Raw genomic sequence first — 109,721 nt, 5'->3', positions numbered from 1 at the left:
AGCGCTGAGACGATCCGGGCTCGGGTCTCGGTCCCTGCTTCTCACCCGTCCTACTGGGGAGGTTAAGGTTGGAAACTATTTTCCCAAGAAGATCACTCAACCGTAGACACCGAGTCCAGATCCGCCCAGTCGTGCGATCCCACTTCTGACACCAAATTGTGATGGAAATCTGGAAATAAGAGGCTGGAAACACCAAAGTTATCCACGTGTATTTTAATAGGGGATTTCTGCAGAAAGGATCAACACAGAGAGTCACAAGGATCTCAGAGTGAAGATGGAGAACAGCCAAATACAAGGATCTTATACAGGAGAACTGAGGGCTGTCTCTCTGAACCAATCCAGACTGGTTCTGTAGGCGCAGCTAGAGAGAGGAATCTAAACACAAACAACTGATTTACATGTGTTTCCTAAGGAGATAAGCAGACATACATTCCATTCTTTGGAGGGTAAATAAGTGGCTAAAGGGTCTGGCAGTTTTCAGGTCAACACAGTTCAGACCATAAAACAGCTCAGGTCATAAAGCATTTGGACAGCTTGTATATATGTAGATACAGGTCATAAAAGTCTTTAGACAAGGCTGCAAAAACTTACTTTCCAAATACAAATAGTTTGTCAACCATACTTAGTTCATTTTTCTACTACACTCCACACAGAAAGACCCCAGCCGAACCAGGTTTCAAACCAGAAACCTTCTTGCTATGAGGCAACAGTGCTACCACGCCTCTGTGCTGCCCCACAAATATATATAAAAGAAAAGTCTTCTCTCCAAGGCTTCTTTAAATACAGCGTCATGCATGAAGAAGAGTCTTTATCTAGTGTGACCACGGGCCGCAAGGATGAGCTGCACAAAACAGTCCAAAAATCTTTTTGACGGTAATTCACAGTGATGCAACACCATCATGAGCGCACGAAATAGCCCTGTTCTCCGCCATCAGCGCTGATTGGTGTGAGTGTTTTGTGAAAGGGTTCAACACGAGCAGCAAACTGAAGCCTCCCAGCTACAGAGTGTGGGGGGAGAGTAAAAACTGTCCTGAATGTCCAGGGTGGACAGAGAGAGTCGGGAATAGCACTGGGACAGAAGGACGGTGCAAACTGGTGACATCCAACCTCTGTGTGGATCAACAGTTTTTTGTCATGCATGTTCTCTTATTTAATCAAATGGGTTAGTTAGGGATATGTTTGGATTTTGAAAAGAAAAAGCTCTCCTCAGTGTCTTTCATATGTTGAAACCCTGTCTTCTAAAAGTGATGTGTCTTTCTTGATTATTAACAGATACATTTTACTGACAAACATAATCACTCAAGAGTTAACTAATGAACTTGTCAGCTATTTTTAGATTTACTCCATGTTAGATCAAGTCAACGTCACCCTTTTTATTTTCAGTCGACTAATCTGTCGACATTTTAGCTTCATCCCGGTCAAAGACAAATATTTCAGTCTCGTTTTAATTGTGGCCATGAGCTTAGAGACACATCAACATTTATCATAAAGCGCAACAAACTTATATAGGTCAGTCAGACAACTCAAGTTCAAACATTTATTGCAGCAGTAGAACAGGTTTAGTGTTTAGCGTTTAGGCTCCAACTTAGTCACTCCCCCATATGATTACACAGGAATGATGGGAGTGATGAGCAAATACTTGTGACCCCCCCGGCGGAGCCTACAGGTGGATGCTGGGGTGGTGGAGGGGCTGAAGCAACTGGTAGCTATACTGCAGCAGCAGTGCGAGCAAAGGGGATGATGGGAAATGTCTCTCTGCTTAAATAGACCACCTGATGAGGTGGGTGTGTATTATAGATGGTCGTGGAGAGTGAGGTATGTCACATGATGTATGTCACATGATCGGAGCAGCGCAGCTCAGGTTGGCTGCCTGAACTAGCTCGCCGGCGTCGCTCCATTTCTGTGAACAATTCAACTGAATAGTAATATATGATTCAAGTAACAGTGTTTTCCTGCTGAGACATAGCACAGAGACACATTTTGGATTTTTAAATATTTTTCTAAAATCAAAACACAAGGTTCAATCTCCCATTATATCACTTTTATTGAGTCCCTACATAACCCATTTCAATATGCAAGTCAGTACTGCCTCCCCACATTTGATTCATGATGTTTATATCACTATAATCTTAATGTGTAACCCATTCACATCAGATTCAACTTAGCTTTTTCATTGTTTCTCTAACCTGAAGTGCCCTGTGCACTTCAGGTTAGGGCACAGGGCACTAACCTTTCCCGTTCCACTTGGTTAATGCTCAGTTCACACAGTGGCCAATTTACTCTGACGTCAACTCAGGGTGCGATGCTCAGATACTGTTGTTAACGGATGATGTTGTGCCACTGTGGTCCAGGTGCTTCCCAACTGATCAGCAAATAAAGACACAATGGATAGTTAAACTCTGGAGGCTCCTGTCAACGTGTGACATCACTAAATAGCCTGGATGTAATGGGTTTTAGTCAGAAACTGTACAAAGCAACAGTCACATCACAGCATGTGCAGTTTAACATGAATGTGGCATTAGAGTAAGGGGTTGGGATCTCAACATCTGCTCAACCACAAAAATTCAGAGTAAGCATCACACATGGCAAGTTTGAAAATGATGAGTTGAACGTGTCAACAGTCGAAGGACGGACAGAATATTTTTAGTACAAAGAGAAATGAAACTTGTTTTCAGACACGAACTACGGAAAATGTATGCGTCAGACGTGTTCACAAAAACAGAAGATGTCCTGACAATTCAGATGAGAGGTGGCCTCTGTGTGTGGGCGGCAGGACATGACAAATACGTTTCACAATGGAGGTCATGCGTGTTTCGATTATAGCACATCGACATCATTACACAACCCTTTACATAAATGGAGCAACGCCTGCTCCGATCATGTGACATACATCATGTGACATACCTCACTCTCCACGACCATCTATAATACACACCCACCTCATCAGGTGGTCTATTTAAGCAGAGAGACATTTCCCATCATCCCCTTTGCTCGCACTGCTGCTGCAGTATTGCTACCAGTTGCTTCAGCCCCTCCACCACCCCAGCATCCACCACAAGTATTTGCTCATCACTCCCATCATTCCTGTGTAATCATATGGGGGAGTGACTAAGTTGGAGCCTAAACGCCAAACACTAAACCTGTTCTACTGCTGCAATAAATGTTTGAACTTGAGTTGTCTGACTGACCTATATAAGTTTGTTGCGCTTTATGATAAATGTTGATGTGTCTCTAAGCTCATGGCCACAATAAAAACGAGACTGATATATTTTTCTATTCTACTGCTGCAATAAATGTTTGAATGTGAGTTGTCTGACTGAACTGAATTGTCCTGCTGTATCTCACACGAGCTCAGTCGGAATTTTTGATGTACGTTTCACAGGGGGGAAACTTCCCGGAAAATACCCACAGCAAGTTCCAGACATTTGCGTCACAGCTTCAACTGTTTCTCCACTTTCTCCGTCTCACTCCTCTGTATCTCTCCCTTTGTTTTCTCTACCTGTATCTCTATCTGTCTTTTTCTTTCTACCGTCTTCTCACGTGTAACTTGCCTCTAACTCTCTCATCTGTCTGCACTGTAGAGTCGCAATGTTTACCGCCTGGAATGCACAGACTTGATTGGCTGAGTAGTATCACGTGGGATGGCTTAACTCGCATGCAATTGGTCTGTGCGTTTCTCATCCGCTAAACCACTACCGTAAAGACTACAAAAGCTGCGCCGGTTACAAATAGAAGCGCCCCGTCAGGTTTTAAATCCTAACCTTCTGTTTTGGCTGTAGGTCCGGGTCCGTACGGGACGGCTTCTGGGTCCGGACCCGGACCGCGGTCCGCCTGTTAGTGACCTCTGTTATAAAAGATTTCATACTGTTGATTATTTCCACAGTGGAATAATTATATTCACTGAAGGAAGGAATTAGCATCTCACGACCGGCCTGTCAAACATAGACCGAGGGCCCTGAGTAATGAACCGTACTGCAAATAACTCAACTGTTCCATGAACACTCACGTCACATCACACACTCACATACACCCTCCCACACACTGTCGCATTTCTTTCCCGCAACAGGAATTATGTTCAAGACGTTTTTCTGTCCTCATTTTGTCAAACTGTTTCCTCCCTTAATGAGTCAATCTTTGTTGTGATTATCTATTAATCGCTGTATTTTCATCACTTTGCTCCTCTATTTTTTACCTCATGCTGAAACTAATTCTGTTCAGGCTGAACCTTATTTAATATTCTACTTTCAGAGGCTTTCAGGTGTCAAGGCTCAAGCACTTGCTAAATGTATCTTCTGCTCTTGCTGATGAAATTCAGAGATTTGTATCTAAATTACTTTTGTGTTTTCTGCCCAAAGTGCAAAGAAGATCATTCACCTCGACTGATGGACAACAGAGATTTGATCTTCACCACAAACATTGTAAGTTCATAACAGATTAAGATCAAGTCACTTCCTGTGCAGCTTTGCATTAAAATCATGGATTCTGCTTGTGGGCTGCAGAAGCTCCTCATTCCAGCCCATAGAGGGCAGTCTTATCAGTGCTGATGTTTACGCTGATATTAAAATTGGCATTATAATTATTGCGAAGCCAACAATTAAGAATATGACCAAGTCTCAGAATCCAATAACTGAAGCAGTAGGAATAATTCTAAACATTTCATATGATGTTATTCCACAGCTTTTTTCTTTTTATTGGCATTTATCAGGTTGTAAACCAAAACCAGTATAAATCTGACAGATTTTATTTGCAACCACTAAGCATCTTTATTGTCTGCACCTCGTGTACTAACGCGAGATCGTCATTACGAGGAAGTGTCGTGATGATTGACATACTGTTCACACTTCAGCTGACACTTAGGAGCATTCTTTGAGACATTGGAAAGGAGATGAAAATCAAATGCTAAGTGAAACTTTTATGGTTCACCAACGTTTTATCTTTGCTATTTTTTATTCAAGTCTTCATATGAATTCATGTGAAGGTATGATTTCTATATGCGCTGCCTCGTCAGGGTTGTAATCTCATGTGGAAGAATAGAACTGACGAAGTGTTTCTCAATCTTTTATTTAATAAAGTCCACCGTCATTTATCCAAAGTGACATAAGTTGTAAACATCAAAGCAGCAAATAAATATATATATAAATATATATATAAATATATATATATAACGTACAAACAAATTCCAGATACAGCGCAAAACATCAGACCTTTAGAAACTCCTGTCAGTCTGCATAAGAGCTACCATTAAGTCTTTACAGGCAAATAAAAGTTCTGTTTGGTGACATTCAGATTCTGCTTCTTCTCCATTTAATGCAATGAATCCATTCTGCAGCCTCAGCCCTCTCTCTGGACAAGTCAGACATGAGACTAGTCAGACATGAGACTAGACTCCGGACTAGTCAGATTCTGGACTTGACTCTGAACTGGTCAGACATAATCCGTACTAGCCAGACTCTGAACTAGTCAGACTCTGCCCCGGAGATCTCAGGTGGGATCCTCTCTATAGACTCTGTGGAGGAGCTTCGGGAGCCTCTGGGCTGAGGGGACGGATGATGAGAGCCTTGAGGTTGGTCCATCCCAGAATGCATCAGGGGTAAGTAGATGTCGTCCATGTTTGGCAGCACAAACACTTTCTGGAGAGGAAGAAAAAAACAACACAACTGTGATACTTGCGTATCTGAACAGAAGACGGAAACACTGTAGGCACAGGGTTTTCTTTAACCTGGAACTCATCCTGCAGTTTCCTCTCAATCCACTCTGTGACGTGGCAGAAAGTCACCTCCCTCTCCCCCAGTTTCGGACGGACATGCAGCTCCAGCTTGGGTGGCACACAGAAGCTGTACCTGCAGATGAAATCATAATATTTGTTTCTCATAATCAGATGTGGTGATAAATAAATGTTGCTTTGAGATTAGATGGGTGCAACCATGTGACAAACACAGCAAGTGTAGCTGATAAACAACAGGAGTGTGTTTGAATGACCTTTGATAACATGCAGTGTTATCACCGCATGTTATCAAAGGGGTGTTAAATTCTTGTTCATTTGTATCCGGCAACCTGCTTCTAATGGGGAAGTGCCCTACTTACACACACACACACACACACACACACACACACACACACACACACACACACACACACACACACACACACACACACACACACACACACACACACACACACACACACACACAGGTATCTTTTACAAATAATTCACCTCACATTTCCTTGTGGTTTTCTGTAAAAACAAACCCTCTCTTTAAGATGATGACCATCCCTTCGAAAGTAAATAGAGGAATTACTGTTATTTCAATAGCTAACTAGATTTTGTTTTGCCTTTGATGCAATAAGGAATTTAAACAGGTAGATCAAAATGAATTATTCTAAAGCTCATTACCACTTATGTCAAATTGTAATGAATGATTTGACTCATTGGAGAGGATGCAGCTCAGTAGGGGACACTGCTCATTTATTTTTGGTCTGACCTCCTTTATTATTGGAAAAAAACAGAAAAATAGCTCTAAATTTGGCAGTTTTATTTTTGGAAAAAACTACCAAACAACAATTTGAAAAAAGCCAAATTTTTTTTCTTGAAAGAGCATAATAATAATATTGTTCAATGCCATTTTTGTCACAGATAGTATAAGCACTGTGCTGTCAGTCTTCTTTATCTTATTTTATAACATACTTTCTACATGTTTGTAGAAGTGTTCTCTTCTGTGTTTGAGTTTAAATTAAAAAATGTATACTGTATAACCCGGCTTGTATTAACAAGTGACTGTAAATGCTGAATCTCTTTATAGTCTTTAATCCGGCCTTTGGATCAGTTACAAAGCAGTTGACATTTTCTATTGTGCTCCAGCATTTAGTTTGTACCATATCCTGTCAGTAGGGGGCGGAGGGATGTTGACGACCAGAGTCCCAGACAGCTCCTGAACCTCCACGGTGAGCAGCAGGGGCGTGTTGGACATCTCCTCAAACTTCTTCTTAATGAACTCGTTCTCCGTGGCCCTCTGGAAGTACTTAGATTTAGCGATTTTGTCCATAAATCTTAAAATCTTCCTTCCGGTCTTGCCTCCCGCTGTCCTGTAAGAGAAGAGTAGAGGAGACGAAGAGGAAGAGGAGAGAAGAGGAGGGGAGACTTAGTATGATCTTGCGTTTGTGAGTAGATTCAGTATTTAGATGAGAAGTTAAAATCTGAGCAGGGATGAGAGGCTGAAATGTAAATGAAGCGGCAGCCATCTGGAGTGTGATGTCAGCCCAGTTTATTTTCTGCTGTAAAATGTGAGGATTCACAACACAGTAGGGGTAGACATGCTGCAGATTAATGGTGATGAAAGTGGAAACATTTCCTTTTACATGAAACTGTTTATGTTTATGTGATTTGACTTATTTATCGATCAAACGTTGTAAATAAAGGTTCATTCGTAATTCTCTTCACAAGCAAATAAAATCTCCTTTTAATGTTACATGAAAAAAGTAATTTAATACATTTAAGCTGTTATATATAGCACAGTTTTTTTTGGTTTGATATGACTGGTACGTTTTTTTTTACCCTTCAGTTACTGGCGTGCATCCCTTATCCCCGACCAGCCCCTGAGGCTCGGAGAGAAGCAGCTCTTCCTCATCAGAAGAACCAGCGCTGGAGGACTCTTCATCACTGTCCGCCAACACACTGGGGATTGGCCGGCAGCTGGGAGGAAGAGATTTTAGTCTTTTTATTTTTTTTTTTAAAGGAACATAGATGCATATATAGATGGATGATGATAATCCACTTCCTCCCATTGTACAAATATGAGGTCGACACGTGCTCTCGACCAACCATGAGTGAGTCTCAGCTGTCGATCACGACACTTCACCCTGTTTTTATAGCATCAAATAACCAATTCAAACTAAACTCGCCGAAAAACTTAGCACTTGAACAAATATCAGTGTGATAAGAACTACCTAAAACAAAACAATCCATCTTTGAGAAAAATTAATATGACATATATTTGGCCTGTGTCCCATCCACTAACATAGAGGAGGCGAGGTATAGGACCTACATTGCATTATTTGTATGCATAAAAGGAGATCTGTGAAGTGATTTAAATGTTTCTTTCCAGTTAATCTCATACGTGTGTGGTACAAACCGTGGGCTGCCAGTTTCAGTGGCACAGTCCGCGTCCTGGCCGCCCTCTTTGCCCAGCTTGGACAAATTGAATTTAGTCTGCAGGGTCATCTGCAGGGCACCAGTGTAGACCAGCTGCAGCTCCACCCATAGGCCTGTAGGGGGCAGCACACAGAGGTCAACTCCACACGGCCAAACCTAAATCAAAGCTCATGCAAACCGCCTAATCTGGGCACACACCGTTTTAGAGGGCAGATTAAAAAAAAAGATTATCGGGCCAGAAAATGAAATTAATAATAAATTATGCCAGATTACGAACCCTGATCAGATGCTGACACATGTGGACTAAGCAGCAAAAAACTGGGAAAATCCAGAGAACAAGGTGATTTGCTGACAGGCTGTTGTGTATCAGCAGAGTGAGAGGGAGAAAGCGAGTGACACAGTTTCTACTCCTCCGTCATTGGGAGTGTTGACTGCCAGAGGGCCAGATTTTAAAAACACACCCACACATACGAGCCAATATGCTCTAAATGTTGAAGGCCACGGCGTAATGACTGCTCTGCTCCGTGAGATTACAACAGGATAACAACGTCTGATCTGATGCTTTGCAGTACTCAGCTGTAATCACATGAACAAGTGTGTGTGTGTTTGTGTGTGTGTGTGTGTGTGTGTGTGTGTGTGTGTGTGTGTGTGTGTGTGTGTGTGTGTGTGTGTGTGTGTGTGTGTGTATTGCACTCACCTCTGTAGTTAACCTCTGGTTTGGAGCAAGCAGTGATATGTGGCATGGAGCAGCCCATATCCAACTCAGTCAGGGTGAGCTCATTCATAAAGTAAGGCAGCTGCAGGGAATAAACAACTTAGTTTAAAACAACATCAAATAAAATGCATAAATTAAAGTCTTTTCTGTGACTTTTAAATTGCCACAGTAACATTTCTATGAAACTGTGCTCACTCTGATTTTGCTGAGCTTCTTCTGGATCTTTTGGGAAACAGCATCGGACCAGTGCTTCTCTCGCAGGAAGTCCCAGAAGATCCGACCAATGAGAGCGTCAGCCCACGCAGTCTGGCTCTTCCCGGGGTTCTCTGCTAGATCACAAGTACACTAGAGGAAAACACACAAAAGCTGAATGTTAAGGATCATTTAGAGAAGAGAATATTTTTCACTGGATGAAGTTTAAGGCTAGCAACAGAAACCTGTTGTCTCTACGGCATGCAATGAACGTTTTCTCTATATACCATGAAAACTGCCTCTGGAATGTTCCTACAGCTTCATTTCATTTGCTTCACTTAATTTCATCTGCAAGCATGACGTACGTTTCCTCTGACGGTGGGGCTTGTGTCTGGGCTGCCGGCTCCAGGAGTGGACAGGGGGGTCATCTCCTCTGTGGCCAGGAGACGAGCCATGTAACTGGGGTAGTCTAACAGTAAATGGCTCCTGGTGGTATTGAAGGTCTGACAGACATTAGCTGCAGGGATGCAGGGGACTGGGGGTGTGCAGGGGGCGTCGTCGTCACTGCTTTCCACTCTGCTGGAGCCTCGGTTGCTCGGATTACCTGAGGCATCACCGCTCGGAACCAGCTCTGGATCACCTGGAGAATCAAGGAAACATTTCCCTGGGTTGGTTTGGATAACGTTCATGCAGGGTAGCTGCTTCCCATTATTTGCAGCCCTAATGCTAAGCTAAGCTAACAGGATTTAGTCTCAAACTATAATTATTGCCCTGCAGTTAAACGCCTCCACGTTTAACTGCAGTCTATATACATTTTTTCCAGACTCATTTGAGGTCGCTATGACTTTGACCTTTGTTCACTGAAATCTAATCAGTTAATATTTGATTCTCGTGACATTGGGTCAAATTTGAAGAATTTACCTCAAGGTAGACTTTAGATATCATGTACAAGAAGCCAAAAACATGTTTTATGAGGCCACCTTGACCTTTGAACACAATATTCAAATCAATTCATCCTTGAGTCCAACTCGAGGTTTGTGCCAAATTTGTCAAAATTACCGCAAGGCGTTCTTGATTTACCGCATTCACAAGAACGAGACACAGACAACCTGAAAACATATTGCCTCCGGCCAATGGCTGTTACCGTCTCATAACAAAAACATGAGTCATCTACGTAACTCAATCTTCTCAACTGTTGACTAGTTAAATCACTAAATTTAAGCCTCTTGTCCTCCATAACTCACCATCCTTCCCCAAGAGTGAAGCAGTTTTGTACTCTTATTATTTAATGCATTTTACATGAGTACAGCAACAGGCTAAAGGAAGTGTGACTGATTAAAATAACTGATTTGATATGAATTCTCTTCTGCGGTGCAAGGTCACAAAACCATGGTGAGATCTGTGCGTTACCACGGGATTGACTTGGAAATGCAAAGAATTGGGGCATGTTATCCATAATCCACACACCATGTACACCATTTGTATAGATGCCTTATCTAGAATCCTTGTTCTCTCTAATGCATTATTAACGTTTGTCATACCCGATCTGGACTCACATCTGTCAGGCCTCTGTATGTCCCTCTCCTTATCCCTCTCTGTATCCGTGGATGCAAAGAGGAAATGACGAAACCACTCTTCTTTCTCTCGCCCTGTGCGGCCGAAGAGGTAAAGAGTGGTGGGGGGGTCATGGACGGGTTTGGGGGAACTCTGTTTCGGACTTGACGGTTCCGCACCGGGCTCCTCTCCCCGACTCTCCTTCAGCCTTCCTCCCACATCCTCCTGTGAGTTTATCGCTCCGGCGAGTTGGATGCAGATGGGATACTTTGGGTTCCACGTCCTCTTGCGTGCCAACACAGATGGCAGCAGGAATACCTTTGGGGAACAGTGGCAGAGCAAAATACAACTGTTGAATTGGCAACGCAGTAAGATGTCTCATTTGTGAACTGCTAATCAATGCGGAAGAGTTTAATCAATATCAGAAGTTGATTTGACAGTTTATTTCCAGTAGACAATTATTTCAAATAAGCTTTTCCCTATTTTTGTAACTGCAGGAATTGTACTTGATCTTGGATTTCACAAAGAGAGCTTTGCACTGATGGCACACATTAAAAGATAAATACCACAATACCAAATATATCTGGTCTTTTATCTGTTCTGTGAATCATACCTTGCTCTTTTCAAGCTGAAAGCAGCGTGACTTGACAAAAGTGGCTTCGTGGACTCTTTCGTTGTATGTGGCCCTGCGGCTGATGTTGGTACGAGGGGAGTCCAGACGGAGACAAGAGCCGTCCAAGGTGGCAAACACGGAGTGAGTCAGAGCTGGGTGGAAGCTCTCTGGGTCGTAATCGTGTATCTCATTCATCCAGCCCTGGAAAGAAGGAGGGTAAATGCTGTTTTAAGTGAACATTACACACAGTTTCAAGTGAGTAATAAACACTTGACCTTAGAAAAATCACATTATGTTTGTAATAAGCCTGGAAGTTAAGAACAGAGAGAAAAGAAATGTGATTGTAAATGTGTGTTAGTCTAAGATGGTGTCAGTGGCAGATCCAGGGTTGATCCAAATTATAAAACATGGTAGATTTAGCTCTGTATACTTTGTTTTTATCAAGCACAATTTAGTTTTGAAAAAAAAAGCCAAAAAAAGGGGAATATGGTTGGACTTTGGCTTTTCAGAAAACCGGTCTTTCCAGACTTTATACTGCTTTCAACAATCTACCAGGCACAAGCCTTGAGTTACAGATGGCAAGGATTCGGCATATGCCACAATTACGTCATATGGGATAATTGATAGATGTGTGAAAGAGTAATCTGACAAATCAAGACCACTGAGTGATTACAGAGGTCGTCCTTGAGAGTCAGTCGCTTTTAAAATACAGTTTTAAGTTTACATTGCAATGTTGGCTGCGGTTGTGGCTAAGGGGTAGAGTGGACATCGTCCTCCAACCAGAAGGTCGGCAGTTCGATCCCAGTCTTCCCCATCTGCATGCCGAAGTGTCCTTGGGCAAGATGCTAAACCCCGAATGGCCCCTCATAGATGTTGAGTGCACTAATTGGAAAACGCTTTGGATAAAAGCATCAGCTAAATGACACGTAATGTAATGTGTATTATTCAACTATTCAAAATGGATACTGTAAAAAAAGGGTCAATTAGCGAGGTATCAATCCTCTCGGCTAAATTTCAAGAAGGAAAGGACATTTAACTAAATTCTTCAATATTTGGATGACTATCAGCTTTACACAATTTCTTAACAAAACTCCATAATATTGCTATAGTCACAAATGTGTAATTAGTGTGTTGGCTATGAAATCCTGTGAGGATGCTTTAGAATAACGATGAAATGTTCATTAGGATGCTTGCATATGAGCTGAATACAGTCAGACCATCCCCATTGTTTTATATATACACTTACAACCAAACGGGGGGTCTAGCTCAACACTGAGTGAGTAAACTGCCCCGTTTCCAACTATCACCATCACTCCACACCCCCACGGCCGACTCACGCCCCGACAAATTACAGCTTCTTCCTGCTTGTTTCCTCCACTAATAGCCTCTGGAGCTGACAGTGTCTGGATGGTCACTGTCCTCTCCAGTTGCCCCGTGTCAAGCTCAGCCAGGAGGAGAACAGTAATTACCTCTGCGGCTCCAGCAGTTTTTTTATTATTAATGGTTTTAATTGCATTCTGGGCACCTCATGCAGTTACATGCCACAGAAGCTTTAAGATTTGTGAAGGAACAAACTCAGCAGAGTTTCCTCGAGTGAACTGACTCTGTTCAGTTTTAGAATTAATGAGCATGGATGCAAAATGATTGCAAGATCTCTTGTTACCCTGGTCTGTCTGTTTCATGAAGAAGGTTTTCTGATGGATTTTTCACTTGTAAAAGCTGCAAGTCGGAGTAGCCTGCAGCTAAGATTTATATTTAACTACTTCTGTTTGCAACCTTTTCTCACTTGTCTGAAATCATTTCTTTGTACTGCCTGGTATCACTTTCAAGAGAATCACAGAATTGGAGGAAAACTAGTTGTTCAGGAGTGTGCAGCATATTTAAGTTTTTATGATCAAGATGGTACAGTGGCCATGTGTGTCTATATAAGAGTTAAATAATGCACTGCAGCAGCCTGATATACGTATTCAAAAAACTGTATTGAAAACAATTGAAATATTGCAAAAACAATGTTTATCCCTGGAAGAGGTGGAAAAGTTGGTGTATTGATAAAAGTAAAACATGGCAAAGTGCAGAGGAAAGAGACAGAATAGCCTACACGATGAAGCATTTAACTGATATGTCCACTGAAGCTTTCCAGGCATAAAATAAACAATTAATAAATTAAAACAAAAATAAATACAACATCTCTATCATGTTTTTTTTCTCTTTTGAGGTTTGACAGGTCTGGTTAAATATAGATTTAGTGGCACAAGCTGAAATGAGCATTTACTTGGTTTTCTTGACATTTGTTTAATATTTTCAGTACATTTAACAAATGTCTGTTCAACATCAAGCTAAAGCAAATAGCTAGTTCACATAGTCACCCTTGCCTTGCTCTATCCAAAACTACGCCTGCCAAAATGACTAATTAACACGTTATATCTTTTATGTTCATTTGATGAAAATGCTTAAGTGTTTAAAAGCAATTTCCCATTATAGAGTCGTTGTCCTGGAGTCTCTTGGGTTTGCTTGCCAATTAATTTTCAGATTTATTTCCCAAAATGCCAAACTACTCATTTGAGAGACAACTGTTGGGTGATAAAAAAATAAATTAAACTCAAAGCCTGATTATTCTTTATATGTTTTTTTTGTTATTTTTTATATCGATGCTATTTATGGAAGAAATGTTGAAATACTTGTGAGTATTGGAGTGGGAGTGAGGAGGTTGAAAATGGAGTGTTAACAATGTGACATTTTCCCACTTAACGATTCATCCATTTACCTTGAGGATGTCTGGCTCAGTGTTAACAGCGCCACCTGTCAGAATCACCTCTCCGAGCAGGGTGTGTGCTGACCTGTCGGTGGGACGGGGACATCGAGACCTGGAGGAGCCCATCCTAATGAGCAAGAGTCCTATCAAGAAGCCCAGTGCTAATCCCAGAGCCAAGCCTGAGAGGTATGGGCTAAGAGGTAGGATGAAATAGCCGTAAGACAGAAACGCTACACAGAATAAACTCATGCGAGGCAGAGGATGAGGGGGCTGAGGAAGAGGTGAGGTCTGAACCAAGGGTGCTACAGGAATCTGAGAAGCAGCAGGCGCTCCCCTCGCCTGTCTGTGTGTCTCCGTGGTTAACACTTGCATCATATCTCCATCTGTACATATTTCCAGCTCGCCATCCCTGTTATGTTGTCTGTGGTTATGCACAGGACAGGAGCTGCTGTGAATTCTCCCAGGGTTTTTAACAGAAGGCCAGTCGAACACAGGCAAAAAATCAACATCTGTTTTTCTGGAGTTCCTCCCAGGTGAGTCCGAAAGAACCGTGTCTGTGCTCCCTTCCCGTCCCAACCCTCTGGAGCCGACCTGGTGCGGTCCCTGGGTCTTACTCTGGTGTTTGGGGCTGCCAACGCTCTCTTCTCTCATGATCTTGTTGAACATGCTGCTCAGAGGTTCCTGCACAGCCTCCGAGAGCTTCCTCTTGGTGTCCTCCAGCTCCATTTTGAAGAAGCCCCCTTTGAAAGCCTCTCCACTTGGGGAGAGTGAGCTCGGAGAAGGGGGCGCAGTGCGAGAGTCCCCATTGCTGCGGGCTCTCGGTTGGGTCAGCTGCTTCCACAGGTGGAGGTTAAGGCGGGAGTCGGATTTCGACTGCGACACTTCAGGTTCCGAGCGGGAGAGCTCCGTGGAGATCGACTTTACCAGGCTGAGAAAAGGCTTAGGTCTAAGGGTGGATCCCTCTTTCAGCTCGAGCTCTGTGGAGAGAGATTTGACCAGGCTTGCAAGGGGTCGGCGGGTTGGCGAGGATGAGCCAGGAGAGAGGAAACTGGGGCCAGTGGCAGAGCAGTTCCCTAGAGAGCCAGGCGAAGAAGGAGAAAGAGGGACGTGAAAAGCTTGCGAGTGCAACCTGCTGTCATCCTCCACAGAGAGTTGCCTCTCCTTAGAGAAAGATACGGGCGGATAGTCCACATCGTGATCAAGGGAGAAGATGAGCTCACTGTCATCAAGGCTGTCCCAGTCTCCCTCTGTCCCTGTCAGCTGGATCACAATCCCTCGGGAAAGATGCCTTCTGCTCCCACAAGAGGGGGACCCCACTGGGGAGGGTTTCCGGGGTTGCTTGAGAGGTCTGCCATCTCCTCGTTCTTTATCCCTACTTGTCCTTTCCCCATTATTTCCACTCTCTGCCATTTCCTCGCTTTACATCCCACAGCCAAAGCTCCTACATGTCACTGAAAAAGAATAAATAAAGGTCAGTTAAAACATTAAACCTCATGGGTCAAACAAATAAAGGAATTCAAGGATTGAGCCGTATTCGGAGAGAGGGGGAGGGCATCTTTTCCATGCTTGTGCTTCATTTTCGCAGAAACTGCTTACCGGTGCCAAATACACATTAATGTACCATTGTCAAGTAGTTTAGCTCTGACGAGTTGCGGAATTCAGCATTAATCTGAAGACTAGCGAGCATGAATCAGAGCCAAGTAAGCACCTCTCCCATAGCTGTCGCTCCAAATACTGAACAGGTTTTAGAGGCTTGCGAAAATAGACAAGACCGACTTTTCCTCCCAAATGTTGCACAAACTAGGGCAGCTCAGGCTTGGATCTTATGTCTTTCGGGGTCGGATTGGATGTGTGTATTCATTCAAAATTATATTGTTGGACTCTCTGAGCACATGAACATGAAATGAAAAAGCATAATTTAAAAGATGCGGCCTCTCAGTATCAAAAAATGAGAGTATTTTTGGCTTCATCAAATCTCCAAACAAATATTAAGCAGATCAACTCCCCAGAGAAAGAACCATGGTTTCTGCCAGTCTCACCCCCCAAGGTGCCGACTGTCAGGCGTAAAAAAACCCGGAGTCATAAACCTCCCTCTGATGTCTTCTTGAGCTGCTTAAAGAGTTACTTATGTAACCCTAAGACAAATAGTGGAGGCTGTTCAAAGAGAATCGCCGTCATCCCCCCCATGAGGCATTTGTGTGTCAGCAGCATTATGCAGCCACCACCTACAGACTTGTCAAAAATAATACCAGCAGAACGCAGAACAAAGAGAGAGCATGTGTTATCAGTGGTCATTGTGTGGGAGGAAAGAGCAGTTCTGCATCACTGGACACAAGCTGGGAAACAGCACAAAGGCACAGTGGAGACCCTTTTACTTGCCGTCTCTCTGGGTCAAGTGCCCTGCTCTTTATGCGAGTTAAACCCTACCTCTCACCGGTCAGATTTACATAACTGTATCACAGCGCTGGTTCAACCAATTCCACAGCAGCTGGTGGATTCTAACTAATCGGCTCTCACCCAAAATGGACGGCGGGGAGATAAAGCTCACGGACGCACATGCAGCCTGGCGGCATTAGACTTTCCTCATAGCTTTTTTTTGCAGGGTGAGAAGAGGGACCATAAGTTGCACCCAAACACACACGAGAAAGGTTAAACTGCCATCAGGATAACGTTGTTCTGTGCAAGCTAATTGTGGAATACAACAGTTAGTTTGGAAACAGCTGGACTGGATATTGTCCCTTGTCACTGCAGCTACAAATAGGCTCTATCATAACCTCATTGCAACTGGACAGATTCTCCTGGGAGAAGGATCCCTCACATGCCACTCTCCCTGAGACTTCTGTGATTTCCCCCCTCTTTCTTGTAGTTTTTCCTCACACTAGTTGAGGGTTAGGCACAGAGGATGTTGAATTTTGTACAGTTTGTTCAAGCCGATGAGGCTATTTGTGATGTGTGGGCTAGACAATTTGATTGATAGATTAAAGGATGAAATCAACCAGTTATAGCTTGGGTCGGTAAGCAGAGAGAAGCTAGTAAGAGCAGGCTACACTTAAAAAATATGCAACTGATGACTCCTCCCATCCTCTGAGCTACGCCCCCAAAACACATGAACATCCACTGCCTGACAACTGTTAGAAGCCGACTTTTCCATGACTCGTTCACTAACGTCTGGCTATCGTCTCTGCTCCAGTGATGTTTATCTGAATGGCTGAAGACTTCAATCATCCACAGTGCGAGCAAGTGTAGACAGGCATTGGTCATGTTTATTTAACTCCTCTGAGGGCCACAGAAAGCAGCTTTTATTTTCTTAATTTTTTCAGAAAACTTTATTTATTAGTGGCTATCAGGACAAGAAGAGGATTTCAACAAATTAGTTAAAAAGTGTTGCAGAAACTATTTACCAACCCAACCTTGAAGGTATATCTGTTGGACTTGTGTGTTACCACTATAGAGAAGCCTTGTAACTAGAACATAGGTTTGAGACAAATTTTACGTATCACACCTAGTGCCATGAAAATGAAAATGTGACCGCTGCCGGTAAAATGCGCATAAACGTAAGTATGAAATCTTGCAAAATAACAATAAGAAATGTTTAATAATATTTTAGTTTCATCCAGTAGCACATTGAAAACGTAGTTGAATCACTGTGAAAGGCTATTCACGCTGTGAAAACAAGCATGTGAAGAGTCTGAGTAACAAGTAACGTTTGTTACTCCAGTGTCCCATATGACGTTTTCAGTGCGGGGCAAAAGTTTCTATGGACAGGACTAACGTTACATTGAAACAACCAATGTAAACACGTTGACTGAATGTGTATTGATCAATAGATCAATTTGTCCCGTCTGTCCTGCAGTTGTCAGATGTGTAACTGATAAAATGTTGCTTGATATCGGTTGTTAGTTGATATTGTTTGTCACTGTAATAACGTTGGTTGGCTGCTGATGACGTAGCGAGTGGTGTCCCAATTCTTAGCGGAAGATTTTTTAGCCCTCTCTCGTGTCCCCTCCAAACGGAGCCACAAGGGAGAGTGCTAAAAAAAATTAATCGACATCCATGCTAGCCTTTGAGCTAAATAGATGACATGCTGATGTTTAGTAGATGTGAAGTGTTTACCGTCTTAGCTAACTATGCCAACATTTTCTAATTGGCACTAAACACAGAGTACAGTTGGGGGGGATGAGACCGTCAGCAATTGCTCATAAAGCGTAATAATGGACAAATTGAAAGTTTAAGGGATCACGACAGTTATTATGATTCAACTGTGAGAAAAATGTTTCATGGTCAAGCATCCAATAATTGTTAGGACATTAATGATCATCAGTCATGAGGGTTCATCTTTCCATTTCATGGCAATCCATCAGTCTTGTTGAGATATTGACCTGAAAACTAAATATTTCGGGAAATTAGTGGATTTACTAAAGTTAACAAGATTCACCTGTTTATCTGGGAACCACAAGAAACATAGTCCCATCAGTTTCGAAAGTTATACACGAGTGTAATAATACCTCTTTATTGTTAGCAGTCACTGTGTATGAGCAATGTGAGGATTGCTGCTTTTTCGTACGTTAATGCAGAAATACAATATAGTCTTTGGGAGTTTCCCCGTTAAAATCCTTAAAATGTTGTTGAGAATCTGCGTCTGACTCTCTTGACTCTGTCCTTTGGGTTTTGGGTTTAGCCGTGTTGTTGTTAGAAACATTCAGTTGTGATAACTGCACAGAAAAACTGAAAACTATAAGCCTGGGTTTAAACATGGATAAGCAAATAAAGGCAGAAACGCAAGGAGGAGCAGGATAGATGAAGTGAAAACACTTCATGCAGCTTATCATTATCATTTAAGTGCATATTTTTATGGATGTCAGGTTCCTAAAGCAGCAGCATGTGATGCTCACACATGAGCTCCCGTGAAACAAGTATACGAGAGCTGTTAAGTGTCCCATAAGGCTGCGTGTGAAACACATCATGTGACAACTGTGGCGTGAAGCAGCACACATCTGCTCCGAGCTTGAGTGTTCGATCAGTCCTTCGCATTCTCAATCAGTGACAGTACTGACGTATCTGTGGCTCAGTGTGAGTGTGTGTGAGAGAGATTGTGTGTGTGTGTGTTTGTGTGTGTGTGTGTGTGTGTGTGTTTGTGAGCCACCCTCTGATCAGACACGAACAGTAACAATCTCAGATTAACATTAATGCAGGGTTTTACTGTGAAATCTGACAAATCACACAGCAGGGATTATGGGCTAAACCAACATTTGGTTGGGGTGCGTTTCCAAGCTGGCTCATCTCCGTGACCCAGTGTTGATTGCAGTTATTATAACACCACAATGCTGCCGAGCGACCCTACAATCACTGTTCCTATTCTTATGAATGAGAATATGGAAGACAAATCAAAAAATGACAGTTCTGAAAAGAAAGAGCAGAGAAACAAACGCAGGTCCTTCATGTTTGAATGGTTTTAAAATGGATTTCAACTCTTGGCTGCACCTATGGAAGACCCCCCACAATACTTACAACGTATAGTTAGAGGATACGTGGGCTGTTTAATAGAACAATCCCCATTTACACTTTTGTAAATATAGTTAAAAAGTGAATAGGATATTATTCCAGTATATTAACACTGTATATATACAAAAAGACTATTCAACAGTAGACAGAATATATTATTTCTATATTAAACAGACATCTCTAACAGATATTTTTGTTTTGGGTTTAGGTCACATATATCTACAGATATGTGTAAACAGTCAAATGTGTAAAATGAATTCAGTTTTATTCGTCTATTAGTTTTGTATTATTGAGTGACAATGACAGCATAGAAGCGAATATGGGTGACAAATAAAAAATGAAAGTTCTGAATAAATGAGCAGAGAAACAAACGCTGGTCCTTCATGTGTGAATACTTTGAAAATGGATTCTGTGGGAGATCTTGAAGCAAAACGAAATCTTTTCTTCAGAGTAATAACAAAGTAGTTAGAGGACATGTGGGCTGTAAAATTAAACAATCCTCATTTGCACCTTTTTAAAACTAAGTAAATATTATACATACTAGATATTGGGTATGTGGGCATCAGTTATTCCAGTGTATTTGTACAGTATAATCTAACATAAGACAAAATAGGTCCATCTCAATATTAACAGATGGGATATAAACAATATTTAGAATGTGCAATATTTGAATTAATATATAATACTTGATTAATTGTGTATTATTAAGGGACAACAACAAAATATATAAGAGAACATCCTACACATTACCAATTTGTTGACATAATAATAAATAATAAAACTTTATTTATACAGCACTTTTCAAAAACAAGTTGACAAAGTGCTTAAAAAACATAGAAACAGAAAAATTGCACACATAAATATATGTTACATTATATAACTGATGAAGTGTCATTTTTCAAGTAAAATGTCAAACTTTGCTTGATTGCAAATCCTCAAATGGGAGGATTAAGAACTAAATTATGACACATATGGGTTCTGACATATAACATGAAATTGGCGAATCCAGGTAATCTTTAAAACAACTTGTTTGCCTGAATAAGAAAGCAACAGATCAAAAGATAATGAGACCGTAGCGGAAGCCACAGAATTACATCAACATGATGTGATGTGATCAGACAGGCACTGACAGCCACTTAGTGCTGCACCTCTCAAAAGTATGTGAGCTAATCCCAAAACAATAGGCTCACTATACAGAAGTAATTCACACAGTAAATGCAGCATGCCCATCCGTGTGACTCAAGGATAGTACGTAATACAAGCACCTTCCTCTCTCCGGGAAGAGTCATGTTCACAATACAAATTGAGACGTGCAGATGGGACAGTGGATGAGAGCGGAAGTTCAAGTGCATAGTGATTCCTCTGGATGTCCACAGCCGTGCCAACAACGCTTTGCAAAGAACACAAGGGGAGGTGTGTTTACTTACCCGAAACATGTTCTGTGCGCACGGTCTCCTGCAAGTCTCCTCTCCATCTGTGCGCTCAAGCAGTGGAGTGGTCTCTCTGCTCTCTTTCTCCCTCTCTCCCTCTCTCTCTCTCTCTCTCTCTCACGTCACACACACACAGCCCTCTCCTGAACCGGCTGCCTGCATCCAGATGTGTCATGCGCTGCCGAGAATCACAGCTCACCACAACTGATTATGAAAAGCATGGCCGTGCGCTGCTTGGTAATCCAGATTAAGAGTCCTGCAGCCCCAACAGATACGCACACACACACACACACCCACCCACCCACCCACCCACACAAATATGCGTGGAGTGTGAATGCTGTCTAATTGTACAAAACAGGCTGAGGGAGGCAGTTCAGCCTGATGGTGGAGAACAAGTGCACACTCTCTGTTCTGAGGGGCATCCATGCACAACTGAAGCAGTGGACCAACCCAACTTGTACTGGTAACAGAGGAAAGTTGTGAAAAAAAATAGACTTTTGCATAATAATGAATGTCCTTTTCTTCTCTATATGTCCTTCCCTCCATCTTGGCCTACATACGACACACTGGGAGCCCTAGAAAGGACAATATGAAGAACGGTGGTGTAGGCCCCAGCTGAGGGGAGAGACAGTTACCTCATCCATCACTGACTGGAGGAGGTGTTCCTGAAGAGCCTGAATGCATCACCAACTACTCCAACAGTCCCTCTTAACCTTTTTTAATATCTGTTTGTGTTGTATCATTATAATTATCAGCATTCTTGGAAGATTGCTTAAATTCTAATTTGTGTCTAATTTGTGTCTATCATAGACTCAGGGCCCCAATACTGTTTTTTAAATCAGAAATGTAGCACTGTGACAGACTTTGTTGTTGTCTGATTGCGAATGATTTATTGTGCATTATTAATATGAGGTCGGGGGTGGCTGTCATCTACTAATCACAGGGCCGCTGTCCCACCTGAGCTTCATGGGATTTGTTGCCAAACCCAAACCTGACAACATAAAGGTTATGAGGCAACAGCAGCTGCCACTTAAAGTCAAACGTATCAACCACCTGCTACAGAGCACATGAGGGGGTTCTACGTGTCCCCTTTAATGAGAACATTGATGTGTGGCCCCTGGGCCTGGTAGCTGCGGACCTGGTGATCCTTCTATCCTGGGCAGATGGACTATGATGTGCTGGAAAGTGAACATATTGTTGTATGACTGCGATGTTGGGATTTAAGACACCAGAGGAATTCGAAGGCAACTTTTACACTCAATTGGAGGTGCATCAAAGTGTCCTGACAGAGAGATAGTGTCGAGATAAACTCTAGAGACCAAGAAGACTGGTTCAGACAAATCGTCAGCATCATGTTCACCTTCAACCTTCTGTTCTCGGCTTATCAAACTGTGTATTTGTTGAATGAGTACAGTACATAAGCTTTTATTTTGTGTAACAAAGGCTGAAGTCTCCTACAGTAAATCACAATTCCATTGATAAAGAACAGCCCCACTCTTTGCTTGTCCCATTGCTGCTCTGTGTTTTCCTGTGTGGTGGAACAGAACCTGAAGGCATCGCAGTCAGGACCCAGCTGCGCTCAGACAGAGGAAGCCTCCTCTCCTCACTGCCACGCTGTGGCTTTCATCTTTTCTGTTGCAACCCAACACCCATGGCAGCTCACTCTGTGACATTTTATACATTCATGTCACTGCAGCTGGGGATCATTCACAGGGGGTGTGAACTAATAGGAAGGCAGATAAGTATCATGTGTAAACCTTAATTAACCTTTAAATACTAAGAGAAAGGTAGAGATTTCAGCTTTGTCTCCCAGTGATCTGCAGGTACCCAGTATAGAAAACCTCGGTACTGCGACTCATCCCCTGATCACACAGACTCTGGTTCCAATCGCGCAAGATGTCAGCGTTTGTATCCAGAAAATGTTGGCCTCATTTCTGGATAGTGGGAGGAAGTGGAGACACAGGTAAACGCAGGTGAATCAAATGACCAGGTTAATGCTCAGGACATGTTTTCCCTCTGTACCATGGCAATAATGGTAAAGCACAATGACATTTGCCATTCATCCTTCATGGAAATGGAAAAGCTTGGATGCTCTGCATTATTTCACGTACAAATCAAAAGCACACTGCTTCAGGCTGCTAGCAGTGTTCTGCAGGCAACCCTGCCTGGATGCATTGTTATTAGAGGAGCAGTTAAATTCAGCAACTTCACTGCTACACGCTGGTTAAATCAAGTTCATCGTGTATCTTCAAAGAAGGGGGATGCAACATGAAATTGTGTCAAAATACGGGATTATCATGCAAAACGATGTTACGTTAGTATGCTAGTGTTAGCATGCTAGTGATTTTTTTTTAAGGTTGTTGTGAAAAAAATAACCATAATACATTGAAACGATATAAAACTAAGATATTACAATTATATTGTTTTTAGTCTCGACCCTCCCTCTCTCCACGTCTCCTGGACGATGAGTGGTTATGAACAACAGACTAAGCTACCAGTGCCTCAAGTTGAGGAATGAGCTACGTGCTAATGTAATAAGTTAGGGCATACAGGCTAATGTACTGTACTTAAAGGGAAAGCTCACAGAAAAATGTAAATTCACTCATTACATACTCACCAGTATGCCGAAGGAGGGGTGGGTGAATTATTTAATTAATGAACCTTTGTAGTCAAGGAGACAGAGTCTGCAGCAGCCTTTACAGTTTCTTGTTAATAAATCATTATTTTTCACATTATTATGCTATGATTCCATTATCATAACAAATGGTCATATACATATATCCTGATTACTTTAATTGCTTCTTTGCATAAGAATTCAATCCCTGGCTGTATTTGCAGGGACTATATTTAGAGCAGAGCTATGAAAGGCCTGCCGTTTAACATATCTCCCTAACATATGGTATTATGATAATTACACAGAACACGGATTGGTGAAATGAAAAGAGTGTCGAGGCCCGAGGGGCTTCGCTGCTCCCACTAACCCCAACTCAATCTCTGTGCTTGTCTGGTGTGTGTGTGTGTGTGTGTGTGTGTGTGTGTGTGTGTGTGTGTGTGTGTGAGTCACTGCTGGCGTGTGCATGCATTTAATGACAATTTATTGGGCCATTTAAGCTGTAAGGAATACTTAAATATCAATGTTGTAAATGTATTTTAGCCTTTGAACGATATGTCAGTATTTTTAAAGATATTATTATTCATTATTAATTTTCATAATAACATTCCTCATCTGCCGGGGAAGAAGAATTTGTTTTTGCACCACCTGTGTCTGTTTTCTTTTAAAACGTCTTTTATTCAATTATTCTATTTACTTGTTTATTCCTTTCATGGTGGGATTTGAACCGTTATGGTTTTAATGAGGGACTATTCGAGCTTCCCCCGTTTGCCCGTGCTCCCCATAGCCCTCATTCAGATGGCTGCGTTTGAACTCAAACCAAACTCTAACCAGAACTTTAAAAACAGGTCCTGATCCTCAAACGGCCCTTTAAAGTAGTGAGGACCTCTCAAATGTCCTGTGTAAGGTCTATAACTGAAGCTGGTCCTCACACAGATAGAAGTACAAGTATAAACACAGACGCGCAGTCAGAGATAGTTTGCCATCTGTTGAGATATGCGGCTGTTCAAAAATAGCCCTCTACCAGACGCTTCTGTGAGTGGCTGACAGATAGGCAGAGCAGGGCTCCGGTCATGTCCGTGCAACTTGTTGTGTCTCTACAATGACCACGTGTTGGCCACTAAGTCAGAAACCACTGCAAAACCATTTGATTGGAAGATTTTTGTAAGTCTGACTCTATTTGTTCTGTTCAAAGCTACTCAACTAGAAGTTTGTTGTTTATTTTCTCTACAACAGACCGACTTTTTGAGTTGGTGGAAACTTACCTGAAAATGGAGCCGTTTCCCGACCGGTTCTTGGAATTCCACCCCATCCACGGTGCCAACGTCAGACTGGACCAGTCGGAAACACAGGCCACCCGGGTGGAGAGCTTTGCCAACGGGGTGTGTTTCAGCAAACACCCTCTGAAGCCTGGGGAGATTTTTCTCATAGAGATCGAGGAGAAGGAGCTGGGCTGGTGTGGCCACCTCCGCGTGGGCCTGACAGCCAGGGATCCCATGAGCTTAGAGGTGGTACCTGAATACTCCATCCCGGACCTGATAGACCTGGGAGACAGCTGGGTCTTTGCCATCACCCGCAACCACAACAAGATCGTGGAGGAGGATCCTGCGGTCCAGGAGGCAAACGAGAGAGGACTGGCTGGGGGTCGGAGGCTCGGAAGGGGGGAGGTTGAGGATGCAGCTCAAGTTCAGGGAATTGGAGGCAACAGCATGAATCCGAGTTTCTTTACCGACTCTCACTTGCACATTGAAAATGTTCGGATCCCCAGAGACAAGCTGGTCGGTAGGAGCCGGCCCGGACGCTTCAGCCACATTTTGGATGACTTGTACAAGACCAACGCGCTGCCTCCCACAGCCAGACGCAGCAGAATAGGAGTGATGTATGTGTCTAGAGGGAGGGACCTGGCTGATATGCATATCGTCATCAATGGTGAGGACATGGGAGCGTCTGCAAAGGGGATCTCAACCATCCAGCCCCTCTACGCGGTGGTGGACGTCTTTGCTGCCACTAAGTGTGTCCGGATTGTCCAGGTGGAGTATGGATGTGAGTGGCACCAAGATTCTTTTAATCAGAGACAGAATATGAGTCAATGGCCCCCGGGTAGATACAGAGTGACTACAGGTTGTGTCCCTTCAGGAGCATCTTGCACATGACTCAGATCTCAAGACTCTTAGAAACCCAAACACTCACTAGGATGACATTGTGGTAATCTTTGTTGTTTGTGTAGCATAGTCTGTAGTTGTTCTGTTCCTATTTGTGCTCACTTTGTGTCGCAATGCAGTAGTTTTACATGTCTTTTTAGTTGTTTTGAGTCTCTTTGCAGCCGTTTCACATCTCTTTTGTGGTCACCTTGTCTCTTTTTGTAGTTATTTTGTGTCTCTTTCAGTCATGTGATTGGTTTATTTAACCCTCACTTCATACTACGGCTCTGGCACCTAGGTCTATGGGCGACAACTATGCTGCTCAATAGTCCATCCGTGCTTTGAATCCATTTAAAAATAAATGTCTCTTCATTACCTTTATTTTGTTGATCCACTCTTCCTCTTCTCTCTCCTCTCTGGTGCTCCAGTCTCGTCCCTGCAGACGTTGTGCAGGAAGGCCGTCCAGAAGCACATCGTCCACAGGATGGCCATTGACTGGCTGGAGCTGCCAGAGGCGCTTAAGCACTACTGCAAGTATGAATGAAGGATAAAGGCCTGCGATGGACAGAAATATATTAATATGAAATTTATTTTTCATTTTGAATACAAACCAGTGTGTATTCTGATGGATATACTGCTGTTATTTGCTCGGCACAGATAAAACTGACTTAATTTGATATCATCTGCTTACTAAAATAAAAATTACAGTATTTTTTCATTGTCTGTGTGATTACGCATATACTTTCTCCTCCCAGTGAATGTGTTGGAAATAAAATTGAATCATCATTTTCTCTTTTCCAAGAAACTATACAGGAACCGACAAAATAGATTCGAGTTATATGATGAGACTGAAAAGTTAGAGGGTAGTGATTTTAATGTTATCAATCCCACTGGACAAAAACATGTGCATTGGGTTAGGTTTACCTGCAGATTTTGAACAGGCTGAATAGCAGTAAATAACTACATCCGTGTTTTCACACCTGTCTGCTTGTTTGTGGGTCGGACTGGAAGCAACGTTACACAAAAACTACCAGATATATACTACGATGAAAGTTGGTGGAAGGGTGTGGTATCGGTCAGGGAGGTGTGGATCCAGATCAGTGGGTGGATTTTTCCATTCATTCATAACATTGTGAGAGAAGGCATTTTTCTACATTTTCACCAATTTTCCATGGAATAACTTGGGGATATTGATGAAAGAAATCAGGCATGCTAAGAAGAATGATATCTATGAGCGTGTGTAATTTAGTAAAACTTAAGTACCATTCTGGTGGACATCACATCAGATCAGATCACAACTCAATGGGTGCAACTCAATGTGAGATCTGCATGTGTCACATTATAAAATGTACATCACCTGTCTGCTCAAATAAGGTTTTTACTTAAATAAGGTTTTTCCAAAATAGTGGTACTTTTGTCATTGTCATCAATTGTTGAAATGGATTTTTTGTAGTGCAGCAGCATGTTAAAGAAAGAACAGGCTCTAAAATATAAATGAGATACGTCTTTTATGTTGAGATATTGTTTTTCATTTTAGATTTAAAACTTTAAACCCTCAAATGAAACCGATGTTGGTGACGACAAAGAAATCTTGATGGTGAATAAAATAAGTAACATAATGATAAATACCTGCTGTTGTTAATGGGAAAACTGCTTCACTCCATGTAAACACCGATGCTCTGATTCCCATCACATTCCTGTTACTGGTGTCTTCATCATTGACCTACATGTATTGTCGTTGTCCGATTCTGACATCTAGCGTTAATCTGAGGTAACAGCAGGGGGGCGGAGTTCTCGTTAATTCTCCACCAGGATCAGATCGCACGAGAGGAGGAGAACATCGCTGCTGCTGCTGCAAAGAGAAAGAATCATTTCTACTCCTCTGCTGTGTACAGACACGACAACATGTCGTTCTGTCAGTTCTTTGGTGCTGAGATCTACAAGGATCATTTCAAACCAGGTGAGCAGTGACTGGGATTCAGTCAGCAGTGACGTAACCTCCCTCTAGTCTGGATTACAGAGGGTAAAAATGACATTTCACATTTATTCTGGTAACTACTTGATTTAGTGTAAGGCCTTGTTAGCTATGAAATGTACTACTTTAATTATACACATTTTATTTAGGCCTTGTGTAAGATACTGGGTGTAAAGGAAGGTCATGTGGAGGGACAAGCAGTCGTTTGCATGCGTTTTATTTCATAATTTAATATTTCTCAGATTTAAATGAATCTTCCCATTGAAATGTAACAGTAACGTTACATCCTGCCTTAAGAAACCTGTTATTAATAATTATAAAAAATAAATGATATAAAAATAAAATCTAAAACTTTATTTCTATGGGACCTATCTTACAAAGTGTCTTACAAAATACATGGGTAGAAAAAAGAACAAAACATGGCAACAAAAATAACAGGTAACATAAAAGAAAATGTAAAAAAACAAGCAATACAAAACCAGTTAAAAATCAAGCATTTAAAGGCCAAATTAAAATGTTTTAATAACCAATGCTCTAAAAACTTAAACTTAACAAGCAGAAGGAGGGAAGTTGGTTAAAAAGCAGCGAGGATTGATTGGTACAGAAGAGCAGGCACGAGAAGACGAAGGCGTGAATAAGCTGTTATAGCTCAGGAAAATATATAATTGAAACAAAGTATCTAACAGTAGAAATGTGCCCCTGCAGGAATGTACGTGTGCTCCAAGTGTCACCATCCCCTGTTCTCCAGTCGCTCCAAGTTCCCCCACTCGTCTCCCTGGCCGGCTTTCAACGACACCATCAGGGAGGACAGTGTCACCAAGATGATGGAGACGCTCACAGCCTTCAAGGTCAGAAGCCTGCAGCGACCTTGTTTTAAAAGGACTGTTCCATCTCAGTTTTACGAGCTGCACCATCAATTACAATCAATAATCAATACTTCCATAACTAGAATGGCACTCATGTCTCCGCCAAGGCCCGACTGTCCCCTTGTATCCAATCAAGCTGCGGCAAATTGCACACACTCATAGATATCACTCCCCTAAACGTGCCGGATTCTTTCATCCGTAGATCTATGAATTATTCTCAGTGAAAAAGAAAAATTGCTGGATCTTCTTCAAAATGTAATGCGTTCCGTCGTGGGTCATGTCCCACTCCTCCATACAATTCCATGGAAATCAGTGAGACTAAGTGGGCGAGAACACACAATTCGTTCCCCTTTAAGAAGCCATGATGAAGATACTTTAACCGTGCCTGTTAGATGTTTGTTTCAACCATAGAATCCCCTTTAAGCTGCAGCTGGCAGACACACACTAGCACGTGTTTGTGTTTTGCATTCTGTAAAGTCACAGTTTACATCCCCTCATAATAAAATAAAAATCAGACGAGTATAGTTAGGTTAGTTCAGTTTTACAATAGTTACTCTCTTTTTCGTGTGTATTGTTTTCTAATCAGTTTTAATACATATGAGCCTCTGAGGTGTGTAAGAACTTGTTTGGTCAATAAATGGATCACTGGACTCAAAGATATACATCACATTGGTTTGTCAGAGCACAGAACACGTGTCTGAACAAGTCAAGAAATCTTTATTATCCCAGAGGGGCAATTTGTTGTACAGCCAAGAATCAGTGCATGACAAAAACAAATGAATAAATATAATATGAAAATCATAGACTTGTTTAAACTCGATGGCCGCATGGACAACACAATTTAACCACAGGCCTCCCCCTCCTCCTCCTCCTCACCTGGAGCTCACCTCTATTCACTTCCTTTAATAATGCGCCACCCAGTGTTCAAATAATATATCACTTAATAGAGTCACAATGGTTACGGGTACTGCATCAACATATGGTGGAATAAACAAAATACTATATCATGGCTGCACCATCTTAGGTACTCACCTCTTACCACCATGTGCTGCAGGAGCTAAGGGAGGGTGTGGCCAAACACTTCCTGTATTCATCCCTTTGGTGACATCAGCAGTGATGTCACTAGGAGCAACAATGTGTGAGGGGAGGTGTGTTAGGTTTTGTGATTATTATTTGCTGTATTTTGGTGTGAAGGGTTTCAATGAAGCTGCCAAATCTCAGGTTGGTGGAAAGTGGCTGCACAGACATTTTTAAAGTGGGTTTGCTGTTTCCAAAGGCCTTTTCCCATATGAACCATGCAGCAGGAGATTCGGTGTCGGCCTTTATCACCAAAAGCTCTCCTGACATCATTGTTACCGTCGTCTTCTTTTTCCTTTTTTCAGTGTTGCATCTGTCGCCTGTTAGAAATCATCAGCACACCCACTCGCTTACAACGAATCCTGCAGAGAATCTCCTGCTGTGTTTTCCTAGAGGGCTAGCCAGAGAAAGTCTGGAGCCCCTCACTGGGACAGTTGGCAAAGACCCACCGGAGAATGTCCGGAGTTCACTGTATGTCTGAAAGTAGCTTCTGAGTCTGTCTCATAAGAGTTTTAAAGGCCACTCACATTTGGTTTATCCATGGTGGAAGTAAATATTGTGTTGTGATGTTGTGACCCACACGTGCTACAACAGCAGGTTTAATGTGTAATGTTTTTGTCGTGTACCCAGGTCCTGTGCGGCAAGTGTGGCAACGGGCTGGGCCACGAGTTTGTGAATGACGGTCCAGAGGAGGGAGTGTCGCGCTTTTGAATATTCAGCCACTCGCTCAAGTTTGTCCCCGGCAAAGGTAAATATAAATAAATAAATAACCACAGACGTGGGTGAAACGTTTTAGACTCGAGCTGTTGTTTCATAACAGTTTGATTTTTAAATTGCTGCAGACACCACAGGCTAAATAAAGTCACTTCCATCAGATCATAAAAACGCTGCCTCTCAGTGAAACGTTGTTCCGGGAAACTGGGGACAAACCACACAAACCTCACTGTCAACTATTTTAATTGGGAACTATTTTCAGACAAAAGTAGAAAATAATGAGACGTGTCCACGGCGAGATCTGTGGAAGCTCTCGAGTAAGTTGGGCGACGTTTCTCACGAGAGGCGGTGGTTTGGAGAGGGCGTGTTTCTTTGTGCAGCAAACACAATGAAATTCCATTCACCTCTGTTGTTGAGGTTCACAGCAGTAAAGTGGAAGAGGCCTTGAAACAGGCTAATGTATCGTGTAAAGTTTGTTTATATTAAAATATTTAAAAGAAAATACTCAAATCATTCTGTATATTTATTAGAGGATTATTATCACTGATGCAATAATGTCTGAGTCACAGTTTTGTTGTTGTTCTTCTTCATTTTATTCTTCTTATCAAGCTCCGGTCTTCTTTTCATCCATCTTCTTCTTCTCCTCCTTCTCCATGTTTCTCCGTCTTCTTTTCCTTCATCTTTATCTTCTCCTTCATCTTTTATCCACCTTCATCTTCTTTTCCGTTGTCTCCTTATTCTCTGTCCCCTCCTCCTTCTCCTACTGCTTCTTTTTCTCCATCTTCTTCTCCTTCTCCGTCTCCCTCTTCTCAGTTTCTCCTTCTCCAACTTGTCTTTCTTTTTCTACTTCTTCTCCTCCTCCTTCTTCTTGTCCATCTTCATCTTCATCTCCTCCTCCTCCTCCTTCAGTTAAATGAACTGTTCTGCTACTGCCCTAAAAATAATGTTTTTATTGTTGTATTTACATAATCTGTCTGAAGTGTTTTCTGTGATTATAAATTCAAAACTTTCTGACTTCACACTCCTCATCTAATAATAATAACAATATAATAATGATATGTGTGATAATTCCACTGTTGTCTCGACCTCAGGCAAAGACAAACAGTAAAGCGAGAGGTCCGTTTTAACCACAGCTGCTGAATCTGCTGCTCGGTCCTGGACCACGTGAACGTGTCTGGTCAGCGGGTGACGCAGACGGGAGAAAGGCCCGAGAGGGACGTCCTGTCTGCTGAAGAATCTTTGACCAGACTCTGACACGGGGACCAGGACACACCGCTGCAATAATCCTTCCCTTAAGATTTGTCACACTCTTTGAATACCTCGTGTTTAAATACACATTTAACTCATTGAATATTATGATGATGTCACTGTTGATGACATGTATTATAGGCGAATGTCATTGTAGCAAGAAATTTGGTTTTTCATCAGCTTTTAAGCAGTTTTCCATAAACCAGTCATTGCTGCCATGATTTTCACAGAATTTCACATTGTATCATTTACTCCTCAAAGGTAAATACACACATATTATCTATGCACTGATAACATTTCTAATTAGTCTGTACTTTTGGTTTCTGTTTTCTATGTTTATTTTGAAATCACAGTGGCAAAGAAAATGTTAACCCACTGAATGAATAATGTACTTTAATTACATGTACTTTTATCACATGTACTGTAAACTTCTTTACTTTTAAAGATGCAAAATACTCAGAACGTTTGTGCATTTGCATTTTTCTTTGAAAAACTCTCATCTAAGTCAAAAGTTGAGTAGATGACATTGTTTGATTCAACCTCCATACTGACAGAACAAACTAAATAAATTATAGTTTGATACATTTCAGCTTTGTTTTGTATATTTTTTACTGTAAGTTCATTTAAAATAGAATCGAAATCCACCCCCTTCAATTCAATCACTTACGCCTAGAAGAGCTCTTGAGTAATTTTAAAAATCGAAAATCCCAGCCCTGATCTGGACCAAAAAGAGTTCTCTGCCGAATCTACATTGCATCATAACACCAAGTTTCATAATAATCCAGTAGTTTTTGTGTAATCCTTCAGACTCACAAACAAAAAACTAACCCAGATGAAAACATAACCTCTATAGCAGAGGTATAAGCGATTATTTAGTTCACGGTTTACCTCTCAAAGGATCTTTTTTCTGCCTTTGAAATTTTGACTTCTGATATTCAAAGTGCGTTTCAGCAGTAGTACATATTTATAAGACTAAGTGTGATATAGCCATAATAAATTGTTGAAATTGTCATCGTTTATCTGTAAGAGAATCTTGAGCTTGTAGTTCTTCAGTGGAGAAACCGATGCTTCCTTGATTGACCTCTAGATGGAGCTGTCATTCTTTTACATCACTCCTCTAATGAAGTGGAGGTTCCCCTGGTTAACTGGTTCAGTGAACCGTCAAATGTAGAGAGAATAGTGATAGTGTCTGTTCTGGTGTGTCTGCATGTTTTGACTGCTTGTGTGGGAACATGAATTTAAACTGTGTGTGTTTGTCGTCATGCATCAGTTATGGATGCTGCAGGAGCTGATAGGGGCTCAGGCTCTTCCCTGTAGCCCAGCTGCGTGCCATACTCTGTGGGCTCCAGGGGCTGGCAGAGACCCTGAGGTTTAAAGAAGCAGCCTGGCCGCCTGGTGAGAGACTGAGGGGTATGATTACAAAGGTTTTACACACACACACACAAACAGGGGGGAAAAAAGGGTGCCAGTCCACACGCTGTCGTTAAAAGTTGGACTCCTTCCACCTTATGTTATCACTGTATATGCTGTCTCACTTTCCTCACACGCAAAATTCCAAAACACACAGAAAAACACACTGTCTACCCGATTTTATTGGTCTCGACCACAGGCAAGTTAAGTGCGAAGCATATTTCCTTTCAAAACATCACTTCTACTAGCGTACAATTACCAGAGGTCATCATAACATGGGTAAATGTCGCTGAACTCTCCGCATCGACAATTTGAATATCCTGCAGCACCGATCCACTCGTGCGCGCTGCCAAAAGGTATTGAAACGAAAGTTGAGGCCTCAGTGTGGCAGAGAAAGCCTGACCTTGCATTGAGGTTGTTATGGCTGAGTAAATTTCCTCTCATGTTTTCTTGGCAGGCCAACGCTCCGAGGTTTATTCTTCTAACATAGCGTAGTCAATTTAGTGGTTGTTGTTGCCCCAGCTCCCTCACTGTGCTGTGTGTGCCTGCATTTTTAGCATAGGTGGTCCCTTCGCTCGTAGCCGAACCCGCAGCTTGGCAGCGGTTGTGTTGAGCGCAGCCCGTCCGTACTGTACGGGAGCGGCTCTGGCAGATGAACAGGAAGCAAACACAGGCAGAGGAGGATGTGTTTGCCACATTACATAACAGGGTCTGTTATTAAAGAGAACAACACACCTCCGGATCATCCTGTACTGTAAGTCTGTGACGTCTGATGCATTCATGTGATAATTTACTTTTGATGTTCTGACTGTAGCTCAACCTGTTATTTATATCTACTTCATGTCTACCCTGTGTTTTTCACTGGGTTCTCAGACTTAACCTGCTTCTTTTTCGGTCCTCCATTTTTCCAAAATGCTGCGTAATGAATCTTACGAATCTGAGACTTCAAGACTAATTTCGTAATATTAAGAAGTTGTAATTTTATGAGAATAAAGTTGTAATATTACAAAAAGAGTTTTGCACTGTGAAACGTGAAATCGTAGAAATGGTGCTGGTGGTGACATCACAAATATGCACCTGTAAGTAGTCACAAATATTTGTAAGAACGTGATGTTGATCACATACTGGCTCATGACAGTTAAAGCTCTGTATATAACAATACTTATAGTCTGGTGTGTATAATCTTTAGAAATGTTACCATCTTAGTTTGGTGTGTAGCATTATTTGTAAAAATGGTATTTGGTCATAAACCTAACCTTTACCTTTGTTGTTTGTGCAAAATTGACAAGGTAAATATTTGTGTGTTTGCCCCAAATTCCTAATGTATCAACTGCACAGATCATAGACTCTATATAAAGATGGACGACACCACTGCTCCCCAAAAGTGAAGCCAAAGAGCCTTGATCGCCCCCTGGAGGCTAATAAACCCCACCCCAAGCATGTTAGTGGATGGGACATGGACCAAACTAAAAAGTCAAAGGACACATCAAATAAACCTTCCTTAAAGATTGTTTCTGTCATTTTAGGCAGTTTTCAATCACACTGATTGTTTGTTGGAGTGCTGGTTTATTCTGGTCAATTTGGTTCATCGTCTGTTCATCTCATCTTTACAGTGAATGATATAGATGTTAGCTGTGGTAGCAGCATACACACAGCGAGGTAGTGTTCTTGTGCTGTTTCTCTTTCTTTCAGCCACATTCCACAAGTCTCTTCTTGTTTATCCACACTACTACTCATTTCTACCTATACTTAAGTTTATGATGTCTCCACTTAGAGATTGAAACCATCGTCTTAATGGTATCTTTTGTTTTTTTCCCACATTTTCACTTTTCTCCCTTTTATCACTTCTTTGCCTGACTATATACACAACACTACATTTTTAAAGTTGTCCAAGTAAAAAAGTTGTCCAAGTAAAAAAAAAAAGAAAGTTACGCCAGGAGACATTTTGCTTGAACGTCTCACTGGAATTTTTCCCTCTCGGCGATGGCTGGTGATGAACATGGGCAACTTATAATAATCGTCCTGTCAGCACGTCACAATTCTACCTCCCAGGAAACCCCGAATTGAAAGGAGTGATTTGGCAACAGCAGACGGGCATGTGTCTGGACCGCAAGTATGTGAACTACCAAACTGGTTTGAACACTTAACAGTATTTCCTCTTTGGCATTTCTGGCTCAACTATCAGACGGATACTTCAACAATAATCCATCATCTCGTCACTGATGTTACACGACGCATTCATGAGATATTTGAAGGAGGCCTCTGAAAAAGAAAAGCTTTCTCAATGTGAACTCAGGACACGTTTTTCTTTACTACCGGACTTTAGGTTAATGGTGAATCTCCTCTGAGAGCAGACAGTTCAGTGTTGAGTCGCACAGACGCTGCATTAACCTGCTGACCCAGATGTTTTCAAGACAAGGTTAATGTTTGATTCAGTGGGAGAAGAATCTCTGTACGGGCATGAGAGAGCTCAATTATCTCTTATCTACACAATATTATAAAAGGAAGAGGTATTCAGGAGAAGGGAAAGGTCATGAGTGGGTTTTTATTTTGCCTTGACTCACTGTAGGGACGCTCATCTTTCTTTTTTGGGGGCTGAACAGGTCAATCTTCCATTAAATATGAACAGCTCAGGCAGAAATCCGTTGCCGAGTTAATGCGTTTCATAAAAGAAAATGTTTATGTCTACAAAACAAACGGTATTTTCAGACTCGATAAACATTATTTTAGTTGGGACAAGCCTCCGCTGAACCATTTTTCTCCCAAAATGGATGAATGGGTATTTTCACGTTTTATGGTTTGAAATCGGTTTCAGCTCGTACGCTCCAGATCAGATAAGATGATTATGCAAAATTATCCCATCAGTCATCACTGTGGATGACATCATAGTTATTAGGGCATATTAGAGCCACTTGCCGTGCCAGAACAAACACAAACACTAGAATTTGCACGCACACACACAGATAGTAGTTTGGTTATGGGACAGTGAAGCACCATTCTCTAGCTATCTGCCTGGGAATTGAACATTGTGCAAAACGGTGAAACTTGATAGATGCACCATCGACAGTGTGTTGGTTCTCCTGCTGAGCACAGAAGGAAGCCTTTTTCAAGGGGTCTTTTCATTTGCTTGATCAATTGTTCATTTTATCAGTCCCTATGATGTCAAGTTGGAGAGCTTGAAATGGTTGTTTCCCCAATTGGATACTGCACATTCATGAAGTCTGAGAATTCATTTAGAAAATCTCGTTAAAAAAATCCAGCAAAGTCTAGTCCCTGTATGAGTCATGGGGACAAAAATGACCCTTGCGGCCAAACGGCTAATTAAAGAGGACATCACTGCAGGGTCATGGTTCCATTCAGACCAGAGACCCTTTGCTCCAAGTCCAAAAAGAAAAAGAATTGTATTCTTTATGCTCTGAGGCTATTAAAAATTAACTCTACATAACCCCTGTTACTTTCCCTGACAACTGTTGAGATAAGTTAGTTAACGCAGTACTACTAGAGATGAGAAATGACCCCGTACTTGAAGATCACTCAGCAGTAGGTGTTTACAGTGTTCTGGCAGCGGCGGCCCTGAGTTAAGGAAAGTAAACCTGTTCACACTTAATTTTGTAGGAATATTTCAAACTGTCTGAGTGAGAAAAGACAAAGGGTGTCCTGTGAGTCATCCCGGGTGCGTGACGATCGTGTGGTCAGGAGTTAAATCATAGAGTGGCTGCAAACAGCATCAGCCCGCAGGCCGCTACAACCAGGCAGTCACTGGGACCAGAGTCATTCAGCATCTGGGCTAAATTATGCTCCATCCTCTGGACACTGAGCAAATCTCCGCCATCCATCTTGATGCCCTGACATGCGGTGCCTGCCGACTACAGCTCCCAGCTCACCAGGCCCGCTGTGTCCCCAGTGGCAGCGGCTCCTCTCAGGTCCCCGCGGACACCACGTATGTATCACCATGCATCATACTGGGAGATCCAGAGCATTGAGCTGCTGCTCAATAAGTCAGCGGACAGGCGGCACAGACGGCGACGTATCGACACCTTTCAGCCCCAGACGGGATTTGAGTTAGAAAGCAAAAAGGGACTTGACTGACTTATAGCTTCTCTTCATGTCAAACAATGGCTCAGACTCAGTAACGTGCTGGTCTTATATCAACCTATATAAAAGGTAATGCCATCGCATGCTGCTCATAAAAGTGCTACCACACTATTTCACAACGTCGCCACAGAGGAGTTGAACATCTCGAACATATGTATGGCTCCTCTTTTTTATCCTCAGATATTTGTATTGTTATTGTTTTCTGTCCCGTGTTAGAAACATCATGTACACGCCCACTCGCTCACTGGGAATTTTCGGGACATTTTCCCGCTGTTTTCTCACATGAGCTCACTCGCACAGTCTACAGACATTTTACTGAGGGACTGGCGGGAAAAGTTCTGGAAAATGTCAGATGTGACTGACTGGAATAATTGAGTTCTCACAATCCTCCAGAAAAATTTCAGGAGAATGTGGGGACTTCAGTGCAGGTCTGAAAGTCGACACCTTAACACCTTCAATGTTGATAGAATCACTCTACTGATACTGAAGGTACATTTTGAAAGAATGAAAACAAAGAAATCCTAGATATGCACTTAAAAAAACAACTATAAAACTGCCAGCAGCTTCATATGCAAGAGTCATATTACCTCCAGTTTAAAAGAATAATACAACATTTGCTCACCCTCCTCTGGAGATATGCAGTTATAAAGATAGTTTTGGTTTCATGTAACAAGGTTTTGAGATGCATCTATAAGATTTCTGCCTCTAAACCAAAACACTGCAGCTCAATGGAATTTAGTTTTGTGGTGCTTGTGGTCAGTTACACATGTTTGGAAGGAAGTGGTAAAAAACGTTTTGGAGAGCGTCCAGTGGAGTGACCATGACACAATTTCGAGAAAGATACATCTGCGCAGGAATTTGATTTTCCCATGTGTCGAGCAACATTAAAATCCAATTCACATCCATTGTATCCGTCCCAACATCATTCTGTGTCTTTATCAGGCCAGAGACTGATATCTGAAAACTTCTATGCGCAAATAAATCAAAGCTGCTGTATCAGCACACATTTAGAGCAAATAGTAATTTGGCCAACCTGACCAGTTAACAGATATCCAGCTGAAAACAGAAGTAGATTCGAGTAGACACAAAGTTTACTGGTGCTTTATAGCCTGTCTGACAGCAGCAGGTAGAAATCTCAGTCTTCACCATCTGATTTGCCGCATTTCTGCATCACCACAAATTCCTCCTGACTGTTTGTAAACACACGTCTCGGAGCGGCCGTCTTTAACTGCGTTATCTTCGCTCCCGTGAGCAGATAACGGCTAAAAACTCTGCAACAGGCATCAAAGCTGCTGAGCTCCCCGAGCCGGAGCGACGCACGCTCCCAAACTATTTAATCAGGAGCTTTTCTCTTGGGCTCTTGCTGCAGACCTGGAATGGTGATATGCTCTGAAAGCCGACATCAGTGTGTTTGTGTGTGTGTGTGTGTGTGTGTGTGTGGTAGTGGTGGTTAAGGGGGTCATGTTTGTTTAGGCTGCCTGTCTGTTTCAGTGGGGCAGGCTCAGGCTCATAGGGGTATAATTCTGTGGTGAGACTGCTGAAGATCTTACAAGTTTTCTAAGTTTTAAGTCATGAGGCCCCCTTGGGCTCCGGTCCATTGATTCCTGCAGCATGAACGGTCAAATAATCAAACAGAGGAACGCTCTGCATCTTGATGAAGTCAGGACTCTGAAAAGTTCGTATTTTCCAAACTCGTGCACCCACACGGAGAGCAACGCTGGCATTAGTCATTTTTATTTTGTCCTTGGGTTCTGCAAGTACCATCAGATGGTCCACGCAGCGCGTCTCTCTATTTACAGCCACGTCCAGCTTCTGATATATCGTCCTCCTCGGTGGAATTTCATAGCAGAGAGGAGAAGTGACCAGAATGATTATAGGCCAGTCTTTATTGCATGAATGACATCATGACTGTAGATCATGGACTCGTACGGTTTTGTAAATCCTCTATACATGGCGCAGTAAATCGCACAGCAGCTGTAGCATGCAGGCCGAGGCCATTCGCTAAATGTTTGGATTAGATGCAGAGGACAAATGGTCGGTCATTTAAGGGAGGTCTGCATGCAAAGAAAACCCGCACACAGACACACACATCAAGTATACTCACATACAGTGCGCATCATGACAGGGTGGTCTTATTAGCTTGTGTTACATCTGTCAGATAAGCTATCAGAGGGGCTGATTGCTTACTGCTGCGGAGTGCAGCACAGAGAGGTAGATAGCTCCGCTGTTATTAAAAGAGCCCGACTTCATCTCTACCTTAGAGTAATTCCCGTTTTTGATCCTTAACTATTTTATGACACAACTTGTTTTGTCCAACTTTACATGAGGGGGGTTTCATTTGAATTGTCACACTACAGGGACTCAATCCATGGACATGTACACAAAGATGGATCTACCACAAGTAAAGCCATAGAGTCTTGATCGCCCCACTGTGGCTGAAATAAAAGGCGTAAACCTCATCTTCTCCATGTTATTGCATGGGACATGGACCAAACTCAAAATCTTTGATTGTAAAAATATTAAACTGTCCATTTTGATAATGATTGTCCCTGATTTTCACAACCTTAAACCCTCCCTCTTACCCCCCGTTCCTCCCCCTAATGTTTGAAACCAGGAGTCTAGTTAGCTGTAGTTTGTCCATCATTGGTTTTGTGCTGATGATGACAGAGGTCAGGTGTCTGACATCTTTGAAGATGTGAAAAACAGGAAACATAGAAATGTGTAGCTTGCCAATGACGAAGCTGTGTTCTTGGCCACTGACTCACCCCAAATATGCACATGGCTGGAGACAGCTGGTACCTTTGTGTTCCTGCAAAGACCTTGATAATGCAAAATGTATCGTTTTGTATCAAGAAAAGGACAAGAAACATAACTTTTCAAGCTTCTTTTTTTGTAATAGATATCAGTACTTGATGTTCTACTACAGAACAATATATTAAAAGCTTGTTAAATTGCACGAGAAACTCATTCTCAACATGACCCTTCATCTGCTAAATGTAACATTTGGCTTCGGGCACTTTCTCCTCTAGATCTCATGGCAAAAGAAATGTCCGATGTCGGGAGATAAACTGGTTTCCTTCCGCGTTGTTTTGTCTGGATCTCAACGCTGCGTAACACACCTGAGGCCTTATCTACTCCTGTATTGTTACTCCACAGGGTTATGAATGGGCCCAGATCGCAGGAGGCATGTGATTGGTCGGGATCCTGTCACCGCAGCTTTCCCCCGGTCCTGTTATAATGATCAAATACGAGTCAAAATATTTGTTCTCGTGCAAAAAACTACAATGTTTTCCCAATGCACTAGGTTAATTTGTTCCCAACCTTCTTGTAAACAACCAACGCAGAAGAAATGTGAGATTTTACGAGAGACAAAGGTCACCGTTTGACCACAGTGCACTGCAGTAAAAGTGCAAATATGATAAGACAGGCATGCGTTACGGTTAGTTCTCATGGCAGCAGCACGCACCGTTTCCCTAATGACTCAGCTATAAAGTGATAAACACTTTATATAATCACCCTCACATTTACTGTACCTGTGTCACACAGTGAGGCAGCGCTCCTGTGCAGACTTGCCAGACACATTACGTGCCTTCTTTGCTCCTCAATTGAAAACATTTTTCGTGCAGCGAGCTTGTAGCCACACCCATGTGATAATGCACAGTGCTGCCGTGCCCTATACTTACCCAGCTCACCGCAGAGCTCTGCCCTGCAGTTATGGCTGAGAATACGGCCCTGCCACTGGCTTTCACACAACACAGGGATCCACAGCGCACGGACACTGGGACTGCGAGGACTCTCCCATTGGCCTGTGCTGTGTTTGTGTACAGCATCTTAAAAAGTGGTAAAATGCCAGGGTTTGTTTTTTTCGTGGCATATTTGGTGCCGGGCACAAATTCCTGCAGTGTTTTGTGTGCTGAAAGAAAGGAGCTGTCAATCAAAGAGTTGGTGCGGCTCTCTCTCTGTAGCACTTTTTTCCTCGGATGTTTTTGAGATGGAGTAAGGGGTGTGTCCAGGCTAGCTTATATCCCTGGTTTTGATTGGGTCGGGTCGGGACGAAACTTGGTTTTGATTGGCCAGTGAATCCCAGTCCAATAACATGAACGCAACAGGTTGTCATGTGCACCATGAATGACAGGTACACACAGAGGGACAGTACAGAGACTGACATGGCCGGCAAAAACTTTTTTTTATCATTCAAAGATTATTCTTTAAATCTTTGATCTTTGATTATAACCCATGTTATTACAGATATATATATATATATAAACGTATATATATATAATTAAAAAAGAAAACTTAGAATAACAAAGCAATACCTGGGGACAAAGAAACTACTTATGATCAAATTAAAATAAATTAAAACTTTGTGGCAAACGCTTTATAGATTTTTCAGTCCATCTGCCCACTGATGCAGCTCGTATATGTACTGGTATATTCTGTCCACTGACTGTTGATCCCAAATTGATCAATTATGTCAATCATTTGTTTCTTATTATTGGGATTTTACATTATCTTTAAACTGTACAGATTTAAAAATGTGTCTGAACACACAGTATTTAAAGATGAACGACATGACGACTCCCAAAAAGTGAGTCAAAGCATCTTGATCGCCACCTGTTGACTGGCTGCATAATGGGTAATAAACCCTACCTCCTCCATGTAAGTAGATGGGACATGGATCACACCTCAAAGTCAAGTACAAGGGAAATAAAATGGTTTTCAAAGATGGTTTCTGTCCTTTTCGGTCGTTCTTATCTCAGTGATGTTTGTTCAAGTGCACATTATTCTGGTAAGTTTGGTTTTAATTAGTTATTTGATGCTCGAGGCTGAGGCTTCCCTTTCAGGATAGTATGACGAAGTAGAGACGCGTTCATCTTTATATACAATCTATGATCAGAGTATATAAAGGCTGCACTTATGCATGTGAATCATCTCTCTGTAAAGTCTATAGGACAAACAGGCTGGGCCACAAGAAGAGAGACTAACTTGTACAGTATGTGCAATGACACATCACAGCAGCTAACCAAGGAGGACAAATAACTATCATTGGAGCAGCTGAACACCATCTCTGACTTTAATATGCACTTCTTATAATATATTGACGGGTTACACTGTACCGTACACACACGTCACATCGTACAGACCATAATTACAAGCGGCAGGAGAGACAAAAAGAGGGAAACATCACAAACCAAGTCAGAGAAATCAGCAGATATCATATCACTGCCTATCTCCCACAAAGAAGTCTCAACAGACTGGTGGTAGAACCATTACACTGACATTAAAAAGTAGAGTTACTGCCTCATGGTTGTATGTCGTTCAAGACTCATTATGTTGCAAAGACTTTGTAAATGTCAGTAAAAGGTATTGTGTGTGTGTGTGTGTGTGCGTGTGCGAGCGAGACACATTCCATCCAGGTGAGTAACAACAGCCCATTAGAAGAGCAGCTCTTCATGTATTGTATCTTCAATTATCCAGTTGTCCAACGCCCTCTTGGACAACTCGAGCCGTCTGCTGTGTTCACTTTGACCTGAAACAGAGAGGGGATTAGCTATTGTGTCAAACACAAAAGCAGACAGGCATTTACAAGAGACACATCAAAAAACAGAGAGAAATACTTGAATTGGCTTAAAACGTATTGAATTTCTCAACCTGTAACGTTCTCACCAAATGTTATAATTCTTTTTTTTTTATTTATCATAATTCCCTGAGGGCATTTTAATTTACCTGAATTTTCAACTCTATTTTTCAGTTTTTGTGTGAATTGCTATCACAGCAACACGTTAAATTGTTGTACCTTGGTCTGGTGTGGTGGCAGTGAATGATCCTGAGAAGCTCGGGGAAGGTGTGAAACAGATCCCGTCTTTGAAGCAGCAGCCGCACGTCGTTACGGGGACTTTACCGAGGATTACAGATGTGAAGCAGTCACCGCTGAGCTTTGTGCAGCTGTCTGCTTTCCACAGCCACACACCTTACACACAGGTGGCTGGGAATTCAGCACAGAGTATATGTCTCTCACAGACACAGGTGTGAAGGTGTGTGTGTGTGTGTGCCTGTTAACTGCAGTTCCCATACATTCAGGATTACACAGTCACTGTACACGGGGCTGAATTTGGCAGTGAGGGTGCACTGTTGTCCACAGGTAGAAGATAATAACACCAGTGAACAAATTTCCCATGTGTATGATTTCTGCAATAATTCAAGTGTTAGTGTGTCATGGTGTTCATTCATTGGTGTCCCACCCTGGCAATTATGCTTTAAAAAAAATACAGGCAAATAATTACACTGTTTTTATTTATAAGGAAATGAAAACATGACAAATACGCAAAATGCAATAGGTTAGTAGTTTGTAAAAACTTATTTGAAAACTGAGGCCTTTTGACATGTGTTTAACTACAGTATATATAGATAGATATATTTTTATATATAATATGGAATAATTCAACAACATAAATAAATGACGGAGCAGTGGAATGCATTATCGCATTATAGAGGCTAACGAGAAACTGCAGCTAATGCTAACTAGCATAGCACAGGATCAGTTAGCACCGTTAGCTTTATAGTGCAATTTATGCAAAATTATGTTAAATTACCTTAAAATCACGTATTTAAATGTACCAATGTGATGTATCATATTTATTATGATGTGAATTATTCAACAGACATTTAGCTGAACGAAAATAGACTACATTACAACCATGGAATCTAAAAATATTTTTTATATATACGTTTTTACAAATAAGTCAAAATTTACAAGAAAGCTGTAGAAAAACATTTCCTATGTAGATATACATTTGAAAGTAGAAGACTGTATGGTACACATTAAACAAAACAAAGCAAGCTCTCGTTATTGATCACTTCGAATACAGAGTGACACGTCTCCAATTGTTTTTCAACATCACAGCGGATCAATATGGTGGAGTGCTCGGAGAATACAGGGGGCTAAATGATGCCTTCTCTGTTTAGAGACTCGGGGAAATTGACATACTGCCAGGCTGGAGGAGGCCTGGGTCGATAGATATTGTCATCCCCTTCAGATTTATCATCCATATGGATGTGCTGCCATGTAGCACCTCACTTATTTCTCAGCGTGTACGACCAAGGTGCCGATATTTTGTGATTTATACTGTAACACATATATTGTCAAAAACTATTTTAAGAAAATGGGTTCAGTCTTCAGCCGCATCCATTTCACACTAGTCTGACATTCAAAGCTCGTGTTGGGTTTCGTTCCTGGAGTAACTTGGGCTAAAGGAAGTAAGATTTTCCCCAAGATAAACACAAAATATATTGACTGCAGCTCAAGAAATAATGCATCGAGAAAAAATATAAATTGCCTAAACCCTTTCAGGGAGCATAAATGTGATATAATGCAATACCAAAAGTTTTCTTGGGTATATAAATATAACATACCACACTGCAATATAAAGGTTGCACTTGAATCTTGATCTAGTTTGCCCTGCATGGTTTCAATGTGATTTGGATCATAGAGTAAACAGTTTGACAAAAGAAATTAAAACATGATTTGAGAAGACACAAGGCTCAGTCTCTCAACACATGTTGGTCTGACCATGTGAAGAATCACACATTTTATAGATGCTCTGAATGGCCATTAGACATAATTGTATTTAAATCAGGTTTAACAGCATTTTCACACAGTCCCTCCAGTAAGACATTAGGGACAGAGATACTCCTGCATTAGAAGGCAAAAGGTTACACACAAACAATTATTAATATGAATTAAAGTTTGTCGGATGTTCTTTTAAAGATCTGGATTTCATGTGACGTTTTATAATCCCTGAAGTTGTCTGTCCACATTTAATTGTTGAGCTTTTGTATTGTGAATGCCAGAGGTGTGGCTCAACAGAACCATCATTAGGTTAATAACATTGCTTAGGAAGGTATTTCATGCAGAACTTCAAAAGTAGACCTGCTGCATGTTCCTGGAACATTTAGACAGAAAGGAGGGTAAAATCATCATGTTGAGAACCACAACAACAATCAAACACCCAAAGATTCTTCAGTTTACTGGCACATAAAACTGGGTAAATTGGCATTTCAAAAACTGGAACCTAGGGTCTATTTTACATCTTATTTGTTTAAAAGCTTAAATCTAATTATATTGTATGTGGTCAGAAAAAAACATCAAAAAAACCTTTTAATCAGGGAAAATAGATCAAAATTGTGTTTTTGTCATGGACATTTTCTGTCAATTGACTAAACAATACATTTCAACTTCAGAGTTCTGGTTGATTTCGGCCATGCATATAATGAGGTCATTTGGGGTCTAACAGCATATGTTTACCTTCCAGCCCCCTATAGAAAGACATGAATATGGCACAACAGAATATATATGTAATGATGCATCATTTCTTTACTGAAGTAACAGTGTGAAGCAATAGTACATCTACAAAACACTACAAGTTATATTTCATATTTAATCCATGTATATTGCATTATTTAATACTCGTATTCTTCAGTTGTCTCTGTCTATACTTATTGGCAAAGTGCTGTCATCTAGTGCAGTGGATCATTTGCCTCTATGAGTGTCACACTGATCAAACCATGACTGGAACTGAGAGAAAATCAAAAAATAGGAAATCAGTATTGAACCCAGGCATTTGAATGTTCCTTTCTCAAAGCAGTGCACAGAGATAAAAAGGACAGTCAGTTGTTTCCTTGAAGAAGCACCAGCTACAAACTGAGCCGAGGATCATCAGGGAGCATCTGCAGCTCGCAGAAATAAATCAGGGCTAAAATGTTCAGGCTTTCCAGCAAAGCATCTCATGTAAGATCTTCTCCAAAGGAACGGATCCCGGACATTTGATCTGCCTGCGTCATTGCTGAAAATACAGATTTGTGTTTTTCAAAAATCTGGAACAACGTCTAATAAGTATTATTAGAAGTTTTTGTATCTGAGTGAAAGTGGACGAGGAGAGAAAGTGGTGGTGGTCTGGATTACGGCATGTTTATTATACAGACCCACACACACACACACAGAGGGAGTGGGGGAAATAGGGCTGATGCCACCTGTCTGTCCCTGTTGGGCAGGAGAGTAAAGGTTAGATGTGTGTGTCATGGTTGGCTCCATGGGGGTGTGTGGTCACGGGGGCAGGCAGACAGCAGGTGGCCACTATAGCTGGCCATTCACTACACTGCAGTTTGACCAAGAGGCAACCTGCAGCTCATAGTCCGTTAATAAGGTTTCCAAAGGAAGAGGAAATGAAATTGCATATCCTGAGTGTGCAATCAAAAACTAATATCCCTCCCTCTTGTGTTCCAAACGTTTTTGCTTTTCTTCCAGTGCATTAAATACAATTAAACTAACGAGCGTATTATTTCTCCAAAATTGCTCTGAAAGTACCTCGATATGAGAGTCTCTCCCGCTCTGTTAGCTTGGAGAGGATGTTCATTCTTTTTCTGTTATTCTAGTGTGGCACGGGCCGAGGATGGAAGGGGCGTGCGTTTGATAAACAGGGCGTGGATTTGGCTGCCAGACTGGAGAGGAGACGGGGTTGTTGAGAGCTTCCTTACAGCCGTGGAGCCACAGGAGCGCACAGACTGAGGCACGGGAGCGCAGCGGGACACAGACTCACAGCAGCCACCTTTCAGCTGAGCCTCGCTGGGGACTCTTTCTGAAGTGATCGAAGAAAAAGTGAAAGTTATTTTTGAAGCTCTAAAGGAGATTAATATAAAAGACAAGCTGCAGGATAAGCCGGGGAACATGTGGAGCTTTTTTACGCGCGGTGGCCAACTTCTGCGCCACTTGCTGCTGTGGCACGGTGATCATTTTAAAGCGCTCCCAGTTTGAGGAGCTTATTTTGTTTTTAAATTAAAGACAGGAGCATGAGGTCCTGCGATATGCCATGTTTCCTGCGTTGTGGCCCCAAGCTCAGGATTGCGACTCATGGGATGTAGTAAATGGAGAGCTGCGTTCAACTTTGGACACCTGAAGGTGCAGTCCAAGCTGTCCGTCTTCTTTACCATGATCATCCTCTTCACGTACCTCTTCTACTGCCTCAACGGATACTGTGACTCGCTGCCCCGGCCCGTGTACAACCAACAAACCGATCCTCACAATAAAATTACATACAATGATGAGCAGGACAAATCTTCGCCGGAGCGGCGCGGGGCGCACAACGCGTCCCCGGCCTCTGTTGTGCGGGAGCAGCTGTCGGACTTGTCGAAGAGCGACGCTCCATCGAACAATATCTCTATCGCCAATAGTTTCGGCAGCAAAAAGTTCCCCCAGGCCATCATCATCGGGGTGAAGAAGGGTGGCACCCGCGCTCTGCTGGAGTTCCTGCGCATCCATCCGGACGTGAGAGCCGTGGGCGCAGAGCCGCACTTCTTCGACCGCTTCTACGACAAGGGACTGGAGTGGTACAGGTGAGCAGTGTTTACTTGAAGATAAACCAAAAAGTAGTGATGAGGTGTGAGGGGTCGAGGCTCAGTCCAGAAGTCACGGGCGTCGGATTAGAAGTCGGCAAAGCTTCCCGTCACTTTACTTGGAATTTACAGTTTCGAGTCATAGGGATAGAATGTCCTCCACCTCTTCTATAATAGTAATAATAGTAATTATAACTTTTTTTATAGAGCACTTTTCAACACAAAGAAATACGCAACAGGTAAACAAATGGTTAAAACACAGAGTGGAGTAGATGAATAATAATATAGGGTCATAATAATCCTTAAGATACATAACAGAAACTGATTTTTTCATACGCATCTTTAACATGTGTGGAAATGTACACAAGCCTTTTATTCCTGCTTATGAAGCTTGTTAATTACACGGAGCCACTGATTTAAGATTATAAAAGAATGAAATGATTGTATTCCTGCTATATTTATTTATATATTTTGCTTCGGGCCTGCATGGTGTTGATGTGCAGTTGTAAAATCAGATGATGCATGGCAAGTGGGCTGACACCCCTGTAACACAAGGGCCCAATAACATTATCGGTGATTTCCTCTACTCTCACAGTGCCTGTAAATGTTGCTCGGCCATGCAAAATGTACATAATTCTTTCTACATCTGCAACAGCTGCACACTTAGTCTTTTTAGAGCATCTTGTGTTATTATTCAGATTGGGTGGATGATCTGCTGGGAGTTTTTTTTGCCACAACAATGGATTTTCTCATTATTATTCTGGGGCCAAATCAATGTTTTTAGGATTCATTTTCAGCTGCTGACGTCAAACAGCCAAACATTATCGTGCATTTACTAGTTCTCTTATTACAGTAAATACATTCAAATACGATCCCTTGTTCCTCCACATGAAGTCTGTTTCAGTACACACACACACACACACACACACACACACACACACACACACACACACACACACACACACACACACACACACACACACACACACACACACACACACACACACACACACACACACACACACACACACACACACACACCCTTTCGTGGTGTGTTCCCTCTCCTCTCCTCCTCCTCCTCTCTTCATTAATGTCGCTCAGCACCAATAAGACACTCGGCTGATAGCTTCCAAGCATGGCAGCGTATTCAGTCCCCTGCCAATAAATTGCTGTTTATTGAGCTGATACACTGCTTCCCTAAGTGTCCGTGCTGGTCCCCCGAGGGCCTTTGTCACTCCCAGCCCTGATCACAAAGAGAGGATGGGTCTGTGTGTGGATGACCCTCTGTGTCACAGCCTATCTTAACTTTGTCCAATGAAACCGGAGGAATGAAATAGTTTTCAGGACGTGCAGGAACATATTTGAATTGACAAATAAAATGGATGGAAGTTAAGGAATGTTTTAAGTAGCTGTGGTCAGGGGGAAGCTTCATGTTGTGGGCGGATATGACTGCCTCATATCTGATGGTGCAGAGATGAGAAGAGAAGACAGAGACAGAGAGGGAGGGACGGAGCAGAACTATTACAGAGGAGGAGCGAGGGAAGGAAGATCTGGGCAGCAAAGGAGGGTTTGGTGAAGGGTAGTGGAGAAGAGAGAAAAAGAGAGTGCGGAGGTGTAGTAGAATAATATGTGGTGAAGACAGAGAGAGACACACAGGGAGAGATCAATAGCAGCGGTAATGATTGGTTCACTGTGAGGCTCAGGTGGAACAGCACATCAGTGATCAAAGCGTGTGCGTGTGTGTGTGTGCGTGTGTCCGGCTGAAAGGAAGCTACGTGAGAGCTGTTACAATACATGTGATGTGGGTTTAAAGTGTCCCACAGCTTGTTAAGGAAGTTTAACTTTTGAGTGTAGGTTCTGCAAAGGAGTTTAAACACGACTAAAACCAAACCTACTGAAAAGAGTTTCAACACAAAGATGTAAGTTATATTCAAGTGGTTGAAAAGTTCTGTATAGATGCACAAACTCTGACTGAACAGTGTTTGTCTTATCTTAATATATAAAAGTTATGGGTGCAAGTAATGGTTCATTTCATTATCAATTAAAATACAGAATATTTGCTCAATAGGTTTGTTGTCTTATCCATAAAATGTCAGATAATAGTGAAAATCCCTCCAAGTTGAGGTCTTCTGATTGGTCAGTCTAAAGTCCAAACAAATTCAGTTTGTCATCATAAAACAAGAAAAGCAGCAAATTGACTCAGCTGAGAGGATTAAATCGTACTTAATTGAATAAGCTTATTTTTTCATAGTTAATTAATTCATGAATCTAATAGTTTACGATCTAATAGGTGAGCTGGTTTTGAATTTGTGAAACAATCTCCAATTTCAACATTTAATGTGAAGGTAAAGCTGTAAAAAAAAGGTGCATTTTATGTGAATGTCTTTCCTCTTACTCTTTTTGACAAAAGATTTGAATATTCATGTTTTTTGCAGTTCTATTACAAGGGGATAATGTCAGGTATGTACAGTACGCACTGTAAAGCTAGAAAAAATTTAATAATCAGCAAGAAAGAATCCTACCAAGCAGCTAATTGAAAGATACATTGGACTACATCATAATATAATCTAAAAATTAATTTTCTGACCTGATATAGGCCCATCCTCTCTAATATTTGCCATTAGGCTTCAGATGTTTTACTCAAGTCCTGCTCAGCCTGGATGAAGTAACTCGAAGTAACTCCTCCAATATCTTCTCTGCAGTAAAATCATTGCGGCCAGAACTTCTGAATCTCCTCACTGCCACAATCCAATTGGACTCATGTTGTAGAGGTGAGCACATTATGGGTCAGTTATACTTTTGCAGCACAACCTGGTGGTTATAGAAAATACAGGGAACTGTTTTGCATATTTTCTCTTATCTTCTTCTTAAAATTCTTATCTGAATTTTAGTGTCTTTAAAGATTTTGCCTGCGTTCCGCTTGTTTTAAGTATTAGATCTAATAAGTGTGAGGGTAAAATCCACATTTTTGATAAAATGTATTCTGATCTGTAGTTACTGTGATCAGAGCGGTCACAAAGCAGATAGACTGAGAGGTGAGAAGACAACAGACCTTTACATGTTCAGTTTACTCACCATGTTTTCTTTTAAACACAGATACGATGCGCTCGCCCCCTTTTTTTCTCTTCCTCTGCTTTTCTCTTTTGAAGCCATAATGAAACGTGTGTGTTTGCTCTGTCATAATCCGCTGACAGCTCGTGTCAGCGCCGTGAGAATTGGGGCCGGTGTAATGACAGGACGGACATTAACGTGGACAGCTCAGGGACGTGCAGACGGGGTGAGGGGGGGGGGATTAGGCTCCCAGTCGCAGTTAAACAAGGCCTTATGAAGCATTAGTCGACACCACTCCACCCATCCTCCCACCCAGCCACCCCCACACCACGTAGCACCGGTCCATGATGAGTGCTTCAGTCTTCAGTCTACACCTCAAGCTTTAGTCCTACAGGGGAAGCTTATTGTACCCCGGGGCTGTGTAGTTCACTCTGGACAAGTAATAAGATTTACCAGGGGTTTTTGTTTTCATATGAGACAGATGTAAATGTTTGAAAATGACGAGGAACCTCTCTCTGTAGGAGTGTGTGTATGTGTATGTGTGTGTGTGTCTGTATTTATGCACACAAATGTTGAATTACCTGCGAAGAAAAGAGCAAAACCAATTTTATGAGGACAATTATATAGGCCAACAATATCCAGACAAAAACTACAAGTGTTAAGTGTACAATATGTAACTTCAGCCACGAGGGGTCTCGAAAGCAAAACAGTAACATAAGACTTAGTTTAAAGGCGTTGTGAATCAATGTGGGATCATGGGAGTGGTTGTCTTCACCACCATTGCTGATGAAAATCAACCCAATGTGACTCAGGCGCATATTATGCTAACGTGTGAGGTAATGTGTTTATATTTTATTTTCATTACACGGCAAACGGCAATGACTTATACTGAGTATAAACAGCAGACATGCTAATAGGGTAACTGGCTAGCATCGTCATGTCGTTTGCCTCAGAAGTCACAGCAGAGATGAACAAAGCCACAGGTAAAGTGTCAATGACATTAAAAATGTGAGCAAAATGGAACGTCTCGTTACCTCAAGTAAATTTGGGGATTTCTCAGAGTTTGGACATTGTTGGAAACATTTTGAAAAAGTCAACATATATAACATAGCTCAAGTTTTTATTATTTTAATGAAGAATTGTTACATATACTTCTTTAAATGGCGTAAAATTCAAAAGCCCCTGAAATGCACTTGTCTGGAAGTGGATGGATGGCGTCAGTGGGAGGTTACCTGAGGTCATCACCCAGAGCTGTGTTAAAAAGTTGGAAACCACTGGGTTCATTTCTCCGTTCATTTCCTTTTTTATGTCTCTGGCACATCCCATCACTTCATACATCACATGTACTTTAATGATGTGTTAGGTATTGATTGAGTGATTTTTCCCCCGGTGCCGCTCAGTGGCTCATGTACAGTCAGAAACATCCGACTTCCCCGTGGCTTCCTCCGCTCCTTTCTTCTCTTCCTCTTCTGCCGATCCTATACTTCCAGATATCATATGTTGTTGTAAAAATATTATTCATTTAGTGTAATTACACGTTAAGTACCCTGTGATTCACATATATCAATTCGAAACAGAACCGTAGCATGCGAGGCCAACGAAATCCTCTGAAGCTGGGCTGGAAAGCATCACTTAAACATTTATTCCTCCGACAGAGCTCTTCAAAGTGCATGTCTGTGTCTTTGAGCTCGGAGAGAAGGAGGGAGGGTTGGCCTCTGTCTTCAGCTGGTGACCAAGTAAAACACATGGACATCCTTAAAGGAAGCATTTGGCAAATTGTTTGAGAAAAAATGCTTATATGTGGAAAAGCCTTGGCTTTGCCATCTACTGGAAACGATTCTGTGGTTTTCGCGGTGGAGAACGAGGCTTTCGACAGCCACGGTGTGTGTGCAAGTGAGTGAGTGAGACAAGCGCGCGTGTGTGTGTGTGTGTCTGTGTGTGTGTGCTCGGAGTCTTTCACACTACTTCAGCTCCACCTGAAATCCATCCAGTCCTCTCATTATGCTTTTCGACCAAGCTCAACCTGGTGTTAGGGCTTGTTTGGAGTTGGGTGGACTTGCAAACATTTTAAGAACCTGTTTGCTTTGTCACAGGTTCGAGCACCATGGAGCCACATCATTACATCACTGTATACGTTACTCTACACATCTCTACTCTGGCATTGTAGACAAGAAAAGGACAATAACAACAATTTAAATGCACATTCTGTGTCTGTAAGGGACAGAAATGAAGTGTGAACTTATTGATTCATACCCCGTCCTTAAATTTTGTCTTACATTCATGTTAAAAATCTTAATTGATTAACTATGTTAAACTTCAAGCTTTCCAGTTCAGCTACCATACACCACTCAAACCGAGTCAGTCTAATCAAACTACAAAGAGAAAAGAAAAAAACAAACATAAACCATGATAATCAGAATGACACTAGTGCCCACTTCAAAGACATCAAGTATTGTTCGTGGCTTTGGAAACGTAAATCGCCATCCAAACACAACCTCTGTTTTTATTATTTATATATATATATATATATATATATATTTTTTTTTTTTTTTAAATGGTAACAATGTTTTTCTTTGTTGTCTCGGTCGTATTGGTCTCGTTGGTTCCGATAATCCCGCCCCCAGCCCCTTACGTAAGTATATTTTCCTTCTCAATCCAGCCAAGTGTTGGTGTTTAACCAGTTCTCCTGTCGAAACACCAAGAACCAGTTTGAGATTAGGCCCCTGCCACGAACCGGCCCTCGCTCTGTCTTGGTTGAGAAGCGGTTCCACCAGTTCATCTCACTGCCTTTTCTTGACACTATAAATATCCCGCAGATATAAATGTCGCTTCCCGATATTGATCACCTAAAATAGGTTCTTTCTATTGATCCCCCTTCCTCTCTCTCTCTCCCTGGCTTTATCATGCTGTTGCAGCAGAAATGAATTAACTTCTAAATATTCAATCTTGTTGACAAGGAGCAGTTACTGCCTTCCACTGTTGACATTTATACCCCTGAGTGAGTGTTGCTGAGTGGATTTATTGGCTTGTTCAGGTCACTCAAACTGCGTAGTGTAAAGCCACCGGCCACGTTCACACCCTTGTTAGAGCCCTCTTTCTCTTTCTCTCTCCGTAGTGTCGATATCTTTCCCATATCTTTCTCTAAATCTTTTCCCTTATCGACTCCTTTCCTTTTTTTCCATGGTCTCTTCTCAGCTGAGGGCTGGACGTGCTACCTAGACAGGAATGTCCAGGTTTTTATTTCCTGTTCGACAGTCACAGGGGATTCTCCGGATGAATTCCTCTCCGCGTAACATTCTTGGAAGCTGCACGTCGCAGAGAGACTGACAGGTTTTTTGTTTTTTTTTTGGGAGCGCGAACAGACTTTCAGGGAGGAATTTGGAAAAATGAGAAATGTATAGATCTTGCTGGAAGAAAGAGAGCTTTGTGCAGACGATGGGGTTCAATGCTTTGCGAGATATAACATGAGCAACACTATCCGGCATGTCTGTCGGATCCAATTAACATCACCTTGCACGCCCTGTGATTTACAAGTGAAGCCATTTTTGTCAGGATCAACACAATATGTAAATTAATCTAGGAAAAACTTTGAGGAAATAATCAAACATGACTTGATGAATTAGTGTGGGACGGGTATGGATTTTAACCTGGGTGATTAATATTTTGACAGCTTGTCAGTGGTCGACCTTTCCCTTTCCCAGCATGCCGTGCCTCATCCAGTCAGAAAATAATGGAATCAGATGACTGGTGAGAGGATCACTGAGGAGGCTGCAGGAACCTCACTGCGCCTCGATCAGAAATACAGAGAGAGAAAGTTTGTGTCCTCGCTGTGACTGTTTTTCTTTTAGTTTGAATTCCAAGCTGTCACAGTGACGGTGGATTTAAAGTAAAAGACTCGAGACGTGCCGTCGCTTCCCTGCAGCCGCAAACTCATCAAAATCTGTCATCCTCGTCCAACAGACAGAGCAGGTAGCGAGGCTGAGAGAGATCTGGCAGATCAGGGTGACTGACAAGCCGCTGCGCTCAATGTACCGCGACATAATCAACCTCTTTCTGCTTCTTCTACTTTCTCTTCTCTCCATCATTTGCCTTTAATTCCTCTCAACCCTCTTGTTCATCTCTTCCCCCTTTTGCTTCTGCTTTAACTGAGTTAAGATGGGAGGGGGAAAAATGAAAATAAGAACGAGCTCTGCGTGTGTGAGGAAAATTGCCGTACTCTTGAGAAAAACAGGGATTTTGTTCCCCATTAAATGCGCATTAGGAAGAGGAGTGTAACGACCAAGAACTGTTTTATGGCACCTGTGGGCATGTGGGCATTGTCTTTAAGGTGGACTTGGAAGAAATGTCAACTTGTCTTTTAAGGTAGCTCCTCCACCTCGACAAGCTCAGCTAAACTTACCAATAGACTCCATAAATATAAAATTACTAAAAGCATCTTTGAGAAAATTGTATCTGACTTTAGTTTGGTCCATGTCCCATCCACAAACATGGGGAAGGCGAAGTTTATGACCTATACTGCTGCAAACCCCCTAGGTGGCGATCAAGATGCTTTGGCTTCACATTTGGGGAGCTGTCATATCGGCCAAACTGAGTTTTAACAATAATCTACAGTTACAGCATAATATTAGCATCTGATATTTTTCATTATCTTGATTTCAGATTGAAAATATGTATTTTAATTATTTTTTCTTTTTCATGTCATCACCAAAAGATGACTTAAAGATTATTTATTCAGCCTTCACTTAAGGAAATATAAAGCGCCCGGTCCATTAGGGCTGTAACAAACAAATTCATCTGCAGATTATTTTCACAATTAATAGATGATCTATTTGGTCTATAAATTGTCTGAAGATAGAAAAACAGCTGAAGGACAGAAGTTACTCACATATACACCCAGTTTACCATCACTGGCATGTCTGCAGACATAGGTAATTATTGACTCTGTGTGTGTGTGTGTGTGTGTGTGTGTGTGTGTGTGTGTGTGTGTGTGTGTGTGTGTGTGTGTGGACCTCTCTCTGGTTAATGTCTGACTGTCTTACTGGGTGGTTGGGGGGGGTATCGTGAGAACCGGCGAATCCCCCCCGAGAGACACACTTTTCTCTGTGCGGCTCATAAAAACCCTCGTAGAAAACTCCCATCAGTTTGACATATCCAACTTAGAAGAATTGGTTAATTATAGGTGATGTCTGCGCTGGTTTGGAGAGGAAATGAGATTAATTATGCCTGAACCTCTGGCGTGGAGAGCTGCAGAGCTGAAGCAAAACATCAAACAGGAAAATCTGGAAACCAACACCAGCTTCACGTCCACCATAGGATCTGTACAACATGTTGACATGTGTGTAAACGTATAACAGAGGCCTGCTCAGTCCGCTCTGATGAGTCTGATGGACGGCACTAATAGCAGACGGCTGACTGGACTGTTTCCAGGTGTAAAAGTCACGCCTCTGCCAGCACTGATTTCCGCTTTTTCCGCCTAAGACGCTGCTAACAATAAGCTGTGAAACCACGAGCAGTGTCGGCCTCACACTGCTCGGAAGTGGGTTTTCAGTGTCAGACAGTGGTGGGTGTTCTTATTGGTTGGGCCCTGGGGAGTTAACAGACGAGCAAAAGTCCATATTGAGTCTATTACAGTGTTTCAGAGGTGTGTATGTGTGTGTGTTCAACTTGTGCGTGTTTGAAGAAGCTGTTTAATTAGTGCAAACGTGGATTTTTCCTCTGTACAAAGTCAGAGGCGCAGGTAAACAACAGTATGTGCATGTTGTCTCTTGTTTAATCTTTAACTGACTGTCTGAACCAAAGGCCAGACTGCATCTGCTGTAACTGCAGGTTGCAGCTGTTTGTGTTGGTCTGAGCTTCAGGAAGAAAGTGTGTTTTACTCCACCATTTAAACAACACTAATAACAATAATATGACAATATACCATAGTATTTAGATTTGTTTTTACATTTAAATATATATTTGCAATGTATTTTTAAACCTGTAAGATAATACATTTAAGAATATACACACTTCTCACTTGTGTTTACACTTTTTTTATGCTTGTTGCTTATACTATCTTAAACTGGCATGTAATGCAAAGTGTATAAGAAATCCTTATACAGAAGCATTCATTTGTTCAAAATAATGTTGTGCTTTTTAATTACCAGTTAATATAAATACATCAATACTCCAGAGTTGCTTTTATATATTTAAATGTAGTGCTCTGTCCAACCAATGTAAAAATCTGAAAATTCCCATTTAAAAATTGCAACTAATGGATGTTGGGTGTTTTTTAAAAATTAGAATGACACTCCACCAAGGCCCAACAGTCTCTTAGATTCCATAACACAACGTTTCACACACTCATAGATACTAGTTCTCTGAATGTGATCCATAAATCATTCCCTGGGATAAAGGTGAAAATGTTGAAAAACGCCCCATCACACAAAGCAGAAAATAAAGTTGCTGGATACACCCAGGATCCGGAGCTGCAGGAAAATGTGATGGATTCTTCCCTTACCCATACCACACCCTTGGCCGAGGTTAACAAGAAACTGACAAGACATTTGCCAACTTAATGTCAATCTACAAACGGAGTAATCAACAAGTTGTTTTCAGTTCTAATGTCCTCTTACCACAATGATATTCATTCCTATTAAAACAACACTGTAGAAAACTCAGCCAGAGCAGCACAACACTCGTGCTCTCCATGACTTCTTGTGTAAGATGGATAGATTTTTCCCCTTCAATTACAGTCAGAAGACGAGACGGCAAACACAGCTACTGCTAAGATAGGCTAGTAAAACTTGAAGCAATTCTATGCAACGTTTTTACCTTAAAATAGCAGCATTCCCTTTCAAACATACATCTTATTAAACTTCACATACTGTACATGCAGCTCCTTGCTCCTCCTCACCTAGAGTGAGTTAACATGTAACTGTGGTGAATATATTGTGACACATCACTGAGGTCAGGACACACTATGCACGAACCGTCCGTCTGTAATCTGTCTCCATCTCATCTATGCGTCCGTCCGTCCCTCCCTCCGTCCTTGCATCCCTCCCTCTGGCCTGTGTTCAGGGGATCGGATGAAGGCAGGGTGGGGCCCCCGCGGCCCCTGTCGGCTCAGAGATAAAGCCACACAAGTAGGCCACTGTGGGCCCAGCAGGAACACAACTGCTGATTTTCCCATTCGATAAGTCAGGAGGGGTGGGAGCAATCAGTGGCAACATGTGCAGCACACACATACAGGCAATTATTTACACATGCTCGTATGGACACGTTGTGTCATTACAAGTTGTTAGGCTATCAGCGAGACATAATCACTGCGTTCCCTCTTCCTCTTCTTACTTCCGCCAAGGAAGTTGTGTTTTAACCCCCTGTCTGTTTGTTGGTTTGTTTGTAAGCAAGACGACAAAAAAACTGCTGGACCGATTCCCATGAAACTTTCTGGAAGAATAGGGTGTGGGTCAGGTAAGAACCCATTACATGTTGGTGTGGATCCGGAGGTTTCAACATCGTCATTGATTTCTCAGAGAATAATTCATGTATCTCGATGAAAAAAAATCTGACGTGTAGGGCTTGATTGAACTTAAGGGGACTGTTAGGCCTTGGTGGAGATATGCACTCTACTGAGTGTTATTCCAATTTTTTCTTTGTTTATTTTTGTGTTTGTCAGCAGGATTACAGAAAAAGTACTTTAAACTTTGTGGAAGGATGGAACCAGCACAAAGAAACCACTAACAAAATGTCGGTGTGGATTCAGATCAGAGGGATTTTTTAGACATTTTCTCCAATTGCAGGGAATAATTCTTGGATCTTCAGGAATATTTAGGGGACTGGCAGTTATGAGTGTGATGAGATCCAAATAAAAATCTAGTGAATTTCAATGTGGTTTCATGAGGACTGCTGAGCCTTGGTGTGCGCTCTACTGAGTGCCTGTAGTTTCTTGCTGTCGTCTGATTTGAAATTCTGACTTTTTATCAGCAAGACAGTGAAGAAGTGCATTTCCCAAAACGTCAAGCTACACCTTTAATGCGAAAATAATTGTGATACATCAGTCAACACTTCAGGTTAACAAAACCCTTTTAGACAGACAGGAGCTAATGCCTATGATTCACACAGTGTGCAGCTAGTTTTGTTGAAATTCACACAGACACACACACTGTACGCTCTCTCTCACACAGAGGCACGTCGAGATCTTCCTCTGTCATTAGAGCCGCTTTCTCACAGGAAACTCTGACTGACCACTTCTCACTCACTCGTCGCTCTCTGGCCCTGCGATGTCTCTATTAGCTGCTACGCCTCTTATTTTCCCCTCAGCTAGACACATTCTTCTGCTCTTTTCCTACCGACCTACACCAGTGATGCAAACCTCCTCAGTAAAAATACTCCTCACCGCCCGGGTGCGTCTGCCAGACAGTAACCTTCGGACTGTGTAATCGTCCGCCACACACATGCTCAAGTGAGATGCAGTGCGAGCGGTTAGGGTTTCCGTGATGCAGATGTATTGTGTGAGAGGCTGATGGATGAGAACTTGTACCAACATTCAGTGTTTCATGAGTAAAACTTCAAAGCGTAGATGGCCCCCACCTGAATTTTCAGATGCAATTTCTTATCATTAATTATTGGTATCATTCAATTTTAAGTTTTTGGTGGCCTGACAAGCTGAAGATTCAAATCGCTAAAAAAAAAATACAAAAATGTCCAAGAAAGAGGTTTTCTGTATTTTTTACATAGAAACGGATCCATGCCATAAACGGCTAAATATTGGCTAGAAACATCAACCAGCTAATGTGATGGCCCACCTCCAAGAGACACAAAGAGGAGCAGTACTTTGCCTCCCCTTTTATTGAGTTGCTTTCAGTCCCCGCTGACTTGTAATCAGCCCACAGAAGCTCCTCAGCCCTGTATTTGCCATCAGTAATAACAAACCTCAGTCTCCACGCTGCAGCTTTTACAGATCTTTGAACACACACAGGCACACTGTATCCGTCTTCATATGTCCATGTGCAGTGGTGGAGGATGTCAGCGTGTTTGAAAATGTCTCCACACATGTCAAATGTATTCATAACAATCTCGCTGAGGCTTTGAAGTCGTAAGAGAGAGATGGGAAGGCAGGAAAGTGAATAAAAGAGGAGGTGAGGGGAAACTGAGAGGTAGTGGAAGGAAAAGAAAAGGGTAGACGCGGCATGTTAGGGAAAGAAAGCTGCGCATGCTGACATGTTGCATGACATGATCCCCCGTGATCCCTGGTGGTCTCGCCCTCTGGATCACAACCATCTGCCTGTGACCTTCAGGGTGGAAGAGTCCATTTCCGTGCAGCGCAGGCTGGTGGGGATTAAAAGGGTCCAGGGGTCTGGCCCAGCAGAGCCGGCATGGATCACAGCTTTCAGAGCTACGGACCCTGGGACCAGAGGCAAACTTCCCTAACCCAGAAACACTTCCCTCATCTCACACACACACACACACACACACACACACACACACACAGAGAGAGAGAGAGAGAGAGAGAGATTGTGAGGGCTTCATTGCTCCCAGATGTGGATCCATCCTGTGGAAGGCATGTTCAGATGGTTGCTGTGTTTATGTGAGTGTTTGTCACAGCTGAAGGCAGAGAGAAAGATAGGTGGTGTACGAACTGAAATGAAAAGGACTGATGTGTGTTTGCGCTTCCTACTGGAAGAGTAATAATAGTGAGCCAGTTTAGTGAGGGAATTTCTATTTAATCTTCAATTTAAAACACAATAGTACTGTCCCGTAGTTGTGAGACTTGCTAGAGTAAGATTTAAAAATGCAAGATCAAAAATGAGGAGCAGTTATCCTGACTTGTATTCCCACGGAGGTTTTAAAATCACTTTACTCCCTCCATCGCTCCAGCTTATCCTTTGAGGGTCGCGTGGGGGCTGCATGGTGGCAATGCTGGCTGACATTGGCCGAGAAGCGGGATACACCCTGGACAGGTCATCAGTGTATCACATGGCCAACACACAGATAAACAACCATTCACTTCTACTGTAGTATAAAGCTCTTTGAGTGGTCATCAAGATGTATAAATACAGACTATTTACCATTCTACCAACAATTTTGAGTCACCAATTAACTTAAGAAGTATTTATGTCTTTAGACTGTGCAAGGAAGCTGAAGTACCCTAGAGAAAACCCACGCAAATACAAGGAGAATGTGCAAACTGCACACAGAAAGGCCCCAGCTGGCCGTGAGGTTTAAACCCACAACCTTCTTGCGACAATGCAAACCACTGCATCATGAGGGACACATTACGTTTTGCATGAGTGAACACATCTGCTTTTTTGTACAAATCCCAGTGCCCCCAGTTTGTAACACAAGCTGTGTGAGGACAATGAGCAGGGTCGTACTTTCACACTTTGGAAAACTCAGTCACAGTAACACAACACTAGTGCCCGCCATGACAGTGAAACTGAACTTCTTGTGTGAGATGGATGGATTTTTCTTTCCTTCAGTTACAGTGAGAAGATGAGATGGCAAATACAGCTACTGCAAAGATAGGCTAGTAACAATTGAAGCAACACTATGCAACGTTTTTACCTTAAAATAGCAGCTGCAGAATTAGTTTTATGATTCACTCACATGTAACAAGGAGGAAGGGGCCACTTTCATTCTCACACTTCACCCTGAACACCAGTTCTTGCTCTATGTTAATTTGGTTCTTCTTCTTCTGGTTCAGGAAGCCAGGCATCATGGGTAATATCCACTGTTAAATTGTGTTTCAGTTTAGTGAGTGGGAGTCAACCGACTTAATCACTCCGACACAGAGCCCAAAATAATAAATTACCACGTGTGACTGCAGAGGGCGCTGTTGCTTGGTAAAAGTTACATAGTGTTGCTTTAAGTCTTTTTTCTCCATCCTGATTCGATTTCATTTCAGCAAATTGAATTCAAATCTTAGTTAACCAATGCCGATATTTGTCGACTATAGATAATAGCGGTCGGAGAGAAAATAATCTGATCCAAAGCAAACTGCTATCTCACCAAAAGCTAGCTTCAACTCAATATAACTGTCTCTCTGTGGCAGAAAGTGAAGTTAGTGGGTCAACAAGCCCAGAATGTACAAAATCTAAGTGCAGAGTGTGGTTTGGCTTGGTTTTTACCCCCGTTTAGTCGTTACTGCTAATTCTGCATGGTGTTTTCACTGAAATTGGACATAATGTAAACCATGTTCATTTTTTTATGTGGTAAAAATGTCACAAGATTCTGGTAATAACTCAATTTTGACCAAATATGTAGTTACTGTTCCTAAACTTGGTCTGTTAAGCAGACATGGAAAAAGCCATTCAAGTAATGTTTGTCCACTACATCCACATAAAACAGTCCCAGCTCCTCTCCTGTCTGTCCTTAGTTGTTCCTGATGTAGGTCAGTATACAGAGGTCACTCATGAGTCCTCATATTCTAGTCATAAACAGTAGCCCATCAGCCTGCAGCCCTTTAAACAGACCCCTATAAAGCCCAGCCCACCCACACAGGCCGCAGCTAAATGTGTGTCTAGAGCGCCTGGACACATTTGTATGCACAGATAAACACACATCTGCGTACTTTCAAACCCGACTGCATTCCTGCACCAGATGCGAACAGTAAAGGTGTGATGAAAACAAACATCAGGTCGCTAGGTTTCCGTAAACACTCTTTGGAAACCATACAGAGGCCGGCAGCCGGTGGCCCGTGGTCGGCGGCGTTGCACACACCAGCTGATAAAGTGAACAAAACACTGCGTTTTCATCTTCATGAGAGATTAGATGCTTCTGAGTAGCAGCTCCTGGTTAATTAGAGGATTTTGTGCCTTCTCGAGTTGCTGCTGTTTTTCTTCTCTCCATCTGTGCTCTTACCTTGTATTCCCCCTTTCTTTTTATTATTGCCTTCTCTTCTCCTTGCACTTCTTCTTCTAATATCCCCTCTCTGTTGTAACCCCTCATATCCCATTTTCTCCCCCCCCCTGTCCTCCACCGCTGTGTGGCCTCCTCCTGGGCTCTCTTTCTGTTGCCAGGCTGTTCTGTGATTACAGGCTAGTGGTCCAAAATGTAAACACGATGTCAATGGCAGCACCACTCAGCCTCGCATGGAACGCCATGGCTTCCAGTGACATGATGAAATAAAACATCCACTTTGTGCTACAGACACACTCACAAAACACCAAGCAGTGCAAACACACTGGCACCTCAGTGTTTTTCACTCTCTCAGATCTGGTTGTGGTTTTCACTGCCTGCAACCAGAGAAAAATATCTCAAATGATATCCTGCATTATGCACATTGGGGTCCATATTTTGTTTGGTAGTGTGTTTTTCTTTAATCCATAAAGTAAAAAAAAAAAGCTTATGTAGTTTTAACTAGAGGCTAAATAAATTTTTGGTTGGAGAAATTGTTCCACAATCTATATACCAACAGTAACCATCAGGTTTTTGGTTACTGTCCCTTTAAAGCAAAGAGATTTTCTTCTATATCTGCTAACGTCCAGAAGTCACACAGGGAAACAAGCAGACCCCTAACTGTCATTTTACGGGATGCAAGTGCATTGCAGCCAAAATTATGACGATTAAAGGATGCAACTCTCCCTTTTCCTGCACAGGAAATATTCACTTAATTGCTCAGGCATGTTCTCTCCGGGGTTATTGAGAGTCATTCTGGGAACTTTAGGATGCAAAGGTAGAAGAGGCAGGTCGAGGAGGAGTGCATGCACCAAAACAACGTGCAATTACCACAAAATAACCTTGCAGATTGATGACACATGTGAGTAACAGTATCCAGGGGTGGAATTTCCTCACAAAGCCAGAGTTGTTAAACTTTCCTTGGATCCAAATAAGAAATTTAGCTTCTTTTTTTTTTCCGTATTCGACCTAGATGCATAAAAACTATATTGCCACTCACGTCATGTGGTGACCAGAAAAAATCCTGTGACCCTGTGGCTCAGAAACTTGGCTTTAGAGCTATAGGTTGTCGCATACACTTAGTCCAAAAATGCTCATTGTAATAAATCCCAATGTAGAGACGAACCATAGAAACAGAGTTGTTTTTCTAAACTTTCCTCCCTTTGGTATTTACTGTATTTCTCTCAATTCTGTTTAGCTCGATTCCTGTAATACAACTCGGAGGGTTTCTTATGAATACCATAAGTTGTGTATTCGGTGTAACCCTTGTAGCCTCATGCCAGGGGACATGACGGACTTGGAGACGAGTGAGTGCGTTGGATCACAGAAAGGGTGGAATGGAGTCGGCTCCAACACCACACATCAAGGCTCAGAGCCCCTTCACTCACAGACCAACCACGAAGACTCCGACCCAACCATCACCACATGGCTGCTGGGGGTAGCATGGAAATTAGCCGAAGGATCTTTCACAGTTGCAACACTGGCATTCCCAACTGCTCAGATTTGTTTAACGCAAACTGAAATTCGAAGCTTTTCTTTAATCTCGGGCTGTGTTTTCTTTTTTTGAGAGGAAAATTGGCAGGACATTTTCACAGTGAAGGGTCATTAGATTCCATTTTAGTATTTCACTTGCATTTGAATGAAATAATGTACACAAGATGAATAGGTTTTCCTTTCCCTCCCGTTCCCCTCGTTTTACATACAATCTGTTATACGGACGCTCAGTCATACTCTGGCTTTAGTTAGGGTTTGTTGAACTTTTTGAGGGACCACTAAGTCCTCTCAGCCTCTGAGTCATCTAAGTAGGGGGGTAGATCAAGAGGAAGAGGGCAACCCAGTCCTCTAAAAGCCAAAGTGTGCCTAAAATACCTCAACCACTGATGATAATAACAATCAGAGGGCCAAAGGCAATAACCACGACTGAAGAACACATGGCACTCCATGTTAAAGAACACTTTTGGGATGCTTTTTGTTTCTGCAGACTTTACTAATAAGAGTACGTCAGCCAAATATTCATTAAATGAAAGCATAACTCCAATTTATTGCAATAACGACCAGTTATGATAACATTCCACGCACAAATGTAATCGCTAAGATCTGGGAAGCAGACGTCAGACAAGTGGTCAGATGATCATACAGGTTGTAAACAAGCCAAAAGTCTTGCCAGATTAGCTGAACCACGAGAAGTGGAACTGATGCCTAACCGGGGGATTTGTTCAGTCGATGTCTGATTGTCTGGACTACTCTTGCCTTTTACCCTAACTGACTTTACAGCGTTCCGGCATTAAAATCTAATTTCCTTGCTGGCTCATTACACTCATTCTGGATGATCTATCAAATTTGGGCCTCACTTCAACCCCCAGCTCTTTTAGCTGGGCTTACAGCATTGAATAAATTGGTTGCCAATGCGTTGGAAGCCTCCCAACTCCCTCGCTTATCGTACTTGGGTTCTGACGAACAGGACATTGTATGTTTGGAATTGTCGACTGTTAGAGTTAGAGCTGTGGAGCAAAGGAAACAGCAAAAGACATATAAATGACCTTTTGCAGTGATGCTCTTTAGGGATCCGTGACCTGAGGATGGAGTCTTCTCTAGGTTTTTTTTGTAGAATTTGTGTATGTGTATTTGTACTTTCTTTGGATAAAAAAAAAAAAATTTAAATTTAAAAAAAAAAGAGTTCCTGGATTGCAAGATGTCAGAAATAGGCCATTTTCACAGAAGCGGTTTGACACAGTATCAAAGGCACAGGACAAGTTTTTATTTTATTGTTAATACAGTATTATTATGCTGCTCCAGTTTCATTGTAACTTTTTGGCTCTAGCCATCGGTAAATGTATTACTAACAACGTGCTTTCCCTGCTACGACTAGTCAAAATGTCCACTGTGAAAAAGACCTATACACTTTGTGAGAGCAATGTCTTAAAAATAATGAGCAAACAAGAATTATTCTTAAAAACTTTTCATCTGCTCTTTTCTGAAGTTTTGTAGCTACTCCTAACTAGTGATTATTCAAATTGTATTAGACTAAGTGGAGTCTAGAACGATGCATTGAGTAACATAGTATAGTAATGTGACTCCCAATGACTGTAGTACTTTGTTAGGTTAGCGGGTGAAGGTGTAGGGAGGCAGTAACTCCAAAGTAGTGTCATTTTCATGTAATATAATCTTATCCAGCTTTACCAGCATCTGTCACTGTAAAACCTACTTTCAAGAAGCTTTTGTTCTTAGTTGATGTGAACACTCCAGCGGGCAAGACTTCTGGGAAGGTTTTTTTTAGGGCAAACATTAAGATAGCTGTTCAGTAAATACCTCCAAGCAGTAGCCTTCTAGCTGCTTGTTAAACTAACTTGTCAAATGCTTTAGGAGCATTTCACAACCAAAATCTCAGACCAAGCTTTTTGCCAGAATACATTTTGGTTTGTTGCTCTGACCGTGGTCCAAAGGTCTGGGCCAAACAAGGTAGATGTGAAAGCACGCATAGATCAAATTGGGCTGAGTGAAACCAGGTCCAAGTAATTTGCACACACACAGTCCTGTTTATATTCAGAACTAGTTTGTAGTAGAACACACAAAGGGGGGAAACAATAAATGACCACAAAATATTCATCAGCAGCAACTTCAAGCAACTTCCAACTCAACTGTAAGAATACAAATAACAATAGTGTGACAGTAATGTTGCTGTTATATCAGCCATGTGGGACGCTTCGTGGAACACAGAAGAGCAAGAGGACGGACAGAAAGAGTCCGGGCAGTTATAAGCCATTTTAGGAGGAGGCAGCAGATGAGAGGAAATTACTTTTCTGAGGGCAATATAGCCTTGTGGTTTTCCTACAGTAGCCGTTTGAATACTCCCTCCCAGTCCGAAACGGTCACTCCATCAATGCCAGCGGCTAATGTCATGTTTATCTGCCTCTAATCGCAGATTTAGTCCACTAATTACACAGCAAAATCAAAAAGCCTTCAAGGCAAGAGAGGCTTCGTCAAAAGAATGTACGGAGAATTATGAGAATATCAAGGCAGTGTATTAATTTATTTTCTAATATAGATGTTATTTTTGTAATGTAGAGCACATGTTGGCATTTTCTCAAGTGTAATCTCCTGGAATGTTTAGAGTACAGTTTTATTAATAGTCTTTCTCCCTCTTTCTTTTTCTCTTTCGCCAGGAACCTGATGCCTCGTACGCTGGAGGGTCAGATCACCATGGAGAAGACCCCAAGTTACTTCATCACCAAAGAAGCCCCTCGCCGCGTATTCTCCATGAGCCGCCACACCAAGCTCATCGTGGTGGTGCGCGACCCTGTGACCCGGGCTGTTTCTGATTACACCCAGACTCTGTCCAAGTCTCCCGGGCTCCCATCTTTCCAGAACCTGGCCTTCCGCAATGCCACCACAGGACTCATCGACACGTCTTGGAGCGCCGTACGCATCGGCATCTATGCCAAACACCTCGAGAACTGGCTGCGCTACTTCCCGCTCTCGAGCTTCCTGTTTGTGAGTGGCGAACGCCTTGTGACGGACCCAGCAGGCGAGATGGGCCGGGTCCAGGACTTTCTAGGCTTAAAACGTGTGGTGACGGACAAGCACTTCTACTTTAACCAGACCAAAGGTTTCCCCTGCTTGAAGAAGCCAGAGGGGAGCAGCAGGCCACGCTGCCTTGGGAAATCAAAGGGTAGGCCTCATCCGCAGATCCCATCTGGGGTGCTGCTTAGGCTCAGAGACTTCTATAGACCTTTCAATCTCAAGTTCTACCAAATGACCAGTCACAATTTTGGCTGGGACTGAACATCAACTCACCTAAGCTCCCAAAAACTTTGAGTTGAATTCTTGTTCAGTCAACTTTCAAGACCACACAGGGATATCTTGAAGACATTATGTCTTACCAAAGGTTTTACTGTGCAAAATAGGTATTTCCTTCATTTCCCCAGCTATGAATGCAGGCTCTGCCAACACATACGCCTGACTTCCCCCAGGTCAGTCTGACAAAGTTTGTTAGAGCTTCAATCAAAACAAAAGCAAGTAAGAAGCACTGGCTGTGGTTCATACTGCGGCAATGTCACAGGCTCAAGCCTGAAAACTGGAACTTCTAGCACTTGGCACCCCGAGAACCAGAAGTATGCTAAGCTCTTGTTGCTGTCCAAAACATTTAACAGCACAATGTCTGTATTGAAAATAACACCAGAGAGAAGCCAATGCTGCAAGGGGGATGTGCCTCAAGTTAAACCAAATGGCATAAGAGTAACGAGCCTCGACAGCCAGGCAAAGCTACGATAAATCAAAAGCAGACAGTGAGAAGCAAAGGGGTCCGACTTCTGCACAATGGTAGCCTACAATCAAAACAAATGTAAATGAGTTGTTGACATGTAAATGAATAAATAAGAACCACTTAAAGCACATCAGCATTGTTTATTTCACCTTTCCCCAGTGTATGCGGTTATGGAAGGTTGTATTTTCTTGGGTTCTTTCAGTGCAAGCTCCTTTCTTGGATTTTTCTAAAAAAGTACAGACATATCAAAACACAGGGGGATGTCTGGTACCACTCATGTAAAACAGTCCACTCTGTGCTGTAAATGTGCTGTTATTTATGTCGCCAGTACAATGCTTCTTTACAGACCAATCTTCTATCTGTGTTTATTTTCAACTTCATTTTACTGACTAATGGTACTTACATGCAACTGTATATTTCTAAAAGCCTAATTTATAAGATGACAAAACTATTGTTGAGATGTTTGCTCTGACATTTTTGTATTTGAAATTCTGCTGGAAATTCTAAGTAAAACTTTTATTCTAAGATGTGTTTTGGACTCTTGCTTAATCCTTAATAAAAAGACGCAGGTTAGAAACAAATGGAATTGATCCCTATTGACTTGTTTCAGGGGATGTTTGAGTGTGTTGTTTATTATCAGTATGTGAAAATGTTGTGGATTGTTACTTTAATCTTTACCATTTTGTTTGTATCACGTATTAAACTCAAACAGCAGGAGTAAGTAAGAGCTATGAGTAAACTGGTAACACTCATGTTCATATAAATGTGAAGCTACAACCAGCAGTTTGCTTCGCTTGGCATAAAGTCCCAAAACAGGGTAAACTGTTTGCCTGGCGCAGCAGCACATGAATGTCAGTGTGTGTTTCTGACATTAACTCAGGGATTCCACTGAGTTATAATCAGCTAATTAAATCAGTATGTCAGTACAAGACACTTACAACTACAACCAGAAGAAAGCCTGCCAGAGTTTAAGCTGTTTTCTCATGAAGCCATGTTGAAAAAATTAACACCAAAGCCATTATAGTAAAAGGAATGGTTTGACATTTGGGGGAAATGCACTTCATCTGCTTTCTTGCTGTGTTAGATGAGAAGATTGATGATACTCTTTTGTCTGTGCGCTGTTTATGAAGCCACAGTTAGCAGCCGGTTAGCTTAGCTGAGATTGAAAACATGTATCTAAACCTGGCTCTATCTGAAGATGACAAAAAAACAGTCTTTCTAACAACGTTAAGGTCCATTAAATAAACTAAATTGTGTTTTTAATCCAGATTTTATCAGTTCAAGACATAGTTACATCAGCTTTCTTCCAGTCTTTATGCTGAGCCTTATATTGAACAGACAAATAACAACAGAGGCATTAATATCCTCTTCTTTGGCAAGAACGCAAAACAGTGCATCTCTCCAAATGAACCTTTCCTTTAAGCATATGTGAGTGTTTATATTCTTCGGCAAACAGAGTTCACCAGGGGCCGTGGCTTTTCCGATGTGTAAGCAATCAATTCACTGGGCTGATTGGTGACCTTTTAGGCACGACCTCCTCGCTCCCCCTTGACCTGTGAGCCTGGTTGTCATAAACTGCTGACCGCTACCACCACTGGGCTGGTTAATGGAGTCGCTCCTGTGTGAGCTATAAGCGCGGACGCGTGCTCGACTCTCACACACACACACACACACACACACACACACACAAAGCACACACTCGCACACAGATAAACACATACGCAGGCATACAACAACTCCTCCCCGATCCATTAATATTGCATTCTCAACCCCTGGGACCTCCACTGAAGGGAGATGGCGCGGATCAATAACCGCCTGTTTAGTTTATAGGCAGCAGGGATATGTGCTTTTACGTAGCATGTCCCACTGTCACTTTGATTTAACTCAGGGGTCGAACACGGGTCGCTATCATACATTTATAAAAAAATTATTTAACACATGATATCTTCCACACATCTGTAATCGATGAGGACCTAATACAAATACACGTGGGCACTAACGTGGAACCCCAGACCAGGGTACGAGTTTAATCTTTCCAGAGCTACAGGGTCACAATGCGGTGTCTGTGACATCCCTCTACGATTCTTATTTATGTGGTTGTTAAAGTTCATATTTCATTACAAATCAGTGATGGTACCAGTTTGATTCAATACCAGGGTTTCCATTCGTCAACAGATACATTTCATGAAGAATGAGGAGATCCAGCAAAATAGAAAAACCTAGCAATGGCAAATGTGCATTTTTTTTTAAAAATTGGAAGAGAACATCTCATTGCAATTTCAAAAAGGCTCATAGCAGCAAATCTACCGAAAATTGTCACCCGACAGCAATTTCTCTTAATGCTACAGACCCATATAGCAACTTTCAGCTCATTATTCTGGATTTCCAACCTGCAACTTCACCATTTTCATTAATTCTCACAATTATCTCATTAAAAAAGAAAAAAAAAACTAATGAACTCATTGTACAATAGATGTCCATCAACGGACAGTAGGCAGTGCTAGCAGCTATAACCTCGGCTGTGAAAAATAGCCATTTTCACAGCCAACTGCACTTTCAGAAAAGACTTAAGATGACAATCAGTTACCTCAGAAAAGTTTGACCTAGGTTTTGCATTTGAGGAGTGAGTGGTGTTCATTTTGCACCCTGCGCACTCTTCAGTTATAGAATGTCCTCAAGTCACACAACCCCCCTGCATGGGTGAGGAGTGTGTAAAGGGAACCAGCCGGCTATGTCGTCGCGTTTCCCCGCCGATGAAAAGTTTTCTTTATGTCTCTCTCTGCACCAGAGAGCCCTGAGACCTGAGATAGGAGCAAATCTCTCATTCATCAGCTGACTGAAGTTATTCAGGCTTGAAGGCATTGATATGCAAACAGGACGGTTCAGCGCAGGTCCGCAGAACAGGCCTTTATCCAAAAAAGCCCTGGCTCCATTCCTGATACATTTCTGTGTCACTTACACAATGACCCCCCTGTCAATGGTCCATGTGAGCGTCTGGCTCCACTGAGGGTGCATAGGTTTCAAATACGCATGGATTAGGCCCAACCCGGATATCGAGATGGATGGGCGAATGTCACCCCTTCAGATCTTTACACTCCTAATGAAAGAAACTGGTGACCCTTGCTGAGGAGGTCAAGTGGTCTCACTCAAGCGGGAGGGAAATGGCTGCTTGTGGACTGACCGCTAGTTTGCCAGCCTGCGTACAGGCCACTGCTGCAGGTTCAAGTCTGAAATTTCACTGTCCATTCTGGAAGAAAGAAAATACATAGAAATGCTCTACTTAACTGTTTAATTCCTTTTATTGGTTATTTTTGATTACAGTTTTAAACTCTCGCAACAGTGATTTTTCAAGCTCTAAATGTTTGACCCCTTTTATTACATTCATACATTTGGAATGTCTTTCTCTAGAATCAGCAAAGATAAATCCTGCCATCACATGACCAAAACAAAGAAAAGTAAAATGTGTGTTAACATTGGATAATTAGAACCAATGGTGATGTTGAAGCTGGTGGGATTGTCATTCATTTTCCAGGTCATAAAACACAGTAACAAATTGAATCTTGACCTTATGATAGATTAAGAAATCAGGGGGTCTCTAAAAATGTTTCACATGTAATGGTTGGTGGGACATGTCTGTTTCAAATAATGTGGTAATCCATTCTTTTTGTCGTCAGTATAGTTCAGTCATAACCACAAATGTCAACCTCATGGTGCCATTCGTAGAAAAAAAATCATTGAATACAAAATTTCATGCCAATCCATCGCAGTAGACGTTAAGTTTTTTCCAGAGCGTGGTATTTCAGTTTGAGAGCTGGACTTCTTTGATTTCACGTTCAGATTTTGTGATACTTACACTCAAACCCCTGTGCTCACACTCTGCTGTACCCTGCTTGAGCTTAGATTTGCTTTGCCTGTGGTCAAACTGTGCAAGTCTTTCAAAATTGCCCAACCGATAGAATACCAGGTGTAGTGTCGTTTTTCCTGTGCGCGCACCAATTGGAAGCTGGTGTTTAAATTAAACTGGTCAGGGCGGGAGTGCATGAACTCTGTTAAAGTAGTCGTAGTCATCACTACATATGGAATTCAAGTGGTTGGGGAATTTTGACAGACTTGTTGCACAAAAGTATCCAACCGCAGAAGAAAAAAATTCCAAAAGCAGAGGAGCTGAAGCTGGAGAGCAGGAAATCTGTGCTACCGACAAAATATGTGACTGCAAGCGCACAAGCAGAGCGAATCTAAGCAGAAGCAGGGGCTATTTGAGTGCGAGTGCAGGGTTTTGAGTGAAAGCATTACAAAATCTGAACGTGAAATAATTAAGTCCTGCGCTCAAACTGAAATTCAAATCTCTTGAATGAAAATAGGAAAAGCACCCCCTAGTTGGGATAGTTCAGACTGGAGCCACTCTGGGAGCATAGTTAAATAATATGAATGTTGAGGTGGATTAATGAGTGCAGACTTATGTAAATAAAAAAAAAGGGTATAATACGGTATAATTTTGTTTAAAGTTTAGGCTCCATGCTCCTCAGTCGTTACTGAACTCCTGCCACTGATGCACTCATGGAAACCCTCTGAATAAGCACTAAAATGCTCGGCCTTGTTTTCAGTGACCGAACTGAACACAAGCCTTTTCTGTTCCTACAGACCAACAGCCACACACGGCCCCATCTACTGTCCACGTTCCCTTTTAATGGCCAACGCAACATCTTCTCTCGCTCCTGAAGTGACTGGAGCAACTGGTCACCGCTCTGCTCCGCCACTCGCTCCCCTCTCTGTGGAGGTCAGGATCAGCCCTCCGGCCTGCCCAGGGGTCAGAGTTCAAAGTGCATTCCGCCACCAGAGTCACTTAAGGTCACTCGGCCATCATATGCAGAGGGTTATTCTCAGTACAGAGAAGAAAATGATTAATCTGCTACTGCACTTCTGTAATGGACTCATTTACTTTGAATGATAGAGCTAAATTAGTCATTATAGAGCGAATTGCTTAGGGAGTAACCTTTTGTGTGACATAATTATGCATGGTCCCTCATGTCTTGCTGGATTGCAGCCGAGTGTGAATGTGGCGGGATTTCAATCAGCAACCAAATGATACATCAGTGTGACATGTAGATCGCTCGGTGTAACACAAGCTGAAATGAAGCGTAGGTTTAATGAAACAACTGCCCGACAGTGATTCCTTCGCGGGTGGGGTGTGTCCTGGTGGTCACTTAATAGAAGAGTCATCTGTTGCCCTTTGACCTCCGAGTATGAAAATGTCAGGAAGAGGGAGAGCGCTGCTGTCAGACACACATACCTGAGTCAGACACCTTAACTCCATCACTCTCAACACCGTGATCCTTTATTTACATTTACCAAATTTTTCTAATTTCGGTAAAATCGTCAGCTCTACATTTTTGTATTTATTCCTCGTTGCCTAGATAATAAAAGCTCAATACTGGCCACATTCTGAAATAGTTTTCACATAACTATCACGTTAACACTGTGCCACAAGTTGACAGCTTCTTGGCTAACAAGGCAACATGAAAACAGGCACCGCTGCTGTGGAAACCACTTCAAGAGAGGCATCGTAAAATGAAAGATCAAGCAGAGTTGCTACTAATCAAGTGTAAAACACCACTCGCAGATTACTGATTAGATCTGCAGGGCCACAGGCCTCGAGACCAGAAGTCATGTAGAGTGTTGATGTTTCATGTTGGAAAGTCAATGAAATCTCCACGGAGATGCAAAACAACCACAGAGAGACTTAGAGACAACTGCAAACGATGCAAAATGACCAGAGAGTTACAAAGACTGACCACAGAGACACATGCAGGCTTTTAGGATAATTTCAAAAAAATATGAAGGAATAGGGGACTGGTGTGTAAGAATGCAATGTCTGAGTCAGGTGCTCTGGACATTCGCTGGACTTTTACCTGCCAGCCCTCAAGTAAAATGTCTGGAGAATGTCCAAGGAAGCCAGTGGGAGACAGCAGGAAAATTCAGATTCACAGCGACTGAGTGGGTGTGTTGATATTTCCAATACGTGATCGATGCAAAACTAAAAAAAAATATATACATCTTAAGGATGATACACGTAGAAGACACCAACGAAGATGTCCACTTTGAAAGACAACAATATTCGAGTGCTTTTGTTGATAATGGCAGACGCAGGTGTTGATGAGCTATACACAAAAATATATGATCCAACTGGGTCTGGACATTTTCACATCGGAAAACAAGTAGGGAAGCAAAACAACCACAAAGACACAAACCACAGGGAGATACAAAATGACAACAAACAATCGCAAAACCATAAAATACGACCAACGTAACCACAAAAACACAAAAGGAATACAGAGATCATGGGCTGTATATAAAGATGACAACACGTGTCCACTTCCTCTGATGCAAAAAAACCCATTACATTTCACCCCGTTTCTATAGCATCAAATAACCAATAAAAAACGAACTTGCTGCAAATAATGAACCCTTGAACAAACATCAGCATAAGAACGACATCAAATGACAGAATCCATCTTTGAGAAAAATGTATCAGATGTGAACCAACCACATAAAGACAAAAAATGACCACAAAATATCTGAAAAAGGATTTTCATAAATAACTGCATCTCTTTCACTCTGTCAGTCTTGCTCCTATCTAGGTGGCCACAGGTTGATAGTTTCATTATCTGCCCATGTCTGAGGACTATTTGGACTAAATGTTTATTCATACATTTTCTAATTGGAATATTTAACGTTGTAAATAAACAGTCACTGTATACAGAGAAGCAGGGCTGTAAATTTGATCCATAACATCCCATTCACACCCCTGGAGGGACGACCCTATAAATGTGGTGATTGAACTATTGAGACCAGTTGTTCAGAGTGAGACGACTGGTGAATCTCACTCCAACGCTGTTAAGTGGAACTCAAAAAAGAGGTGAACCTGTAATCAAAGCCTCGCACATCAGAAAAGTGTTCTCGGTCTGTTTATTGTAACCGCCTGAATGGATGCCAAATCATACAGCCTGTGATTGGTTTAATATGAGGCCTCCTCCGCTTTAACGGGCAAGCTTCAAATTAGAAGAAGCTGCTGGGTTATGGCTTCGAGAGGCGCATTCCTGCAGCGAAGCAAAGAGGATTTGCACCCGTGTTTCCTCTCTAATTAGCAGATCAATGGGGGGGAACAAAGATGTGTAGCATGCATTAATTACAAATCACCGAGACTAAACTCAAGTTCCTGCGCTGCATGCTCGTATGTGCCTTTTTCCATTTGAGCAGCCTCCTCGTGACAGTTTGTTTAATGAATGGTTGCTCTCATTGATTCCACCATATGTTCAGCTAGAGTCAGTTCTAGCCAAAAGGTTCATTTTGTACTGGATGGCGGTTCAGTCGTTCCACAGTCAGAATAATGGAGGAGACAGAGAGAGTAGAGAAACAGAACCAATTTAAAAAAAGATTGATTTGATTAGCTGTGTTAATGATGTTAGAGAACAAGTTGTCTTTCAATGTAAAAAAGTGCTGAGTTAAGGAAAAAATACGGGTGGACAGCAGAGCCATCAACCTGCCCTGAGGGAGGGTCATTAACACCTAATGAAGCTGACCCCTCAGTGGGTATCTATGGACGACCTTTGACCCTTAAAGTGCATGTCAAGCCCATGGAAGGGATAAATTCTTAGAGACAGGCAAGTGGTCATACTGGGGTTATGTAGTTATTTTTGATAATGAACCGTGGCTACCAATCATTAATGAGTCATTGCTTCATTATTACTTGGAATGCTATAGAGTAATTGCATAGAAATGCTAAATAATTTTACACAACACAACTTTATCTATGTGTGAATGAATCTCAGTGGTTGTTGTCTTACCAAAAGCCGAACTTTAACTGAAGCATAAAACAAAAATTGATAAAAAATAGTTAATAGAAAAATAAGAAAATTATATAAAAAAAAAAAGATTGAATATGTTCAGCTTCACCGAAACAAAAAGATAATTACCTTATTTGTTTAGAATTTATTGGTTAGGATTAATATTTTGAATTCTTTATGTTTTGTTCCATACAATTCTAAAAACGTTATTACAGAGACTTCTTGGAGTTAAGATAAGAAACCTGATCGACCCCCCACCTCGCCTGCTCACTCTTCCTCTCCTTCATTATAGTTTCCACAGTGTTCATTAGCCTGCTGTGCCGGAGCACAACTCCGTGTTAGGGACCTGCCATTACACAGCTGTTCCTGGATCCTGTGCTCTCTCACAATTCAACACCCGGCTCACTCCACAGACAGCATGGGAGACTTTTAAGTCTGTACACAAATGTATTCAGAGTATAATCTGTGATGTTTTATTTGTGGGATTTTATCACTTTCATAGTTTCCTTGCTGCCAAGTGCTTTTTACCTCCGGCAAGCACATTATGTTTTCATTTGTTTGTTTTTCCTGTTTGTTAGCAGGACTACACGAGAAGCGCTGAACAGATTTCAACAAAACTTGATGGTAGGATGTGGTTTGGGTCAGGGAAGGACCCAATAAATTTTGGTGCGGCTCTGGATCAGAGGCAGATTCATGGTTGTTTGTTTTTTCCAACTTTCTATAACATTGCGAGAAGGGGCGTTAAACATTTTCGTTGATTTTTCTCAGAGAATAGTCCATTGATCTTGATGAAAAAAAAATTAGGCCTGTTTAGAGGACTGGTATTCGTGAGTGTGTGAACTTTGTCGCAGATCCAAATAAAAATCTGGGTCTGGTGAATTTGAAATGTGGTTTCATAAGGGAACTGTTGGAGCATGTGCTCTATTCTGAGTGGCGACCTAGTTCCGTTTGTATTCCTGCACTGCGACTCAAACTGTGCAGGCTACAATGTGATGTTATTTTGGATGCATCGTCTGTTGCTGAGGTTTCTTCACTTTCTCTCATAATATTAGCGCCGTCATTCCTCCTTGTCAAATGGGATTTATTAAGTGCATCACTTCCTGCGTAGGTTGATTTATTATATATGGGGCTTAAACTTATATGAAAATGTCATTTGCAGTTGCACACACACACACACACACACACACACACACACCATCTCAACCCTCACTCTGTACTTCCCTTCCTCCCTTTGTTTTTCCCTCTGCACCCGAAGGTAAATTAGATGCCATTCCACATAACAGATGTCCGGGGAGCCTTGAGTACTAGAGTCTCCCTCTGAACGCTCTCTTAGGTCAGATGGGGTTTCCTCTGCTGAGGTGAAGGAGATCGTCTTAAGGGACCTGATCTCGTTTCAGCAGCAATGGGTACGTTGCAGGGAAGAAAAGCAGAAAAGTATATGGTTGTATGGAAAGAAAAAAAAAAAAGAGATTTTCTTTATTACACCCACTCATCAATGTTATTGCTGCTGCTGCCGCTGTTAAGCTCTTTTCGGTTTATTGGACAAGTGATCCGTGATTTGTTACTTTTTCTTCGTGTTATGTAGAAGAGTGAGACGTAATCTATACAACATGTTTGTCCTGGCAGTTTGCAGTATGCTGCAGACAGCTGAGACTGAATACATAGTTTGTCGATACTGGTCATTTTTTGACATTTGTGTTTCTTCTTCGGTTTGGTCTTTTTATTGAATCTATCAATTATTTTACTAAATATATGTGTTACATAAAAGAGCAGCATTTCAATTTTATTTTTTTGGTGCACAGATATCCATTTTAAATTCTGACAAGCTCCAAAAACTAACAAAAATCTATCAAAGGGTTCCCAGACAATTCAAAAATATATAAAAAAAGCAATACATTACTTAGAGTGATACTCAGAAGAAAGCATACCTCCACCAAGGCCCAACAGTCCCCTACATTCAATATAGGTTCATCAAATTTCACATAATTTTAGATATCAGCCGCCTAAATATGCAAAAAATCTTTTAGTGTAATCAGTAAAAAACACCCTATCACACAAAGTGAAATAAAATTCATTGATGCACCCTTATGGGCCGGTCCGCAACTAAGTTTAATGGGATCTTTATCCTTTTCCCAACCTTCGACCAAGTTTTGTGGAAATCTGTTCATCAGTTTTTCTGTAATCCTGCTTACAGATCAAATAAACTAGAATGATGTAGAGTGCATGCCTTCGCCAAAACACCAACAGTCCCTTTAAATCAATCAAACTGCACCAAAGTTCACACATCTATAGTTACAGTTCCTTACATTTGCTCAACCTTTTTTCTCAAGATACGTGAAATATTCTCTGAGAAAATGGTGAAATGTGACACACACAAAGAATCCTGGATCTGCACCAAAGTTGTTCCCATCTAACCCACACCACATCCTTCCACCAAGTTTCATGGAAATCTTTTTAGTTGATTGTTCAATCTGCTTACTTAATATTTGTCTCAGTCAAGGACCACCATGAAAATTTGTCTAAAACTAGTGCTGTTTCGCCTTTTTGTTAAAGTGTAGCTTCTCATGCTGACACTCTTTCTTCTCTCTGAATGTCAGTCGCTCGGTCCAGAAACAGAGTCAGTCTGAAAAAAAAGAAAAAAAGATCAAGCTTTATTATCTCCACTGATTACCCGGACCCATCGGAGGCAGTGTCCTCTTCCTGTGTACTGCTGGGAGCCAGGCTACAGTTAATTCCCACTTTGGAGCCAGAGATGGGAACAATATCACTTCTCATCCCTCGGGTGGGCCTGACAGAGGACCAGATCGCCTCCCGGAGTCTCATTATTTAATATCAGGGCGCTTTACTCAGAGGCTGCGAGGAGGTCAGAGATTTATGGTCGCTGTTCAATAAGAAGCAAGTCACACGCACGAGGAAACGCGAAGGCAGAGACACACCGGCCCAGGATTTACGGACACAGGTTTCTGCTGCAGAGAGGCTGGAAGGAGATACAGAGATAAAGAGACGGATCGGTGCAGATTCACACAGGACACGTGGGTAAAAGGTGATGGAGAAAGAGCGGTAGAGTAAAAGAACGAGATGAGGGCGAGGAGGAATGAGTCCAGGTCTGGCGTTCAATGCAGCGGAGAGAAATAAAACGAAAGGTCCCAAGAAAAATAGAAATCGTCGGCCACACACATTTTCCATCCCTCTCTTTCTTTCCTGAAAAGCAGAGCTAGAAGATCGCCAGCTATGACGACAAACAGATGTGCATATCAGTCACAATTTAAATCATTAATAAAGAATATGATACAGTATGATTGCACTGACAATAAAGTCACAATTACTCCTCATCTGCTGCAAAAATATCACGTTTTTTCTGACCATAATGGCCGTGCACTGCAGCTTTGCTTTTTTCTGTCATTGAGGTTGGTGCAGACATCAGACTGACATCCTTTGGTTTGGGGGATAAGACAAACCAGAAATGAATGCAAATAAAATGTTTTTGCCATTAACCCAAATTAATATAAGTAGTGCTCCGTGGATGAGGAAATGCTGGAAAGACAAACATGACCACTGACGTCCTTACTTTTTAATCATATGAAACGACTGCTCTGATGTTACTGATGTTCCAATAATAGGCATTTAAATCTTCAGTTGGCTCATAAGCACTGTCTCGAATTTTCAAATAAAAGGAATATAAAGCACTGATATGTGAACATGTTCCACAATGAAGGTTCTTTTTCATACTTGGAGATGAATAATAGATGTAAAACTCAGGCATCGTCCTGAGGTGAACTTCACTTCTTGGAAACAAACAATAGGCTTTAAGATTGGACTGAAATACCACAACAGTATTCGACCATTTGATAAAATCCATCATCGGCATGAGCCAGTGTTATTCCTCATCGGTAAGTTGTTGAGTTTAACATTTAGTTTTTTCTCAGTTTGTGGTGATGTCCGAATGTTTCGTGAAGTTTTTATACCCTATATAGCGCACTTATTGTTTCCCATAATGCATCGTGACAAATAGCGTGCAACTGATGGTCACTTACAGAGGAATATCTCCCATCATGCATTGCACTCGCGGCTAAGAGATGAGGTTTGTTTCTAAATTTACAAATGGTTATTCAACATGATTTTTTTTTACATTAAAGTATTAATACCAAGTTTAGAATAAACATTTAGAATTTATTGCTGTACGTTGTAATCCTGCGACAATGGCATCATTACCAGCGCAGAGAAAATGCATGCTAACATTTACATTAAGTGCAGAGCTCCTCTCTGCCTAATGCTGTGTTCATAACATCATCAGAATTTTTCTGAAAGCTATGATATTGATCCAATTTAAGGGCACAAATTTTCCAAAATGCCTCCAAAAGCAAGCAAACACTGATGTCTCTAGTAAACCAATAAGGTATATCAGTGAAATATATTGCTTTTAAACAGTCAAAAGTCGATAATCAGAATTTACTTCTCACTGGTAAACTATTGAGTATTCATTATAACAATTCAAGATAACACATTGGGAAGTGCTACTGAATAATGTTGTAATCTTAATATATAAAATGTTAGAATTGAACGCCACCTTTAATACAGACCATCACTATTTTAGTAGCCTTCAGAAATCCATACTGTTCAAAATCTAATCCATACATTCTGTCCAGGCCACCACAACATGCTCCATATGCCATAAGGCTGAGACACTTCACATTCCCAGAGATCAATAGGCAGCCTGGACAACCGTAATCCCCCCACCCCCAACACTCCCATGATGCAGTCAATCCCCCCACCCTGATCTGAGAGGCTGACACTAACGCACAGGTAATAGAGCACATCGTAACCAGAACATGAACAGCCGCCGCAGGCAGGATCAATAGGCAGCTAAAGGAACAGGTAATATGATATTGACGGACCCGCAATTACAAGGATGGCAGAGCAGATGCATGTGCTTTTTATGTCTGCGTGTACGTGTGTGTCCGTCGTGTCCCCGCAACCGCCCATGCATGCATGCGCGGCTGAATTAATATATCTTTTTACAACACAAATGTATCTCTGGCCAACTTGACATGCCTTTGCGTTCGTAACAGCCACTCTCCCGGCTGCAGCTCGCCTGCGTTGATCAGTCGGACACAGTGGAGTGGTCCTGAGGCCTAAAGGAAATCAATTACACAGTGACTATTTGGTTAATATCAGGACTGCACTGGCACTTATTCCTCATATATTACATCAAACAAGCAGGGAAATGATCTTCTGAAGATGAATTTGCTTTCAAGTCTCTAATGTGGAGAAATGCCTATATTGCGTATGACAATCTGTGATGTAAGCTCTGTTGACAGAACTGAGCCGTAACCAGCTCTTACAATGAAAATCCGTAGACGTGATTATTCCTACACAAAGGTATGTAATCTCTAGGCCAGAGTGAAACACCAGAAGTCCAACTCTGGTGGTCCGGAGTGTAACGTCAGTGACAGTGGAGGGGAAAACGACTGCGGGGTCAAAATAAATGTCCCAAATCAGGCGAGCTGGAGTCTTCTAATCCAAATATAACAGACATCTGTGTAGCTTCAATAAAACAGACCCGTTTTTAAAGACAGACAGAGACGGTGAGCCGGCATGGAGGTCAGTATCAAGTGACCAAACACAGCCAGAGGGTAAAGGAGACACACACACAGAGGTAAAATTGTTGTATTTAAGCTCCTAAAGCCCAAAGAGCCACCGCCCGAATGCAAGTCTGCCGCCTTCACAGACTTAATCATGGGCTGAGGCTGATAGAGTGACACACGGGTCAAACTCAGGGGAGGAGATATAAAATAAAAGACAGTGAAGTTGTCCTGATGGAGCCATTAGGATTCCCTCCGTGCTGTAGGTCTGAACTAACCTGTCATCCCCAGTTCTGGCATCTGATCTAAGGACAGACATGTCACTGCATACAGAGCTGAAGGTTAGGGCCAGGTCTGCCCACCCAGGAAGCACCAGCACCTACTCTCACTGCCAACTGCTCCGCTCATGTCTTCATCTGCTCCGTCTGTCTCTTAATCAAGCCTTGATTGAATTTTCACATTTACATAAATAGACAAGAGGCAGTACGCTCATCAAGACGAGTTGAACGCCAAGGTGGTCTCGGTGGGGTTTGAGACCCCCGTGAGGGGTGAAATGTCAGGGTGAGGCTGCCGCTAAGTGTCAAAGACAACTATGTCAAATAAAATAAGTTCAAAATTCCCGTCCAGGAGGACCTGACATTATACAACAGGTACAAAAAGTAGCTCTGTGACCCATATTATGTCGAATGTCAGTTTTAATAAATAATAATCTGATAATCGCCTTTTTAATAAGAGTTTTCAAGGTATGATAAGACAAAGAATTACAAAGAAATGAAAAATCTTCATTGCAGTTAATTCTGCCAACTACTGGAGCTTGTCTTATAAGAGCTAGGGTTTAGGAGAGCATTCGATTAGAATGTGGCAAATAACTGAAAAACTGGTTACAGACTTTCATCAACTGAAATTCAATTTACAGTATTTTTATAATAAAGTGTGTTTTATTTTAAAGTTGCCAAGATGCCCTATCCAGAAATCTGTATTATTTTAATTATATAAATAGGGCAATCACTCAAATTTTCCTAATGCATTTTTGTTTTTAATTAAAGCAATTGCAGAAATTCTCTCAAACATACAGATGAGACAGTTACACACACTGAAGGAGAAACATGTGTGTGTGTGTAAGTTGACTGCTGTAATTCATTTAATAAAAAGAACAATCCTATTTTTTTAGCGTCATAAAGCCATGTTTTCCAACTTATTAGGCTTGTGTATAATATATATAATGTATATTGAAGTATATGTATATTGAATGTGCACAGTCCATTTTGCTTTTATTGTATGTGTGTATTTGAAGTGTGTGCATGTTTATTTTTCATATTGTCATTGACTTCAAAACATTACCCTAATAAGTCTACTTTCATTAATACAGCAATGCGTCATCATACGCAAGGAAGACAACTGCAAACAAGTAAACAGGATTTGAAAGATTCAAAAAGTTAAAATCATGCAGTTTTTTTTAGAAAATATTATAGAAAGTTGTGAAAAATATTATTCTCTTATAACCCTTTAATTTTGCTTGTGACCTTTTTGAGTCCTGTACAGGAAATACTTTGTATAAAATCAACCTCTTGTTTTAAGTATTTAACTTGATCAGTATTCAGTAACTCAGTTGCTTGCTCGCAGTATAATTTCTTGTCTCCACTGTTACATTCTTAAATCGCTCCATCTGTCTGGTCTCCTCTTAGCGGCTTCCTCTGTTAAATCCAGATACTCAGTATTTCCATTTATTCACTTATTTAGCCGAGCGTGACATATTCTTACTCCCCCTTTGATCGAGACTGTTATTAACTTCTTTTGTCAAACTGCTGTTGACATCCTATTAACCCTGGCAGAGCCACCCACACACTGACTCTCCATACATCTCCCTCCTCTGTACCACAGCATCGAGCCCCAGGAGCCTGACTGGTTATTACTGGGGGAACACGGCCCTTCCCAGTCACATTCATCCCTCCCAGTCTCTGCTGGTCTGGACCGGCTGCAGAGGTTCCACTAATGTGCTTCAGTACATGATGGCCCTGGCTGGGATGGGGCCATAATTCATTCCATTCCTTTTTATTAAACCCATAGCCACACTGTTATTAGTGCTCGGTGTGTGGAGCTGCTCTGTAAAAGCATGATGTCTTCCATATGTGATGTTACAACCATCCCAAGGAGAGATGACTGGGAGACACAGATGAGACGGAGCATTTTCCCCTCTGTAATGGCAGTTCGGTTTGAAGAAGGCCTTTGTGACATCCAGGGTTTAGAGTGGAGGGGCTCGCTCGTATGCAGGCATCTAATGTTTCAGTGCAGAACAGAGATGCAGGACGTACTATGGTCATTTATGCTTTACCGACTTTGATCATTTTCTGTTCTACAAAAATACTTTACATTTTCATGGAATTAATCTTCACAACCTCTGGAGAAAATGTACAAATATTTATTTATTATTAACAACTTTTCTACTTCAGTAAAAGAAAGAAGGTACTTGCTTTTAAATGTACTGAAACCCATTACCTAATGCAACGTTCCACTATGTCATTAACTGTGTGTACTATATATTTAGTTTAATACAAGAATAATACAGACAGGCAAAGCTTTAACAAAAATGTAGTGGTAAAAGTACTTATTTGCTGATATATGTAGTGGAGTAAAAGTTAATAGAACTTAAAATAAATCTACCTTAGTACGGAAACACGAAAATGTAATCGCATACCTCCACTGCAGAAATAAATCAAACTTGCAGTAAAAAACGTTTTCGGTTATCTTTTTAGTGCGATGCATAAATACAACTAAAAAGCATAAATACTGAATAAAACCAATACACTTATAAATCTCAACTTTTAAAGTCACTTAACAGTTTATATTTAATTTGTCCAATTCGCAAAACCAAAGGGATGAATCAACAAGTTGGTTTTATGGGACATCATGAGGGAAGCTTGCTAACCAGCCTCTGACTGTAGCTTCGTAGTCAGAGTTATGGAAAAGTTCTCAGTGAAAAAAAATCTATTTCTCAAATCCACTATTCATTTCATATTTCATTCTCAGTGCATCATCGAGGGTCACGCAACACTGGAGTGAATAATATTAAGAAATATGAATGAGATTATGTACAGACTGTGATAGTCTGGTAGATTAATGAGCTTTCAGACAGAGAAAATTAATGACTCTTTAAAATCCAACACAAACAGCAGAGATGAATTGTTAACGGCCTGAATAACTTTGAGATCATGAGAAAAGGAACAACAGCTCCGGTTAGTCTCAGCATATTAAATCCTTTAGTCAACAGATCCTAACTGTGATAAGTGAAAAGGAGAGAGACACCTAAAACTGCACAGGGAACATAAACCTGATCATATTTTGTTACTGATTTTCTTGGACCTCAACTTCCAATGTTCATTTGACTTTTCCATCCATTAGCGATACTGTTTATTCATCACACAAAAAGGGGGCTGGAGCCAATCCCAGCTGACATAAGGGGGGGGAGGGGCGGGATACACCCTGGACATAAACAACTATTTATGCTCACATTCAGCCATCACAGACTTGGATGTCACCGACTTTGTTTACATGAACAGCAATCTTTCGATATTAACCCGATTAGGACACTGCTATGTAAACAGAATTTTCTGAGGTCATTCCGAGAGCAAGCAATAATCAAATTAAGACGTGGAGTATTACAACCTTAGTCACCTCATGCAGACATGTGATTTTGCATTTTGCATCATCGACATACGACAGTTACCAACTGTTTGACGACACCTGTCCTGACTTATACTGTAAACTAAATGGAAAAGTAACAAAAGATTGAAAAGACTTTAAAAGGATAGTAGCATCGTGCATTGAACTATTGCAGGTGGTTTTAAAACTTTGGCAGGAAGGTTGGACGTACGAGGTGAAGTTGACACAAGTCACTATCGGACTATGCTCTGTAACGGGAATATTAATGGAATACGCCAACAGCAAATCATGTAAACATCATAGAAACATCTTTTCTTAATCAGACTGAGGTCAACGATCACATTCGGAAAACAAGGGAGGATCCAGATGCAGATGCGCACGAGGACTGGATCAAACAAAGTCTTACCTTCACGGGTAAAGGTACAGGCGGTGGAATCAGGAGCAGGGATCCACAGAAGAGACGGCGAGGTCAAACAGACGAAACTGGACAGAAAACCTCACGACGACAATGGTGAATTCTCACTGATGGAGTAAGAAGATCCAGTGGAAAGACAAGAGAGTGACGAGGACGCAGGTGAGAGGAATCAGGGCGGGGCATGTAATCAGGTGCAGGTGGTCAAGAGGAAGTTGAGTCACCGATAACGTGACTCAGGTGGGACAGGAAGTGAGGGTCAAAATAAAACAGGAAATGAGGGATAACTAACAGGTAAATTAACAGAGTCTGATTTGAGCCCATTTCATGTTTCTGCGTGAATTTCCCCTCTGCAGCTGGTACGGTATTAGAGAAAGAGGGAGGTGCACCAACCATGTGTGATTTATTGATGGCATTATTATTGTAGAACTTAATAAAAAAAAGTTCTTCAACTCGAGCAGAATTGTGACATCAATAATCATATTGTTGATGTCCATATAAAAAGTCATTGTCTATCTAATTCACCGATGGAACTTTCCCAAATTTCTATATTCTTTTATGAACAACAGAGAGAATTTGTGTCCATGTGTCGAAGCCGCACAGATGATGTTTTATACAGAAAATCCGTCCCACACGCCATAAAACCAGCACCTTAACAAAGCGACGCGGAAATAATTTAACAATCAACCTATAAATGTCCTTATTGTCACACAGCGTGAAACAGTGTCCTGCTTTGTACGATTTTTAAGGGGGGGGGGGCGACGCTGCAGAATATAGTGATTTCATTGTTCGATGAAACACATGTGGCAAAGAAATGAAAGCTTCTGTTGCATATATCACTCGGCAATAATTGAAAAAACGTGTTTCTCTCCTCATTTGAGGAAAAAAGTTTTGAAGGATTTTTTTTCAACGTGAGCACTTGAGGTCAAATCTGGAGCGAGATATTTTTTGTCAGGGCTTGTCAGAGGGGAACTGCCTAAACAGTGGATGTTGTGAGGATGGTTGTGATAGAGCGGGACAACAGGACAGACTTTGATGTCGCTGAATTACAGCTCCAGGTCTTTCCACAGTTAAAGTGATGAATGGATGAAAATGTCTCTGGGTAGCATTAAATTGACAGTGGCTGTATATCAGGAGGGATTTTGGGCCTAGTGGATAAAAAGTTTGAACTGAGGGACGCACGGTGAATCGATAGTAAAAACCACATATATATACACACACACATACTCAGATTTAAACACACAGTGTGGATGACTGAACACACACACACTGCAAATCTTACAACTTATACATAAAATATTAAATTCAGGACGAGCAGAAGTACAATCCAGTGTCGTTCATACTAATATACCTCATACCAGACATTTGTGTGTGTGTGTGTGTGTGTGTTTGTGTGCTTGCGTGTGCTTGCGTGGGTATGGTCCACTGGTCCAGAATGAAATACTTTAAACAACTATTGGATGATACCAAGTCATCTGGTGCATACATTCATCTTCCCCTTGGTAATCTGTTGATTGTCGATCTAGTGCCATCATCTTGTTGAGTTTGTCCCATGTTTCAGTTTATGATCAAATACATTAAAAAAATTAACCCATACCAGCATTAGCTGCACTTTGTCTTTAATACTATTTAGTTAATATTCACTGAGTTTATTAAAGAAGGTTAGAGAAGTAGTTACACGCAAGTGAGATGAATAAAAATGGAAACAGGATTAGTGGGTGCTGTTTTAATCAAAAGAATCCAAAGAGGACTCTAGAGAAATAAAGATACAATTATGCAACTATATTTAAAACAAAATGCCTACTGACAATGTTCTTTTCTAGTGACAATTCTAGTACATTTTGAGTAAATATTAATATTATTATTGTCATGATTCATTATATTACTTTTAAAATATGTTTCCATGTAAACACAATTTAAGTTTTATGGAATTAATTATGTATTATAGTACAAATGTACTGTGTTATAATGCATATTTTGCACATATTTGAACATACTTTTTATGTATATTTTATATTTTATATTTCTATTATCATTTATTGTAATTCTTTATTATCGAGTTTTTCTGTATGTATTAATATTCTTGGTTGGAGCAACTGTAGCAAAACCCAATTTCCTCAGGATATCAATAGAGTTTTTCTGATTCTGATTAAATATGAATTAATTTATATATTATCATTGCATAGCCACTTCACAACCTGACCTACAATGATGGCACCAAACAGTAATTTCTCCACCCATGATCCATCCTCTGCTGATTCCCCTCCACTAATCTGGATGAAAGCCAGAACTGTGCGAGCCAGACAGCAGGGAGACAGGGAACATGCGTAGGTGGAGGTGTCTGTTTTGTGAAATGAAAGCAGCATCTAGACCAAAGGTGAATCAAAACAACAGCACTTTAATATTCTGTAACATCCAGTAACAGCGTGAACATGTTCGCTGCAGACCCACTGCAACTGAAAAGAGCTTTTGTGTCATTTAACCCATGTCATTTTAAGTTTCCTCTCTTTTTGAGTTTTAAATGTCATGTAATGTGATGTTTCCTCTGCAAAAGTCAGTTATTAGAACATCAAACAGGCTGTCGTAGCCATTACATGACCACGGCGACAACGTTCCTCCCATTACCTCAACATGGTGGCATAATGGCGGGAGCTGACATCATGCATGCCTCATCCGTGCTGCTTTTCAACAGCACGTTATTAACATCTCTTAAGGTTTCCCCTGCAGCCGTGTAACCCCCGTCTCCTCTGGACATGACAAGAGACGGAGCGCATTGTTCGAGCAGAGCCCAGTCGGATGGCTGCGGCTGTGAGCGGCAGCAGCGGTGGCGGTGCAGCAGCGACAGCGCAGCCAGTCACACAGGTGGCAGGGAAATTACAGAGTGCGCATACTTGTAGTTTGGACGTCTTCCATTTCTGGAAGCCAATAAAGACTGCACAGGCAGCTGCCAGCGACTGCGAAAGCTATACTTGGATGTAGAAGCTCGGGCCGTGCCAAGATATTGCTCACTTTGCACGGTCATACAGTACAATGTGTTTTAATGGTCTGATTCAATAAAATAATGATGATAGGTACTAAAGGATCCTCGTAGAATTTCCCTGTTTGGAACTGGTGCAGATTATTTCACTTTTAACAATAGCATCATTGTGTTTCCATGCGTGCGCTCATATGCGTGCATACTTGCTTGTGCTTTGGTTTACCAACCTAAATGCTACAACTTGTCTACCCACTTCCTGTGCAGCAAATTACAACACTGTAAACCCACACTGTGCACTAGTAGTTTGGGAGCATTACATGCAGATATGGTTTCTTAGACTTCCTAAAGACAAAATGGTCATTTAAGATCAAACTATGAGTTTGTGCTGCTCTGCTGTTGGACGAAGAACACAGAGAACGATGAGGAAATATGTATCTGTCACATCCTTTCGATTCCCCCGGCTCTAATAGGAGTTGTCTTGGTGTGTTTGTGTTGTGTTTGTGTTGCCATGCCTCTCCGCAGTTACCGGTGTCTTTACTTCCTCTTCTCCTCTCAGGTTTTAAACAGGGGGAGCAGCTTAACCACAAAACGCCCATCTGGTGCCATCATGGAGGTCCAGTGGACAGCTGCTGAATTAAAACAGTCTTTGAGGAAGCATTTGTATGGGACCACTATTTTTAATACTGATTTTTAGATTTGTAAAAGAATCTGCAAATGCATTTACACATTTATCTAAACATTCACAGCTCTATGCGCCTATTTGCTGATTTGAACACATGAATGAATCTCAATGCATTTGCACATCTCAGCACACGTTTGTGGATGCTTTTGCACATGTGTAAATCTTATCACGCACACACAGATTAAGATAGAGACACACAACTCTCCACACACCCACACAAATGGTATTGCTACAATATTGGCCCCATATATTTGCCTTTGAGACAATGAATACAGTAACAGTACACACACCTAACTGTATGGAATCATGCATGGCACACACTCTGACACACACACACACACACACACACACACAGTCGTGTCTCCATGACTTCAGAGGACATTACTTTGACTTACAGTGATTTACCGAAGACTTACTCTAACCTTAACCATAGTTACTACTTGCCTACCCCTAACCTTAACCTGACTTAATCTTAATAAAAACCTTAACCTTAACCTTAACCTTAACCTTAACCTTAGCCTAAACCTAACACGAAACTAACCTTAACTTTAACCAAACATCAACCTAACCTTAACTTTAGCCTAACCTTAACCTACATTTAACCTTTACTTAACCTAAAACATGTCTCAGCCAGTAAACAGATTTGGGTCCCCACAACATGGTAATACCTGGACTAAACACACACACACAGTGAAATGATAGATTAAATGATAGATTATTACTGGAGGAGTGGTCAGACGGCTGCAGACCCTCCAGGGAGCTGACCTGAGGCAGAGGGGCCATCCAATCAAAGCACATTCCTGCAGCGTCTGTGCCCTGTAGGTACTTCCATATTTTGTCGGTGAATAAAGTCCAGCCAGCAGAAGCGACGATCAGGACCTTAGGTGACTGCTCATGAAGTTAAAATCACTTCGGAGGAGCCAGCTGAACATTGGCTCGAAGTATGATTGATGACAGATTAACACAGACTATGGATTCATTCTGAATAAATCATTGAACCCAAAGTAAATTTCACTTGATTTATCTGATGGTGTTTTACTGTGCCGCTGTGATTGATGGACTCACAAACTGCGGTGTGAAAAACCTAATGAAATTAGAATTTGAAATTTCATTTCATTTGAATAAGCAGCCGCGGCTGTGAATTGCAAATCGATTCCTCCTGCATAGGTAAATGTTCAGTGTTTAATCAGTCCAGTTCCACATTATACAACATTACACAAAGTCCATCAATACTCTCATGGAACATTACACATGAGGCTGTCGGCTGAGAGATAATCTCACCGTGTTGACTTTGTGTTATTATGTTGTAAAATGTCTGCTACTACATTGTTTTATCGGAGATTAGAAACCACAGAGTCGCGTCAGCAGACATATTACTGCCAGAAAATCAACATCAGTCACGGGGAAGAGTTATCCGATCCAAACACCCCGACCATGAGGATTAGTCACTGCGGAAGAGGAACGAGGCCGCGTGGGGGTTTACTGCTACACCTTTTCACCACCCCCACTCAAGTCTTTGAGACAGTATCACGTGTCAAATCCAGCTTTGTGCAATCAAAACCAAACCAGGAAACTGTCAAAGTCATCTGAGCAAACCTGTCTGAGAGCGGATCCCCTGCTGTGGGTGACGACTGGGAAAGATTATCAAGCCTGAGATGCAGGGATATGTTTCACAGTGGAGAAATGACCCGTGTGGTGTACAAATACAGTATGATGTGTATGAGTGTGTCAGTGCGTGTGTATTACTGAGTGTGTATTGTGCAGTCCCATTCTGCGTATATAGAGCTCTGGGGGGGAAAAATTTAGAGACCACTGCAGAGTTATCAGTTTCTCTGGTTTGACTATGTATTTAGCCTATAATGCACATTTTAGTTCTATTCTTTAAACTACTGACAACATGTATGTCAAATTCCAAAGTAACCAGATGCTGGAATGTAATGTCTGCCACACATTTAAAGATGCAGATTTTAGAAAGCTCTTAATTTTTTCCTGGAGCTGTAGATTTTTACCGTGGTAAAATAAATTGTAGACTTTGCAGGTTTCATCCTGGGGAACATTACGTCAGCTCTACCAGCACAATAGGTAAATAAATACGATTTTTAGACCTTTCCAACGAGTAATATCCAAATATTTTAGAATATGAAGAATTGGGCTGTGAAAAATTACATTTAATTTAATTAATTAATCAATTAAATTTGAATTAGTTCAATAGCTGCGTATGTATAGGATTTTTGAAAGAAAGACAATGCTTCATTTGTTAGAAGTTTATTTGTTGTTAATTCTGAAAACGTTTATTATTTAGTTGTGATAATTCAGACTGCATTTGAAGGCAACACCGGAGTCTCGCAGATGTTATCGCGAGACAACAGCTTTGCCGCGACAAACGCTTCATTAACAAACCCAGGTAAATACATAATATATAAACATAACTGAAACTGTAAAGTAAAGAGTTATAACATGTATAATATCATCACTCCTAGTTGTCAATTCTAAGTTTTATAACACTAAACAAGTCACATTAGCTTTGTTCTACTCCTAGCTAATGTTAGCCAACAAGCTAACACTTGGTTATTCGTTCTGAGCTAATGTCTTAGGTTTAAGCTAGCTTTAGAAAAAGGAAAATGTTTGAATGGTTTTATTAACATGTTAACTCTTGTTGTTTTATTTCATTTGTTTCATTTAATGCAGAATCTGTAAATGTGACCAAAACCAAACAGGGACCATCTGTTAAAAAGAACCAAAATGGCTGCTTATCAGAGCTACATCGCCATCTCTGAGCTTCATCCCAACTTCTCTCATCCGGTGAGTGATGATGATTTGATATCTGATCAGCAACAGCTCTTAAATTAAAACCAGTTTTTAATGGGCCTGAATATGTTTTTCAATAATTTTGTATCTACGTTGGTGGATCTGCTCTTCTGATTTTGTTCTGTAACATGTGTTGAACTATTTGATATAAACGCGTCTGTTCTCACTGTCATCGCCCTGTTAATGTTTTATCTTCACCAGAAAGTGTCCGGCATGATCATCTGGAAAACCGACGTGAAAAGCTTCCCTGACAGGAAAAGTTGGTATTTGTTAAATATGTATCAGTGCACCTCAGATCTTCTTATTCCTCTTAAACACCTCTGCACCTCGGTGTCCTGAACACCAGCACCCTCTTCTGGACGGTTACATATCCACAATACATCTCTGCCAGCTTTTCTCTTTTCCTTTTTTTTTTTTATCAATTTAATGGAGCGCTCACTGAACCTGTGTGTCTGGATTCCAGATGTTGGTGCGGACAGATTCACTTTTGGCTTCACTATCAAGGACTCGCCTGACTTTTTCATTAATGTGGCAGCCTGGGGAAGCGATGGCTACATCAACGGCCTCTCCAACAGCTTCAGCATTGGAGACTGTGGTGAGGAAGTTACTGTGAAAGCCCCCATGAGCTTCGAAGACACTTAAGATTCTGGCAAAAATATTAATCTAGTTATTCAGTCATTCACAGTAGATGCCTTAGATGTGTTTTAGATTCACATATAGGTTCTAGTTTATCAAAAAAGAACAAAAGGAATCTTCGCTCATGTTCATCTTTGACCACTTTTCTTGTTTACTTCAAAACCTACTGATTTTGAGAATTAAATATTAATCAATTAAGCCCAGATAATGATATCTGTTGATTTTTGAATTATTGATTAGACAAAAATGATGATAAATTGACATTATATGAGGTGTTTCTTTATTTGCAATGAAAATCAAGCTACTCAAAAGCAATATAGTAACTTTATCAATTAGAAAAAGTTAAATACTTAAACAAATAAATTTAGCAATGATGCAATGAAAATTAGAACAAGTTACACATTGAAATGTTTTAACACAAAATTGTTTCTTATTCTTTCAAGTCATCGTTGAAAATCCGTTGGTTGCCAACAAAGACCCAGAGAAAGATGAGCGATTCTATCCCACAACGCCAAGGTAATTAAAAACATCACTCGTCATCCCGTTCATCCTGTGGTGCTTTCAGGAAACTGGAGGCAAACAAGGGTACCAGGATGCAATGCTGTTTAAACTATGATGTAACCGTGTGTAATGTCTGATGATTGTGTCAAAGGACTCGGTGGTTCAGAGGCCTGCGTCTGTTCTCAGTCTCTACAGGCTCCTGTTGACGGAGGCTCACTCCCAGGTGTCCCTGTGTGCCGACATGGACACCATCGACAGACTGCTGCCACTCATCCACCTGCCAGCGAAGGACTCCAGAGACTTTTACACACTGGGAGACATAGTGGCCAACGGGCAGCAGCTGGATGGCACAGTGGTCAATATACTGGCTGCAGTGAAATCGGTAAGGGCATGGTAAAGCTGCAGTCCTTCAGTATAAATAGGACTTAAGATGTTCACATTTAAGCTGTTTTCAGACATTCACTTAACTCAAGGGATGTTCCTGTAAAATATCTGAAGCAGGAAAATCTCCGCAGCTTTCACAGCGAGTGAGTCGGCTCGCTGATGAAACTTTTAACATGCGACAGACACAAATCTGGAAGAACACTAATACCTCAGGATAAAAATGATGCTGATGGTGCCATACCCGTAGAAGACACCTGATGAAGATGTCAATGACAATCTCCTGTTGCATTCCTCATATATGAACTCCAGAAACTGTCCACAAAATTGGGTCCAGATATTTTCCAGCGTTCATGTCTGAAAACGGCTTAAGTTTTCATCAATCTGCCTCAACAGTTCCCTACACTTCCCCACATTTCCCAAAAGGCTTTTCTATGTTACATTGAAAGAGTGGAGAAATTGTGATGTTAACCGATGGTTTTTTTCCAGTGCAGTGAAATGTAAATGTTTGAGAAAAACACTATAGTGTGCTGTACCTAACAGTAAAAAGGATCTTAAGGATAGTTCAACACTTTAAGAAATGCGGTTATTTGCCTGATTACCAGAAGTGAAATGAAAATATTATTACTGCTTTAGGGTGAATGTTTCCGTTAAACCATATAAGCTGAGGGTTGTGAGTTTAAATCCTGCAGGAAGAATTTTAATGAGAACTGTGGTCACAGTGTGAACTCAAAATAAGTCCTCGTTGTTGACTCAAACACGGCCATTACATTTTTGGGACGTGATTAATTATTGCAATGTTTTCAGTGTTTTCCAGGAAATATGCAGAATATTGACAATCTCCATATTAAACTCAAATATCACAACGTTTTACTAATGTTCACTCTACAGGAATGAACCAGGACGTATTTTCCAGCTTTTCTCACACACTGATTGCATTAGATAGCGGTTTCTCAGCTGTCTTTCTCTCCACACTCAGTTCAACTATGGTGGAAAATCGGCTGTAAAAGTTTCCCGAGCTGAAAAACAACATTAAAAAGGGGGGAAGGGTTCCAATGTAACATTTTGAAAGTCGGTCGTGGAAAAGTCATGGAAGTTGCCACTGAAGTCGCGGTGGGAAGCCTTGATACAGGACGTTTTTTGACCATGAGCACATATGCAGAGCAAATGTTAAAAATCAAACATGTCAGACTTTTCTAAATTTGCTGAATTCATATCTTGTAAATTGCCTAATAGACGACATTGAGTGTTTGGTCTGTGCAGTAACGTGAGGGTATGCGTGTTGTTTGCCTGGAACATACCAAACTCACCATAAAGCCCCTGAAGATGTGTCTGTAAGTTCACAGAGAGGTTAGATCCTTCATGAAAAGACGATCCTGCGATATGACATGATTGTGTTTACGTTTTCAGACCGGGGAGCCAAGGCTGTTCACCACTTCAGATGGACGCAAAGGCCAGAGGCTGGAAGTGAAGCTCTTTGACGACTCCGTCTCATCCTTCCCCGTCGTCTGGTGCGTCACGGCAGTTTAGTCGATTGGAAAATGAATAAATATTTATTGCTTTTGTTGCCTCTGTGCCATATTCCATCTTATTGGGCGACTCGGATCGCCACCGTGCTTCTTTAGGTTACTATAAATGGACTTTGGTGACATGAATCTGAGCTGCATGTGTGTTTGATTTTCACTGTGCCCTCCCCTGAGTTACTCCCTGACCTCTGCTTCACTCACAGCTGGGACAGAGAAGCCATTCAGTTTGCTCAAACCTGGATACCCAAGGAGACGGGTAGGTTAGCGGCTGCCGCTCACTCACAGCCACAGAGGGAATCTGTATTGAGCTGTTTTTCCAGCCTGTCATGTCCCATTAGCATACGGCACTGACGAGAGACATGGGAGTGGATATTTGAGATGTGATTTTCTGTTTGTGTTTGAGGTAACTTACTGTTGTTTTAACTTCGACTCCTCATTCGAAGTTCTCTTCATCGCCGACGCAAAGATCAGCTTTGACAGCTTCCGCAGTGGCATGACAGCGAGCGTTAACTCGAAAACCATTATCACTGTGAACCCCGGTAAGATATTACAGCAACATTTACAAAAACGAGGGATCTGATACGACTGTTTATTGTGCAATTAATCAAATACAAATGTCAAATACTGTAGTGTGAATCAAACCACCGGGATGTGGTTGTGCAGTGTAGGAAAAAGAATATCCTCTCCCCGCTGTGCGAGAAGAATCTTTTCAGCGAGGAATATGTGTCACGGTCAATCATCATTTGCTCTCAGACACCAGGGAGGCCAGCCTGCTGTTCAGCTACGCCAAACAAGTGTCGGAGTCTGGAGCTCTGGATCAAGATGAGAAGCCAGAGGACGTTCCCGGTGGGTTACTCTCAAGTTCTGAGGCCAGTGTGGCTGAAATCATGTTTTTTTTTCCTTGTGATATTCTACTGTGTAATTCTCCGATTGTCTGCAGCTCCTGTGAAACGACCAAAACTAACAATCCATTGATACAACAAGCACTGGCTGTGTGGCCTGTGTAGCGTATTCCTCTGAGCCATGGGCCTACACACTAATCTAAAAACTCTTACAAACCCAAAATTGGGCCACACTTTCACAGCCACTAACATGTTTCTTCTCGAAAAGAACCCAAGTAGTTTTAGCTCCTAACCCTAACCCTCTCCACCCAACAATTTTAGTTAATTCATAAGCTTTTTGAAAATGTTACTATATATTTGTCAGGCTTTATTATTAAGATTTATCTTCTATAGGTCCGAATTGGACTCAACGCTATACAACACGTTTTTTCAAGCGCCTTGTTAAAAATGTCAAAACCGGAGGTAACACATTAAATTAACAGATGACGAAGTGGCGACTGCAGACTGTGTTACCGCCTTGGTTATAAAGAAAGTGGCTGCAGACATGGACGTGTTGCTGCTTTTGTCCCTGCAGTGGATTCCATCGTCGACGTGTACACGGTGACCCAGCTGAAGCAGAAGGCCCACGAGAGTGCTGAGGTTTTCTTTGGAATCACGTACAGCTTCATCTCCAAACTCGACCTCGACTCCTCTGTTTCCAAAGTCATCAAGACACGGTGGTGAGCTCACACAAGCTGAGAGCGTGGATACTTTATCAAAATAAAGATCCTTTTTTTCTTTGGTCCATGAACAAATCCCTCCATTACTTTTGTCTCCTGTCTCAGCTCCAGGTGTAAGTTCCAGGTGACTGAGGATGCACAGAGTTGTACCAACCAGCTGTGCACAGGGACGGATCAGGGGCTGTCAGCCACCACAGGCTTCGATCTGCTGGTGGACCTCACGGATCACACCGGCACCCTGCACGCCTGCACCCTCAGAGGTCCAGTGGCAGAGAAGACACTTGGCTGCACAGTTAGTACCAATTTACAGAAGGATGGTTATTCAGATGAGCTCTTAATGTAGTAGGAACGTTCAGGAATAAAACATGAGAAGAAAGATGCATCCTGATACATGTTGGAAATATGTTCAACTAAGTTTTTTTATTTCAAACCCTTGAAAGGTTCTGCATCTACTTCACTGTAGATAAACGTCTCCGTTTCATCTGTTGCAGGCAAAAGAGTTCACCAGTCTGACCGACGATGAGCGAACGGGAAAGAAGTGGAAATTTCTTTTGGAGAGATGCAAAGTATACGTGAAGGTACAGAAGCCTCTGATCCTCTGCCGTGCCACGTCAGTGTTCAAAGCAAATCACATGTTCAAATCCCTACACTGTTGTAGATCCTGCCTTCCACTAAGACGAGGAGCGGGATCAGGGGAGAGGTGATCGCCTGCTCTCTGTCCGACCCCGGGGAGGTGAAACAGCACATGTCTGCCCTGTTGAGCCTCTGATCAACACACACACACACACACACCACCACCACCAGCCGAGCACGAAAACGTTATATTATCATAGTTGTCTGTTTTACCTGCTGTTAGCTGCTGTTCTGATGAAGATGTGGACAAGGGAAATAGTCATTTGTATTTTGTGGATAAATGCATCTTGTGCATTATTTATTTAACCTATTTAATTTATACATTTAAGAATGTTCTGTTGGTTTAACTGCTTTTTGTTAAATAAATTAACCTATTCATTTATATTCATTTCAATATATCTATTTATTTTTATTTATATAATTTATATTTATTTATATGTTTGTCAAGTGTCTCAAGCAAATGTCATTGTTCCATTGTTCCATTAAATGTGATTTAATTAAAAAACAGACTTTAAAAACATTACAAATAAAATGTATGACTTGAAGTTTTGTGTTTTTTTGTATATTTAAACTAAAATGTAAATGTTGTTTGCACCATATCTATATTGATCCAGAGGTTTTACCTTCACGTCATCCATTTATGTTGCAATGTTTAATATGAGCCGGTAGGTGGCGCGAGTGCACCGATTAAGAACTCCGGAACTTTTAAACTATTGCATGTTGCCAGGGGACACATTACAGGGACGTACTAAACTTCACCGTCAACATCAACTGAAGGTAAAAACAATTTGTCACATTTCTTTTTTTTTCTTCATTTAGAGGCAGAAGCTGTTATAAGTAATTTCCTACAGTGAAACACAGACACTGTGTGTCAGATAATTGTATGGATTGCCTGACAGGCGGAGCTAAGCTACTTTGCTAACGTTAGCCTGTGCGTTTTAAGATGTGTGTTTTATTTACACAGCATGATAATAAATGCACCCCGCTGCTGTTTGATGTTGACATGTGACCACAGCACTACAACCACAGTAACCAGCTGCCTGTCTCCTCCGCAGTGTCTTACCTTCCTCCCTCCCCGCGGTATCGAGCAGCGGTCGAGCATGAATGTGAACCAGGGCACGGTGGGCAGCGACCCGGTCATTCTGGCCACGGCTGGTTACGACCACACCGTCCGCTTCTGGCAGGCCCACAGCGGCATCTGCACCAGGACCGTCCAGCACCAGGACTCCGTATCCTCCACACCCACACGGTGCTAGACCCGAGGGACAAAGCGGTTTAATGATCGTGGGACAGTATCTTGTCTCCTGAAGCTGGAAATGTCCCCGAATATGAAAACATAATAATAAGTGAATATGCAACATAAACACAAAGAAATATACACCTGTAAATAGAACAGTGTGAGAGTTTTGCTTCAGACACTGAAAGAGCCGCCCAGCACTGTGATGGTGTCCTGCAGGTGGTGGGACTGGTTGTCCATCAGAAAGGACAGCTTCACTATCATCCTCCTCTCCCACCACCTCCATTGGGTCAAGGGGGTGTCCCAGGACCCAGCTGGCCCTCCTGATCAGTCTGCCCAGTCTCTTGCTGTCAGCAGACCACTCCAGAGATTATACCACCAGAGAGGCCCCCTTGCACTCCAAAATAACCCCAGTCTCCTTAGCAGATACAGTCTGCTCCAACAACTCTTGTGAAGTCCCGTAGCATTAGCAGTATAGTCCAGTTTGGATAATAACAAAATGTGCGTCTATTAGGTTTTTATTAAAGAGACTGAGGTGTCTTTCATGAGCAGGACAAGTCTTTCTAGTGTGTTTAGGTGGCATAAACATTTCAGCGTGTCGCTCTGCTTTAGAGAAACTTGTTCAAGTTCTATCTGTAGATCTATCTAACTCAAAGTAGAACTGTGGATGCACTATAATACATCTGTGGTCTTATAATGCAACCATGATTAGAACCTAGCTGTTAAATGTTATAATAAATAATAAGCGAACCACTTCCTTAACATTTCCTTCCAGCAAGTAAATTCACTTGAGGTGACACCAGACAGGAGTATGATTGCAGCTGCAGGTTGGTTTCCGATTTTTTTCTCACTCCTTTAATACTTGCAAGGCATTATTAAAGTCATGGCTGCTTTTATGTCACAGGCTCTTTGCACCATGCTTTCTTTTTTAGGATATCAGCACATCCGCATGTATGACCTGAACTCCAACAACCCCAACCCTGTGATCAACTACGATGGAGTAACTAAGAACATCACGTCCGTGGGCTTTCATGAAGACGGCCGCTGGATGTACACGGGGGGAGAGGACTGCATGGCTCGCATCTGGGACCTGAGGTGTGGCAACGCGTGCTCACATCATACAATATATGTGATATGATAATCTTTATATATTCTCACTTTTACTCCTGCTCCCTCTATAGGTCAAGAAATCTGCAGTGTCAGAGGATTTTTCAAGTCAACGCTCCAATCAACTGTGTATGCCTGCATCCTAACCAGGTGAGCCACTGATATGTTACTTGTTATTTTAATAGTCTATTATAAATGTGTGTTTCTTATGATGTTACTTTAGGTCAATCAGAGCGTGTGCTTACTGCCTGATCAGGAAACTGTTGATGTTGTGTCTTTCAGGCCGAGCTGATTGTTGGAGACCAGAGTGGAGTGATTCATATCTGGGATCTCAAGACTGACCACAACGAACAGCTGATTCCTGAGCCCGAGGTCTCGATCAACTCAGTCCACATTGACCCAGATGCCAGTTACATGGCGGCAGTCAACAGCTCGGTCAGTGCACAAACAGTCGAGAGAAAGGGGCTGATAGTGTGGAGGGTCCAGGTAAATCTTACAACTGAAACAACCTCCTTTGTCGTCCTGAACAGGGAAACTGTTACGTGTGGAACCTCGCTGGAGGCATCGGCGATGAGGTGACTCAGCTCATTCCCAAGACTAAGATCCCAGCACACAAACGCTACTCGCTCCGCTGCAAGTTCAGCCCTGATTCAACGTGAGTGGCCCTCTCCTTTACACACTAGCTGTCCAGTAACAGCAGATGTTTACCATATTGGCCCCATTACATACTTCAGTGAGATGCTTTTTCAAGTTGACTGCTCTGATGTTAATGATATTAACTGTCTGTGTTTGTCATCACCTCCAGGCTACTCGCCACCTGCTCAGCAGATCAGACCTGTAAGATCTGGAGAACGTCCAATTTCTCACTCATGACTGAACTGAGCATCAAGAGCAACAATCCTGGAGAGACGTCGAGAGGCTGGATGTGGGACTGCGCCTTCTCTGGAGACTCCCAGTATATTGTGACTGGTCAGTACACACGCCCTGTCAACAATGCGACGTCAACACACTAATAGCAAAACCATTCCATTGTGAGATGATACGATTTTATAGAGCAGTCATATCGTCCATCTTTATATACGGTATATGGTTGAGGTTAGACCTGCGTCTGAAGCTCTGTAAGAATAATCTTCAACTCAGACTTAGCCTACAGTCATTATAAAGTTAAAGGTTCAGTGTGTAGGATTTAGTGGCATCTAGTGGTGAAGTTGCATGTTGCAGCTGAATCCCCCTCACCTCGCCCTCCCCTTCCAAACATGACAGAGAACCTGTGGTAACCTTCAGTTGTCATAAAAACTCAAAAGGTGTTTAGTTTGTCCAGTTTGGGCTACTGTAAAAAAAACATGGGGGCCTCCGTAGAGAGGAGCTGCTTTTGATGTAAATAGAAAGTATTTAGATATAAAGGGCCCATTCTAGGGTAAAGAAAATAACTCGTACAGATGAATCACACAAGTGAAAACATCAACTAGGATTATTTTATGATCAATTTCTGCCAATATATCGCAGATGAAGCGATTTAAACTTTTTCGAAGAGAGGGAAGATTGTCATTGCATCTCGTTGGTGAAAAACGTTGCCATGAAGTGAATTTAAGTTTGTCCTCTCTCTCTGCAGCGTCCTCCGACAACCTGGCTCGCCTGTGGTGTGTGGAGACCGGTGAGATCAAGAGGGAATACAGCGGCCACCAGAAGGCTGTGGTGTGTCTGGCCTTCAATGACAGCGTGCTGGGCTGAAGAGGAAGGAGGTGAACTGAAGAGATGTGGCAGACGGTCCCTGCGGGGGTGGCATAAAGACTCTTTGGAAGATGTGACTCAAATCCCAGACCATGTATGTCTGTTGGCATCAATGGGAATTTTAAAAAAAAAGTTCCCTTTGAAATTATCTTGGAAAAAAGCAGGGGCTTGTTTGAACGTAATGACGGTTCTTCCTGCCAGACGCCTGTAAGTATTCAATTATGGACTTGAGGTTGGAGTCTGATGAAAATACACGACCGTGTTTATCGACTTCCCCACAGGTTTTAACTTCATTTCTCTGGGCAGAAACACAACCAATTTCAAGTCTTTGTTTTTATAGTACACTGTATTTATTGAATCAAAAAGGACCACGTTATTCTTCACCTTCACGCTTGTGTTGTCATGGAATTGATTAATCTCTCATGTATGATAATTCATTTAATGCTCTATATTTAAAGGTGTACTACTCTTAATGATCCCATGTGGATTGAGAATAAATGGTGATGGAGAGTGTCTCCAATGTCCTTCCATTTTATTTCACTCTATCATAGAAAAACTGAAGAAAAATGAACCTTTTATTAGGCAGATCAGAACTGCAACAGGAATGGCTACACATAATCACACGGCAGTAGTGGGTTACAGGAAATACAATCGGAGGCATGTACCAAAAAAAAGGGGTTTCATTCTTCTGTAATCTGTGAAGCGTGCGACCAGAGAGGGTATTACACATGAAGGGGGTGACGATGGGGCTCTGGTGATAACAGTGACAGCCTGTCTTCATGTCTTTCGCTCTCTCGGAAGGGTAGAAACTGGTTCACCGGCAGCTGCATGGCACAAAGGAAACAGTCAAAGCTGGCTTTTGTTCTGTTCTTTTCTTTTTTTTTTTCTTTCGGCCTTGTAGAGGGAAACCTAAAAAGACCATTTTGCCTTTTCCCTGATGTTTTTTGCTGGGGAGGAGAAGAACTGAACATGCACAGTCACTCTGGCAGGTAGTAGAAACACACAGACACGCAGATGTTGCTGGGGAAACAGATGTCGATGCAGAAGTAGACCAGCCTCTGTTTGCCCGGGCCTGAGAGACGGAGAGAGAGAGGGAGGGAGACTATGATGACTCTTCAAGAAACGTGAGGAAGTTGTTGAAAACATGCAATGAGTCATTACACGAGACGGAGCGGAATCCCAGTATTTTACAACCTTAATAAATGTGGGTGAGGGTTCAGTAGACAGTCTCCACCGGTAGGCGCAACATGGCATGTGCCATATGTAATGTTAAAAGAGCCAGAATAACATTATGAGCCGTTTATTGGTAGAACAAAAGAGGTTTTGTTGCCTCATAGGATTACATTGTAGCCACAGCTCCCAGCAAAGAGGATCTACTGGACCCATCCCAAAGGTTTTCGTAAGTACCAGTCATTTATGCACCCAGAACCAGAACTCCCATTTAAGGGATTGAACCAGTCACAAAAGAATGAATGAGCAGTTTTTCCACATTATTTACACATTGAGCACCACATGTATTAGGTTGTTGAGTGAGTATACAGTTTAGTGATGGGTGTTTTTTATTTCAGCCTGCCACAGTGGAAAGGTCAATGTCCGTCATAGATGAGGGTTAAGTTTCAGCAGCGTTACGGAGTCGTAAGCTGAGCAAGTTTAAAAATCATACATGCAGAGCCTCTGGGTGCTGACAAATGAAGGCTTTCACCTTCCATTCATTTCTTTTATTTTGAAGCCAATAGTTTGGCTTTAATTTAGCAAAAATGCCAGCATGTGCAGCAAGTTTCTGCACATTTGGTTCACATTTGTGTGAGGGGACTGACTCATCTTAATACAGAAGTACATCACCAGTGAAAGACTGTGGCTCGTTTTTTTTCTTCATATTTGTGCCACAACAACCCTCTTTAAATGATTCTCTAAACCTCTGACCGTCCTCACCGTTTGCCCTCCTGGTCCAGTGGACGGAGCTGTCACGACACAGCGCCTGCATAGGCTCCTCGAGAGTGGACACATCCACCTGACTGGCTGCCAGCACCCCCATGAACTCGGTCTGCCTCTGTGTCTCGTTCCCAGACAGCTGGAAGTGATTCTGCTGAGGGGACAAAAAATATTACAGCATCTCAGCACAAAAATACACCACAAACCAGAGTTTTGTCCTCAGCAGAAAATAGCGTCATTAAATAAGTGTGAGAAATCACGTGTAATCAGTTTCAAAGTGACGGGAATATATTTGAGTGAATGCAATGGAGATATGAACAAGGATAAAGAAAAAGATTGAAACTGGAGCTGCTATTAGGCTGATGTCTCCTCTGATGGGGTCAACGCGGTCGCACATTTTACGCTCTTGCTCATCACAAAGGCGGCAAATAATTGTGCCACTTACGCCGCTGATTGGCTTCGATACAGAGCCACTTAGAGCGCTGTCATGCTCGAGTGGGTCACATAACCGCCAGTATTCCTCCGCTCTGAGTGACCAAGAAGACCATTGTGCCTCAAACTTCATCTATTCTCCATCCTTTCTCTATTCCACCGATCGTAGATTAAATGTCTGCGATTTGCAGCTCGGTTGAGATACGTGACACCACCGGACGGGCTCGCAAAACTGCTCAGCGGCTTTTGATGCGTGGAAATGGGCTATTGTGCAACAAAAACTATGATAAGGCAGAGAAACTGAATCCCTGCAAGGTCCCACATCACATCTCTGAACGACAACATGTCCATTCACCTGCTCATTTTGTCAGATTACAGGTAAGAGTCAGATGCTCCCATTCAAATCACATCTGAAGGCAACAGGACTGATTAGAACGATTAGATATGGACGTCAACATTAAAGATCCAGGTATTTTTCAACACAGACGCTTCCTGACTAGCCAGCGCTTCAGGCTGCATTTATTCCAACAGAGGCATCTTGAAGGCCTCACACAGAGCAGCCATTGTGCCCCGCTCGAGGGCTCAGGCTCGCCGCCGTGAAGCCTCCTGTAAGGAGATCCTGGGCACGCCGAGGGGGCTGGCGGGATCAGATGTGCTGAGGAATTCAGCAGTGGAGGCGGGAGAGAGATGATGGGGGGGGGGAAACTATACAGCTCTTCCAAGCCCTGTGTGCCTCACCTGTCTCTTTTGTACAGAGTGGGAAGTGATGCAAAACGAATGAAACCCAGCAGGTCCTGGCTCAGTGGATAATAAAGCTGGGAGTCAGAAATGCCAGTTCGCACATTAGTGAGGCTGTGACTTTAGAGGCTGCTGGCAGAGCTGAAAGGACAACCCCAGCCTCTTAATATAGACTCACATATCCTGACCACAGTGATGGGGATGGGGGGGGGACCCCGTTATGTAACCCCTCAAGTGTTGAGTTCTCACGTGCACGTTACCTGGTGGGTTTGCTCATGAAGGAGGGCGCGCACGTTGTCATAATCGGACTCCTCCATCTTCTGCAGGAAGCAGGTGTCCTGGCCCACCGGTTTGTAACATATCAAACCCTGCAACGCAGACACAGTCCAATAGCGTTACTTCTCATGTAGATAGCATGTAAATCACATTGTAAATCATCTGTACGCACGTGTTTGACATCAAACAGCACGGTGGACGTCTGATTTGCCGGCGAGGTCACCGAAAAGGTCACCAGGTCGTTCTGCTGGTCCACCACCGCCGACTGTTTGATCACAAGTCCAGTCGGATCTTGAACCGAGATCCTCACAATCTGTGGAGGCTGCATGAAAAACACTTTGGGATTACTGCAGGCAGCAAAGTGTGGGACAATGTGCGAGTTACAGTGAAGGGGGGGGATCAAACCTGAGAGCGGGGTTGCGACAGCCCGAGGTGCCCCGTCAAACCGAGGGCGATGACCAGCAAGAGCAGAGAGGCTGAGAGGCTGACCCAGAATGCCTTGTGTGGGAAATGGGACTGGGGGGCTGCAGGTGGAGCCCCATCCTGGAGAGACGGGAGCACACATAAGAACTAAAGCCAAGCTCTTTAAAAGAGAGTTCACAGGATGTAAACATTCAACTGTAACAGGAAAATTGAACAATATTCTTTTGAAAGCTACGGTCTTGCAGCCAAATCTTGTCCCAAACGGACTCCTTGACCCCCTCACATGCAGTTGAATTCAAAGCCGTGTTCCTACCGTGCACTGTGCTTCCTCCAAACGGTTTTCCGATCGTTTCCAACACGTCACCATCCTGTGTCCCTTGACGGCTCCTCACTCCCTTCTTGTGGCTATCGACATGGAGCTGCGGTCATGACCAGCGCTGACTGAGACTCTGTTCACCTGGTCAGCTCCTCTTTGTCAGACCTCCCACCTTTTTCTTCCCCCACCACCACCACCACCTCCTCTTCCTCCACCTCCTCCTGCTCTACCTCTCCAAACAGTCCCTTCACACAAAAAAACTCTGAATCCACTTTTGTCTTCCTGCAATTTCCTCATATTTTTTTTCCTCCGTCTTTCCTGCCCGATATGACTTAATGTGCCTCTTTAACATCATCCATCCTTTCATTGACTCTTATTCTTAACGTGCACTTACATGAAAGGAGTTGGCCGCCCGCCCCCCGGGGCCGCACAATGGACAAAGGGGAAAGTCTCTCTCATCAGGTGAGAGTTGATATGCTGCTGCTGCTGCAATCCAGCCGATGACAAGCCCCAAGGTGACTTTAAGCACAGGGTTTAGAGGCAAGTGAGCCGTGCTCACTTTGAACAGAGAGCAGAGATTGATGCAGTGAGGACAGATTATGTTTTATTACAGACTTGAGCAAAGGTTTCAGTGAAGGCAGGAGGAACAGAGAGTGGATGGAAAAAATAAAGGAAGACGGATGATCTTAAATATTTCAACAATAACTTGACAGACAAAAATAACAGGACTGGATGTCATTTCACTATTCCATGAGTGTAAAAGCAGATATTAGCACAATCTGTTGAGGTGTTGAAATACACAAAGCTCAAGTCATAAAGGGTCAGTGCGTTTTAGTCCCATTCTCTGCCTGCACACGTGTCACCGAACTACTGAAACTGTGGGTTGGCTTATTTCCCTTCTTAAGATTGACATGGTGTTGCTTAAGGCGAGATTGCACCACACACAGGATCAGGGCTGTTAAAGTACACTCGCCCCTCTTCTTACCAAAAATAAAGGAACCAACACTATATACTCTTCTATTTAACACTTAAAAATTGCATTGAAACAATACTGGAAGTCATGTTTTCATGTTATATATATCCTTTACGTATATAATGTAAAACGGTTTAGTAAACGACAAAACTGCTGACGAAATCTGGGTAGCCGCTCTAGAGTCTTTTTTTTGGTCTCCTCTGTCACACAACAGTCGTGACTTTGTTATAGCGATTTTCTGAATCTTAAGCCACTTTTAAACATGAACTCAGGAGATGTTCGGAATATTAAGTCTGCATATTTATCAAGGTTTTGCCGTTCCCCTACGAAGAACGCAGCAGGAAAACAACAACAAAATGAAATGTCCGGAACATTCAGACGAAGGGGGAGGGGCGTGGGCGTAGAATATCCTGTTAAAAGCTCTTCACTCTCATCTTCCACATCTTCAACATGCACACTTGCTCGCTGGGAATTTTACTGGATATTTTCCTGCTGCATTCTCAAATAGACTCTGACGTTTGCGTTCTCACGTACAGCCTCTGCGCAAAATCCCAGGAAAATATCCAGACTTCAGCACCAGTCTGAAAGCAGCTTTAGTGACAATGGATCCTGGTGTGTGACAGGCTACCCAGGTTTGCAGCAGCTAGGCCATCACGTAGCTACTCTTCAGTCTCGACCGACCAGCGGAGCTCTCATCCCTGCAGAGCTGGGAGGAGATCTGCGATGCTCTCCACGTAATAATCCGGCACCATCCCCTGCCTCTCCGCACAACCGCTCTTCTGGTGGGCCTCGGCCTCAGCCACCGTGCTGACCCCCGTGAGGGTGAGGAGGGTCTTCAGGCCGCAGTTGGAGCCCAGCATGATATCCGTGTCTAGGCGGTCGCCCACCATCAGGCAGCGGTCGCGGTCCACGCTGAACTGGGAGGCCACACAGTCGAACATGAAGTGGTTGGGTTTGCCCACAGTCTGGGCCTGGCGCTGGGCGGCGGTCTCGACGGCCTGGAGCAGGCAGCCTGTACCTGAGGGGGAGGAGCGAGGGTCAGGAGGTGATATGACCTTTTGCTTCATGCAACTACTGCAAAAGCCAACACAACAAAAACTACGATATGACGACATTTAGTCCCTGCTATTTGGTTTTCTCTTTCAAATACACACAGATAAATTTGGCCAAATGCAGCCCATGTCCTCAACATGATTGTTGCATCCACATCTGCAATAAAAAACTGTGCACTGTTGCAATGTATGAACTGATGACATAACATTTATACGTCAGCAGTTTTCTGCACGAGTCCCGTGGAAACATTTCCGGGGCCTTTTTTTGCAATTTGCAGCACATTTCTATATTTGCATGTGTTGTCACTTTTTGCCGACCATGCGTCAGCAAACTTTTCTTAATTTGCACGCGTTGTTTTTTCTATTTGCATGTGTTTGCATGTGCTTGGCCAGCCTAGTGTTGGAATGGATGAAAGAATAGAACATAATTGTCCACTAAGGGTGGAAAACTGCCTTCGGCTCGCCAGTACAGCACAAAATCAGACAAATGATTGATTATCGTTATCGTGGGCCATGTATCGTGAGTTACCTTGCGATTCCCTTAAAAGGTTCAGTGTGTACGATTTAGGTTAAATTTATCTATTGGCAGATATTGAACATAAAATAATCCTAGCTATGTTTTCACTAGTGTGTAATAATCTAAATTGTACGAATCGTGGTTTTCTTTACCCTAGAACTGGCCCTTTACATTTAAATACATTATATTCACATCAGGAGCAGGTCCTCTCTACGGAGGCCGCCATGGTTTTTTTACAGTGGCCCAAACTGAACAAACTAAACACCTTTTGAGTTTCTATGACAACTGAAGGTTACCACAGGTTCTCTGTCATGTTTGGGAGGGGAGGGTGAGGTGAGGGGGATTCAGCTGCAACAAGCAACTTCACCACTAGATGTCACTAAAATATACACACTGAACCTTTAACTAGTAAAAGTAAGTAAATCTAAATATTATATTATATGTTAGATAGATAGATAGACTTCTATCGATCACAGAACCGCTGTATTGGGATATTATCGTTATTGTGAGCTGTGTATCTAACCTACCTCTTCCCTGAACTAAACTAAATGGATCTCTCATATTTGACAGAAGAGAAGTTGTGTGTGAGTTTGAATCCTACCTGGGACTGCCTTGCCTCCCTCCAGGGGCAGCCTGGAGTCCCTGTTGGTCCCCACGAACAGACAGTCCTTCTGGCTCAGGTACTGCAGGGCTCGGTTCAGCTTCATGTAGCTGAAGTGCTCGTCGAAGCCGACCACCACCGCCCTCACCTCGGGGTCCAGGGGCACGCTGGCCCAGTCGGCCGGCTTCCCGGCGACGTGGTCCGGTCCCACCCCGGTCTGCTGGATCCCCACGGCCTCCAGCTCCTGCTCCATGGCCCGGCTGCCGATCAGGTAGACCTTCCCCCGGAGCTCGCACACCGTCCGCAGGTACACGGCGGAGCAGTACGCGGTGCCGAACACCTCCTCCTCCCGCACTTCGAAGCCCAGCTTGGACATCTTGTCCGCGTACATCCTGCGGGTCTTGCTGCTGTTGTTGGTGACGAAGACGACCGTCTTGCCGCGCTCCTTCAGCAGGTGGATGACCTCGGCGGCTCCGGGGACGGCCTGCTCCCCGCGCCAGATCACCCCGTCGCAGTCGAACAGGACGCTGTCCACCGAGTCCAGCAGCTGCTTCGCCAGCGACCCGGTCAGCCGAGTGCATTTGGCCGCAGACATGACGGAGGAAGGACGGCGGCGGAATCAATGAAAAAGAACAAATGTCAACTTCCTCCAACTACCGTGCGAAGTCACGGGAGTTAGCGGCTGTCAGGCAGTTCAGCGGCAGCGCGTGTGGACACGTCGAGGTTCGTCTTTGAGGAGGCGAACTACAAACCCAGGACACCGGTTTGGTTTGAGGAGGGGAGCTGACATGAACCGGATTGGAGCTCTGACCTTCTACACACAACTTACATCAGATCTGTGTTCACTTCCGCACCGGCTTAAAGGGACAGGATCCCAGTGTCAGCCATGTGACAGGGCTGCAGCTAGGATCTTCAGGAACCTTAGTATCGGATTGCAGGGGCCTCAGACAAAAGGGACGGGGGGACGGGGAATCAGATTTGTGATTTCAGATCATGTGACCCAGATCTGATTGTTTAATGACAGGGAATCTGATCTTTTCAAATCAGCTTTGGGCCACATGGTTATAAATCAGATACAGATTGGATTTTTTTTTTTTATGTGACTTCAGTTACGCCTCTTACTGTACATCGACATTCCTCATAATTTTGTGCAGGCGAAGGGGCGGGTGGGAGACATGGAGGTAGCTACAACGGAGGTAGTCAATCGAGGGACAGTGAGGTTTTAGACCTGAAACGTCGGTACAAGCAAAACTTGAGGCGTTGTGTCGTAACTGAGAAAATACCGTCCAAGAATTAATTGCAATATTTAAGCGAGTCAACATCGTAGTTGCACCTGGACAGAGCTAACAGCTGTTTTATTATCTTGACACAAACCTGAATTGACGTATGATCGTCTGAGCTCCTGATTTCTTCTCTGTCACATCTGTCGAGTCAAGAGTGAACAACAGGCATGCTGAAGCTCACTGAACTCATTCACAACATCATCATCACAACTACATACATATATAAAAGTCATTTTAATCTCCCAATTGAGGAATCCACAAAACATGATTTTCTCC

At 42.2% G+C, this 109,721-nt stretch overlaps 8 protein-coding genes across 12 annotated transcripts; 5 read left to right on the top strand and 3 right to left on the bottom strand.

Annotated features, from left to right (window-relative positions):
• Nucleotides 1-5,055: 5,055 nt before the first annotated feature.
• On the bottom strand, nt 5,056-21,175 carry tex2l (testis expressed 2, like). Of its 2 annotated transcripts, none has more exons than XM_035146566.2 (12): nt 20,905-21,175; nt 13,988-15,426; nt 11,224-11,424; nt 10,598-10,928; nt 9,422-9,696; nt 9,060-9,209; nt 8,847-8,946; nt 8,130-8,262; nt 7,553-7,690; nt 6,874-7,083; nt 5,720-5,840; nt 5,056-5,630 (listed from the first exon to the last, which is right to left on the bottom strand). In XM_035146566.2, the coding sequence occupies exons 2-12, from the start codon at nt 15,383-15,385 to the stop codon at nt 5,457-5,459; spliced, it is 3,231 nt and encodes a 1,076-aa protein (XP_035002457.1). In that variant the 5' UTR covers nt 15,386-15,426; nt 20,905-21,175; the 3' UTR covers nt 5,056-5,456. The 2 variants fall into 2 exon arrangements, with proteins under 2 accessions (XP_035002457.1, XP_035002460.1); XM_035146569.2 differs by having other exon boundaries at nt 10,613-10,928.
• A 3,377-nt stretch (nt 21,176-24,552) lies between these two features.
• neurl2 (neuralized E3 ubiquitin protein ligase 2) lies at nt 24,553-26,377 on the top strand. The gene is made up of 2 exons (XM_035146425.2): nt 24,553-25,561; nt 26,088-26,377. Exons 1-2 carry the CDS (start codon nt 24,790-24,792, stop codon nt 26,201-26,203), a joined length of 888 nt encoding a protein of 295 aa, XP_035002316.2. The 5' UTR covers nt 24,553-24,789; the 3' UTR covers nt 26,204-26,377.
• A 658-nt stretch (nt 26,378-27,035) lies between these two features.
• msrb1b (methionine sulfoxide reductase B1b) lies at nt 27,036-32,126 on the top strand. The gene is made up of 4 exons (XM_035146426.2): nt 27,036-27,619; nt 28,340-28,482; nt 30,208-30,325; nt 31,383-32,126. Exons 1-4 carry the CDS (start codon nt 27,565-27,567, stop codon nt 31,397-31,399), a joined length of 333 nt encoding a protein of 110 aa, XP_035002317.1. The 5' UTR covers nt 27,036-27,564; the 3' UTR covers nt 31,400-32,126.
• Nucleotides 32,127-46,591: 14,465 nt separating this feature from the next.
• On the top strand, nt 46,592-68,149 carry LOC118101140 (heparan sulfate glucosamine 3-O-sulfotransferase 6). Its single transcript, XM_035146831.1, has 2 exons — nt 46,592-47,433; nt 66,525-68,149. Exons 1-2 carry the CDS (start codon nt 46,952-46,954, stop codon nt 67,141-67,143), a joined length of 1,101 nt encoding a protein of 366 aa, XP_035002722.1. The 5' UTR covers nt 46,592-46,951; the 3' UTR covers nt 67,144-68,149.
• A 22,962-nt stretch (nt 68,150-91,111) lies between these two features.
• On the top strand, nt 91,112-97,192 carry meiob (meiosis specific with OB-fold). 2 transcript variants are annotated; one of them, XM_035146108.2, is made up of 14 exons: nt 91,112-91,185; nt 91,470-91,583; nt 91,791-91,848; nt 92,053-92,184; nt 92,669-92,741; nt 92,913-93,108; nt 94,518-94,618; nt 94,837-94,889; nt 95,077-95,172; nt 95,387-95,479; nt 96,050-96,194; nt 96,300-96,486; nt 96,686-96,772; nt 96,853-97,192. In XM_035146108.2, the coding sequence occupies exons 2-14, from the start codon at nt 91,524-91,526 to the stop codon at nt 96,961-96,963; spliced, it is 1,392 nt and encodes a 463-aa protein (XP_035001999.1). In that variant the 5' UTR covers nt 91,112-91,185; nt 91,470-91,523; the 3' UTR covers nt 96,964-97,192. The 2 variants fall into 2 exon arrangements, with proteins under 2 accessions (XP_035001999.1, XP_047194335.1); XM_047338379.1 differs by lacking the exon at nt 91,112-91,185 and having other exon boundaries at nt 91,521-91,583; nt 91,795-91,848.
• A 329-nt stretch (nt 97,193-97,521) lies between these two features.
• Nucleotides 97,522-101,417, top strand: mlst8 (MTOR associated protein, LST8 homolog (S. cerevisiae)). Its single transcript, XM_035145504.2, has 9 exons — nt 97,522-97,604; nt 97,883-98,056; nt 98,840-98,891; nt 98,997-99,159; nt 99,246-99,321; nt 99,454-99,606; nt 99,702-99,826; nt 99,977-100,140; nt 100,784-101,417. The coding sequence occupies exons 1-9, from the start codon at nt 97,545-97,547 to the stop codon at nt 100,900-100,902; spliced, it is 1,086 nt and encodes a 361-aa protein (XP_035001395.1). The 5' UTR covers nt 97,522-97,544; the 3' UTR covers nt 100,903-101,417.
• Nucleotides 101,418-101,464: 47 nt separating this feature from the next.
• bricd5 (BRICHOS domain containing 5) lies at nt 101,465-105,460 on the bottom strand. Of its 3 annotated transcripts, none has more exons than XM_035145509.2 (6): nt 105,017-105,460; nt 104,686-104,823; nt 104,453-104,602; nt 104,265-104,372; nt 102,835-102,988; nt 101,465-101,974 (listed from the first exon to the last, which is right to left on the bottom strand). In XM_035145509.2, the coding sequence occupies exons 1-6, from the start codon at nt 105,068-105,070 to the stop codon at nt 101,880-101,882; spliced, it is 699 nt and encodes a 232-aa protein (XP_035001400.1). In that variant the 5' UTR covers nt 105,071-105,460; the 3' UTR covers nt 101,465-101,879. The 3 variants fall into 3 exon arrangements, with proteins under 3 accessions (XP_035001400.1, XP_035001402.1, XP_035001401.1); XM_035145511.2 differs by having other exon boundaries at nt 101,465-101,726; XM_035145510.2 differs by having other exon boundaries at nt 102,835-102,985.
• Nucleotides 105,461-105,603: 143 nt separating this feature from the next.
• On the bottom strand, nt 105,604-109,026 carry LOC118100424 (phosphoglycolate phosphatase). Its single transcript, XM_035145508.2, has 2 exons — nt 108,163-109,026; nt 105,604-107,010 (listed from the first exon to the last, which is right to left on the bottom strand). Exons 1-2 carry the CDS (start codon nt 108,755-108,757, stop codon nt 106,685-106,687), a joined length of 921 nt encoding a protein of 306 aa, XP_035001399.1. The 5' UTR covers nt 108,758-109,026; the 3' UTR covers nt 105,604-106,684.
• Nucleotides 109,027-109,721: the final 695 nt, after the last annotated feature.

This window comes from Hippoglossus stenolepis, chromosome 21 (assembly GCF_022539355.2).
Source record: "Hippoglossus stenolepis isolate QCI-W04-F060 chromosome 21, HSTE1.2, whole genome shotgun sequence".
In the NCBI taxonomy this organism is placed as follows: Eukaryota; Metazoa; Chordata; class Actinopteri; order Pleuronectiformes; family Pleuronectidae; genus Hippoglossus; species Hippoglossus stenolepis.
The sequence above is the reverse complement of the archived record's forward strand: the minus strand, read 5'-3'. Positions and strand labels throughout refer to the sequence as shown.

What these genes read in the sequence shown, in the direction of transcription:
- LOC118100424 (XM_035145508.2), bottom strand. Translation starts at nt 108,757, where the DNA reads ATGTCTGCGGCCAAATGCACTCGGCTGACCGGGTCGCTGGCGAAGCAG. An exon ending in GGGAGGCAAGGCAGTCCCAG is followed by an intron (nt 107,011 to 108,162) that starts GTAGGATTCAAA and finishes CCTCCCCCTCAG; the next exon opens with GTACAGGCTGCCTGCTCCAG.
- tex2l (XM_035146566.2), bottom strand. Translation starts at nt 15,385, where the DNA reads ATGGCAGAGAGTGGAAATAATGGGGAAAGGACAAGTAGGGATAAAGAA. An exon ending in CCCCCTACTGACAGGATATG is followed by an intron (nt 5,841 to 6,873) that starts GTACAAACTAAA and finishes TTTCATCTGCAG; the next exon opens with GTACAGCTTCTGTGTGCCAC. An exon ending in AACTGCAGGATGAGTTCCAG is followed by an intron (nt 5,631 to 5,719) that starts GTTAAAGAAAAC and finishes CTTCCTCTCCAG; the next exon opens with AAAGTGTTTGTGCTGCCAAA.
- bricd5 (XM_035145509.2), bottom strand. Translation starts at nt 105,070, where the DNA reads ATGGTGACGTGTTGGAAACGATCGGAAAACCGTTTGGAGGAAGCACAG. An exon ending in TGGAGGAAGCACAGTGCACG is followed by an intron (nt 104,824 to 105,016) that starts GTAGGAACACGG and finishes CCGTCTCTCCAG; the next exon opens with GATGGGGCTCCACCTGCAGC. An exon ending in TGTCGCAACCCCGCTCTCAG is followed by an intron (nt 104,603 to 104,685) that starts GTTTGATCCCCC and finishes TTTTTCATGCAG; the next exon opens with CCTCCACAGATTGTGAGGAT.
- neurl2 (XM_035146425.2), top strand. Translation starts at nt 24,790, where the DNA reads ATGGAGCCGTTTCCCGACCGGTTCTTGGAATTCCACCCCATCCACGGT. An exon ending in TGTCCAGGTGGAGTATGGAT is followed by an intron (nt 25,562 to 26,087) that starts GTGAGTGGCACC and finishes CTGGTGCTCCAG; the next exon opens with TCTCGTCCCTGCAGACGTTG.
- mlst8 (XM_035145504.2), top strand. Translation starts at nt 97,545, where the DNA reads ATGTTGCCAGGGGACACATTACAGGGACGTACTAAACTTCACCGTCAA. An exon ending in ACCGTCAACATCAACTGAAG is followed by an intron (nt 97,605 to 97,882) that starts GTAAAAACAATT and finishes TCTCCTCCGCAG; the next exon opens with TGTCTTACCTTCCTCCCTCC. An exon ending in TGGCGGCAGTCAACAGCTCG is followed by an intron (nt 99,607 to 99,701) that starts GTCAGTGCACAA and finishes CGTCCTGAACAG; the next exon opens with GGAAACTGTTACGTGTGGAA.
- meiob (XM_035146108.2), top strand. Translation starts at nt 91,524, where the DNA reads ATGGCTGCTTATCAGAGCTACATCGCCATCTCTGAGCTTCATCCCAAC. An exon ending in CATTATCACTGTGAACCCCG is followed by an intron (nt 95,173 to 95,386) that starts GTAAGATATTAC and finishes ATTTGCTCTCAG; the next exon opens with ACACCAGGGAGGCCAGCCTG. An exon ending in GAAGCCAGAGGACGTTCCCG is followed by an intron (nt 95,480 to 96,049) that starts GTGGGTTACTCT and finishes TTGTCCCTGCAG; the next exon opens with TGGATTCCATCGTCGACGTG.
- LOC118101140 (XM_035146831.1), top strand. Translation starts at nt 46,952, where the DNA reads ATGGGATGTAGTAAATGGAGAGCTGCGTTCAACTTTGGACACCTGAAG. An exon ending in AAGGGACTGGAGTGGTACAG is followed by an intron (nt 47,434 to 66,524) that starts GTGAGCAGTGTT and finishes CTCTTTCGCCAG; the next exon opens with GAACCTGATGCCTCGTACGC.